This window comes from Oryx dammah, unplaced genomic scaffold, assembly GCF_014754425.2.
Source record: "Oryx dammah isolate SB20612 unplaced genomic scaffold, SCBI_Odam_1.1 HiC_scaffold_16, whole genome shotgun sequence".
Classification (NCBI taxonomy): Eukaryota; Metazoa; Chordata; class Mammalia; order Artiodactyla; family Bovidae; genus Oryx; species Oryx dammah.
The window spans coordinates 11,728,914-11,873,092 of record NW_024070200.1 but is presented as its reverse complement, the minus strand read 5'-3'; the positions used below and the strand labels follow the sequence as shown (position 1 = coordinate 11,873,092).

Here is a 144,179-nt window from a genome sequence, read left to right as displayed (position 1 = left end):
GTGAATCATGGGAGAAACGCTTATGTCATAATAGTGCTTGGTGGGGGTAGGGGGACGTTCTATCGAATGGTACTCATGGTATGATTTATAACTATATTCTAGGAAAGGAAATTTATACCACAAAGGAGTGGAGGAACATACTTTGGAAAGTTAGTGGTATCCACACACATATGGCCAATTAATCGTCAACAAAGGAGGCAAGGATATACAATGTAGGAGAGACAGTGTCTTTAGCAAGCGGTATTGGGAAAGCTGGACATCCCACACAGAAATCAGTCAAGTTAGAACACTCCCTCACACCATACACACACACACACACATTCAAAATGGCTTAAAGACTTAAAGATAATACCATGAAACTCCTAGAAGAAAACATAGGCAAAACACTTTCTGAGATAAGTCATAGCAATGTTCTCTTAGGTCAGTCTCCCAAGGCAATAAGAAATAAAATAAATAAACAAGTGGAATCTAATTCAACATATAAGCTTTTGCACAACAAAGGAAACAATAAATAAAATGAAAAGACAACTGATAGATGGGGAAAAAAATATTTGCAAATGATGCGACTGACAAGGGCCTACTTTCCAAAATATACAAACAGCTCAGTAACAGCAAAGCAAACAACCCAATGGAAAAATGGGCAGAAGACTTAAGTAGACATTTCTCTGAAGAAGGCATCCAACAGGCACATGAAAAGATGTTCAACATTCACTAATTATTAGAGAAATGCAAATCAAAACTACAATGTGGTATCACCTCCAAACAGTCAGAAAGACCATCATCAAAAAGTCTATAAGTAATAAAGGCTGGAGAGGGTGTGGAGAAAAGGGAACCCTCTTATAACGTTGGTGGGAAGGTAACTGGGTACAGCCACTGTGGAAAACAGTATTGAGATTCCTCAGAAAACTAAAATTCGAGTTACCAAATTACCCAGCAATCCTGCTCCTGGGCCCATATCTGGAGAAAACTTTCAGTTTAAAAGATACATGCACCCTGGTGTTCATTGCAGTACTATTTACAATAGCCAAGACATGGAAATGGTAGCAACCTACATGTCCACTGACAACTGAACAGATAAAAAGAAAATGTGAGATATATGTATATATATTATATATATATACATGCCTGCAAGCGTGCTCAGTTGTGTCCAACTCTTTGCGACCCCATGAACTATAGCCCGCCAGGCTCTTCTGTCCATGAGATTCTCCAGACACGAATACTGCAGTGGGCAGCCATTCCCTTCTCCAGGGGATTTTCCCAATCAGGGATCGGATCTGTGTCTCCTGCATTGGCAGGTGGATTCTTTACCACTGGGCCACGTGGGAAGCCCTATAATGGACTATTACTCAGCCATAAAAAAAAAAAAGAAATAATACCATTTACCGCAGCATGAATGGACCTGAGGCAAGTCACACAGAGAAAGACAAATATCATATGACATCACACGTGTATGTGAATTCTAAAAAATTATACAAGTGAACTTATTTGATAAACAGAAACAGACTCACAGACATAGAAAACAAACTTATAGTTACCAAAGGGGAAAAGGGCAGGGGAAGGATGAATTAGGAGTTTGGGATTAGCAGATACAAACTACTATATGTAAAATAGATGAACAGGATCTACTGTATAGTACAGGGAAATATATTCAATATCTTGTAATAAACTGTAATGGAAAAGAATCCAAAGAAGGAAGATATACATGTGCATAATTGAATCACTTGACTGTACACCAGAAACTAATATCGTAAATCAACTGTACTTCAAGTAAAAAAAATTTTTTTAAGTTGGTGATGATTATCTCTGAGCTGTGGAAATGTTTGATTCCTATCCACTTTATTGTGTTTTCCAGATTTTTTTATGATGAATCTGACTTTTCTAATCAAGGAGAAGTATTTTTCAATTTTTTTTTTTTTTTTGGCTGCACGACTTATGGGATCTTAGCTCTTCAACCAGAGGAACTTGGCAGTGAATGCACGGAGTCATAACTGCTGGACCGTCGGGGGATTCCTGGGAGGACACTTCATAGAAAGAAGAACAGACCGAAGCTGAGCCAGAAAATCCGACATATGTGTTTGCCTGTCATTCTGGAAAGTATTGGTCATGGAGACTCAAAGCAGTCTTTATTATTTACTGTTTATTTTCCTTCTTTTTTTTTCCAGACCATACTCATTTCAGCCTTCTTGGGGAAATTTACAGCTCGAGTTTCGAGGAAGGACAGTGGAAAGGCAATCGTGTATCTTATGTTGTTTACTTCCACAAGGAACGTTACTCTGGCCAGGATTGCAGCGGGCTTTCTGGAGGAGGCTGCCTCCTCCTCAGATGTATAGAGGTGTCTGGACGTGTGGCTGGAAACTCACCCCCACATCCTTCCACCTACTGGGCGCTTCCCAAGCTGTTTCTGCTGGTCAGCAGAGAGAATCTCCCAGGCTCATGCACATAGCCACTGAGCAATCCCTCTTTTCTTTCCCCTATGGAATTCTGGGTGGTGCTTCTCAGCTTGGGGTCCACAGGCATATTCCTGGGGGTTTATGAGTTCTACCAAAAGTTTTGAATGTTCTGTTTTCACTTTTGGATCGCCTAGATGGCCACACCAGAACCAACTGCTGCTTCACCATATTAAACCTGCTTTTCCATTTGGGATTAAGGTCATGTTCATGGCAGATGAATCAGTGTGCTATATCATTGAAGACAAATGCTTCACCAGAGTTCAAAGAGAGAAAGATGGCAAGAGAATTGTGTGGTCTTACAAGATGATAGACTTTGCAGCTTTCATCTTCTTCCCATCCAACTTGCAACAATATGCATTAGCAGTTAAATGTAGTAAAAACAATAAAAGAATTTCGTTAAGTACTTTAAAAAATATTTTCTGATTATATTTGGCAGAGTGCACAATTAAATTGATTGACTCATTAAAATAATAGATAGGTGGTTAAAAAGGAGTTTATTATTCAAAGCAAAAAAAAAAATCGACAGTGAAAATGTCAGTGACTCAAATAATGGTCCATTATCCAAAAAAAAAAAAAAGTCAAGTTGAAAAAACAGCTTTCTCCCAGTAAACCACACACCAGTGCCTCACAATAATCTAGTGTTGGTAAAGCATCATCCATCATGTTGATTTAATGTTAATTTGAAGTTCATGACTTTTTGTTTGTATTTTTAAGTTTATTTTCGTTTAAAAGCTGGGGCAGCCTATGAACTTTCTAAATAGGAAAATTTAACCGTTTTGTTTTTCTTCCCTGCTTTGGAAGGATTCAACACAGTCTAGGAAGGGAGTCTCCCCTCACCGCCCCCCCCAAGCACATCCCCTTGGGGCAAATATTTCTGAATATTTCCCTTCCCTTTCCAGTAGTAGATGAAGAATGAGTCCTTCCAGCCCCCAGGGCAAGGGAAACTAGTTTTTCAGTGGATAATGATTTACTGTCCAGTTTTATTGGCCCATCAAGGCTCTATCAGGAAAGGGAGAGAGACTAGGGCTTTTGTGCAAAGGGATTAAGTGGGAAGGGATGCGTGTGAAGCCCTGTTGAATCCCCAGGAGCCTTGCTGGAACCTCACCAGCTTCTCCTGGGAGGTTCTGGATACAGACGCCTCTGTGGTCTGCACGCAGGACCGATCAGGGTCCCGGCAGGGACAACACCCAGCAATGCCACAGGGCTGCGTTCTGTCCCTGATGACTACGCACGGGCGATGCCTCCTTGAAATGCTCCAGGACTCTGGAGGCCCCAGGGGCATGCCTGGCCACCCAGAGGCAGGGCTTGGAAGAAGGTCCAGGGCTGTACTTAGTTGGGACATGACAAACTTGAGTGGAGGCTTGCAACGTGGAGCAATGATTAGAGATGATCCAAGCACCAATAAACTGCATCAGAAAACACCCCCACCCCGGAGGGGGCACTGCCCCACCACTGCTGGAACACAGCACAGGACACAAGGGAGCAAGCTCGGAGATGTTGGAGAAATCTGGAGGCTGGGACAAACCGCAGTTCCAAGACAACTTGGACAAGGGCTTCAAGCAGTAGGAAGGATACCCCTCCTCTCTTCCTCCCTGCCAACCTTTCTCTAGATGGGCTGGACCCAGCAGAAAATCATCTGGCAAGGTCTGCAATTTGGTTTTCAGAGTTCCATCCCCAGAGTGGGCAGATGAGTGGGCTTGGGACTGAGAAACACTAGGCTGGTGACCACCAAGCCATGTTTAAGGCCAGGGAGGAGTTAACTGAGACACAAGCCACAGACGCCACTGATTGAAAGTGAAGAGGAACCGACCAGAGGCTCACAGAACTGGCTTGAGAACCAAAATTAGAAATTGGTCCAGAAATACTGGCAGGATCACAGCCCAGAACCAGACTAGAAAGGACACTGCTGCCATCTAGCATCAGATGTTGCTGCCCTGGTGTGGTAGATTCTGTTATTTTCTTTTTTTGGTTGTGCTGTGTCTTCATTGCTTCATGCAGACTTTCTCTAGTTGCAGAGAGCTGGGGGCTACTCTTTGGTTGCAGTGCGCAGGCTTCTCATTGTTATGGAGCACAGGCTTCAGGCACATGAATTTTAGAAGCTCAGCATGCAGGCTACGTAGCTGCAGCACACAGGCTCAGCAGTTGTGGTGAAAGCAAAGTGTTAGTCGCTCAGTCGTGTCCGACTCTTTGTGACCCCACGGACTGTAGCCCACCAGGCTCCTCTGTCCATGGGATTCTCCAGGCAAAAATACTGGAGTGGGTTGCCATTCCCTTCTCCAGGGGGTCCTCCCTACTCAGGGATCAAACCCGGTCTCCTGCATTGCAGGCAGACTCTTTACTGTTTGAGCCAGCAGAGAAGCTCTCAGCAGTTGTGGTACACAGGCTTAGTTGCTCTGCAGCACGTGGAATCTTCCCATACCAGGAATTGGACCCGTGTCCCCTGCATTGGCAGGTGGATTCTCATCCACTGTACCGCCAGGGAAGTCTAATTCTGTTATTTTCCAGGAAGAATTCCTTCACCCCTCTTCCACCCTATGTCTGCCTGCCCTGCTGACTTGGGGCTTGGTTGTGCGACCTGCACTGACGTGTGGAATTTGGGAAAGTTGACTGTGTGCCCTTCTGAGCAGTGTGTCTGCCGTGCTCTTGAGCTGCCTTCTTGTAGAGAAGAGCTTACTCCAGGGAGCTGCTGTTCCTCCAGCCCAAGCTCTGGAAAAACATGGAGTACTCCTGATCCCAGCAAACATCTTGGAGTCCAGCCTGTGGGCTCCCGGGAGAAACCAGCCAAGGCACAGTCTACCAACAGTCCAGCCACAGAACCATGAATGAGAAACCCATGTTTGGGGCTGTTGGAAACCACTGAGATTAATTGGGTGGGGGTGGTACTTGTTGAGGCTTTCCTGATGGCTCAGACAATAAAGAATCTGCCTGCAATGCAGGAGACCTGGGTTCGATCCCTGGGTTGGGAAGATCCCCTACCCATGGAGGAGGGCATGGCAACCCACTCCAGTATTCTTGTCTGGAGACTCCCCATGGACAGAGGAGGTGGTGGGCTACAGTCCACAGGGTCACAAAAGGTTGGACATGACTGAGGGACTAAGCACCAGTACTTGTTACCTTTGTGCTTGCTCACTCGCTCAGTCGTGTTCAACTCTTTTTTGATCCCATGGACTGTAGCCCACCAGGCTCCTCTGTCCATGGAATTTCCCAGGCAAGAATGCTGGAGTGGGTTGCCCTTTCCTCCTCCAGGGGATCTTCCCAACCCAGGGATCAAAGCTGCATCTCCTGCATTGGCAGGTGGATGCTTTACCACTGAGCCACCTGGGAAGCCCAATATTTGTTACCTAAAGAAGCTGACAAATACACATGACCAGCTAGAAGAATTTCTCTTCCTGTGATTCTTTACAAAAGAACTCCAGCTCCAGATACAAAATCCTCTGTGGGAGTGTCTACTGGCAAAGCCCAGGCCACACACGTGAGTGTGCCTGACAGGAAGACTGGGAAAGTGCGTATCAGGTGTTCTCAGACTCTGTAAAAGTGGGTTCCATATCTTTTGCATTCTAATCAGACTCAGGGTCAGGGCTCTGAACTGAATAGGGTCTTCCAAGGATTCTTGTTCACCTGGACCCACAGAATGTGATCTTACTTGAAATAGCGATTTTGCAGATATAAAGGAAAAGGGGGCGACAGAGGATGAGATGGTTGGAAGGCATCATCAGCTCAATGGACATGAGTTTGAGCAAATTCAGGGAGATACTGAAGGACAGGGAAGCCTGGCGTGCTGCAGTCCATGGGGTCGCAAAGAGTTGGGCATGACTTAGTGACTGAACAACAACAAGATGTATTTGTTTGGAATAAGGTCATACTGGATTAGGGTGGGCCCTAATCCAATGACTGGTGTTCTTATAAGAAAAGAAAACTGAGAAATATATGGAGAGAAGGCCATGTGATGACAGAGGCAGAGACTGGGTGATGTGTCTACAAGCAAGGACCGCTGAAGATTGCTGGACACCACCAGAAGCTAAAGAGAGGCAGGGGGCTTCCCTGGTGGCTCAGTGGTAAAGACTCCACAGGAGACACGGGTTCGGTTCCTGGTCTGGGAAGATCCCACAAGCTGTGGAGCAACTAAGCCCAACTAAGCCACACCTACCGAGCCAGTGCTCTAGGCCTGGGAACGGCAGCTACTGAAGCCCATGCACCCTGGATCCCGTGCTCCACAGCAAGAGAAGTGCACGCACCACGGCTAGAGAGCAGCCCTCACTCTGCGAAACCAGAGAAAGCCCGCCCAGCATCGAAGACCCAGCACAACCAAAAACAAAAATAAACACAGTTATTTTTTTAAAAAAGAGAGAGTGCGGCGTGCAACTGATCCTCCTCTGGAGCCTTCAGAGAGCTGGCAGTACAGACTCCTTGCTTTTGACTTTTCATCTCCAGACTGTGAGAGAATCCGTTTCTGTTGTTTTAGGATATTGTTCCAGCTGTCCTAGGAAACTAAGTGAAGTGAAACTCACTCAGTCGTGTCCGACTCTTTGCAACCCCGTGGACTATACAGTCCATGGAATTCTCCAGGCCAGAATACTGGAGTGGGTAGCCTTTCCCTTCTCCAGGGGATCTTACCTACTCAGGGACCCTAACCTAGGGATCTTCCCAACCCAGGGATCGAACTCAGGTCTTCTGCATTGCGGGCGGATTCTTTACCAACTGAGCCACAAGGGAAGCCCAAGAATACTGGAGTGGGTAGCCTATTCCTTCTCCAGTGGATCTTCCTGACCCAGGAATCAAACCAGGGTCTCCTGCATTGCAGGAGGATTCATTACTAACTGAGCTTTCAGGGAATGCAGTGGGCAAATCCTCCTACTGGAAGGAGGTACAAGGCTCCCCACCAAAGGTGAATCCCCTTTTCTCATACTTACCTCAGTAATATTCTGAAACAATAATTCAAGCAGAGAATTCTTCAGTCTTTTTGCTTTAGAAGCACTTTGCATGTCAGCTTAAGGGAGTGTTGCAGGGCGTCCCCTGGGCACCATGGCCCCTGCAGAGAATTCAGTATTTTGGGTCCCTGCCTTCTCCTGGATTTCATTTGATCCAAAGATAACTTTGCATGGATAGGGTTACTCAAAAGTCTGGGAGGAAAACATGTCTCTATCAAAAGTCTGTATTTCTGAGTACAGGGGTTGGTGTGGGGATGAAACGTCAAGGGCTGCAGTCTGACATCTGAGGATGACCCGAGACGTCTCCACTAGACTTCAAGTCACACCTGCAGCCTTTCTAGCAAAGACTAGTGCCACCTGTTAGACTCTCTACAAGCCATGCTGAAATAGTCTGGGGAATATAAAAGCGTTTCTTATGTGTCTTTCTAACATTCGAGATTCAACAAGGCCATGGCATGGAGAAAACGGAGGGGGCCCTTTAATTAAGAAAATTCAGAGGCTTCATGTTGATATATGGCAAAAACCATCACAATATTGCAATCACCTTCAATTAAAATAAATATTTAAAAAAATAATTTAAAAAAATAGAGAGACTTCAGAGGCATAACAACCAAGGGTTGTTATGTGGTCTTGTCTGGGGTTCTGATTCCCATTTCAAGGAAGCGCACCTGGAAAGGCCTGGCAGACAAAATGCCGTGTTCTGAAAGATACCAGCCACCACTTGCCCATGGGTCCCTGAGCTGACCTCAGTGTCACTGGCCAGACAAGGGCGTGATGAGACTTGAGATGATTCTAGGTCCCCAGCCTCAGGGTCTTTCTGCAGAGGCCCCAGACATCGTGTAAAAGAGACAAGCCATACCTGCTCAGCCCTGTCTGAGTTCCTGATCCAAGGAAAGTGAGAAAGACAATAGGTGATCTTTATTGTTTCAAGCCACTAAGTTTTGACGTGATTAATTAGGCAGGAATAGATCATTGTAGTAAAAGTAATACAGCCATGGAATAAGAACAGAAAACGAATAAAAATGGAATAATCACAAAACATGGGTGAAAAGAAAGTAATGCAATATAACTGAATTTAAAATTCAACAGGCACAACATTGTAAATTGACTATCTGTTGTCGTTTTACTTGCTCAGTGTCCGATTCTTCTGTGACCGCATGGACTGCAGCCCGCTAGGCTCCTCTGTCCATTGGATTTCCTAGGCAAGAATACCGGAGTGGGTAGCCATTCATTCCCTTCTCCAGGGGATCTTCCCAACCCAGGGATTGAACTTGCGTTGGCAAGCGAGTTCTTGACCACTGAGCCGATGGCTGTGTGCTGTGCTTAGTTGCTCAGTCGCGTCTTTCATGGACTGTAGTCCACCAGGTTCCTCTGTCCATGGGGATTTTCCAGGCATGCCATGCCTTCCTCCAGGGGATCTGCCCAACCCAGGAATCAAACTGGGGTCTCCTGCATTGCAGACGAATTCTTTACCAACTGAGCTACCAGGGAAGACCCACCACCAACTATATGTCAATTTAAAATTTTAATTTTTAAAATAAGGATGAAGAAAAATTCAACAGAAAGGCCGGCAGAGGGCGCCGAGGAGCTGGAGTTCATCTTTCCGCTGCTTGTCTCGGGTCACGTGCTCACCTTGCATGCATGTGACTCGCTGGTTAGTTCAAGTCTGGGTCACGCATCCACCCCTAGACTATGGCTAAGCTATGGTGGAGAGAATCCCCAAGCAAAACCCGGACTATGGCTGGAAGAAGAGAGAACAAACGCTGTACAGAAGTCCTGGGGGACATGCACACTTCTGTCTCTCTGCTTTCCCAAACCGGGAGCAGTCACTTAGAGAAGAAGCCTGTCCTTGGAGCATCCGAGGCTCGGCCATCCCTGCACGGGAACACTCGGCTCCTGCCGACTGGGCCTGGCACGTCCACTCCTTGCGGAAAACCTGTTTAGCTTCTGCTGTGCTTAATGCATTACCCGTTACTATGAAAAATAAGAATGTAGGGTTGGCCTCTTGGAGTTTAGTATCTTATGCTTTTTTGAGGTTCTCGTTTACTCATTTACAAATCTGTAAACATTACACCAATAGGAAGTATTGATTGGAAAAAAAAGCAGAAAGTTCATTTTTGGAACAAGGATAATTAATTCTGCCACCCAAAGACAACTACTGTTAACATTTTGATGTGTGCTTTGCCGGATTTTTTCTTTACAAATATATTTGTGTGCGTTTGTCAACACAAAAATGAGATCGTTCCATAAATACTGTGGTACTCAACTTTTTTTCACTCAGTAGGCTGTAAATCTATTTGTATATCAAAAAATATTCTTCTCTTTGACTGAACCATATGAATTACCAAAATTTAACCAGTTTTGAACTACAAAAACAACTGCATATGGCTTCACCCAGTATAATTGTGTTTTAATCACTGCAGATTCTATAGCCCTTTGCACATGGCTTAATGTGCTCAACTTGGTGCAATAGTAAAGGACCCACCTGCTAATGCAGGAGACATAAGAGACATGGGTTCGATCCCTGGGTCTGGAAGATCCCCTGGAGGAGGGCATGGCAACCCACTCCAGTATTCTTGCCTGGAGAATCCCCGTGGACAGAGGAGCCTGGCGGGCTACAGTCCATGGGGTTGCAAGGAATCAGACGTGACTGAAGCTACTGAGCTCGCACACATGCACATCACTGTTTATTGATGCATTTAGTTTTCAATTTTTTTCACAATGATTAAAAATTATTGCAATGTGGGCTTCCCTGGTGGTCTGGGGCTAAGGACTCCGAGCTCCCAATGCAGGGGGCCCTGGTTTGATCCCTGGTCAGGGAACTAGATTCCACATGCTGCAACTAAGACCTACTGCAGTAAAAAAAAAAAATTATTGCAATGGAAAACCATTCTTTGTGGCCATTCTTAGTATCTTGGGATACATTTCTATAAACAGAATACATTAGATTAAAGGAATGCACATTTTACTATTTTTTAAATTAGCTTTTATTGGAGCAAAGTTGATATACAACGTTGTGTTAGTTTCAGGTGTCCAGCAAAGTGAATCAGTGATACATATGCACACAGATCCACTCTTTTCTATTTTATTTTTTATAAAATAGTATTACTTCTCTCTCTCTCTCTCTTTTTTTTTTTCTGTCCATAACCCTGACCAGGGATCAACCTGTGCCTCCTCCAACGGAAGCGTGGAGTCTTAACCACTAGGCTGCCAGGAAAGTCCTCCTCTCTTTTTTAGATTCTTATCCCATAATCTTCATCACACGGTACTGAGTAGAGTTCCTTGTGCTATACAGTAGGTTGTTATTAGTTATCTATTTTATATACGGTAGTGTGTATATGTCAACCCAATCTACCAATTTATCCCTAACCACAAAAGAATGCACATTTTTAAAGCTTTTTTTGGACTTTCCTGGTGGTCCAGTGGTTAAGACTCTGAGCTTCCATTGCAAAGGGGTGTGGATTGCATCCCTGGTTGGGGAACCAAGATCCCACCTGTTGCTTGTGACAAAAAAGAAAAGTGCTTTCGCTGCATACTGAAAGAATAGTTTCTGGGAAGCCAGAGCTGGCGGGACAAAGTCTCCTCTCCACTCCCAGGAGGATGGGAGTGTTAGGGGCCCTGGAGGATATTGCTTCTCCCTAAAGGGAAGAAGGTGAGATCAGAAGGAAATCAGAGACAGGGAAGCAGCTGGGTATTTACTGCTTGGGAGTAGAAAGAGACTGAGGAGGCAATTATGCTTGTAACTCTAAAATGCTGAACATACGCTGGTTGTAAAACCTAAGAGGACCCATGGTAGGCTTTAGAAAGGACAAAGAACAAATCTGTTTATTACTCTGATACATGAAAGAGTTAAATTGGAGACAAGCAGTGTCATGGAGGATCCTTTTTTTGTTCTTTGAAACCTGGATCTAATAGAGGAATTGTATCATTTAAAGGGAAAGTACAAAGGAGAAGTAACAAAAGTGTAGACTCTGTAAAACAAGCAAACACAAAAACCAACCAGGAGCTGTCATCGCCTCTGCAATGGCCCCCAGTGGTCTCACCTCTTAGAAGTCACACCTTTGTGCCATCTCGTCTCCTTGAAAATAGGCTAGAGTTACTACCTTGCTTCTAATGAGTAGAAGTGATAGGGTGCCACTTTGGAGATAAAAAAAGACTGTGACTTCCGTCTTGGGTGCTGTCTCTTTTGAATCACGGGCTTCTGTGGAGAAGGAAATGGCAACCCACTCCAGTGTTCTTGCCTGGAGAATCCCAGGGACGGGGGAGCCTGGTGGGCTGCTGTCTATGGGGTCGCAGAGAGTCGGACACGACTGAAGTGACTTAGCAGCAGCTTCTGTGGAAATGGTGGACGTCAGCTGCTGTGTCACAGGCAGCTATGTGATGAGGCCCGCAGGGGTGAGTCTGGAAGATTTCCCAGGCTATGACCACAGCCCTGACCAACACCTCTGTCAGGCAGCCAGAGCCTCCCAGTCGCTCCCAGATTCTTCATCCACCGATCAACTGTTTTTAGCCTCTAAATCTGGGGGCAATTAGTTGTGCAACAAAGGAGAACAAATACAATAGCTGCTTGCTGAGCCCTTACTGTGCATTAGGTACAGTTCCCTGCATGTAACATTATGAGTCTTGACACTGACTAAGTGAGTGCCATAATTATTCCCATTTTCAGTCGAAGAACCTGAAGTCCAGGAAAGCGTTAGTAAACTTGCCCAAACCCATCGAGTTAGAAAATGGTGAAGCTGGAATCTGAATTGAAGTACTCAGGGGCCAGAGTCACGGTTACATAAATGAAGATTAAAAAACTGCTGCTCAAATTTCACTGGATAGAATTGCATTACTTGCCCATGCCTAAAAAGAGCAGTTGGGTAAAGAGGACTGAATCATCTTAAACTAAATCAAGAGTTGCCACCCCCGCTGCCTGCAGGGGCTAGGGAAAAGCTAGGTTTCCCCTGAAATTCACAGTTCTGTAAAGTGGGAGAACAAATTTGGATTTAGGTACAGAGGAGGAAGGGCTAATGGTTGCTGGCTGGTAGCTAACTATTGTCTCTGCTACAGCCTAAGCTGGGTTGCGTTGTTACCATTTATTTTGGAGGGAGGGAGCAGGGAGTGGTGATGGATAGGGCCTCAGGGTATGTGGTCAGAACCTGCTTTACCAGTAATTATATTCATGTTCTCATGTCCACTCTTGAAGTAGTGCTAGTTCCATTCAGAGCCAAGATACTCCGGAGGCCCTCTGGCACCGGGGTTAAGATCCTGGCTCTAGAATAAACAGATCTTGGTAGCTTCCAGTTGTGTGACTCCAGGCGAGTCATTTTACCTATCCAAAGGTCTGCTTCCTTCTTTGAAATTAAGCATAGAAATATACCAATAAGGGTTGTGGTCAGAATTAAATGAGGTAACAAATGTGAAGCATTTAGCACAATGCCTGACACATTGATGTTACTCTTGCTGTTAGTTGCTAAGTCACGTCTGACTCTGCGACCCCATGCAATGTAGCCCGCCAGGCTCCTCTGTCCATGGGATTTCCCAGGCAAGAATTCTGGAGTGGGTTGCCATTTCCTTTTCTAGGAGATCTTCCTGACCCAGGGATTGAACTGGCATCTCCTGCATTGGCCATCGGATTCTTTACTACTGAGCCCCCAAGGAAGCCCTGTGACTGGTACATAGGAAGAGTTTAACAAATGATATTATATATGCCATCATATTAATTATTATACAGCATTATATATATCATTATATATATTACAATTTATCATTATGTGTTATTACATCAGAGCACTATGATTAATTAAGAAATATTTATAACCTTCAAAGTACGAAACACCATGTTGGGCCTGTATGAGACTACAATGCACCTTGATATCAGGGAAAACATAGAATCTAGTTAGCGAGTTAGCACACTCATCAAGATACCCTAATAATATTTGAGAACACATGTTAAGTGACAAATATTAGGCATTTCAAGTCTAAATTAAGTCTAAATTAAGAATTTAGAGTCACTTTTTACATTAAGGATATTCAAAGAAAGATAATTAGAATGTCTTTTGAGTCACACAGTTTTAGAGTTATAAGGGATCATATAACTGGAGAAGGAAACGGCAACCCACTCCAGTATTCTTGCCAGGGAAAGCCCATGGATAGAGAACCCTGGTGGGCTTTGGTCCATGGGGTTGCAAGAGTCAGATACCATTTAGCAACTAAACCAAGGGAATCACAGCTTCTGTAGGAAAGTAAACTGAAGTTCAGGAGGAATTAAATGCTTTTACTGCAGGCCATAGAACAAACGAGAAGTAGGCACAGATTTGGGCTGAAGTTTGGGCTCTGACACCAACTAGTTTGTGTTCTTGGCAAACCAGTCATCTTCTCTGAGCTGCCCTTGCCTCACTGGCAATATTCTATTTTAGACCCCAGCCTTCCAACTTCCAAACCACCTCTCTGGGTGGTGACTAAGAGCCTGACTACCCTATTTTACACTGAATTATTTAACATACTAGGCTTCCCCAGCGGCTCAGCGGTAAAGAATCTGCCTGTAACGCAGGAGACATGGGTTCGATCTTTGAGTCAGGAAGGTATCCTGGAGGAGGGCAAGCGACCCAATCCAGTCTTCTTGCTTGGAGAATTCCCATGGACAGAGGAGGCTGGCAGGCCACAGTCCATGGGGTTGCAAAGAGTCGGACACGGCTGAGCAACTAACACACACCATGAACATAAGACAACCAAGACCTCTGAGAGCAGGGTGCAGCTTGCAGGTATAGCAGAGGCAGGGAAGTGTGTGGGGAGCCTATGCTATGACAGCTAAACATTAGTACTGCTGGCCTAAGTGTCATTCTCTAAGAGACTTTCAGAAATTCATCTCTGAAACCAGCTACTTTCCAATCTGTGAAATGCTCTGACTGGAAATGAAGAGGAATCGTTAAGAATGTTTTTCTTTTTTTAAATATTTATTTATTTGGCTTGTGCCAGGTCTTCGTTGCAGCATGCAGGATTTTTTATTTTCCTGGTAGGATGCTGTATCTTTAGTTGTAGCTTGTGGGATCTAGTTCCCTGACCTGGGCTCCCTGCATTGGGAGTTCAGAGTCATAGCCACTGCCCCACCAGGAAGTCCCACTGAAGATGTTTTTCATTTGTGCAGATGGATCGTTCCATTTGTCATGGCCGGGCCTCTTTGCCAACATAGGAGATTCTATAAACAACAAGGTCAAATAAAAAAAAAAGAAAACACACACACACACACACAAAAATATAAACAAGGTCTTACTGTATAGCACAGGGAACTGTATTCAGTGAGCTGTGACAGAGAATTCCCTGGCGGTCCAGTGGTTAGGAGACTTGGCCCTTTCACCAAGGTGGCCCTGGCCAGGTTCAATTCCTGGTCAGTTCAGCCACTCAGTCGTGTCTGACTCTTTGTGACCCCATGGACTATAGCACACCAGGCTTCCCTGTGTGCTTCACTACCTCCTGAAGCTTGCTCAAACTCATGTCCATCAAGTCAGTATTGCCATCCAACCATCTAATGCTCTGTTATCCCCTTCTCCTCCTGCCTCCAGTCTTTCCCAGCATCAGGGTCTTTTCCAAGGAGTCCATTCTTTGCATCAGGTGGCCAAAGGATTGGAGTTTCAGCTTCAACATCAGTCCTTCCAATGAATATTCAGGACTGATTTCCTTTAGGACTAAGTGGTTGGATCTCCTTGCAGTCCAAGGGACTCTCAAGAGTCTTCTCCAACACCACAGTTCAAAAGCAGCAATTCTTTGATGCTCAGCTTTCTTCATAGTACAACTCTCACATCCATACATGACTACTGGAAGAAACATAGATTTGATTGGACGGACCTTTGTCAGCAAAGTAATGTCTCTGCTTTTTAATATGCTAAGTTGATCATAGCTTTTCTTCCAAAGAGTGATTCCACAAGCCGAATGATGTGGCCAAAAGGAAAAGAATTCTGTGATAGCCATATGGAAAAGAATATACAAAAAGAATGTATATATGTATATAGATATATATATATATCACTGGATCATTGTGCTGTACAGCAGAAATTAACATTGTAAATCAACTATACTGTTGTTGCTTGGTTGCTAAGTCCTGTCCATCTCTTTCTGCAACTGCATGGACTGGAGCCCATTAGGCTCCTCTGACCATGGAATTCTCCAGGCAAGAACAATGGAGTGGGTTGCCATCTCCTTCTCCAGGGGATCTTCCCAATCCAGGAATAGAACCTGCCTCTCCTGTATTGCAGGCGGATTCTTTGCTGCTGAGCCCCCAGGGAAGCCCCAGTATTATACTTCAATTTTTAAAATAAATATTTCTAGAAGGGTCATGGACCTAGAGAGGAAGTCACAGTTCCAGATTGAGCATTTAAATATTTTTCCACATAAAGCCTTGAGAAATCTTCCAGTCTTTGAAGGAGGCAGGCTTGATGCCCCTTACATAAGAAATAATCCCATTCCCTCCATTGGTCTGGCCAAGGCCTAACCTAAGTCCTTACCGCCACCTGGTGGTTTGTAGATGAATAACCATTTTGGGGAAGGACCTGCACTCTAGTTACTCACTCCCTAGTGACTTAATTCCCAGGTCATTTGTTATCTATTTGAGTATATATGTAAGTACCTATGTATATATTTCAACAAACAACTTATTTCAAAATAGTTTGATACTTTCAGGAAAGTTACAAAGATAGTAAAGAGAATTTTTGTTTCTTGATTATTTAGACATTCATCATTTTAATTTACGTTTCTTTGATTTCTAGAGCAGCCGAACAGCTGCTGATGTCTTTTAGCTATAGATATTTTTTTTTCCCTTGTGCTATTCAGTAGGTCCTTGTTGGCTATTCATTTTATATATAGCAGTGTGTTTATGTCAAAGCCAAACTCCCGAACTATCCCTCCCCGCCACCCTTCCCCTCTGGTAACCATAATATTCGTTCTCTGGCTCCAAAATCACTGCAGATGGTGATTGCAGCCAGGAAATTAAAAGACGCTTACTCCTTGGAAGAAAAGTTATGACCAACCTAGATAGTATATTCAAAAGCAGAGACATTACTTTGCCGACTAAGGTCCGTCTAGTCAAGGCTATGGTTTCTCCTGTGGTCATGTATGGATGTGAGAGTTGGACTGTGAAGAAGGCTGAGCACCGAAGAATTGATGCTTTTGAACTGTGGTGTTGGAGAAGACTCTTGAGAGTCCCTTGGACTGTAAGGAGATCCAACCAGTCCATTCTGAAGGAGATCAGCCCTGGGATTTCTTTGGAAGGAATGATGCTAATGCTGAAGCTCCAGTACTTTGGCCACCTCATGTGAAGAGTTGACTCATTGGAAAAGCCTGTGATGCTGGGAGGGATTGGGGGCAGGAGGAGAAGGGGACGACCGAGGATGAGATGGCTGGATGGCATCACGGACTCGATGGATGTGAGTCTGAGTGAACTCTGGGAGTTGGTGATGGACAGGGAGGGCTGGCGTGCTGCTATTCATGGGGTTGCAAAGAGTCGGACACGACTGAGCGACTGAAATGAACTGAACTGAACTGAAGTCTGGAGTCTGTTTCTGTTTTGTAAATAAGTTCATTTGTATCTTTTTAAGATTCTACATACAAGCAATATCATACTGTATTTGTCCTTCTCAGTTCAGAGACTTTGTGTGTACTCACGTAGTTTCACCTTTTAACGGTTTTCAGTACACTGGTAATTTGTCACCTCCAAGAAACCAACCTTGATATGTTACTAGTCAGTACACTCTAGAGCATATTCAGATTTCACTCTTCCACTGAGATCCTTTGTCTGTTCCAAACGCCTGTCCAGAATACCACACTACATTTAGTTACCAGGCCTCCTTACTCTCCTCTGGTCTTTGACAGTTTCCCAGTCTTTTCTTGTTTTTTCTGATCTTGATAGTTCTGAGGAGTGTTGGTCAGGCCTTTTGTAGAAGACCCCTCAGTGTGAATTAACCTGGTGTTTTGCTCAGACCAGACTGGATTATGGGTACCGAGGACGTGAAGCGCCCTTGTCGTTACATCATATCAGAGACACATGCCATCAACGTGATTGATCCCTGATACTAACATTGACCGAGCAAGGTAGTCCTGGTGGGCCACAGTCCATGGGGTCACTAAGAGTCGGACACAACTGAGCAACTTCACTTTCACTTTTCACTTTCATGCATTGGAGAAGGAAATGGCAACCCACTCCAGTGTTCTTGCCTGGAGAATCCCAGGGACAGGGGAGCCTGGTGGGCTGCCGTCTATGGGGTCGCACAGAGTCGGACACGACTGAAGCGACTTAGCAGCAGCAGCAGCAGCAATGTTTATGTCAGAACACCTTAAGAAAAACTCTCTGGAGTCAGACTTTGTACCACCCCCATCCCCTGGTCACTGAATCTTTGAGTCTCAATCCTCTCATCCGGAAAAGAGAGGAAGTGATGAAATGTTTTTCACAAAACTTAACAAAGCAGCACACAGTTGATTAAGATCAAGGAATTGAAATAGTATAAATCCTGACACTGCCACTTATTAGTTAGGAAACCCTGGGCAAGTTACTTGACTTCTCTTTGCCTCTCTTTCATCTGTAAAGTGGGAAAACAAAAAGCTTTGCTTTCAGTATTGTTGGAGGACCAAATGCATTCAGTGGTGTTCAGTGCTTAGTCCACACAAGTGTTCAAAGTCAGTTGTTATTATTGACTGGGTAGATCTCCATGGCTGGGCTTATAACCTCAATTTAATTATATAATCATCCCCCTCCATCTCAATGCCTCACATACAGGAGCGGTGCAACATTTATTAACACCTATGTGTGCACACACTCACAATGTCTGTCAGCAAAACACAGCTAATACCACTTCCTACGGTGGCAAACAAACAACTATATGCATATAAACAAGATCGGAGTTACATCTCTGATTTTATCCAGAGTCTATGTGTCATCTCCTGTTTAGCTTCTTTTTCCTCACTTTTGGGCTTCCTTGGTGGCTCAGACAGTAAAGAATCAGGTCGGATCTATGGATTGGGAAGATCCTTTGAAGAAGGGAATGGCTACCCTCTTCAATGTTTTTGACTGGAGAATTCCATGGACAAAGGAGTCTGGTTGGCTATAGTCCATGGGGTCACAATGAGTTGGACATAACTAAGTGACAAACACACTTTTATTACACACTTGTATTTGACAAGTTAAAATTACCTACATTTAAGGAAGTACAACAAGATGGTTTGATATGTATTTAAACTTCTGTAGGGGGAACACATGTGCATTTATGAAGAATGAACCCATGATATTTATTTATAACAGAAACATGACTTTGTATCTAAACCCAAAAGTATATATCCCCCAAATGGTTCTTTGGGGGTATTTTTATTAAAGACTTTCAGTATGATCTTTCAGCAATTTTCAACTTTCATGCTTTCATTCTTCCTTTTTATTTTGAGACCAAATCACTAGCCCATGTCCACCCTCCCCGCTGCCCACTGGTTTTCCAGGTTCTTACTCCTCATTACAGCATCCAGTTGGCAGTAGTGTTTAAGAAACATGTTGTCTACGGACTTTCCTGGTGGTCAACAGTTTGGACTCTGTGCTCTCACTGCTGATGGCCCGGGTTCAATGCCTAGTCAGGGAACTAGATCCCATATGCCACAACTAAAAACAAGATCCTGAGTGCCACAACTAGAGATTTTGCATGCTGCCTGCATGCTGCAACTAAGACCAGTCACAGCCAAATAAATATGTTCGTTCAGTTTGTTTGTTTTAAAAAAAGAAAGATGTAGTCCATCAGTTCAGTTCAGTTCAGTTGCTCAGTCATGTGCAACTCTTTGCGACCCCATGAATCGCAGCACACCAGGCCTCCCTGTCCATCACCAACTCCCGGAGTTCACTCAGACTCACGTCCATCGAGTCCGTGATGCCATCCAGCCATTTCATCCTCTGTCGTCCCCTTCTCCTCCTGCCCCCAATCCCTCCCAGCATCAGAGTCTTTTCCAATGAGTCAACTCTTCGCATGAGGTGGCCAAAGTACTGGAGTTTCAGCTTTAGCATCATTCCTTCCAAAGAAATCCCAGGGCTGATCTCCTACAGAATGGACTTGTTTGATCTCCTCGCAGTCCAAGGGACTCTCAAGAGTCTTCTCCAACACCACAGTTCAAAAGCATCAATTCTTCGGCGCTCAGCCTTCTTCACAGTCCAACTCTCACATCCATACACGACTACAGGAAAAACCATAGCCTTGACTAGACGGACCTTAGTCTGCTTTTGAATATGCTCTCTAGGTTGGTCATAACTTTTCTTCCAAGGAGTAAGCGTCTTTTAATTTCATGGCTGCAGTCACCATCTGCAGTGATTTTGGAGCCCCCAAAAATAAAGTCTGACACTATTTCCACTGTTTCCCCATCTATTTCCCATGAAATGATGGGACCGGATGCCATGATCTTCGTTTTCTGAATGTTGAGCTTTAAGGCAAGTTTTTCACTCTCCTCTTTCACTTTCATCAAGAGGCTTTTTAGTTCCTCTTCACTTTCTGCCATAAGGGTGGTGTCATCTGCACATACTAATTATTAAATGTTGTTAACAATCTGCCCAACTTCCCTTGTGAGGCTGGGTCCAGACACCCTTAGGACTGCTTCTCTTTCTTGGCAGTGGGAAGAACACAGGTCTTGCAGTAAGGCACATGACAGAATTCTGAAACTAGTGTTTCCTCATTTTGCAGGATTTTTACAAGGATTAAGTGAAGAAGTACATGGGCCATTTAGTCTAGTCTGCCACCCAGAGGTATGCAATGATCCTGTCTTTCCCTTCACCCTCCAGATTCAACATATTGATACCTTGGGACCTGCTACTTGCACTCATTTGTGCAGTCTCATTTCATTCCATTGTGCCTCAGGAGAAGGTCCCACCAGCATTCTCAGTTTGAAAACTACTCCCTACCCCGGTTCAGACTTAAATTGAAGAAAGTAGGGAAAACCGCTAGACCATTCAGGTATGACCTAAATCAAATCCCTTATGATTATACAGTGGAAGTGAGAAATAGATTTAAGGGCCTAGATCTGATAGATAGAGTGCCTGATGAACTATGGAATGAGGTTCGTGACATTGTACAGGAGACAGGGATCAAGACCATCCCCATGGAAAAGAAATGCAAAAAAGCAAAATGGCTGTCTGGGGAGGCCTTACAAATAGCCGTGAAAAGAAGAGAGGCGAAAAGCAAAGGAGAAAAGGAAAGATATAAGCATCTGAATGCAGAGTTCCAAAGAACTGCACGAAGAGATAAGAAAGCCTTCTTCAGAGATCAATGCAAAGAAATAGAGGAAAACAACAGAATGGGAAAGACTAGAGATCTCGTCAAGAAAATTAGAGATACCAAGGGAACATTTCATGCAGAGATGGGCTCGATAAAGGACAGAAATGGTCTGGACCTAACAGAAGCAGAAGATATTAAGAAGAGGTGGCAAGAATACAAGGAAGAACTGTACAAAAAAGATCTTCACGACCCAGATAATCATGATGGTGTGATCACTAATCTAGAGCCAGACATCTTGGAAAGTGAAGTCAAGTGGGCCTTAGAAAGCATCACTACGAACAAAGCTAGTGGAGGTGATGGAATTCCAGTTGAGCTGTTTCAAATCCTGAAAGATATGCTGTGAAAGTGCTGCACTCAATATGTCAGCAAATTTAGAAAACTCAGCAGTGGCCACAGGACTGGAAAAGGTCAGTTTTCATTCCAATCCCAAAGAAAGGCAATGCCAAAGAATGCTCAAACTACCACACAATTGCACTCATCTCACATGCTAGTAAAGTAATGCTCAAAATTCTCCAAGCCAGCCTTCAGCAATACGTGAACCGTGAACTCCCTGATGTTCAAGCTGGTTTTAGAAAAGGCAGAGGAACCAGAGATCAAATTGCCAACATCTGCTGGATCATGGAAAAAGTAAGAGAGTTCCAGAAAAACATCTATTTCTGCTTTATTGACTATGCCAAAGCCTTTGACTGTGTGGATCACAATAAACTGTGGAAAATTCTGAAAGAGATGGGAATACCAGACCACCTGACCTGCCTCTTGAGAAATCTGTCTGCAGGTCAGGAAGCAACAATTAGAACTGGACATGGAACAACAGACTGGTTCCAAATAGGAAAAGGAGTACGTCAAGGCTGTATATTGTCATCCTGCTTATTTAACTGCTATGCAGAGTACATCATGAGAAACGGTGGACTGGAAGAAGCACAAGCTGGAATCAAGATCACCGGGAGAAATATCAATAACCTCAGATATGCAGCTGACACCACCCTTATGGCAGAAAGTGAAGAGGAACTAAAAAGCCTCTTGATGAAAGTGAAAGAGGAGAGTTAAAATGTTGGCTTAAAGCTCAACATTTAGAAAACTAAGATCATGGCATCCGGTCCCATCACTTCATGGGAAATAGATGGGGAAACAGTGTCAGACTTTATTTTTTGGGCTCCAAAATCACTGCAGATGGTGATTGCAGCCAGGAAATTAAAAGACGCTTACTCCTTGGAAGAAAAGTTATGACCAACCTAGATAGTATATTCAAAAGCAGAGACATTACTTTGCCAACTAATGTCTGTCTAGTCAAGGCTATGGTTTTTCCAGTGGTCATGTATAGATGTGAGAGTTGGACTCTGACGAAGGCTGAGTGCCGAAGAATTGATGCTTTTGAACAGTGGTGTTGGAGAAGACTCTTCAGAGTCCCTTGGACTGCGAGGAGATCAAACCAGTCCATTCTGTAGGAGATCAACCCTGGGATTTCTTTGGAAGGAATGATGCTAAAGCTGAAACTCCCGTACTTTGGCCACCTCATGCGAAGAGTTGACTCATTGGAAAAGACTGTGATTCTGGGAGGGATTGGGGGCAGGAGGAGAAGGGGACGACAGAGGATGAGATGGCTGGATGGCATCACTGACTCGATGGACGTGAGTCTGAGTGAACTCGGGAGATGGTGATGAACAGGGAGGGCTGGCGTGCTGCGATTCATGGGGTCACAAAGAGTCGGACACGACTGAGCAACTGAACTAAACACCTGGGCACCAAGAGGAAAGTGTCCAAGGGACTAAGTGTCCAAAGGACTGTGCAAATTGAGTGGCTTTCAGATACATGCTTTTGAAACACTTTGTTCAAGTGAAATTGCTCTTGGAAACTTGGTATAAACAAAATAGGTTAAAAGGTCATTTTATTCACATTTCTTTATTTTCTAAATTCATATCTATAATTGAATTCAATCTATAATTGAATGCAACCTATTAATATGACATTCACAACTAGATGCTTTGATGACACACATGAGAAATCTGGGGCTAGAGACGGCAGCTGCGAACTTACCAACCGCAGCGTTGAATTCTGCCTCTTGTTTTGATGGCATAGAAGCAATAAAATTCCTATTCACACAGAAAATAAAAACCACCGCTCATGATCTTCATGATTAATATAGGGCCAGACATACCTAACTGGATGTCTTTGGTGGCTCAGATGGTAAAGAATCTGCCTGCAACACTGGAAACCCGGGTTAGATCCCTCGATCGGGAAGAAGGGAATGTTCTTGCCTGGAGAATTCCATGGACAGAGGAGCCTGGTGGGCTACAGTCCATGGGGTTGCAAAGAGTTGGACGTGACTGAGCGACTGACAGACACACGCACACCTAGAAACTACCTATGACGCGTCGTCACGTGGGACAGCTACACCGGCCCCACTGTTATCACACAAGCCGGCATCTGAACGGGGTCTGATCAGCGTGTGCACCTGAGCCCTGCCCGGACGTCCTCTGAGTATCACATGTGCGTAGTGATGAAACTTCTGTACAACTGTGAGTGATTAAAAAACAAATTCATGGGTGAATATAAATAGATAAATACCAGTGCCAAACTACATCCTTCTAGTCAATGACTAGAGAGACATTTAGGAGACATTACATGGGCACAGAAATGACAAAGAATTATACTAAGAACTGCACAAACACGAGTAACTTGGCAGCACAAGATAGGTTAATGTCTAACACTGAGCATACACTGTTCTGCCTCCATGTTCTGCTCGCTGCAGATAGCCCTTCCTGATTTCCCAAGATTCAGGTGAAATGTCCCTCAAGTCCTGCCTGGAGGAGGGCATCCTCCTCCTCCTCTTCAACTGCCTCTTCATCCTTTTATTAATGTCAGTAACTCTAAGAAGCCTGCCTGCGTTGGTGTTCTGTGGACTGCTCCAGGCTCACTCCAAGTCTCCTCTCTCTACCAGTTTCTGTGGTAAAGGCTCCAGCCTTAGTACCTAAGCAATTTTCTCCCTCCTGTTAAGTGGTCAGGTATTTGACCTGCAACTCCCAGAGCCTGCAGGCATTCAGGAGTTGTGATAAAGGATTGTTTATCTGGAAGTCACGAATGATACCAGATGCTGGGTCTCTGAAGCTCTCTAGCAATCGCCTTGTTTTTTCGACATCTTACATCTTTCATACCCTCATCATTTGAGTAGTATGAAGCAGCCAGGATTCAAACTCTTCTTCTGGCTCTGGAGGATCACTGCCTGAGAAAACTTTGCTTTTTCTATTTCAGGTGTTGCAGAGCAGGCTGAAGAGCCTTATGGACTGCCTGTGCCACCAAGGGGGCCCGTAGTTCTAGAATCACATTCTAGTCTAGATCAAAGGGTCGTTTCCATACGCAAGAGCTCTGGTAAACTTACCCAGCCGTCACACCCTCCCCCTCTAAGAGTTCATTTAATTTGCTTAAAAATTCACTATCTGGGTCAGGGGGCTTAATGATCACTCTACAGGCACCCCCACCTCCGGGTATCTCCTTAGGGACCAGCGCAAGACTTGTCTCCTCAGTAAATCCTATTTCCTGATCTCGTCCCTCCGGGACATCCTCCCGAGGAGTCGGTACTCCCCTAAGGGGGTTACAGCAGCTCGCAGATTTCTGCCACATCACAGGTCTGGGCGATGCCGGAAACCAACAGCGCTTTCCGCGAGTTCACATCCATCCCCCTACACCAGTATCCTAAAAGCCTCAGCGTCATGGTGCCCCAAACGACAGATTTAAATTCCAATTTTTTCCACACCATTGACACCACCGCAATTCACAGTATTCCTCCGCGGTACTAGAGTTAAGTCTGGTTAACGTCCGGGGTTCCGACGGGCTGCGAGGACGAGGCAGTCAGGTCAGTTTTAAAGTGTCAGTGAATGACCCGAGACTCGAGCCCGGAGAAGGCCCGCGCACACTGCGGCAAGCAGTCACCGGAGCCTCTCGGGGCCTCGGATCTAGCTGTCGGAGTCTGAGTCCATCGCCGGCAGCCGAGGCACCAGGGCCTGCTCGCGACGCTTCCCGGACCGCCAGGCCCGAGGAACGCGAGGGGCGGCCTCTTCTCCACTCGATGCACACCCAAGGGGCATACCAGATGCGCGCCGGGGGAACAGCTGACCGCCCGACGCTGCGGGGCTTTCCGCGGGGCGGAACAGCTTGGGGACCAGAGCCAAGAGAGAAGCACCAGGGCGAAGCTTCGAGGAGGGCTGAAGCGGCTAGGGTCGGGCGGCCGCCAACCAGAAGAGGGTCTTTGCCACCACCCGCACCTCGGCAACTTTAGCCAGCCAGACAGCTGGAGCCGATTGGAGAGCGCTGGAGGAGGCGGTGCTGCGGCCTGACGTCAAGGGGAGGGCCGGGTCTTTCGGGGGCGGGGCCTGCGCGCTTCCGGCCCGAGCCGGAAGCCCCGAGTGTGGCAGCATCCGGGACGGCGAGCAGGCGGGCCAACCCGGACAGGAGGTGAGCCCCGGACCTGCTCAGCTCTGCAGCCTCGGCCGGTGGCCGCTGCCCAGCACTGGGCTCTCGGCGCTGCAAGGCGGAGAGGCCCGGGTCTGGCGCCACCTGCGCAGCCCTGGTCGCGTCGCGGCCGGCGGTCCCCGCTGCGCGACAGGGGGCGGGGCCGGCTGCAGGGAAGGCCCAGGTGTCGGGGGAAGCCTCCCGGCTGGGCCGACCGACACAGGCTGGGGCTCGGGCAGCAGCGACGGGGGCCAGCCCGCCGCGTGACCGGCTGCAGTCACGCTGTGCTTAATCACACTTAGTCTTTGCTCCAGGCTGGCCGTGCTCACCATTCTCCCAGCCGGTGACCCCGGGGGATTTCTTTTATGGTGGCTTTTTCTCTGAAATGCCAAAGCCACCCGATTATTCAGAACTGAGTGACTCTTTAACGCTTGCCGTGGGAACAGGAAGATTTTCGGGACCACTGTAAGTGTTTAAGAGTTACTGTCTTAACTTGGGGGCTCCGACATAGGTTTGACTTGAAGAACCAAGCGTTCATGTCTGCAGCAGTACTGTTAAATCAGAAAGTATTTGAACTGTTAACAGTGAAATGTTCCGTAGGAAATTAATTAGTTTAAGGGGCGGTGTACTGAACCTGTTTAAGTCAGATATAGTGATTTATCTGTGGGCTTCAATAAAAAGCCTGCTCAATATATAAACTTTATCATATCTATTACATAAAACGACCTGTAAGTTGTTTACATGTCTTAATAGATGTAAATTTATTTAAAACCTCAAATGGGGTATTTTAGAGCTCATTGGGGGAAAAAAAGTTAAGTAAATTTGGAATACTTACCATGACAGCATTACTAGACCCTAACTTGTTTCTAACTGGCAGGCACAGAGCATGGAGAATGATGAATTTCCGTCAGCGGATGGGATGGATCGGAGTGGGACTGTATCTGTTAGCAAGTGCAGCAGCATTTTACTACGTTTTTGAAATCAATGAGACTTACAACAGGCTGGCCTTGGAACACATTCAGCAGCACCCAGAGGAGCCCCTTGAAGGAAACACGTGGACACACTCCTTGAAAACTCGGTTGCTCTCCCTGCCTTTTTGGTTCTGGACAATTGTTTTTCTCATACCTTACTTACAGATGTTTTTATTCCTTTACTCTTGTACAAGAGCTGACCCCAAAACGGTGGGCTACTGTATTATCCCCATATGCTTGGCAGTTATATGCAATCGCCACCAAGCATTTGTCAAGGCTTCTAATCAGATCAGCAGACTACAACTGATTGACACATAAAATCCGTCATCATTTTTTCCTTACAAGTACAAAACTGCCAGTATGATATGGAACCTGATCACAAGACTGCAGTTTCTTCACAGATCTCAGGAAGTTGTGGTGGGGCAGAAGCTTTTTAAAGAATGTGGCTAGGGGGCTAACTTTATCTGAATAATGAATTTTTAGGTCAAGACTGAGAATCAGTACTACAAAATCATGTGGATGACTTCAGATTTTGGAAGTAAAATTTTATCTGTTATTTGCATTCCTTAGAAAGTTGAATAAGTACCTGGACTCATATTTTTATTTTACTGTGCAACATAGTGATAATTCAGAAAATTTTCCTTTGGGGAAAAATGAATACGGACATTTCCATTGTGCTTAATGTAAAAAGGTCCAAACATGGTCATAAAATTTAAATTTTATACAATTATTTGGCTTGCTTTAAAATTCTTCAAACTAAAACACCAGTTCATCCCATTGTAGCTAAGGCACTATGCTCGTTTGCTATCAGCTTGTGAGAAATTAGTATGAAATTATTGAGGTGATGGGTGTCTTGAGAAGCAAAATGTCTTCCTTTTGGTAAGGCTATGGGCACTATTAGCTAGAATTATTAATGCAATTAAAAAAAAACTACTTGGGAAAAGACTAAATGTTTGAAAGCTGAGCAATCTAACACATAGAAAATGGAAACAAGGTGTTCAATGAAAATAGCCCAATCCCTGTCAGATGTGTGCTAAGCGATGCTCTCAAGTCACCATCCCTCTGATTTTCTTCTCCGCCTGAAGTCGAGTCTTGAGGCGAGAGGCTGACTGCATGAAGATGTGGCCCCTGTACTGCCTCTTTTGTGTCTGTACTCACTACCTCATGTCTGGCAACAATACAAATAACTGAAAAATGGAAAACTAGATTTTAGGATTTTTTTTTTTTCTGGGTGAGATCAAGATACATTTTTATAGTTACATCATCAATACCAGAGAAATGTTTTACACTGATTTTTAATAAGAATCATAACATTTTCTGGTGCTTCTCTTGGGCTCTATTTTAAGAGCTTTAATGTGAATCAACTCATGTAGTCCTCCAACAGCCCTATGAGATAAGTTATTATTATCCAGATTTTACAGATAAGGACAGTGAGCTGAAGTTCTGTAACTTCCTGAAGGTCACATAGCCAAGAAGCAAAGCCAGAGCCTAACCCAGCATCTGATGCCTTTATTCCTAATCCCTGAGCCGTAGGGCTTCTCACAGATGACATGTTTCAGCACTGGGTAACTGTCTGCCTAACCATGCTAATAAATGGAAAAGAACTGAAGAAAGGTTCTTCTCAATTTGTATGAGCTACTGGAAATCAAAGTCTTCAAGCAGCTTTAAGTCAGGTTTGACCAGAATGGAAGGCTGGGCATTCCATAGGAAGCTTTTACTTGAAAGATAAAGCAGGTGTCCTTGTAACTCAGGAGAGGCACAATCAGATTCTTCTCCAGCAGTCTCATTTCTCTCCTTTACTACTTCCAAAGGTCTAGTTACTGAAATTTTTTTTGCTTCAAGACACTGATACACTGAGTCTTCAAATTAAGTAACAGTTTTAAATACATGTAACCAAATCACTTGCATCTTTTGAGTACTTACTGAAAGTATGCATGGCTGCAGGCAGATTCCGAAGATATACCCATTCATGCTGCATGAGAGTTCTATGATGCAAGTATGTGTTGGTACTAGTACCACTTTACAGAAGAGGAAAAGAAGGATGCCTGAGGCACACAATTAATAACTTGCTGTTGGTCATACCACTAGTGGAAGAGCCAGGATTTGAACCCAGGATACCTGGCTTCAGATCTCCAGCTATGTCATTCTACTATGCTGCTTATCAAAAAAAGGACGTAATTTAAGAAAAGTCATTGCAGTTTCTTGTTTTATTTGATTTGTCCTAAGGCAGTGCTAGTTTGGAAATCATTTAAGAACATTATTTCCATCACTTTTTGTTTTACAAATGATGTAATGAAAGGTTTGTGAGTTTGCTATTTGTCTTGTAAAGTAGTAATTCCTTATTTTATTGAGGGAGACTTTCTTTGACTTCAAATTATAATAAACTCTCCCACATACTGCAACTAGAGAGTAGCCCGTTTGCCGCAACTAGAGAAAAGCCCATGCAGCAACTGAAGACCCTGCGCAGCCAAAAATAAATACATACAGTCATAAAAAAAAACACTAGTTTTAAAGGGGAAAATGTGATTCCCTTAGAACTTGGTTCTACTTCACACAAAGCTTTCATAATTAAAAAGCTTTTCTTTGGGGAAGTGGAATCATCAGATAAAGTGCTCTGAAGTGACAGCACCCAGAAAATAATCAAACCTGCATGTTTGTTCACCATGTTAAACAGGTGTGGCGAGGCCCAGCGCCAGGCAGGAGGACACGGGAAGCAGGAGGTGAGCCCAGGGGCAACATCCCCAGTCCCGAGCTGCTCCGGTAGTGGTTCGGGATGGGTCTGGGCACGGGGCCCTGGGAGCAGCAGGCCAGGCATGTCAGGACCCTCAGTGGCAGCGATGTCAGTGTAGACAGGACCACGCCAGGTAGACCAGACAGCTGCCAGCCCAAGCTCACGGCGGGGAACGAGATGTCTGTATTTTCTGACTCCTATTGTCCAGTCTATCCTGAATGTACTTCCGTCAGGCTTCTGTCTCTATCAAAGTCGCTCTCTTGTCAACAGCATGCCCGTCATTCACAGGTAACTAAACCCAGTGATCAAGTCTCAGTCTTCACATTCTTTTTTGGCCTTGCCACTCCTTGGGGGAATCTTGGTGCCCCAACCAGAGACTGAACCCACACCCTTGGCACTGAAAGCATGGAATCCTAACCACTGGACCACCAGGGAACTCCCCCTCAAATTACTTTTGGACACACCCCCTTGTCCTTGAAGTATTTTCTTCTGTTGGCTTCTGGAACAGTACTGCTCAATAGAATTTTAGTGATCATGCAAACGTCCTCTATCTGTCCTGTCCCTGTCAACAGCAGAAGCCACATGAAATGAGCCCTTGAGATGCAGCTAGTGTGACTAAGGAACTGAATTTTACATTTTAACTCAATAGCCACATGTGGCTAAATAGCCCAATTCTAGATACTCTTCTATTAGTCTTCTGCCTCACCAGCTTTTCCTATGCCCTTTGCTCGTTCCTTTTTAGGGCATCTACTCAATTTCTAAGAGATGGCATGCCCACGTTCTTTTCTACTCCCTTGTCATCTTATCCAGGCTCATGGCTTTAAAACCCAAATTTCTTTCCTGAGCTCCAGTCTTGAATAGCTAACCACCTACCTGATATCTACTAAGGTATCTTACCAGGCACCTGCAATTTAACCTATTTAAAGATAAGCTGCTGATCTCTCCAACCACCAAAATCTGCTCAAGTTCCCTAGAAGTCTACTATTAAACACGTGGTGAGGGATCATTTAAAAATGTTACTCTTCTCAAAAATCCTTCTATAGTTTCCCTCCTCAGAATAAAAGTCAAAGTCCTTAACGTGGCACACAAAGTTCTAAGTGGCCCCTGACTTCATCTTCTACTACCCGCTCCATCCCTTGCTCCACGCCACCCATACTGGTTTTGTTGATTCTAGAACAAGCCAGAAAAACATGTTTCAGGGCCTCTGGGCTCAGTGTACTTTCTGCTTGAATGCTCAGCTCTGACCAGCTCCATCATGTTCTTTAGACCTCTGTTCAACTGTCAGCTTAGTGAGGCTGCCTCTGACCAGTTTAAAATCAACCATCCACCTCCCCCGCTTTTCTCCAGAGCACTTCCCATCATATAACATGTTACACATTTTGTCAGAATCTAAATTCCATAAGGGCAGGCACTTGTCTGTTCATGTCATGTAGCCTATGCCCAGAACAGTGCCTGGCATATAGTAGGTGCTTAGTAATTACTTACAACATGGATGATTTTTACTGCCACTCGACAACTCTCTCACTAGGCTAAAAAAACAATCTACTTCACTCTCCAGAGAGAAAAAAGATTAAGGTTATTGAGTGCATGGGTTTCCCTGGTGGCTCAGATGGTAAAGAACCTGCCTGCAATGCAGGAGACCTGGGTTCGATCCCTGGCTCGGGCAGATCCCCTGGAGAAAGGAATGGCTTCCCATGCCAGTATTCTTGCTTGGAGAATTCCATGGACAGAGGAGCCTGGCAGGCTACAGTCTATGGTGTCTCAAAGAGTTGAACACTACTGAGGGACTACCACTTTCCAAACAAAAACAAAGTGCATAGCATAATGTGTCACACGTTCTAGGTAAGTTTGGTTATTAAGCTCTTTCAGGTTTCAGCGCACGGGGCTAATTTCTTTTCAAGGCCAAAATTTAAACTCTGGTATCAGGGGGCAATATCTTGGCCCTAAATTAAAGCACTCACTTAAACTAGTAACGGTGGCTTTAGAAGTTACTTCTATTCCCAACAGAATTTTGGCATGAGAGTAAATTTCTATTTAAAACTGTACCTAATAGCCTCGTGCTGCTCCAATGTGAGCTGCTACTTTTTAAAAGATATAAATAGAGGCTTACTGTCTAGCATTCACTGTTTCCTGGGCCATGTCTTTAAATAGAGCAATTCTGATCCCAAAGGTCACCTGAGAACTGGAATAGTTACAGTTACACTGGGAAATTCTTTTTATACTTTGAGAATAATGCACTTGCTAGAGGGTTACAGCTTTTTATACAGTTGTAATGGACTGTATAAATGTACCAGTGCAATGGACATGAACTCTGGCAAACTCCAGGAGATGGTGAGGGGCAGGGAGGCCTGGGGTGTTACAGTCCATGGGGTTGCAAAGAGTCAGACATGACTGAACAATAGAGGGTTACAGTTAGGCCCATCAGTTTTAGAAATACTTCCTCTTTTATTAAAGTTACCCTATCTCGTATTTAGCCCAGCTCTCCTAACCTCTTTAGAAACTGCATTCTATTCCCCTTCTGACATAACAGTAGTCAGATGGGAAATGTGGACATTCTTAAGCCTGGATTGCTTAATTTCTGGCCTGAATTATTTACACGACAATGTTTTAAACTGTTAACATGGCTGAACTGCCCTTATTTAAAAAGCACGGGGGCATACGACCCAGCAGTCCCACCGTCTGGCATACACACCAAGGAAACCAGAATTGAAAGAGAGACATGTACCCCAATGTTCATCACAGCACTGTTTACATGGAAGCAACCTAGATGTCCATTGGCAGATGAATGAATAAGTAAGCTGTGATACATAAACACAATGGAATATTACTCAGCTATTAAAAAGAATGCATTTAATCAGTTCTAATGAGGTGGATGAAACTGGAGTTTATTATACAGAGTGAAATAAGTCAGAAAGAAAAACACCAATACAGTATATTAACATATATATATATGGAATTTAGAAAGATGGTAACAGTGACCCTATATGCGAGACAGCAAAAGAGACACAGATGTAAAGAACAGACTTTTGGACTCTGTGGGAGAAGGCGAGGGTGGGATGATTTGGGAGACTAGCATTGAAAACATGTATATTACCATATGTGAAACAGATCTCTAGTCTAGGTTCGATGCCTGAGACAGGGCACTCAGGGCCAGTGTATTGGGAGGACCCTGAGGGATGGAATGGGGAGGAAAGTGGGAGGGGGGTTCAGGATGGGGGACATATGTACACCCATGGCTGATTCATGTCAATATATGGCAAAAACCACTACCATACTGTAATTAGCCTCCAATTAAAAAAAAAAAAAGCATGGGGGGGCTTCCCTGGTGGCTCAGTGGTAAAGAATCTGTCTGCCGATGCAGGAGACACGGGTTTGATTCCTGATCCGGGAAGAGCCCACATGCTGTGAAGCAAAAGACTGGGAGCCACAACTGCTGAACCCTGCCTAGCCTAGAGCCCACGCTCTGCAACAAGAGAAACCACCACAATGAGAAGCCTGTGTGCCACCACTGGACAGTACTCCCTCCCCCATCACTGCAACTAAAGAAACCCCACGCGGCAGTGAAGATCCAGCACAGCCAAAAAAAAATAATAAAAAAACTGGATTTTTTAAAAAGCGTGATTTTTTTCCCCTGCTTTTGTAGAAAAATATGTAGCACATGCTTTCTTTCTTTCTTTAAAATATTTGGCTGCACTGGGTCTTCACTGCTGCACAGGCTTTTCTCTGGTTGCTGCAAGCAGGGGCTCCTCTTTGGTTGCGATGCACAGGCCTCTCATCGCAGGGGCTCCTCTTGCAAAGCAGGGGCTCTAGGGTGCACGGGCTTCAGTAGTTGCGGTTCTCGGGCTCTAGAGCACAGGCTCAATACTTGTGGCACATGGGATTAATTGCTCCGAGGTATGGGGGATCCTCCCGGACCAAGGATCGAACTCACGTCTCCTGCATTGGCAGGCAAATTCTTTACCACTGAGCCACCCAGGAAGCCCAGCACATGCTTTTCAAAAAATGCAGAGAACAAGAGGATACAATGAAAAATCTCCCTCTCACTCGCAACCCCAACTCTCTTCCCAGATGCAGTCTGACTCTCCTTTCAGAGATACTGTATGTATATCTAGCCAGTACTCTCCACTAGAAGCATTCTACACACTGTCTGGTATCTTGCTAGTTTTCATTTAGCATCATATCCTGGAGATGGATCCTTAACAACACATGGTCTTTTTTTAATGGCTGCACAGAATTACTGTACTGAAATGCTTCTAGTTTAACTAGGGTCTTCTGCTGATAAACATTTAGATTGTTTATAATCTGCTGTTCTGGAGAAGAAAATGGCAACCCACTCCGGTATTCTTGTCTGGGAAAAGCCCATGGACAAAGAAGCCTGGCAGGTTACAGTCCATGGCATTGCGAGAGATGGACATGACTTATTGACTAAACCACCACCACCAATCCTGTTACCAAGAATAATGCTGCAATCAATAATCTTGTAAATATACCTGTGTATATGTATGCTATTACCCATAGGATAAATTCTATCAGTGAAATTGCTGATAGGGCCCAAGAGCATGCATCTTTAAATTTTGACAGAGTCAACTTGACTTATAAGGAGCTTATACCAATTAACACTCTCACCACCAGCATCTTATAGATTTCACACCATTTTCAGCTCAATATTGCATCAAAACTTTTGACCTTTCAGTCTGAAAAGTAAAAAAATGATACTGTGTTGTGGTTTTAATTTTCATTTATTTGAAGTGAAATTTCTATGTCTTTCTGACTGGTACACATGAGAGCTATAAAAGGCATATTAGTTCTTGGTCATTTCTGTTGAAAACACTAAATACTTTACCCTACCTTTGTCTTTTAACCTCATTTACAGACTGTTCAGAAATGTTTATTACCATATAAATATATTTATTAATCTTTTCTATCACAGTGTTTGGCTTTCTTAAAGTCTTGCTTAGGTATCCTTACTCATTCTGATACTATTAAAAAAAAACTCAGTCCATTTTCTTTTAGTAATTTTGTGAGTTTGTGTTTTTTTTTAAATATTATTTTATACACTAAAAATCTTGAATCTACTTGAAATTATGTTCAAAGTAGTGAGAAAAGAACCCAACTCTATCACAAAAACTAACCAACTTGTTTCTCATTTGTTATTTTACAAATATCCTCCAATTTCTATAATAATTTTACATGCTAATCTTACTATATACTTAAGTATGCAAGATGAAATCACAAAATGATCATAATTTCCCCAAGCATGTTAATTTATTTGTAACTACCATAGTTACATAACTGCAAACTCTAGTACAGTTTTAACTTGGTGGTGCTCAGCTGCCCACCAGGGTAAGTTCAAACTGGAATTTCTTGTAATCATTTTATCACAACATAGTGGTTGAAAGTGAGTTAAAAAGCCTATGTTTTCAGGATGTTTTGTGTATTTGCCTTACTGCAGTATGTTATCATATCTTATACGTTATCACTTACTGCAGTATGTTAGTGCATCATAAAAAATGATACACTATGTTTGTAAAATGAATTAATTATATTGAGGAATAGGTGTAACTTTAATAGGCTAAATAGGATCTGAGAGCCGCAGATGTCTCCAACCAATTGTCCCATTTGGAAGAAAACATAAACTCTATTTGCTTAAAAATACAAGTCTTCTCAATAAAGGTTTAAAAAAATTAAGCAGCTTAAAGAAATAATTCTAATAAACTACACTTCGTAACATGAAGGAGTCAATACAGGGGGCTAGGCTCCACAGAAACACATAGTATGAGGCTTAACATCTCAGAAGCCAAGAAAGTTCTGCTGGAGGAAATGTTTGTTCAAACTTCCTAACTAATATTGTAGCCAAGCAACAGCAACCTATTATAAAAGAGTAAAAGTTCTTGTCCTTGGTCACAGAACTTTATTGAAGTATTTCTTAATGTGACACAAAAGCACTTACTTTTAGAACACACATCTATTTGTATATGCCCATGTATTTCACATTTAAAACTCCATGTTTCATATTTTAAACGATTATCTCAGTCTAGCATCAAGCGTATTTTTAGATAGGATTGTGGGGTTGACTTTCTTTTATGAAAGTACTTTACTTTTACTAAAGCTGTTTCAGACATTAACTGTGTCCTGTATGTCTGTGGCTATTGTTATTACCTTTTAAAGGCAGCAGATTAGAAAATCAGCAAGGCATTTCTCTTATACTGGTTCTTCAAACTAGTCCCTCACACCTTCAAAACCTTTTTTGTCATACATGTGGCTCACTTATGAAGACAGTATTAGAATCAGAAAAAGATCCATCAGACTTATAACCCAGACCTCCAAACACCAGAACCACAAGCATGAATATCTTGGTATTTCTTCTTTATAAACATATTTACTAAACAAAGGAGATAAAATGTTCAGGAGCAAAGTTCAGGTATTACTTTAAAACTATGAACTATTGTAATTTCACAGGTTAAGTTGGTTTTTTTTGTTTTTTGTTTTTTTTAATTTGGCTGTGCCGGGTCTTAGTTGCAGCACTTGGGATATTTAGTTGCAGCATGTGCGATCTAGTTCCCTGACCAGGGATTGAAACCAGGCCCCATGCATTGGGAGCTTGGAGTCTTAACCACTGGATCACCAGGGAAGTCCCAAGTTTTTCTAAGGAGTGTATAAAGATAAAAGATTATTGTAAATCAGTAACTGACCTGAAGTTCCAATAGTAGAGACATATCACAAACTAAACAAACAAGGTAATTTCTGACCATTTATAACTTTTTCTAGTTGGTATTGTTTTAATTACATAAGAGTACTTGGTAGAGGCCTGATATTCCAACTCAAACAATACTTTAAACATATAAAAATGTGTGTAAATTCAATTTCCTTAATACCATGTACTTTGTAAGCTACAGATTTCAGAATGTGTAATTGCGAAAGTACTATGGTAATCTTGTGTGTATAACCCAGCTCTGCCAATAAGTTCTGTAACTCAAGGAAAATATCTAAGATTCAATTCATCTCTGAGTAAATCATATAATCTGTAAGATTACTTCCAACTCTAAAATTCTGTGACTATTTGTGTTTCAATAGGTACCTGTTACTTGATTTGATTCCCTGTAGTTTAGCCATCAAAATGAATCAGGAAACATTTATATGTGTAGTAAATGAAAAATACCTTAGTCCCTCTGACAAGCAGAAAAGGAATACATATACACACACATTTTAGGAATACATACATATATGTATTTAAAGGATCTGATAGTTCCTTGTTAAGCAAAATCAAAGTCTGACTACAGAATGACATGAAATATCTTAAGTTATAGTCAACACAGGTTGCTTACCTAAAGATTTATACCTGTGTTAACATAAACAGCGTATCACCAGCATAAAAGCCCACCCCAATTTGACTCTCTTAAGGTACAAGTTAAACATCTATCTGTTGAGTGGTATCATCTCCAGAAGTCTGTATATTGAGTTCAGGTGTGGATTCAAGATTTTCTTGGCTCTCTATCAAGGGCTCTCCTTCCCTTCAGTATTTCTCACTATTTCCATTTTCCTTCTACTTACATGGAACTGCCATTCTTAAAATTTAAATTAATTAATTAATTAATGTATTTGGCCGCACCATGTCTTAGTTGTGGCATATGCAGAATCTTCAGTCTTCATTTCGTCATGCTGGGTCTTTAGTTGTGGCATGCAAACTCTAGCTGCAGCATGCAGGATCGAGTTCCCCAACCAGGGAAGGAACCTAGGCCCCCTGCTTTGGGAATGCAGAGTCTTAGCCACTTGACCACCAAGGAAGCACCTGCCATTTTTAAATTTAACACCTCATTTTCATCACTTGCTCATGTCAGTTCCTTGAAATGTTATTGTCCATAAACCTTGACATGTATTTTCATAACAGAAGCAGAAGCTAAAACATGTGGACACCACACAATTTAATCCAATGGGTATTTAAAAAGTATAAAGTAAGAATTCAGTTGCCAACTTACTGGATATTATACATTATTAAATGTCTATTTTATTTCCATGATCTGAAACCTACTTCACACCCAAGAAAAGGGATTCATTTCTATGCATTTATGTCTTTCTTTGATGAACACAGAAAAGTTTCCTCCTTGACAAAACTGTCCCAGGGAAAAAAACAAACGCTTTCCAAATTAGAGCACAAGTCTTCCTTAAATGTCAGTGTGTGGTAAAATAAAATATGGTAGCAGTCTTTTAAATTTCATAAAAGCTAGTTAAGATGGTTTTTGCCGTTTTGCAGATGGTCCATCTGAATTAGTTCTGTTATCAGTGTTATTTTCATCTTCTGAATCATCTTCATCATCACCTTTTAAAACAAATATTTGTTGTATGACAATATGTTCAGTGGTTGAAAGAAATATAGATAGCTAAAATGGTTGATAATGAGACTATTTCACTTCAGGGATTAATAAAACAACGCACATATCAAATCAGCAATATGTACAGTTAAAAAGACTGCAGGAATTATGATGCTGAAAACCTTTCCCATCTATCACTTTTTTGGGAGATATAATTCATACACCATAAAATTCATTTTCAAAGTGTACAGATTATTGATTTAGATAGTCACTAGGTTATAAAACCATCACCACTAACTCTAGAATACATTTCATCTTTCAAGAAAGAGATCTCATACCAATTAGCAGTCACTTCCCCTTCCTGGGTCGGGAAGATCCGCTGAAGAAGGGTTAGGCTACCCACTCCAGTATTCTTGGGATTTCCTTGTGGCTCTGTTGGTAAAGAATCCACCTGCATTGCGGGAGACCTGGGTTCGATCCCTGGTTTGGGAAGATCCCCTGGAGAAGGGAAAGGGTACCCACTCCAGTATTCTGGCCTGGAGAATCCCATGGACTGTACAGTCCATGTGGTCCCAAAGAATCGGACATGGCTGAGCGACTTTCACTTTCACTTCCCATTCCCCTTAGCCCCTGGCGACCACTAATCTACTTTCCTCATTTAACTTATATGCAGAGGGTATCATGAGAAATGCTGGGCTGGATGAAGCACAAGCTGGAATCAAGACTGCCGGGAGAAATATCAATGACCTCAGATATGCAGATGACACCACCCTTATAGCAGAAAGAGAAGAGGAACTAAAGAGCCTCTTGATGAAAGTGAAATAGGAGTGAAAAAGCTGGCTTAAAACTCAACATTCAAAAAATGAAGATCATGGCATCCAGTCCCATCACTCCATGATAAATAGATGAGGAAACAATGGAAAGTGAGACTTTAATTTCTTGGGCTCCAAAATCACTGCAGATGGTGACTTCAGCCATGAAATTAAAAGATGCTTGTTCCTTGGAAGGAAAGCTATGACAAACCTAGACAGCATATTAAAAAGCAGAGACGTCACTTTGACAACAAAAGTCTATATAGTCAAAGCGATGGTTTTTTCAGTAGTCATGTATGGATATAAGAGTTATAAAGAAGGCTGAGTGTCAAAGAATTGATGCTTTTCAACTGTGGTGTTGGAGAAGACTCTTGAGAGTCCCTTGGCTTTCAAGAATATGAAAGCAGTCAATCCTAAAGGAAATCAACCCTGAATATTCATTGGAAGGACTGATGCTAGGCACCAATACTCTGGCCACCTGATGTGAAGAGCTGACTCATCGGAAAAGGCCCTGATGCTGGGAAAGATTGAGTGGAGGAGAAGGGGACGACAGAGGATGAGATGGTTGGATGGCATCATTGACTCAATGGACATGAGTTTGACAAAACTCCAGGAGTTGGTGATGGACAGGGAGGCCTGGTGTGCTTTGGTCCAAGGAGTTGCAAAGAGTTGGACATGACTGAGCGACTGAACAACAAAAGTCTATTTTCTAACCCTTCAGTTTTGTCTGTTCTGGACATTTCATATAAATGAATCAAAATATATGGCCTTTGGTGTCTGCCTTCTTTCACTTATGCTTTCAAAGTTCATTCACATTGTATAGCATTTATCAGTACTTCATTCCTTTTTGTTGCTGAGGAATATTCTACCGTATGGATACACATTTTGTATATCCACTCATAAGATGATGGATATTTGTGTTATTTCTACTTTTTAGCTATTATCAATAATGCGGCTATGAACACGTGTGCATTTGTTTTTATGGGAACATGTTTCCAGCTGTCTTGGGAGAACTTGGAGTATAACTTTAGGACTAGAACTGTTGGGTTGAATAATAATTTTACATTTAACTTTTCTGAGGAACTATCGAAGTGTTTTCCAAAGAAGGTACCCCATTTTACATTTCCACCAGCAATGTATGAGGGTTCCAATTTCTTCACATCCTAGTCAAAACACTGTTCTTTACAATTATAGCCTTCCTGGTGGGTATGACATGCTATGTCATTGTGGCTTTGATTTGCCTTTCTCTAAAAGCCAATGATGTTCAGCATCTTTTCATGTGCTTACTGGCCATTTGTATATCTTATTCAGAGCACTGTCTCTTCAAGTTTTCTGCACGCCTGGCAATTGGATTGTCTTTTTTGGTCATTATGATGATTTTTTTTTCAACTGAAGTATAACTGACCCACAACACTGTTAGTACCAGGTGTATAACACCATGACTCAGTATTCCTATACAGAAAAAATGATCACCATTTGTCATTTTAGTATTGCATTCTATCACTTTTATAATATTTACATTAAAAAAATTTTGCACTTGTTAATTGAGATATGATTCATATAAGATAAAATTCATCATTTTAATCACCATCATTTTTTTTTTTCTGGGCTGCACCACAGGGCATGAAGGATCTTAGTTCCCCAATCAGGGATCAAACACGTGCTTCCTGCAGTGGAAGCATATAGTCTTAACCAGTGGAGTGCCAGGGAAGTCCCTCTACCATTTTCAACAAAGGAAATTCTAACTGAAACTCGTTGGGGACTTGATTAAACATACAAAAGCATGTCCTCTTATATGAAGATATTACTGACCCATTATTAGCAGAAAGAGTAGAAGTTATTTTTCCAGCAAGTCATTTTTTAAATGGCTCCATCTGTACCTGTCCTTATTCCAATGACAGTATTTTCAATGGTTTAGAGAGGATCTTTTGGAGCCAAGAACCAGGACTTCATGCTGATGGAAACAATCTACTGTCTGAAATTCACATAATATTCTGAGTTGATTCTATCATATTATCTGGCACTATTAAGATGTAAACAAGATGGAAAGAAAAGGAAAGTACAGTACAGTTTAAGCTCCTCTACAGAGGAGTTACACCTTCATGATCACAGCCTTGTCATGGTGAAGGGGCTTGCGTTATTCAATGAAGCTGCAAGCCATGCTGCGCAGTGCCACCCAAGATGGATGCGTCATAGTGAAGAATTCTGATAAAACGTGGTCCACTGGAGAAGGAAATGCCAATCCACTCCAGTATTCTTGCCTAGAGAACCCCATGGACAATATGAAAAGGCAAAAAGATGACACTAGAAGATGAGCCCCTGGGTTGGAAGGTGTCCAATATACTACTGGGGAAGAGCAGAGGGCAATTACTAATAGCCCCAGAAAAATGAAGCAGCTGGGGTAAAGCGGGAATGATGCTCAGCTGTGGATGTGTCTGGTGGTGAAAGTAAAGTCTGATGTTGTAAAGAACAATATTGCATAGAAACCAAGAATGTTTGGAAGGTAAACTGGACGCAGTCAAGTAGGAAATGACAAGAGTGAACATCAATATCTTAGGAATCAGTGAACTAAGATGGACAGGAATGGGCGAATTTAATTCAGATGACCATTATATCTACTACAGTGGTCAAGAATCCTTTGGAAAGAAATGAAGTAGCCCTCATAGTCAACAAGAGTCTGAAATGCAGTACTTGGGTGCAATCTCAAAAACGAAAGAATGATCTCGGTTCGTTTCCAAGGCAAACCAGTCAACATCACAGTAATCCAAGTCGATGTCTCAACCACTGATGCTAAAGAAGCTAAAGTTGATTGGTTGTATGAAGACCTACAACTTCTAGAACTAATACCAAAAATGATGTCCTTTTCATCATAGGGGACTGGAACGCAAAAGCAGAAAGTCAACAGACACCTGGAGAAACAGGCAAGTTTGGCCTTGGAGTACAAAATGAAGCAGGGCAAAGGTTAAGAGTATTGTCAAGAGAACACACTGGTCATAGCAAACACCTTTTTCCAATGACCCAAGAGACGCCTCTACACATGGACATCACTATATGGTCAATACTGCAATCAGACTGATTATGTTCTTTTGCAACTTAAGATGGAGAAGCTCCACAAAGTCATGATCTGGAGCTGACTGTGGCTCATATCATGAACTCCTTATTATAAAATTCATGTTTAAATGGAAGAAAGTAGGGGAAAATCACTAGGCCATTCAAGTATGACCTAAATAAAATCCCTTATGATTATGCAATGGAGGTGACAAATAGATTCAAGGAATTAGATTTGCAGACAGAGTGCCTGAAGAACTATGTAACACTGTGCAGTAGGCAGTGACCAAAACCATTCCAAAGTAAAAGAAATGCAAGAAGGTAAAGTGGTTGTCCAAGGAGGCTTTACGAAGAGCTGAGGAAAGAAGAGAGGTGAAAAGCAAGGGAGAAAGAGAAAGATATACCCTTCTGAATGCAGAGTTCCAAAGAATATTAAGGAGAGATAAGGCCTTCTTAATGAACAATGCAAAGAAACAGAAAATAATAGAATGGGAAAGACAGATCTCTTCAAGAAAATTGGAGACACCAAGGGAACATTTCATGCAAAGACAGGCATGATAAAAGGACAGAAATGGTAAGGACCTAACAGAAGCAGAAGAAATTAAGAGGTGGCAAGACTACACAGAAGAACTATACAAGAAGTCTGAATGACACGGATAACCACAACGGTGTGGTCACTCACCTAAAGCTGGATATCCTGGGGTCTGAAGTCAAGTGGACCTTAGGACTATGAACAAACCTAATGGAGGTGATAGAACTCCAGCTGAGCTATTTAGAATCTTAAAAGATGATGCTGTTTGATATGTCAGCAAATTTGGAAAACTCAGCAGTGGCCAGAGGACTGGAAAAGGTCAGTTTTTATTCCAATCCCAAAATCGTATGCGGGTCAAGAAGCAACAGTTAGAACTAGACAGGAAACAACAAACTTGTTCAAAATTGGGAAAGGAGTACATCAAAGCTGTATATTGTCACTCTGCTTATTCCAAGCTTAATGAAGCACAAGCTGGAATCAAGAGAGCCAGGAGAAGTATCAATAACATCAGATACACACATAATACCACCTTAATGGCAGAAAGTGAAGAGCAACTAAGAACCTCTTGATGAAGCTGAAAGAGGAGAGTAAAGAAGCTGGCTTAAAACTCAACATTCAAAGACAAAGAAGATGGCACCCGGTCCCATCACTTCATGACAAATAGAAGGGGAAAAAGTGGAAGCAGTTACAGATTTTATTTTCTTGGGCTCCAAAATCACTGCAGACAGTGACTGTAGCCACGAAATTAAAAGACACTTGATCCTTGGAAGGACAGCTATGACAAACCTAGACAGTGTATTAAAAGCAGAGACATCACTCTGACGACAAAGGTCTGTGTAGTCAAAGCTATGGTTTTTTCAGTAGTCATGTACAGATGTGAAAGTTGGTCCATAAAGAAGGCTGAGTGCTGAAGAACTGATGCTTTTGAACTGTGGTACTGGAGAAGACTCTTGAGGGTCCCTTGGACAGCAAGGAGATGAAATCTGTTAATCCTAAAGGAAATCAACCCTGAATATTCATTGGATGGACTGATGCTGAAGCTCAAGCTCCAATAATTTGGCCACCTGATGCAAAGAGCTGACTCACTGGAAAAGACTGATGCTAGGAAAGATTGAGGGCAGATGGAGAAGGGGGAGACAAAGGATGAGATGGCTGGATGGCATTGCAGTTTAAATGTACCTGAATTTGAGCAAGCTCTGGGAGACAGAGAAGGACAGAGGAGCCTGGTGTGCTACAGTCCATGGAGTTGGCAGAGTTTAACACAACTGAGTGACTGAACCTCAACAACAACAATAGGGAAAGTAAGCCCCGATTCCAATATTTAGTTCTTAGGTTCTTCAGCTCAGGGTATTCAAGACAAGACTTAAGAATACAGTTAAATTTTCCATTTCTGCTTTCAAACTGCACCTACCACACTGGGAAATGAAAGGAGTCCCTGACAGTGAAGACTTGTTCATCTGAAATCTATTCCAATCTTCAGAACCTGTTCCTATTCTGTAATAGATGGCGGTCTTCCAAACATATTTGTAAGTTCACGCCTGGGAAAATTCCTTTCCATCCTTCTAAGCCCAGCTTAGAAGTCATGCTCTCTCTGAAGCCTTCTTGGGTTCTCTAGGTTTGCAACAGTTACAGAGAAGCCTAGGGTCATTGCTTCTACTCTTTAATAAGAATGTTTGTCCGTCTAACCTCCCATAGAGTTCCACAAGAACAGGAACTGAGTCGCATTCACGTCATTCTTTCTCCAGAGTTCAGCCCAGAGACTGGCACAGGGCCGTAGGTGTTCAGTACGTTTTTTGTGTGACATAAATGAAAAGAGAATCGTGAAAAGCAGTCCTGCTAAATGAGTCCAGGTACAGCCCAAATTTGGTGAAAATAGCATTTTTCATTTGGAATTCTTCCCCCGAGGCTCACCTTCTCCAAGTTTGTCGCTCTATACGGGTTCCCTGAGCAGATTTCCCCTACTCCGGGCGCCCCTGCCCGCCCTCCTGTCGCTCCCTGAACCGTCTGAGAGCTCACCGTCCAAGGCCTCGTCGGGAGCCGCCGTCCCCCGGTCCTGTGCTTCCGGCTGTACCTGAGAGCCGAAGAGCTCAGTCACCAGCTCCCTCATCTGAGCCACACCGGACAACAAGCTCTGGAAAGGGTCGGTGACGCCCGGCGCCTCACAGGGCACCCGCAGCTGCTGTCGCTGCCCTTCCAGTCCGATGTACTCGCCCAACAGCTCCATAGCGACCGCTACGCTTCAGGAGCGCGCCACAGTGAGGCGCCACCGGAAACGGAAACCATCCCGCGGCGGGCGCAGGCGCGGAGAAGGGAGAGGCTTGACTTCCGTTTGTCGGAAGTCGCTCCTCCCCCTTCCTTCGCTCCCTATCTTTGGGATTGGTGTCTGGCACCGAGGCCCCGCCTCCTCCGGCCCCGCCCCTCGCGGACGCTTTTCCCGCCTCCGCCGGGGCCGATCGGCGGTCCGGGTGACAGTTGAGGATGGCCGGAGCTGAAGAGCCAGCTGGGCGACAGTCGGAGTTGGAGCCCGTGGTATCGTTGGTCGATGTACTTGAGGAGGACGAGGAGCTGGAGAATGAGGCTTGCGCCGTCCTGGGCGGCAGTGACTCGGAGAAGTGCTCCTACTCGCAGGTGGGCGCGCGGCCCGGGCCTCGCCTCCCCCAGGCTCCCCTGAACCTCCCTTTCCCCACGCGCCTTACCCTCTCTCTTCCCGCCGGCCGCGGCCGGCACCCTGTGGTGGTCCGGCGCAGCTGTTGGTCGTAGGCTTCCCCATCCCAGGCCCAGGTGCCCTTTTACACTTAGTCTCCTGAGCCCCCTTCCTAACCTGACGCCCCACCTTTCTCGATTTTCCTCTTGTCAGGCCCCCGACGTTTCTCCGGCTTTGGCCCCGGAGCAGCTGCTCTTTCCTTCCTTCCTCGTCTCTTCTCTGTGCCCCGGCCGCTTTTCACCAAACCAACCCCGTGACCTTTCACATCCTGAGTTATCTTTGTCCATACTTTCCCCATCCTCAGAGTATTTGCTGGGTACTAAACGGAAGAGTCAAAGAATTAAAGGAGAGAGCTCTGGGTTTGAAAATCTCTCCGCGTAGGCTGGACTCCTGGACAGCTGGTTCCTCTGCAGTTTAGTTTGACAAGTGCTAGCTGTTTTTTTTTTTTTTTTTTTTTTGGCGAGACGGAGCAAATACCACGTCTCTCTGCAGTCGGCCCCCCAGGGGGATAGACCGGAACCCGAACAGCTGGTGGCACTGGCAAAGGAAAGGAGGGGAGGAGAGATGGCATTCGGAAGATGGTGGGAGCAAGGACTGGAGGGGGTGTGACGCGGTGTTTGGTGACTCATTCTATGTTTCTAGGTTCAAAAATGGAGAAAGGTGGGTAGAAGAAAACGAATGAGAGATGGTACTTGATAGGAAGAAGGTTATCTTCCAGGCAGGTGGAGTGGAACATTGCAGGATGGAGAGAGAGACATGGGGTCTTTACGTGGTGTGGCTTGAGATCACAATTCCAGTTGTCATCAATGACCAGTTGAGTTTACACTGCAAAGTGGTTAGATTTTTTTTTTTTTTAATACACCTGGCTTCAGAGGTATTTAATGTTGGCTGATATTTTAAAACCTTTGGTCGCCACTGGAACAACTTTTTCTCTGTTTGCCTTTTTTAAAAAAGCCTGTAAGTTATTTTTGAAACGTAGTTAGATTTTTAAAACAGACTTCCTTAAAAATTTTTTTTTGTATTGTTGTAAAATATGTGGAAAAGTGCAGAAACCATGTATAAGTCTTGGGAAAGCAAAACTGAAAACACCTGCAGGTACATACCACCCAGATCAAGAAATAGAACATTACCAGCATCACAGAAGCTTTCCTGGGACTCCCTTCTTCTCAGAAGATGGCAGCCATTATCAGGATTTGCTTTTCTTTCAACTTTTTATTTTGAAATGTTTAAAGGCTACAATTAAAATGAAAAAATAATATTATGAACACCTGTGTACCTTCACATATATTCACTTTTTAATATTTTACATTTGTTTTATCTTTTACTTCTTCACTGTAATATACTTTGTTTTTGTTTCCTGAACCAGTTGAAAATAAATTTCAGACCATGACACTTCAACTCTAAATATGTCAGCATACATCTTAAAATCAAAGGGATTCATTTAATGCACTGGTTTTCTCTTTGGTGGAATCACAAGCATTTTCCAAAATTAAAGTATGATTATTCCTTACATAAGCTTACACACATTCTCCTGTATTTTCATGTGTTAAAATAGTTAAGCGGACCGGTTTATTCACAGCTGACTAAAAATGTTAACTTCTGTCACTTTGAGAAAAAGTTATGTGAAATATGTATGAAATCTGCAACAGTGTTTTGGTATTCTATTGTATATACTTTTTTATTAGTCTCAGTGGCTTTTACAGGAAGATCTTGACCACAGATAATCTGATTTCAGTTATTTCTCAGATCATAGTATGGGCATTAGGTCGCTCTGCCAGTGTTTCATCAGTTTTCTGTCTTTTTTCATTTTGGGGCTGTCTTTTAGGGTTCAGTAAAGAGACAAGCACTGTATGCCTGCAGTACCTGCACTCCAGAGGGAGAAGAACCAGCAGGAATTTGCCTGGCTTGCAGTTATGAATGTCATGGAAGTCATAAACTATTTGAGCTGTACACAAAAAGGTAAAATGGTCAGAGATTGATGCTGGATGCTTTTCAAATGTTTAGATTCTTTTCCAGTTGCACTTTTTTTCTTAATCATGTTTTTGCATTCAAAGTAGTTGTGCCCTGGTAAAATTTAATGCAACTGTTTTATATAATGTAATCGGAAAGAACAGTTTTTCCAGGGAACCTTTTAAAATATAATTATGAGGCAAACTCAGACTACTCCTGCTAGCCTTCCACTGTTTTATGTGTGTGTGTGAGATACAGATATTTGTCTTTATGCATGTTAATTTCTTGGAGAAGAAAATGGCAAATCCACTCCAGTATTCTTACCTGGAAAATTCAATGGACAGGGGAGCCTGGTGGGCTACGGTCCGTGGGATCGCAGAGAGTCAGACATGACTGGGCACACAGCACACACATGTTAATTTATAGAATTATTAAATCTTTTATTGTAACGTGCTTGGGAAAATTGCGGATTGGATACATGAACAACAACCAAGTCCAATTTTTAGATCCTAGAAGCTAATTGAAAGGGAAGAGGCTATGATATGAATATAAAGAGTAGTCTTTAGATTTAGAAGAAAAATTAAAATTGGCTCTTCCTCCTTTCTTTCAGAAATTTTCGTTGTGATTGTGGAAACAGCAAGTTTAAAAATTTGGAATGCAAATTATTTCCTGTAAGTAAGCACAGTAAACGATAAATGCATGAAAAGTAGCTAAGATTTGTATTTGTCCTAGGGGATAAAACCAAGAATTTTCAAAAAGGAAGTTCTATGCTTCTTCTTTGCCAATGGGCAAATCAATGTTAGACTGTACCCCAGTTTTTTATTTGTTGGAAAGCTAAGTAACCTGTTCAGAGCCTACCTATAGATTGTAATTAATATGAAAGGTTTTGGGGGTAGTGTTCTAAAGTGATTCAGGTTCAGTTGTGTTGATTGTGCTCATGCTCTAAGGCTTTTTAAAGAAAAGGGTATGACTTTTAAAACAATAAATAAAACTGGGCAATAATGAGCATGGGCTTTTGCAAAAGTTTTTCACTGCTTTGTAGATAATAAAGACTATCTTCTACAATAACTTCAGTGAAATACCAAAAATGAAACAGAAAATAAGGGACTTTACAGTGTGTGAAGTCGCTCAGTCATATCCGACTCTTTGTGATCCCATGAACTGTAGCCTACTAGGCTCCTCCGTCCATGGAATTTTCCAGGCAAGAATAGTGGAGTGGGTTGCCATTTCCTTCTCTAGAGGATCTTCCCCACACAGGGATCGAACCTGGGTCTACCGCATTGTAAGCAGATGCTTTACCGTCTGAGCCACCAGGGAAGTCACTTTACAGTATTCAATCCTAATTGCCAAAGTTATCATGCTCTTTCCCTCCTTCAAAGATTATTTTTAGACAACTTCTTTGCCTACTTTTCACCTCCTAGTAATTTGGGGGCTTTAACTATCATAGCTGGGCTTTAAGAAATATTTTGAAATTCTAGACCAGTGTCAGTTTCCGTAGGTTGATAGTTAATATTTATGATTCATTCTCCCCCAATTGGTAACAAAGAAGGTATAGAAAATAAATTTTATTTTTCCGTTGTATCCTGGAGAAAGTATTACTTATAAAGTAATAAATTTTTTCCCTTGTACTTTGAAGACTAGCTTCCAGGGGAGGGAGGGGGTACAGATATTTAGTGCACAAATTTATTGAATGCATAAATTCCATGATATTATAAAGTTAGGCCATGTTTTATATTGAAATTAATATCTTTCAGGACAAAGCAAAAATAAATTCTGGCAATAAGTACAATGACAACTTTTTTGGATTGTACTGCATTTGCAAGAGACCTTACCCTGATCCTGAAGATGAGGTAAGAGATTTGGAGGTCAGCACCAGGACTGTGTCATCTCCAGCCTTCACTCCCCAGCCTCTTGTCATATTTGGCCCTTTAGCTGTTCAGCAGGGATTTGGGGATTGTGAAAGTATTCTAGATTTATCCCTTCTTATGACTCTGACCTGAAGCTACAAGTAGTACAGAGCCCAACTATTTTTCTCTTTCTTACATCATGAGAAATATTGGACAGGACTTTATCAAGGCCAGAACTTTTTTCCTTCTTCCCTCTCTTTGCCTGCCTGTTTGCTCCTTTTCTCTGACTACTTTCCAGAAAATGACCTTCAACTTCTCACATTCCTGCAAGGAAAGAAGATAGGGTGCACAAACTCGATTCTCTTAAAAACTTCAATTAGAGGTGTATGCAAAATTTTAAAAGAATTGTTGTTCTTCCTCATTCCTGTACCTTCTTACCTCCCAGACATAACCACTGTTAACACTTTTGGTGTATATATTTTTAGACCTTTTTCTGTGCACATATAAGTGAGTGAATGTGTGCTTTAATTTCTAGTTTCCTTATCTTTTGACAAAGGCAAAATTCTATAATTCACTGTGCAACTTGCTACAATTCACATTACCTCCCTGGGCCTGGGTTTATGTGTGAAATGAAAATATATTACTTATTCATAAAGTTTTGTGGGAATCAGATAGTAAGTAACTGATATGAAAGTTCTGATAATTACTCACAAAGTGCTTATCTCAATGTAATCCTTTTATAACCCCAGTTCATGGGGAAAGAACTTCTTTGACCCTTTGAATTGCTGTTTCTCCCTGTCTCCTTGACTTTTTGCATGTGGTTAGTGACCCACCCCAGTGTTCTTGCCTGGAGAATCCCAGGGATGGTGGAGCCTGGTGGGCTGCCGTCTGTGGGGTCACACAGAGTTGGACACAACTGAAGTGACTTAGCAGCAGCAGCAGTGGCCTTACAGAATTGGTAGAGAATTATTTAATATCTGATTCTAATGTGTGCCAGATTTACTTTGATATTCCAGAGTTCATTGTCAGTCAGTTCAGTGGCTCAGTCATGTCTGACTCTTTGCAACCCCATGGACTTCAGCACACTGGGCTTCCCTGGAGAAGGGAATGGCTGTGTTCTTGTCTTGAGAACCCCATGAATTCACTGTAACCATTAACAAACAAATTGCTTTTCTATGTTAGATTCCAGATGAGATGATCCAGTGTATAGTCTGTGAAGATTGGTTCCATGGAAGGGTAAGGAGAGCTTTGACCTTTAAAACCCATTGTCTTTACAAAAAAGAAAATATCTTATCTTTTTTTTTTTTTTAATATTTATTTATTTGGCTGAGTCTGATCTTAGTTGTGGCATATGGAATCTAGTTTCCTAACCAGGGACTGAACTGAAGCCCTTGGCCTTGGAAACGCAGAGTCTTAGCCACTGGGTCACCAGGGAAGTCCCAAAAAGATCTTGTCTTTTGGAATTAAATTATATTTCACATTATCAGTGCTCTTCTAAAAAATACTACAGATATGATCGATGTACTGTTGCAATATTTTATAAAATAATGAACTTTTTGGACAACTTGGTGATCACAAGGAAAATAACTTGGTTTTCTGTGTTCACAGCATCTTGGCGCCATTCCTCCTGATAGTGGGGATTTCCAAGAGATGGTGTGCCAGGCTTGTATGAAGCGCTGTTCTTTCTTGTGGGCTTATGCTGCACAGCTGGCAGGTAAGAGTCTCTGTGGAGTTGGCATGCCTCCAACCTGGGCCACAATACAAATCAGTACAAGTTGTTCAGTATCTAAGTTTTAGCTACTGTGTTTTTCACTGTGTACTTTTACTTTATTTTATGGGATTTGTTTTTAAACTTTTTATTTTGCATTGGGGAATGGCTAACAAACAATGCTGTGATAGTTTCAGGTAAACAGCAAAGGGACTCAGCCATACATATACATGTATCCATTCTTCCCCAAACTCTCCTCCCATCCAGGCTGCCACATAACACTGGACAGAGTTCCATTTTTAAGAGACTCTGTGGTATAGAAAAAAGTACAAGATCTGTTCCTTCTCCACAAGGTGCTTATAGATAGATTGGGAGACTGCCAAGAACCAATTTGTACTTAAATGGCATCATGCAGAATATGGATGAGACCAGAATTGGAGAAAGTGGAGAAAGCAGTTTTTAAGGGGATTTTGGAAGATAACAGAACCCAAACAAGTTGTTCTTAAATATAAAACATGCTATTGGTCGAGGAGGAGGTGGTGACACTTTGTCATCTAATGCTTTTACTGTACTCTAAGAAATTGACCCCAAACCACTAATTAGTAATGAATGTTCTTAAGTATGAAATATTTTCAGTTCAGTTCAGTCGCTCAGTCGTGTCCGACTCTTTGCAACCCCATGAATCGCAGCACGCCAGGCCTCCCTGTCCATCACCAACTCTCGGAGTTCACCCAGACTCACGTCCATCGAGTCAGTGATGCCATCCAGCCATCTCATCCTCTGTTGTCCCCTTCTCATCCTGCCCCCAATCCCTCCTAGCATCAGAGTTTTTTCCAATGAGTCAACTGTTCACATGAGGTGGCCAAAGTACTGGAATACTTTATTTTCCTCTTAATGTTATGTGTGTTTGTTTTTTAAATGGTAGTAAGTCATAGTATCTGTTGCTCTGGCCTCATAATTTCTTGCCCTTCTCACCTTTAGGGAACACCTCACCATACAAACCTCAAGCAGCATCCTATGTTTTTGCTTTGTCTCCAAGTTCTTGTACTTGGTGTGTCCTCTTTCTGTTCATATGCTTTGTGTGTGTGTTTTTAAAAAAATTTATTTATTTTTAATTGAAGGACAATTACTTTATAATTACTGTGTTGGTTTCTACCATACATCAGCACAAATCAGCCTGTTCATATCCTTTTCAATTACGTCTCACTTTCTGCTGGACCTGAATCTTTTTCTCATTCACTGGATTTTCTTAACCCTTCCCCTCTGCCCCTTCTTCATTTCCTTCCCTGTCAGCAGATGGCCTCATTTCCTAATAAACTGAAAAGCCATCCTCCAGTGTGAGTTCCCTTGTCATTTCTCTGCTCTCTGTCATTTCTGTCTCTGCAAGCGTCCTTTCTAATTTCCTCCTCGCATAAAGAAAAGCTGTTGTTTTTGCAAAACTACCCTTCTCCTGTGTTTGCAGCTAAATCTCTTCCTATTGCCTCTTGCTTCTTTGGTGTCCCTGGGTCTTTAACATCTATAGTATTTTCCTTTCTCATTTACATATAAAATGTTTAAGTAGTGATTGATATATTTTTTTTAGCTCTTTTTTCCAGATGGGTTTTTTTTTTCTGTTCTTGGTTCACATTTTGTTTTTTACTAGAGTGTAATGACTTGACAATGTTGTGTTAATTTCTGCTGTACAGTGAGGTGAATCAGCTGTGAGTGCCTCTACAATGTCTGTTGCACATGCATTCGTACTCAGTTGCTCAGTCATGCACGACTCTTTGTGACCCCGCAGACTGTAGCCTGCCAGGCTTTGTTCATGGGGTTTTCCAGGCAAGAATATTGGAGTGGGTTGCCAGTTCCTCCTCCAGGGGATCTTCCTGACCCAGGGATTGAATCTGCATCTCCTGCATCTCGTGCATTGGCAGACTGATTCTTTACCACTGAGCTGCATATATCCCTTCCCTCTTGAACCCACCCTTCCCACCAGTGATTGATATTTTTAAATTTTCTGTTATTTGACACTTTAGAATAGGCAGGCATAACCTAAAAAAGTGTTATTTCCTTTCTCATTATTCCAGAGATTAAGGTTAACTCTCTCCTTTTCCAGATTCTGAGGTATTTTTTAATCAAACTAAGTGATTTTATTGTCTCACTGGTGTGGATATGTGTGTGTATGTGTGTTTTCATTAAACCTACAGTAACCAAAGTAACTACTGAAGATGATGGGTTGGTGCTGAATGTTGATGGAGTAGGTGATCAAGAAGTTATCAAAACTGAAAATGGAGCTCATCAGGATAATGCCCTTGAAGAGGATGTTCCAGAACATGGAAAGGCTATTGTGAAGGAAGTTAAAGCAGAGCAGACAAATGAACCATGTACCAGCTCTAGTTCTGAATCTGATCTCCAGGTAACAAAATGAAATCTGAGCTGTAAAAGAAATAAAACTTAAGCAAAATTAATTCTGTAAGCTATGTAGCTTTGGATTTCAGTTGTGCCTTTTGCCTAAAAGAAATCTTTTTACAAAATCTAAACTTTGAAAAAGATGATAGTTTAATACACACTTCAAAACTTAATTTCAGAAAGCATTTCAGAATCAGCGTCTCAACACAGAATCACAGTCTGGCTGCAAACTTCAGGAGCTTAAAGCTAAGCAGTTTATAAAGAAAGACACTGCCACCTATTGGCCCCTGAACTGGCGTAGCAAGTTGTGTACCTGCAAAGACTGTATGGTAAGTACCAGATCATGTTCAGCATTAAGTGTTTTGTGGACAGATGCCTAAAATAAGAACACCTGGAAAGTTTATTTATGAAATTTATATTAGAGTGTAGGGAACGTAAGTTTTTTTTTTAATGTTAAGCAAATTTATGAATTAGTGTTTGCAGTCTGAATGTTTATGGAAGCAATTAAGAACGATGCAATACTTCTTATTTACTTATCTTCATTTCAGTGGAAAATAGCTTTTCTATATCATAGAATTACTTGGAAACACAAATTTCTTGAAAGTTACAGTAAGTTGGTTTTTAAATAAAAATCTCTTAGATCATGCAGTATCCACCGGAAGTTGGGAGATTTCTAAGAGAAATTTGGGCAGAAAGAATAAATCTTTCAAGCAACTCTGCTGAAAGGCTGGAGTTTTTCTGGATATTATAAAACTTAAACAAATTTTTGGTGATTCTCATGAGGTCGACTTTCTGAGAATGACATACAGTTCTAATGGGGAAACTGGTTTTATTTTTTAAAGAAAATGTATGGCGATCTAGATGTCCTGTTCCTGACAGATGAGTATGACACAGTTCTGGCTTATGAAAACAAAGGCAAGGTTGACCAGGCAACTGACAGGAGAGACCCTCTAATGGACACCCTTAATAGCATGAACAGAGTCCAGCAAGTGGAACTTATTTGTGGTAAATATTGTTTGAAAATTCATAAAGTTCATGAAGTTTCCTTCACCATTAAAAAATTATATAGAAGGAGGACAACTAAAAATGGTTTAAATTTGGAATTGTATAGTAAGCCTCACTTATACTTGCTTGATTGTAACATTGCTGAGTATTTAGCTACTATTTCCATTGAGTCAGGGTTAAATGCTAGAATAATTGCATGTTTGAGAAACCATAACATGCTGTTTTGATTAAGGGTAGATGTATAAGTATAGAATAAGAGGAAATCAATTTCTTTTTCCATTCATTGAAACAATTTTCATTGAACATTACATGCCATCTTTTTGACAGTTGTTGAGATGCTTCAGTGGTTCACAGGAAGCCCACTAGAGGGGAAAATATTCCCAAACCCTTAATTGCAGGCTTTTACATTTTTTCCCCCAGCATGCCCAACTTATTTTTGTGATTTCTGTCCTAGACAGTTCCTACTCGGATGCTACCACTTTTGTACCCCTTTTTTGACAATGGTTATTTCTGTCTTGCACATGTAACTATTTGATTAATTTCCTTTTGCCTTTATTAGACTAAAAGGTTTTTGGGGATAGAGTCTATAACTTGAGGGATATAACCCTCAAGTTTCCATGTATATAATACAAATTGTTAAGTGAGATGAGTTTTAAAACTTAATGTTTGACAAGTCCAAGATACTTTAGCACTAGAATTACAGATGGGAAACCTTTTAAAAAATTCTCAGCTGTAGCAACAGATTTTATTTTCTTGGGCTCCAGAATCACTGCAGACAGTGTCTGCGGCCACAGAATTAAAAGACGCTTGCTCCTTGGCAGAAAAGCTATGACAGATCTAGACAGCGTATTTCAAAGTGGAGACTTTACTGACAAAGGCCCATATAGTCAAAGCTACGGTTTTTCCAGTAGTCATGTATGAATGTCAGAGTTAGACCATAAAGCAGGCTGAGTGCCAAAGAATTGACGCTTTCGAATAGATCAAACTAGTCAATCCTAAAGGAAATCAACCCTGAATATTCATTGGAGGACTGATGCTGAAGCTGAAGCTCCAGTACTTTGGCCAGCTGATGCAAAGAGCCAACTCATTGGAAAAGACCCTGATGCTGGGAAAGATTGAGGGCAAGAGGAGAGGGGGCAACAGAGGATGAGATGGTTGGATGGCATCACTGACTCAATGGACATGAGTTTGATCAAGCTTCAGAAGATAGTGAAGGACAGGGAAGCCTGCCATGCTGTAGTTCATGGGGTTGCAAAGGGTTGGATAAGCCATAGCGACTAAACAACAGTCTTTTTGGGAGTGGGAGTATCTGTTCCTCCAGGGTTTATTTAATGAAAAAGGGTTCCCAGATGTCAAAGTGAGGGAATTGGGGAGAAATTGAGAACAAATTTCTATGCAGATTTCACTTGAAAAAAAATAGATTAAACTATTAAAATACTCAAATATTAATGGTCAGGGAATCTTTTGTTCCTAAATGCAAATAGATTGTCTGAAGTTTATGTCCTTTGCTTTGTTGTTTTGATTTAGAATACAATGACTTGAAGACTGAACTTAAAGACTATCTCAAGAGATTTGCTGATGAAGGCACAGTAAGTAGAGTTAACGAATTTTAATCATAGCCCTGTATGTTTTGAATAAAGTTTCTTTTGTTTTTTGAAGTGCAGTTGATTTACAGTTTTATGTTACTTTCAAGTATACAGCATAATAATTCAATATTTTATAGGTTATACTCCTTTTAAAATCATTATAAAATATTAGCTGTATTCCCTTGGTGTGTGTGTTTGTGTGTATATACATACAATATCTTTTTTAGCCATTCATCTCTTGATGGACACTTAGGTTGCTTCCATATCTTGGTTATTATAAGTAATGCTGCTCTGAACATTGGGGTGCATGTATCTTTTTGAATTAGTGTTTTTCTTTTCTTTGTATGTATACCTGTGTGCTGTGCTGTGCTGAGTTGCTCAGTCGTGTTCAACTCTTTGAGACCCCATGGACTGTAGCTGGCCAGGCTCCTCTGTCCCTGGGGATTCCCCAGGCAAGAATACTAGAGAGGGTTGCCATGCCCTCCTCCAGGGCATCTTCCCAACCCAGGTATTAAACCCAGGTCTTCCACATTGCAGGCAGATTCTTTACTGTCCTGGATATATACCTAGAAGTAATTAACTGGATCATATGGTAGTTCTGTTTCTTTTTTTGAGGGGCCTTCATACTATTTTCCATATTTCATTTTCTCTGATGAAAAAGATGACTGAGAGTGTAGTACAGGTAGAGGGAAGGGAGATGAATAGTAGTGAAACACCACAAGACTAGCCACATTAGGAGTCCTGCCCAAGCCTCCAGATGAGGGGTGGGTAGTCACCCAGGATCTTGAGAGAGCACTGGTAGCTTAGGAGGGGCCACTGGATTGGCCATACTGATTCTCCCAGTCCTGATCATCCAGCAGGATTTCTTGGAGGAGGAAGCAAAAATGACCAGTCAGGAAAAAAATTTAAGCCAGACCTCTTTTCTGTGATTTGGGGTTCTATAGTTTAGAATAAAACAACTTGATAATTGGGGGCTAAAATATTTGTCTTGCTGGTTAGGACAGTCTAACAACTTTTAAGAGTGACACTAACTCTATAATGTGTAATCTTTTTTAATTCGTTTATTTATTGATTTGGTTCTGCCAGTCTGAGTTGTACTTTTGTCTAGTTTTAGCACATGGGCTTAGATGCCCACCTGGGCATGTGGATTTAGTTCCTTGACCAGGGATCAAACCCACATACCCTGCATTGGAAGGTGAATTCTTAACCACTGGACCACTAGGGGAGTCCCTACAGTGTCTAATCTTTTAAAATAGTTCTCCAGATGAATTTTCAAATACTTCCTAGCTCTTTACTACTCATATGTGTTTATGATGGAATTTTTTTCTAAAATACTTTTCTATCTTCAAAAGGGAGATATAAAATAAAACTTAACTTTTCTCTTCATGGCCTACAGTTGTCCTTCTGGACAGTAAATGTTCTGCTCTGCTACCGCCAGACAGACTAACGAAGTCAGACTTGGATCTGACAGACACTTAGGACATGCCCTGAGACTTGCTTTCTTAGGAGAAGTCTTTGCAGGCCGAGCGCTTTCTCATCACTGTGGGAAGGACTTGTAGCTGCCTGGATAGCTGGCACTGCTGCCTTGCGACAGAATGAATTGTGGAGTCTGAGGGTAAAGAGCCTTCTGAAATGGTTTGCTCATTTTTAGAGAATGTTCCTCGTTGTCACTGTTTATGTCCTTTTGTTTCCCAGCTGCTCTTAACTGTCAGTTATTCTCATTTCTGTTGCAGAGGCTGTCCTCTGCTTAATGCGGCCTCCGCCTTCTCTCACCGGCACTGCAAGCGTCCACGGGTGTAACTGTTTTAAGCTCTGCACTGTTAGTGGCCGTTCCAGGTCCCCCAGCTGTGTCAGTCAGCAGTGTCAGAGCGTGCACTTGTGTCTCTCCTTCTGTGTAGTGTGTGGTTGCCGTGCTCATTATTGATTTTGTTTCACACACACTTAAAATTACACACAAGAAAAAAGTAGGTGTGGTGTCTTTTGCTTTTCACATTTGAAACAACTTTATCCAGAGTATTCACACGTGTCTTCAACATATGGATCTTTGTTATCACTGGAGCCATTCTGAATGAGTCTGAGGTAATTTTTAAATCCTATGTGATGATTTGAAAGACAGAAAAATTCTTTATTGTTTGTTTTCAATATTACTAACTAGATCTTTACAAACACCTTAAGTTGTCATAAAGCTTGTCTGCTTTGGTTGTGTTTGTCCATAATATGGTCTATTTTTTGTTTGTTTCCTTTTTTTTCTTTTTCTTTTTCATAATAAGGTCTAGATGTTGTCAAATAATGGCCTGCCCTTTATTTAATGTTTGTGTCTGACTTAAAAAAGAAACTTAGAAACTACACGTTTTCTGAGACAAACCAATAAAATGATTTTATTACTGGACCCAAGAACTTTTAGGGCTTCTCCAGTGGCTCAGCAGTAAAGACCTGGCCTGCCGATAATAGGAGATGTAGGTTCGATCCCTGGGTCAGGAAGATCCCCTGCAGAAGGAAATGGCAACCCACTCCAGTATTCTTGCCTGGAGAATCCCGTGGACAGAGGAGCCTGGCGGCACACAGTCCATGGTGTCGCAGAAGAGTTGGACACAACTTAGTGACTTAATAAATATATTCTTTAACATTTCTACTGTTTCTGTTGGCTGTGACCATTTGAGGAGGTCTGGAAACTAAGAATGACGCACTCTATAGTTTGTGGGCTCTTAAGTCTCCTCCTACTGTATCCTTGCCAGGGAAATGGTTTCCTTGCCTTGCCTTTCAGTGTTTAATGTCTGTGATCCAAGTGAGGGACAGAGGCTTCACTTTGGAACTCCCTAGCATGCTACCTGTTAGCGTTTGTAAGTGGACATTGCCAAGCCCAGCAGCTCAGCACTCTGAGCCGCGGTGACCTCAGTGTGTGTTGGCCGTCTCCATCCTGAGTCTGTGAGGGCTTCTCATTCCCACTGGTTGACCTCCAGCTTATTCTCAGTGCCTGTGAGGCCAGCGTCAGCTACCAGTCTGGTAGAATACTGACAAAGCGTGTACTTCTTTCAAGGATTAGTCAGTATCTTACCCCAGTGAGTTATTCAGGTTGGCTTTGCCACTTGGGGATGTTTGTACTCTCACTCCTGGGGAGAGGAGAAGGAAGTTTTCACTTTACACACAAGTATTTGTCTTCTCTTTTCCTTCTCTTTCTCCTCCTTCGTCCCTGCATTCCAGTGCTTTCTTTTTCTCTTTCCCTCTCCATACCCACCTTTATTTCCTCATGATAATAAGAATGTGTTACAAAGTTAAAAATCATGTTGGTAACAGTGTGCTGCCTTTGTAATTACACATCTCATCAGGGCTTCCCTGGCGTCCAGCAGTCTGAAAGCAGGAGACACGGGTCCATCCCTGGTCCATCCCTGGTCAGTCGAGGAACTAGGATCCTGGTCAATAAATAAGTAATAAAAAGCAAGACCCACAGCAACAAACCTGTCAATTGTGGCACAAACTCCTTGGAGTAAGCAGGAACTCCTTCCGGGTCATCCCGGTTTACTTTTTTAATCCATATTCCCCCTTATTTCCTTAGTTTTAATGTTCTATTTTGCTGATAATCATAAACACTTTTGTGTGATGTTCTAATCCTTTTTCCAATAGAATTCAAGATAAAGTTCTCATTGTTATTGTATAACATGGATATTCCATTGACTTGAGAGTACTGCTTCCATAGTTTTTGCCAATTATTTTTGTTTATATAGCAAATGTCTTTAATTTTGGACTCCCCCCCCTTTTTTTTTCTTCAGTATAGAGGAGAGAGCAAAAGTGTCAAAAAAGCCATCTTTGTTTGCTGGGGTGCTTGTGCAGAACTGAGGGACATTCCCAGGACAGCCGTGTCTCAAGGGAGCACAGTGTCCTCAGGAGACCTCGGGGCCCTCAGGGTTCATGCTGGTTCTGTCACGTCTCTTTTCAGCTGACAGTATTCATAGAGAGCATACTCTGCGCCAGGCAGGGCTTTCACAGGCATTACATCTCATCTGCTCTTCAAATGGTCCTGTTAGATGGGTATTGCTTTCATCTCTCCCTTAAAAAAAAAATTTATGTATTTGACTGCATTGGATCTCAGTTGCATTATGCAGAATCTTTCCTTGCTGTGCACAAGCTCTCTAGCTGTGGCGTTCGGGCCTAGTGCTGGACCGTATGCAGAGTCTTAGCTCCTCGGCCAGGGATTGAACCCACATCCCCTGCACTGCAAGACAGATCCCTAACCTACCAGACCACATGGAAGTCCCCCTTTTGTCTCATTTCAATGAGGAACCCAAGGGTGGTGGTGGACCCCACACTCGGCACCAGTGTGCCTACTATGAGACCCTGACCCAGCCAGTCTGAGCCTGGATGAGCGCGTCTGTGCAGCAGAGATAGGATAACTAGGCACTGAAATAACCCTCATCACGATGTTGTTGGACTTGACTGTGACTGTTACCGCTCTTCTGTAATGTGGCTGCGTTTCCTAATCTTTGCTTTCTATCCACAGGTGGTTAAGAGAGAGGACATCCAGCAGTTCTTTGAAGAATTTCAGTCAAAAAAGAGAAGAAGAGTGGACGGGATGCAGTATTATTGCAGCTAGAGAGGAGTGCGGCGCCTTCCATCCAGGCGGGGGAAGACCCACTTCCTGTTCCAGGAATAAAAGAGGCCTCCTCCAGCCTTGAGCTTCCTTCACTCGCCTTGACAACAGTAGCCACAATGTTTATGCTGATTTCACAACCAGCATTCTTCTTTCTGACTCAGCTAAATGCAACTCATTCCACAGACTTGAGCCCCCCCACCCCCACCCCAGTCTAGCCAGGGTTATTTGTTCAGAACTTTTAAGAAGTTTGATTTGGTTTTGAAAAAGTAAACTTGTCTTTTTTTACGCCCCCTAATGATTTGTTCTTTTAACTCCCAAGTGTGTCTGCTCTGCCGCAGCCTCTGTCTTCCAGGACCTGCTTTGAGGAGCGTTGCAGAAGCCCTCCTGTCAGCTCCACAGGCCCCCTCACCCCTCGGATCGTGGTGCCTTGGGTCAAAGCTTCCGCAAGCCTGGTCTGCTTCCCTCCCTTGTCCCTGTTTCCTGAGGTTTGGTTATGGCCTAGAAGGGACCTCAGAGCTTGCTTCATCTAGGCTGACCCTCCGGAGTTAGCCAGGACTGCATCTTTTTGGTCTAGATGTGTGTCACTGGCAAGGAGGTTGGCTGATGGCAGGATTGAGGAGGGCTACCTTTGTTACAAATTTTACTAATAAATTTAAAGTGGAAATGTCATTCACAAATCTACTGACACTAGAATATTAGAATTTCAGTACTGTAGTGCTCACAGGGCTTCCTGGAGAAAATCTGCCATTATATCAAGACTAGTCCCTCTCTGCTGCCTAGAAAATAGACCGGGTATTACCCTGTGAAATCTTGGTGGTTTACGAAGTCCTCCGAGTTTCTTTATGTTATCAGGGATATTCATAAGCATATATTAAGAATAGACCTATTTTGATATTGTTCTGTTAAGAAAATGTTACTAGAAGCCCAGTAAATTATTTCCCCCTTAAATCTGTGCTGAAGAAAAAACATACTGGCTTAGCCTACTTGTAAGGAGCAGGGCCAGTGAGTGCCCTGTTTTGGGAGAGGCAGACTGTGGAGGAGATCCCAGACAAGGCCCCAGGCCGCGCAGATAATGAGCTTTAAGTAAAGAATAGTCCCTAATGTCAGTCCGCAGCTGAGTCCCTAATAAATGTGAGATCTTTTGAAGAACCTCATGGGGTATTGTATAAAAGCCCATATTTGAGGGAATGTCCTTTCAGTTGGTTTGAAGTGTCTTTAAAGCCCCTCAGTCTGTGTGGAAAACACCTTTCAATAAATAAGAGCCCTCAGCTGCTCTCTCCCTCTGGAGGACCATGGTCTTTCCTGATGGTAGACGACACACTTTGAGGTGTGTGACTATAAGCATTTGAGGCTTTGGGGCCACAAGTGTATATTAATATTTTTTGTGTGTCCAGCAGTCATAAGTACCCACCGATCCCTGAATATGGTGAACTCGGCCTACAGAAGGCAAAGGCCTTCAAGAAATAGTACACTTCATGTTTTTCTGCCTCAGACCTCCTAATTACAGATCCCCAGGAAGAGTGATGTGTGGAGCGGGAAGATCTCGTGGCCATAGGAGAGGCGTGTGTGCTCTGAGCTGGCCTTGTGGAAGGCTGAAGTGGCCAGGGCCAGAGCTCTGGGCATCTCCAAGAGGGCTGCCACCCCCAGCTTGGGAACTCTCTGTTCCAAGCCTGAGGATTTTTGAACCCCTCTCTGCAAGGTGATACTAGTTGTATACCATTATGGCCTGAAAGGCTCTATCATCTCAGGCATATGATTTAACCACCAGAAAGTTCCTTCCTTCTTATGACAGGTCAGGACCAAGTCTCAGCATCCCTGTGCAGCACAAGCAAACCCCCAGTGCTGAAGGGCGTGTTTTAGGAAAGGTACTGTTCCTCTCACGTTAACCAGAAAACCTCTTTTTTTTTAAACCTGTTTTCACTAGTTTTCTTATTGACTGTATTGGACCGTCTCTTCTTGTAGAGACTGATTTTGGCCAACATGTGGCAGTTGATGTTAATGCATGTTTTATGCAAAACAAGAATATGATATTAGTTACTTTCAAGGAGTTCTGGCATTGTATGTGCGTTTTTGTAGAATTGTTACTGGACTTATAATTACATACTTAACTCTAATCAGGTTTCTGTAAAAATTTAAATAAATCACTTCAAAACAGTGGCTTTTCAGATGGTTTCTCGTCACATTTAAATGTATACGGCCTCCATTTGCTGATGCAGGAACCATGTGAGTCCACTGCGGCAGCTCCATCCGCCCTGGGGCCTGCTCCAGCGGAGGGGCTGGCTCCAGTCTCCCCAGTACAATGTGGCCTGATCCCAGGACACACACACAGACCCCCCAGATCTCAGGTCTTGCCAGCAGAGCTCCTTCACACACGGGTGCACACGCATATACACACCCAGCTTTACAACACCTCTGAGAAGTGTGCACACACACATACATGCACAGCTTTGCAACACCTCTGAGGAACGCACACCCCTGACTTTACAACACCTCCGAGGAACTCACACACACAAACTTGGCTTTACAACACCTCTGAGGAACACACACACACACCCCACTTTACAACACCTCCGAGGAGAGAGGGTCCATAATTTCCTAGGTGAACAGAGAACAAAGAGATGGGTGAGGGTTGTGATGAATCGCAAAGTGCTCAGGTCTTGCTCTGTACAGCGGAGAGAGCCAGGAGCCCACAGGCCAAGGGAGAGGTGCAGTCCACCTCCATGGTAGCCATTACTTCAAAAGTAAATGTGAGGACAAACCAAGAAGCCCGTGAAGAGGCCCTTCTGTGGCCTTCCCCCAGCTCTTGCTTCCTTGGAAATGATTCACAGTTGCAGTCATCACCTGTGATAAGCGCAGGTGAATAAAGTGCTCTCCATAGCCTTGGAACTGCTCTCATCAGTGAACACTCAGGGTTATAGAACCATCCATGCCAGGAAAACAACGCACCTCCCAGCTCCCTGAAAGGACCCTAGTGCAATAGAAGAAAATTGAAAGAGCAACAATCCAGGTGATAACTGGACCTTGGCAGGGAGCTAGTTCAGCTCCCACAGAAGGTGAGTGTGTGCTGCGAACGTGGGAAGCACAGGGAACATGGAAATCAACCCGGCAGAGCCACCAGGAGTCAGTGAGGCTACCTCCCAGTCCGTCCACCTTGAAGCAGCTACCAGACACAAGCCTTGGCCTAAGCGGGCATCCAGGCTACAGGCAGACTGGTGCCTCACTTGTGTCTTGGACCACTGGGCACTAGGCGAGTGATCCCTACTTAGGGTCACAGGACCCCTCGGATGAAGGGACCCGAGAAGCCACCCAGCCTCACCTCTCAGGACAGGGTCCTGTCTCGCAGGTGATCCTCACAGGGTCCCGTACTGGTCTCAGCCCCCTGGCCTCCGTTCCTCCATGCTCTTGGGGCAAGGCCAGGTGACATGAGGGCACTCAGCCTTTCTTCTCTCTTGGCTGCCGGCATAAATCCTGTGAGCACCGGGGGGCCAGACTCAGGAGGAAGCCAACACCCTGGAAGGCAGAGGAGACAGAATCCAGGCCTTTGGTGTGATTCAGGCACTTCAGCCACTGTCTGAAGTTTGCAGTCTGCAGCTTATGGGTCCGCTGCAGCAAAGAACACCTCTGCGGTTCTCTAGCATCTTCTCCTGAGCACTGCCCATGACAGAGCGCTCCCTACCACACAGGGCACTTGTCCCTTACTCTCCCAGGGCTGGTGCCTTTTCCTGTGGAAAAAGTCTGGACACTTCTGGACTTTTCTATCAGCCTCCCATCCAACGTTTTGTTCTGGTCTTCTCCCAGGGATTCCTAGGTTGTTCCTGGTGGTCTCCAGCCCCTGCTCAGCTTTGTCTCAACTCCCCCCCACCCGGAGACTCCCACCTGGGTTTCTCTTCAGCCATCCTTCCTCCTGTGTAGGGCCGATGCCTCATGCTACTTGCTTTTTCTCACTCACATCCCCACCTTCTGGCTTCCCTCTCTTGCCTCTCTGCCTCAGGCTTCTGGATGAGGCTGAGCTGTAACAAGCCAAAGTGAAACGTTCTACAACTGTATTGAGTTTCCCCAGGTGGTTCGGCTGCTAAAGAATCCACCTGCAATGCAAGCGACCTGTGGGTTCGATCCCTGGGTTGGAAAGTTCCCCTGGAGAAGGGAATGGCAGCCCATTCCAGTATTCTGGTCTGGAGAATTCCGTGGACAGAGGAGTCTGGTGGGCTACAGTCCATGGAATGTCAAAAGAGTTGGACAGGACTGAGTGCCTAACACACACCAACACAACCATATTAGGTTTTCCAGAGAAACAGAACCAACAGGGATATTCACACCTACCTCTGGCTACCTAGGTCTATAAAATAAGGAACTGATTCATGTGATTGTGATCTGCAAGCTGTGTCCGTAAGCTGGAGACCCAGGAAAAGCCAGTGGGGCGGTTCCAGTCCAAGCCTGAAGGTCTGAGAACCTGGGGAGCTGATGATGTAAGTGTCCCAGTCCTGGAGGAGGCCAGGGTCTGAGTTCAAAAAGGCAGAGAGTAAATCCTCTCTCCACATTTTTGTTCTATTCAGGCCTTCAACGGATTAAATGATGCCACCACTCCGGGAGGGCCATCCGCATCAGGGGCATCAGTCTACAGGAATAGATGCTAAATGCTCCCCTGGATGCACCAGAATAATGTTTAGCCAGATGTCTGGGCACCCCACAGCCCAGTCAAGTTGACACAGAAAATCAGCAGTCACAACAACTGACCCGCCTCTTTGTCTCCTTCCCCGAGCAGCGCTTGTGGAGTAAGGAAGGTGGCTGGGGTCTGGAGGGATGAGCCTGTGTGCTGGCTGTCCTTACGTCCTCGGGGCTGCAGGTACCACTCAGGCCGTTCCAGGGGCAAGAGGCCTGCGGAGGAGCACAGCCGGGGTTGACCACGTTGGGATCTCAGCACCCCACTCGCAGGGGGATGGGGCTCTCCACCCCATCAGGAAAGCCCACCGCAGCTGGCAGGCCTGGAGCTGTGAATAAAACGGGGTGGCAGCTGAGGACAGAGACCCTGATGAGAGTGACAGACGCACCTTCCCCACCAGTTTCTTCGCAAAGCTGCAGAGTCAGCCACGGATTCCATCCTCTGGGTTCTGTTCTTGGTGCATCAGCAGGTCACCTAGCTGCCATGATGGAGGCCCTGGGCTCTTTCTTTCCTGCCCGGCCTTCCCTCCCCTCTGCGACCTCTTTATTATAAATGGAGAGACCCCGCAGTGTGGCTAATATTCAAATCGTTGTTTAATTTGTAACAGCACACACCCAGTCAGTAATGGTATATTTGTGGGTTTATTTGCTTGGTATCTGTTCTCCCCACTAAACAGTAAATTTTTCGAGGTCAGGGTCCGTCCTGCCGACTCATGGTTAAAGGGCTGGGACGTGGGGCCCCTTGCCCCACTGTTGGGGCACAGCCACCGGCTGCATGCGCTTGCGCACGTGATCTCCTTCTCCTACCCACAGTGGCGCACAGAGTAGGATTGCCTGTCCCCATATTACAGATGTGGAAGCTGAGGCAATGAGAAGATGGGGATCCGCATCTCATCCGTGGTGACTCCCGGCTCATTTCACTCCACAGTCCAGCCTCATTCACTTGGGGGCACTGGAAACAGTTAAGAATCTCGGGGCAGAAATGATGGAAGATGCTGACAGCTTTTACCTAAATCGTGGTATATTGTGGTTGGCCCTGGGGTAGGAAGGACCCTGACTCTTCTTCTGGGTTTTCTTTTGGTAAATTCACTACACGACAGGACTGGATTGTCCTCCAGCGTCTAAACTACTCCAGAGAGGGGTTCCTACGCCTTCCAAGAAACACAACCCCAGTGCAGCGTGCCCAAGCCAGAGGCTGGGGACGGATGGTGACCCTAGAGGGAGAAAGGTGCCTCCGCTCACTGGAAGTGTCACAGAGGAGAGAGAGTGAGGGACCTGGGGGCAGCCTATCTTGCCCCTGAGGTTGAGCAGCAAGCCGGAGGGCGGCCCCTGTGAGAGGAGGCAAGGGCGGAAAGTGGCCGGGAGCCTGGGGACGGTGAGGACCGTGGCTGTAAGACCGTCTTCAGCTGTCCCCCAGAGCTGGCTCCAGATCCAGGAGATGGACATGTCTATTATTTATGGGTTGAATCTGGCCAGAAAATTGGTGGCAAGGTGAGCAGGTCGAGGAGGCCGACGCCTAGGGAGGCTGGGCTGTTCAGGAGAGAGGGGAGTAAAGAGGTCAGAGGTCCAGAGGAAGCGGGAGGTGGGCGGGCGGGCATCTGGGACGCGGTGGCCTGAGAGCAGGAAGTGAGTTAGGGTTTCGAAGGTGGAGCTTTTCTGGGGACAAGGGCGGCGTGGTGGAGCAGGCGGCTGGGGGTGGTCCCGGCTGCTCCCCAGGCTGATGGCCCGGCCTGTGCGGGGAGGCCAACAGTGAGGCTGAGCTGAGGCCCCTCGGTGTGACAGGAGGGGCGGGGTGACAGTCACAAGGCTGAGGGTGGGACAGGCAGATGTGGGAGCTGCAGGGATGCCGGGGTGCCCTACAGAAGGGCGGCCACACACCACTCACCCTGACCCTTAGGTGTGGGAAGTGTTCCCAGGAGAGGCCCTCAGGGCGGGTGGGAGGAGGGCTGGGCCTCAGCCGAGGAAAAGGCTGGTGAGGAGGAGATGGCAGGAGTGAGGAGGCCATTGCAGAGGAAGGGCAGGGGACGAGGTTAGGGGATGGCCGTGGGAATCCAGGAGTGGAGCTGGATCATGGGAGGAGTCCAGGGGTCTGTGCAAGTGACTCGGGAGAGGGGAAACAGTGGGTCTGGGGGACAGCTGACCCCAGTGCTACAAAGAGCACAGTACCGGCAAACCCCTGGGCAGTGGAGGGAAGTTGGGGCACTTGGGCCTCTCGGGGTGCCCCACACCTGGACTGACCAGAAGGTGGGTGAATCTGTCCAGACGTGGAGAAATAAGAACAAATGGTTGCAGTTCAGTCACAGAGGGTGGTGAGGTATTTGGTTCATCTAATGGAAGTTTCCAGAAATGGAGGATGTTTAAGAGGGATATCAGCAGGAGAGTGCAAAAGGCAAGAGCTGCCCACAGACCCTCACAGCAGGCCAGCCAGGGGTATTGAGGAGCTTCTTCACCCGAGAACAGGAAGACAATGCAGCGTGACTCAAGGATTAAGAGGCAAAATGTGAGAAGTCCACACAGAGCTCAGACAGTGAAGTACTGTCACCCCATTTAAGGAGGAGGACACACAGGCTGAGGTGGATGAGGTGGCACCCCGGTGATGGTCCCCACCAGACAAGCCCTCCTCTGGAGCATGAGCCCTTCCTCCCTCGGGATTTCTGGCCTTGGCTTCCTCACTCTCCCACCAGCCAGTGGTGGTCACAAGCATGCTTGGACTAGCACACTTTGTGGCTGCAGATGTCCACCCAAGGTTACAGACAAGTGACGCCCCCAAATCCAAGGCTCCGCAAGACGTGAGGCTCACCCCGGGGCAGACCTCAGAGGAGGATGTCTTAACCCTGCTGCCGACACAGAGCCTCAGGGCCGCGTCTGGGCTGTTCAGCATGGTGAGCTCCGAGGGTTTTAGAGGCCAAATAAAAAGGGGCCAGAGTTGCGCAGATGAGGGACACATTGATGAGCCGCCGAGGCAAAGGCCGTGGTGAGGCCTGTGATGCCAGCGTTCTCCTCCCTGTCAAGGGTAAGCTGCATTTGGAGCTGGGACATTTCATGCAGGCTTAGTGGGGGATGGAGAGCAGACTCACAAAGTTACTTGCCATCCTTTCTTTGCAGGGAGCATCCCTCAAACCCAGATAGGTGAGCAAATGTGGAGACAAGGGTCTGGGAGGGTCTAGGGAGCAGGACGGTCCCTTCTGGGGAATTCTCATGTTCCTGCCATTAGGAAAGATGACCAATACTTGTTGTTCAGTCATTAAGTCGTGTCTGACGCTTTGCAACCCCATTGACTATAGCACGCTAGGCCTCCCTGTCCCTCACTATCTCCCGGAGTTTGCCCAAGTTCACGTCCAGTGAGTTGGTGAAGGTATCCAACCATCTCATCCTCTGCCGCCCTCTCTCTTGACCTCAGTCTTTCCCAGCATTAGAGTCTTCCAATGAGCTGGCTGTTCGAATCAGGTAGCCAAAGTATTGGAGCTTAAGCTTCAGCATCAGTACTAGACCAGTACTAGAAATGACCAAAGGTCTCAACTCATCTGCTTTGGTCCTGTTACGTGGGGGATGGCAGGTTCTGGTAACTAAGGACAGGGACTTTCACAGGGTTCTCTAGGGGATTCGAAAATGAACTTTTGCTACTGCTGAATGATTGCTGATACTTGGAGAAGGTAGCTGTGATTAGAAACTAAGAGGTTTTTTTTTTTTTGGCTATGCAGCTTGTGGGATTAGTTCGCTGACCAGGGCTTGAACCCCAGCCTTTGGCAGTGAGACTGCAGAATCCTAACCACTGGACCACGAGGAAAGTCCCAGAACTAAGAATCTTTTAAGAACACACACGATGCTGAGCTGGCCTCCTCCTCTTCCATGAGGGATAGACCCTTGTTGGGCTGCATCTGAGTGTGACTGCCTCTCATGACGGACACGTGTGGGTTGGCTGTGGCCCCTGACACCTCACCACTGCCACAGCCTCTGTCCTCTCTGCACCCATCTCTGCCCCAGCTCCTCCCCAAGGCCATCTCCACATATCCCACGCGGACTCCCACCCACCCCACCTGGCTTCTCTCTCTATCCTGCCACCAAACTGCTCTTGCCAAGCTCACTCACCTTCTCCATGGTGCTGACCCCAATCATCTTTTGAGCCTGATTTTCCAAAAATCTCTGAGCAGCAGCCACCACTGAGTTAACTTTGGGAGAGGGGTGGGATTGATCCTTCATCTCTTAACTTTTAACTTGAAAAAACACAGGCAGGCAATTTAAAAATTCAACCAGTACAGAAAGTATACAATTAAGTTCCCCCCACTTATTACAGTGCATCTCTCCAGAGGCTAGCTCTTGCAAATGTTCTCAAAAGTTTTTGCAGACATTTCTAAGAATATAAAATTTATCATGTAGCTCCTTTTTCTCATCTTCTCCACAACTGGGGGTGTCCATATGCCCTGTTTTTTGTTTGGCTTTTCACTTCATTCATTCCGAAGATCATATTCCACCCGTTGTGAACAGTCCCTCCTGCCCTTCTTAGAACCACACTGGGGTTTTTTTTCTACCTGGTAGGTGGCCCTTGGTCAGCAACTCCCTCAAGCTGACCTGTAAAGGTGGGAATTCTTCAAAGTTCATTCTTGGCCTTCTCACTTAAACCGTCTCCCTACACCACCCCATCTACTCCCAAGGCTTTCACTGCCACCCAGTATGTGGTGGGCTACGGTCTATAGGGTCACAGAGACTGAAGCGACTTGGCACACGTGCGTGTGTGCTTGTATGTGGAAAACTCCCACTGGCACCTCCAGCTTGGCCCTTGCTTCTGAGCTCCCGGCTCACATGGAATCACCGAGTGAACACGATCAACATTAAACTCATGGTTTTCCCCCTCGACCTGACTCCTCCCACTCTCTCCCCACGCCTAAGCAACTCCCAAGTCCTGGAGATACTACTCCCTAACCAAACTCCTCTCTGCTCTGTTGGCTATCTAAGCTCTCCCCTGGAGGCTGCACCAGCCTCCTGCCTCGTTTCCTGATCCACACCTGCTCCTCAGTCCTGTGATGTGGAGCATACAAATCCACTTACATTTATGTCCCTGTTGAAAACTCTGCAGCACTTCCTGTTGCTTTGAGGATCAATTTCAAAATCCTAAGCCTGTCCTGGAAGGGCTGGCAAGATGGGCCAACCCATCTCTCTGCCAACCCTAGCTTCCCCAGTGCTCAGCCCTGGAAACCGGCTCCTCCTGGCCCCGGGACTCTTCCTTCACCTGCACTTTGATTCCACCTGGAAGGCTTCCCAGTCCTGGCACCAGTCAGAACCCCAGCCTTACCTCTATAATCCTGCATCTTTTTTCCCCTTGAGACTCTAGCATTCTCACGGCTGGGACTGGGACTGTCCTCAGGGCCTAGCAGAGCCTGGCAGGTAGAAGATGCTCACTGGGTGAATGTTTGAAGACACAAATGCCACGCTTGTGCCTATCTCCACCCCCTGCACACGGTGGCCCTTTTACCTGGGCATCATGCTTTCTGGTGTGCAGTACACCATGGTTGAGAACTTGGGCTCTGGAGCCAGAATGCCTGGGGTTTGAAATCAGGCTGTCAACTAACTGTGTGACCTTGGATAAACCATTCAGTATCTCTGTGCTTTGGTTTTCTCATTTGTGTTGTTCAATTGCCAAATCGTGTCCGCCTCTGCGACCCCATGGACTACAGCGCACCAGGCTTCCCTATCCTTCACTATCTCCTAGAGTTTGCTCAAATTCATGTCCATTGAGTCAGTGATGCTATTCAACCATCTCATCCTCTCTTGCCCTCTTCTCCTAGGCACTAATAATAGTATGTGATTCACAGCGGATTAAATAAATCATAATCAATACCTAAATCATTACAGGAAAAAAATAAGTGCTTTGCACTGAATCCGGTGTGTTTCTCCTCCCTTTCATTCCTGGCCTGTGGTAAGCCAGCTTTCTCCTCAGTCACTATGTACTGCTCTGGCTGTCTCTCTAGCTACTTTAAGGCTTCTGAGAATAGGTATCCTGTCTGCTGTCTGCTGCTCCACAGTCCCCCGGGAAAAGTGGACTCAACACTTACTGCACTGAACAGAGGTTAAGGCTAAAAGTGGCTAGGGAAGCTGGCCTGGACTCACTTTTCCAGGGGAATCACAAGAACAGAAGTGAAAGCTGACTTATTCGATTTCCTGTTTTAGAATTTGAAGATCACCTCCAGAAACTTTAGGCTTTATCTTGATACTCCACAGTTAAACCTAAGAAGGTAATAAAACATTGTGAGAATTACCATAGTGAGGAACAAAGGGTGAAATGCTAGGATGGAACTTATTAGTGAAATGAATAAAAGTTTTAAATAGTGATTTAACAAATGCAAATTGGAAAGCTATTTTACATGGTTTTTTTTTTCTCCAGAAAACTAGGCTCTAGATCATGACATCATTTCCCTTTCAAACTGAAAAATACTAATTAATGCTCGGAGTTTGAATCTAAGCCAGGTGTCTGACACTTGGAGGCCTGTGAATCTTGGGGTATATCTGTGTCTCTCACCACAGCCTTTCCAGGTGCTGACTCATTCCAGGTGTTGGGTTCATGTGTTTTGAATGCTGAAATCCCTCTGGAAGCCCCTGTGCAAGTTACTTTTGTTCAAAGTGTAAAATGAAATCTCTCAGGAATGCCCCCAGTGACATCACAGAAAATTTTGAACTTGAATCAAATGAGAAGGTGGTTATTTCCAAGAAATCCGTTAATACTTAACAAGTCTCTGAATACCTGAAGGCCAAGAGACAGAGAAGTCCATCTAGAAAACCTCCCACTTTCTACCCTAGTGGTGGGGACCAAATCACTTCTGTAACTGAGGACTGTGTGCTACCTGCTAAAACAGACTGTATCCAACTCAGCGGGTTCTATCCAAGCCATTTATTTGAAACGCCAACTATATGTAGGATAAAGTCAGTGTTACATGCTTGTCAGTAACAGTAGAAAAATAGAACCAGTGAAAACCTCTGTACAACCGTAATGGTACTCAAAAGAGAAATGGATCGATCGTTTTACAATGCTTCCCACAGACGAGTTCAAGTTCGGAGGTACCTAAATAAAAATACTATGTATTTATTTAAAAAACACTATGTACAGTCGAAGCGTAAACAAGTTTTACAAAGTACTGGTTATGCAGGTTGTAGAAAACACTTGCATAGGACATGAAATCAGTTTTAAGAAAAATTTCTGAGCCTTTAGCATTGAAGGCACTTGACTTTATACCAGTAACAGCACAACCACAAGAAATGCAGTGTTGTAGAAGACATCACCTCTCTCAACTGCAGACGTGGTGCATAAACAGCAAGTGGAGTTCAGGAATCTCTCTCTCAGCCGCCCCACCTAAGAGCAAGGTTCTGTCCCACCTGCCCGTGGGACCCACCCACACAGTCACGTGCAGGCACACCATGAAGCTTCCAGAGCTCCTCTCAGCTCTTAAGACAGAACCCACGTAAACACGCAAACACAAGAGGTTATTTTCAAGATACACACTTGCGAGTCATCTTTCTACAGAAATGGCCACAGCATTATAATATTCAGAATATGGAAGATTGATTCATGGTCTGAGGGTTTTCTAGAGGGGAAAAAAAAAAATTAAAAGACTTGCCAATACAATTACATAATAGCTATTGCAATCAATAGGACAAAGAGACAACTTAACATTTCATAGAACATTGTTTATACAATAGTGTTAATGGAAAAATAGCACGATACCCTTTAGTGTGTGACGGTAATTCTTTTAGTAAGGTTATCTGTAATGAGGTTTGAAAGTAAACTCCTTAGTAGACAAAGTAAACCATTGCAGAACGGGGAGTAGCACCCATCACTGCTGCTTTAATAGTAACTTTCAACAGTAAGTTAAAGGTCAACCAAATAATTAAAAATAAAAAGTCAAACATTTCCCTTTGAGTTCAGTCCTAAGATAAAAACATAAATGCTTTAGAATTGCAAACAAGTATCTTACAAGTGTGTCACGAAACTTATTTTCCCTAAAAGGCAAGATTTAAACATGAAAATACATATTTTGCCAAGTCGTTACTGAGACTTCTAGAGACCAACACACAGGGAGGGGTCAGCTCTGTGGCCCCTGCGGAGGTTGCATGGGTTGTTTTCCCTCCATCAATGGACAAGCGCTGTCCACTGCTACTCAAGTTTGAAGAACAAATCCAAAGAAAACCCAGTGAAGAACAGATTTTTTTTTTTTAAAGGACGCATAAACAAGAATTAGGTTAAATTACACAGAGAGTTCAACAATAACCAAAAAAACTCAAATAAAAAGAAGTCATTTAAAATCCTTAAAGTCTACCTGGTTACCGAAATGTCAGGAGAGCTTAGGTCTAGGGATTTGCCTAGAAAAAGCTACGGGGCACTGAGAGAGGTTATGCATGGTACGTGGACAATTCAAACGGTTATTTTTTCAGGAGTAAGTTTTGCCTTTCTTGCTGCTATCTTTCCTCCTTAGGAGTCATACCTGACTTGGAACTGAAATTATGAATCAAGATCACAGAATTAAAACAAAAATATAAGAACAAGACCAACAGCATCTTGAAGAAACGTGGATCCTCTGCTTCCGCTCCAGGATCTAACTGGCATTCACCAACCTCAACATGGCGGGCACCAAAAGTGGCGATTGTCTAACGGCCTGATTGTCCACGGCCTCAAGAGGAGATCTGGTGTGTTGAGATTTGGTTCTCAGGAAGTTTCTACACTGAGTAAAACACTAGGTCTTACGGCCTAAGTTTCATATTATACACATTAATTTCTCAGAGCAATCTTACTCAGACTTCACATTTATCTTAGTACAGCACTGAAAGATTTTAATGCTTACGAAGCATTAAAAAAGATTGAAGAGATGGGGTCAAAAGCCAGAGGCACATAGCTATTCAACCTACCCTACTGACCACACTTCACGAGACACGTTAAAAATCCATTAACCCTACCCTAACACAAAACCCACATCTGTTCACCTTCTGCAAGTCACAGCAGTCCACAGTCCCACAGCACGTTTCTCTCTATATGCAGTTCAGCCAGGTATGCTACCAAATTATTAAAAACAAACTTCATAAATTAAATAAAACTACAGACAGTGGGTCACTTCTTTTATATTTTGGGGACATGAAAGAATACTTAGTAAATTTTCAGAAATATGCCATGTGGGGCATCAATAGCTCTTATGTCTTTAAAAACAAAACAAAACAAAAAAACAGGTCAGAAATCAGAAAGACTTCCCCACCAACTATATCTATTCACTCTTAATTGCAGTACCAGCACAGCACAGTCTGAATTCAGAAGAGAAATTTAAAACTGTATCAGAAGAATTCATGTCAACACATGTACATAAATACACCTTAAGGAATGTGATGGAATGAATATTTTTTGTTTCTGAGAGACAGACCGAGATTAGTTTCAAAAGACACTGTCATCTTATTACAAAAGGTGAAACCTCCTAAAAATGAGAACAGAGTCCTAAAGTTTTTCATCTTTAAAAAAAAAAAAAAAAAAGGAGCCTCAGAGGCGATGATATGTAGCCAACCTCGTAGCAGCCTGGTGCCGACTCTGGGAGACCCAGGGCTTGGTGTGCAGCGTGGCCAACATCGACGGACGCATGGGCAGCAGCTAACTGGCCAGGCAGCAGAGCGAGTGGCAGCGGTTTGCCGGCGTGGACAGATCAACTGACGTGTTCCCATCTTTGAGACTATCTACTGTTAGGACTTTTTAAAATGTCAGATTATTCCTGAGTGTATATCCACAGGGTAAAGTAGGAAGAGACTGTAAGAGAAACTACAGTTTTGGGAAAAATCAGAGTTGTTGACATCCAATAGAAACCTATTTACTTAAAAGTGCATGTAATTCATTTATATGGTAGCTTGTAAAGGCTCCCTAGCCCTGCATAGTTTTAGAGTGAGTGTGAGTGATTCAGAGTTGTATATATGTATATATACACACACAGAGAGGAGGCTCCCGAACACCCTTCAAGTGAGGGAGTGCTCAGAAAGTCTCTTTTAATCTAAGTGCTACGGCTGTGTGTGTATTATGTGTAAAAATACAAAGTGAATGCTCAAATAATGTTGAAGTGATTTAAAATGCTAATATATTTACATTGGAGAGTAAGAAAAAAAAAAAAACAGTCCTTAGCTCACACATTGCCCTTCTAAGGGAAAGGATCTTAAAAGATCCCATGTGCTCAGTGGTTCAGTAAAATCCCAAACCAGCGTCCCCAGTGGAGTTCAAGTAGGACATGTAGTGTTTCACTGGGAAAAAAAAAAGTTTTTCTTTTTTGGTGACAAAGCATTATGCATTCCACAATAACTTTTTAAAGGACACCAAAATTCTGACACACTTTGAAAAACACTTAAAACAACTACTTACAAACACCAAATGACATCTGTAAGACTGAAGCCCTTTTGTTTTTTTTCCCCCACAAGAGAGCAGGGCAACTGAAGGCAGCAAGACTGCAGTCGCTCCCCCTCAGCTGCTGAGTCGGTGCTCAGAAGCAGCGATCCCGTAGTGCGAGCTTAAATTACTAATTTCACCGCTTTAGGAGTCCAAGAAAGCTGATCTCTTTCAAATCTCATCTAGTGAAACTCTAATCCACATGACCAGAACCTGCAGTGATTCTAACAGAGTCTGCCCTGTGGATAAAACAACAAGCTTTTGCCTGGACGCAGAAGGCTTTTCTCCTTCTTGTTCTTTCCTTAACCAGGAAAACTTCGGGATTCCTGATTGGACTCCTGCTGGAGGAATGAAGACCAGCTCCCAGGACTTATTTAAACAGGATGACGTAAGATTTATGAAGACTGAGCAGGAAGGTCTCTGAACTGAAACAACTACGGAAAAGAGAGGAGCATTTTGATGTGCTGTTCTTTGGAATTTCTATAATTAAAAAATAAACACAGAACTATTTCATAAGAAAATACATCTTAGTGTGCAATCCAATGCACGTGGAAATAGGTAGATGAAAGGTAAAATGCAAAAAAGTATGAAAATACAGTCCTTTACATGTGGCAATAAAGTTTAACATACTGATATAAAACCAATACAGATAAAACAAAGGTACAAGTGCAAAAAAATTCCATTGTTTGTAAAGAGAGGGGGAAAAAAAAAAAAAGTGCCAACTTGTTTGTTCTTAAAAATGCTTCCCCACACAACTGTTCAAACACAAAACAGACAGCAGATGCAGCATTCAAAATAACCCTCTTAGCATGCCATGTCTAATAAACGTGTATATACAAAAACTAGAATAAAATAACATGAAACTGAGTTATCAGCTGGCATCAATAAACTGGTCTCTAAGTTGTTGGGTTACATCATAAAATGGGATGTTTCACATCTCAGGCACGGATGACTTGGAGGTTGCTCTCAAAGGGCAGACTTTTTGTAGAGGAAGTCTGGCTTGCTCGGGGACCTCCTTCCTCTGCTGATTGAATCTTCCCTTTCCAAATCTGTATTTCGCTGAGCTCCATGGCCCAGGGACTCATCTGCCAGTCTTCTGCCGGATCTCTCTTCTGGAGCTTCAGAGCTACATGCAGAATGTGAAGGTCTGTTAGGAGTCAGCCCAAAAGTCAAGTCAGTTTCCCCTGCTGCTCGCCCCCTGACATGGACTGAACCACTGCCAGCATTTTCTGGGGCTGCCAAGGGAAAATCTGGCCGCTGGGGGGGCTGCTCAACAACGTCGAGGTGTATCGGCTCACTCTTCTGTCTGTGCGGGTGCCCATCGGGGGGAAGTGGATATTCTTTCCTAGTTTCCTCCTGCTTTTTAGGCGAGGACTGGCCTGGTAGGTAGGCTGACTTTAAGCCACTTGGTGATGCCTTATTGTGGCTATACAAATCGGGACCAAAACATCCACCTTGTGAAGGGGAGGGGGTACGTCTGCCCGGGGCAGGAGTGGATGGTCTGCAAGCAGCACTTGAGAAGCCACAGAAATCCGGATATTCCTGCTGATTTTCTCGAGCATCTGGTTTTTGCTCTAGTGTGTGTTTCTTTCGAGATGTGTGTGTATGCCTCTGTGGAATACACGATAGATGTTGGGGAGGCCCTGGTCCTACTTCAGAAACTGCCTGGCTTAATTCTGTGTCCACAGCAAGTTCTGGAAGCCTCCTGTCCTTGAGTGACAGCGTGGATACACCCATGGCAATATCTGGCATTAGATCGTTTAGCACAGGTTGTGTGCACTGCAACAGAAATAAAACACAGGGAAGGTTAAAAAGAAAAAGGCCTGTGACTCCCTCTTTTTCAAATGATGTTCACTGATTTTGTTTCCTCATTATAAAAAAATATGCTTAATTTTAAGGATAATAAAAATATAGAAAACAATAAGGCAACCCCCCCCCCACAAAACCCCAAACCTTCCCTACTGAGATAACCCCTGTTATTAACATTTTGAAGCAGTTCTCTCACCTTTTTTATTTTGCACATATATTAATTTTCATAAAATTTAGTGCATATATAATACTGTCACTAAATTTTGAGATTTCTATTTAAATTACTGGATACTATTCCACTGTACTGATGAGGCATGACTGCTTAGCTATTCTTCCACTGTGAGAACTTAAGGCAGTTTCCAATTTTTTATTATTATAATCAGGACTGCAAGGAACATACAGATAAATTACCTTCAAAGGGAGTTTTATTTAATTATAAAGTAGTAGAACTTTCGTAACTGTGGCACTGAGGGCCAGGCCGATAAGATGGAAATTGGGTTTATCCAACACTATTAACCTTTGTTATTTCTTCTTCTTTGAGGGGTTGGAGTGGATAGCAAGGAGAACAGGCAGAAGGGTAAAAGGTGAGGAAGGACCATAATTTGACTCAAGCTGTACATTAGTCCAGTCATCTTTCAATGAAGACTCCCTGAACTAATACATGTATCTTTTGTTTATCTCTTATGTTGAATGCTACTGATAATGTGTGACTAAGCAGGAAGACTTAAAAATCAATATTGTTTTTCAAATGTATTATATACAACAGAAATTCAACCTTCAATGCAATGCAAGATCAAGCTAGGAAGTCTTGCTTAATTTACTAGCGACTAGCACTGGCAACTGTGATTTCCAATTAAATGAGTGCTCTGATCAAAAAGCTTGCTAGAGACAGCTGTAACTCATGAGGGTTGATTTTCTGCCCATTTTATGAATGGGGAGTCTCCTGCCACACTGTCCCTGATGGTATGCTCAGCTACAAGCAGCTTCCCCTTCCGGCCCCACCCAAGCCTTTGGGAGAATAGCAGACTCTACAGAATAGAGGCCAAGAACAGACTCTAGACATGTGCTTGAAGAGTGCTCTATGAAACCAGTAACATTACCACTATGAAACCAGGAACAACATCATCTGTGTTGCCCAGTAACTCCACCCCGTCCAGACACCTGCACATGAACATAAGGGAAGGCTCTCGCTTCTTCCCACCATACACATCTTGTCTCTTTTTTCTGGACTCTCTCATCCACCTACACTCTCTTTTTCTCTCCAATTTCCACACTCCTTAAGTCTATGCTTTCAGCTTGTCAGTTACACTCTGTGCACTGCTGAGTCCCAGGTAGGGCTCCTGGGGCCTAGGAAATTGCTTTTAACATTTCAGAAACTTTTAACTTTAGCTAAGTCACTGAAGTGCGAACTTACCACTTGTTTCTCAGATGCTGTTGTTGCTGAGGCGGCGGCAGCGGCAGCAGCTACCGTCTGTCTCCCCAGCCCTGTGGTGTTGGTACAATCAGGGGCCGCTGCTTTCACACCTGGCAAGTAGACTGGAGGGGGGCCAGCTTTAGGGGCTGTTCTGGAGTGAAACAGTGAGTGATTACAGGGATAAGAAAACGAACGTGAAGGATGCTGATTGGGAGGTCTTTGCTTCCAGCCTGCTTTGAGCTGGTTGTGGATTGGGGTCGCTGGCGGGTGGTAGGGAGGCGGTGGAGGGGGTAAGGGTGGATGGAAGGCCACAAAAGAGTCCAGATCTGTAAACATGGTTTCTGCAGTGGGGGTGCTGTTAACTCGACATCTCCCAGACTGTCTCATTGTCAAGAGTGGACTTTCATCTCCAAAACGTTCATCAGGAAAGAATTTGTGAGGATTCTAAGAAAGAATGGAGGGGGAAAAAGTTAAGATATTTGTTAGCAGATTTCCTGGACAGAAATTTACAGGCTGAGAGAGTTAAGTGAGTATCTAAGAAAACCACATTCAGTAAAAGGCACGATGTATTTTTCTAGGCTTGAAGCTCAAGGAAAAATTACCTTAAAAACAGTGTAAAACAGTAGAGTGCAGCCTCCATAGCTTAAAGTACAGCTATCAAGGAGAGCTGCTTAACTGAATGCCCCAGATAGCAGGTCAGTAATCTCTTGCAAGATTATGTGATGATAAAAAACAGGAAATAAAACCTAATTCAAATAGGTCTTTCCTATGAAAATAAAATTACCATTAAAAACCAAAGGAAGAAAGGGCATACAAGTGAAGATCCTCCTAGAACTTTCTGATAAAACATCTGTACGCATTCAGTCTGAAATAAAAACTACAAAATACTATTATATAGGAATAAGTTTGATTAATATTTTGATAAACATATGGGGATACTTAAATTATACAACTTACACATTTAAGAGACCAAATTAAGATACAATTTAGAATGGCACAGAGAACAGAAATGAACAGAAGACAAGACCATTTTAGGGATGGAAACTACAGTAAAAATTGAAAATCAAGAACCAACAAATGGTCTACTCCTTGCCTAGGGCTACCATACCATGTTCCCCTTTGAAAACTCAGGCTAAAATGGTTTGCAGTCAGTGGCATGAAAACAAGGCAATCACTTGACCAAATGAAATTAAATTTTATTTTAGTCTCTGCTTTAGTTGCTGTGAAGGTTACACATTTTATACAAAAATACCACTGTTTTTTTTGTACTAAATAATTACTAGAAATGGGTTTCTTCCTGCTATTAAAAAAAAAAAAAGGCACTCTACTCATTCCTTCATTCTCATGCTTATATGGTTTGAACTATTGTGCAAAATTGTAAAAGGGAGGAGAGAGGAGGGAAGGAGGGCATCTGGAAGGTCTGTTAAGGATGTAGTAGGCCACAGCCTGAAATCTAGTGGCCAAACCAGGGAGAGAAAAGCAGCAGAGGGTCAGAATGTTCCGCTTTCTCTTCCACCTCTGCTGGGTGCATACACCAGGAGCTTTTAGGGGCCACCATTTACGTGCTTATTATATGCAAGTGACACAGCTGCTTTACATACAGCCACTCTTATCTTCACAATTCATTTTACAGGTAAAGAAACTGATGCTCAGAGAGGTTATATAACTTGCTTTAAGTTAACTAACTGGTAAGCAGCACTGCAGGATATAAAACCAGTTCTCACTCCAGAGCCTGTGCCCCATCCACTCTGCCACACTGCCTCTCACTGGGGGCTTTCAGGTCACCCAAGACACCAGGGACAGCTGAAAAAGCACGTACAAAAGAAAAGGACACACTATGAGGGCTTCTTGGGATGTCTGAGAATACTGTCTGAGTTACAGTCAAGGCTCCTTATTTTTTTTTTTTTTTTAAGGTACAAAGCTGACTGTCTAGACTTAGAAATCACAAATTGCAAATTTCAAAATATGACAAATAACACAAACATCGCAAAATCCAAAAGAATACCACAACATTTTCATTATTAATAACAGCTGACAATCTAACACGAGATTCCCTGTTCTAGGTAGTGGGGGGCTGCTTCCCACCTGCAAGAGTTCTGCTGCAGCATCAGCAAGCCCGAACTCTCTCAACACGCGAATCTGAATTTCATAGCTGACCGTGGCGCCTTCCCCACAGTTGAGCGCGTAGGCCCTCTGCACCTGCTCAGTGTGCCGTAGCTCCTGCAGACGTCTGACCATGTCCTTCATAATGAGGAGACGAGGAACTGGAAGAAGAGAAACAGTCTGTAGGCACGATGCCTGAGCTACACAAAAGACCACCTGGCTGAGCACAAGGAAAAAAAAAAAGCACATGTTTTGCATCAGAATCATCTCAAATTTTTGATAGTATTTTAATCCCCAGGAAAGATAGTAATTTATATGCATCTAATTATTTTTTGGGGTTTTAAAATTTCACAGTGCCCCAAAGGCTCTTAGTCATACCAAAGAGCCCCTGAACTGCATTATGAGTTCACAGCCTAAATAAAATTTTACTTGCATGTATTCTCTGCTGAATCTCAGGATATTTCAAAAGTCTTTTAAATATATTCACTCTTTTATTCACATCATTTTTGAGTCCTGACTATGCACCAGGGCTTTGACTCAGGTATTAGGGTGCACAGAACAAAAGACGTGATCCCTGTCCTTACAGAGCTCTGGTTTTAATGAAGTAAACAAAGTAAACCAGCACAGCAGAGGGCCATCAGTGATAGTAGAGAAAGATGTGCAAAGGACACTGAAGGAATTGGAGGAAGGGGCCCCCAATCCAGACTGGAAGCAGGCAGCAACGGCTTCCCGGACAAGGTGAGCTCTGAATGGAGTCTTGAAGAATGAGAGAAAACCAGGCTGGCAAATAAAGTGGAGCCAAGGTTTTCTGGTCCTTTTCTGCAGAAGGACCAGGCATGTGTAAAACCTGCAAGTGAGAGACAGCAAGGCACAATCGGATGGCACAGCCAGTAGACGGTACAAGCAGGAAGGTAACAGGAGAGAAGGCTAGAAAGGAGGGTGGGGGCAGACCATAAATGACCCTGTATGTCATGATAAGGAATTTAATTTGTATCTGGGGAACAACAGGCAGTTGCTTGTGTGGGGGAATGAGAGGATCTGAGTTGTGATGTGTAAGTGCATTCTGAGAGAAGTGGAAAGCAGGGGTTAGCAAACTATCGCCTGTAGGCTAAAACCACTCTGCCACCTGTTTTTGTAAATAAAGTTTTATTGGCTCACAGCCACACTCATCTGTTTAGGTATTGCGTACGGCTGCCTTTGGCCTATGACTGCAGAGCTGAGCATAGTGCAATAGAGACTGCATATCCCACAAAGCCCAAAACATTGACTACCTAGCCCTTCACAGAAGATGTCTGCCACGCTCTGGTATAAAGGCCAGAGTGGGAGTAAGGTTAGAGACAGGTTCACAGGTTAGGAACCTGGACTAAGGATCCAGCAGAGGGCTCGGGAAGAGGGGACCGTCTGTAAGTATCTATGAGACAAACTGACTTGAGTGGTCACTGATTATTAATTCTGGGAAAAGGGAGCTACTGTTTATTGAGTGCTTGCTTTGTGCCATGCAAACTCTATATTACTCACAGAGCTTCCTTAAATCTTCACAAGAACCCTAGAAAGGAGATATCCTCATTTCACAGATGAGGAAATTAATGCTCAGGGAAGTACATGTCTTATCCAAAGTCACACAAAGTGGCAGAGCCAGAACATGTGCCCAGCAGTCTTCTCCAAAAGCTAGATACCTTACATTAGCATGGTAAGCGAGGAAGGGAGAATTTTGATGGTACAAGCATAGGGCCATGTCTCATTAAAGAACAGAAAGACAAGTCCTATTTTTCTGAGCATACTTAATTGTAGATCTCTTTGGGCTTTTGAGAGTGAATTCTAAGGTTAAATTATACTGCTACTCAATCGTATTAACTGAAGTTGATAAAGTCCATGATAATTACCAAAAGCTGCACAAACCAACTACAAAAATACTTCTCTTCATACTGTTTATCCAATGTACACTTTATTAAATAAATACACAGTGGTCAAATCTGATAAGGCAACAACCGATCAGAGATTAGTTCTGGAATAAAACAAATGTGTTCAATTAAAAGTTCCATCAATATGTCTTTTATTTATCCTTAATTGAAACGGAGACGTCTCAGCAAAAAATGCATAGCATCATTTCCAGTAATGCTATAGTTTGCTGATTTTTTGGACTCTTGCAACGGTAACTGGCAAGAGCTATACATTTCTGACCCCCTAGATCTCTGTGGATTTTCTTGTTTTAGAAACTGACATGACAGCCTTTTGGTTAACGTCAGCACTGACTGATGCTCAGATGTTTTTGGACATGACAATTATACCTCGATCAATAGACAATAAGGTGGAAGCCTGAATTACAATGCATCTAACATTCACAAAGCAGATCTTGGGAAACTGGATCTCCCAGAAACCAATGGCAATCACATTTTGAGAGGATATATATAGACTCGAAGATCTAAGTTGATAGTACTCTCCCCAAAGAGTCTTATAATGTGAGAAACACCCTATGGCGATAAAAAATCTGAATTCCTCTAAGCCAGCGGTTCTCAACAGGTGGTAATACTGCCCCACAGGCACACATGGCCATGTGCAGAAACATAAAAATGCTTTCATGAGGCTGTCACAAGGTGTGTGTGGGTGCACGCACATGTAAACACACGTGCAACCAGCATGCAGTGAGTACAGGCCAGGGGTGCTGCTGAGCACAATTCAAGGACAGCCTCCACAGCAGACAACTATCCAACCCCGATGGGATGGGCAAGAGGGCCAAGGCTGAGAAACCCTGAGCTAAACTGAAAAACTGCATACATTTGTTACTGTAAGATAAAATACAAAACAAAAAACTTAGCTTATAAGAATTTATTCTTTAAGGAGAACAATGCATAAAGGGTACTGGAAGGTGGAAAGAATCAGCATGCATAGAGGGGTTACAAAATATGATCAAACTATTCACAGGGCTAACCGCCTTACCTGGGATTTCGTTTGCTACCACCGAAGGAGGGCTTGACTGGCTGCTGCTGATCTGCTGGTGGCTGACCATGTGGCAGCACTGAGGCACGGCATTGCTGACCATGTACAGTGTGTCTGGCACGTTGGACATTCTAACCATTCGCAAACGCACAAGGTCTGTTTGTTCCACCATCATCTCGTCTAGCACTGACTGAAAACAATTCAGTATTAACAGAATTAGTCAACCCTACACCTTTGTTAAATCACATTTATAGAAAGATTACTGCCATCATCACATAAAAAGGGAATTAATTTACTGCTTCCAGTGTATAAAGCCTAAAATTAGTGGTAAAAGGAGACAGTACTCTAACCTCTTTAATTTTTTTCCTACCTCTTCAATGTTTAAAGGAGCTTTCTGGAGCATCTTTGAAAAGAAATAATCATTTTCTGAAAAGTCTGCTTTTAACAGAAGTATTTGAAATTTGAGAAGGGATATAAAATTAATCAGAAGTAAAATTATACATAAAGTCACTATAAAGAAAACAATGTATGTATGGACTAAATATCCTAGCCAATAAGAAATGCTCAAAATATAAAATATTAAAGGCTGATATTAAATTCAACAGACCTATACATAAAAATTGTTAAATAAGCTTCAGATGAATCCACTTCAGCAAACTGCAGAATGGTCAAAATGGCATAATGTAAAACCATTCTCCACATTTACTGTGGGCATGTATCCGCATATGCACGGGTATAGGAGGGCTGTCTGATCAGCTTGCAGCCGCTCTACTTTGAGACAACAGAAAGGAGGGTAGGTCTAGTTTATTATGGACCTTTTAGCACTAGACTCAACCTTCCACAGAGGCCTCAGCTGCTTGAGTGACTTTAGGCACTGGACTTTCTTCAGAAAGACCTGACCCAACCATTCTGCCTCCCCTGCTCACCTCATCGTTTTACAACTATTTAAAGTGTCAACTGCTTCCCAGGTGCTAAAGAATCTGCCTGCAATGCAGGAGACCCCGGTTGATTCCTGGGTCAGGAAGATCCTCGTCACCCACTCCAGTATTCTTGCCTGGAGAATTTCATGGACAGAGAAGTCAGGCAGGCTACCGTTCATGAGGTCGCAAAGAGTCGGACACGACTGAACAACTTTCACTTTCAAAGTGTCAATTACTCAATAAGGGGTAGATTATCAACCTCATCAATAAATCTCTCACAAATCCTTTCATGTATGTATTTTAAACTTGGGATCCTTTAACAAATAAAAGGGAGAAAAATTTTAAGGTAACTATGTTTCTTTATCCAAACACATTATTTTGCCTGTTAATTCATTTCATTAAGCTTAAAAGTGATTTCTGACTTTCAAAGACTGTCAGTTCCTCAAAAGGTCACCCCAAAGCGCCTCAGCTGAACATGTCTAATAAAACTGCAGTATTTCAATCTGCAGTATTTATCATATTTACTTGGAGAGTTATGTTATAATATAAATGGCAATACAATATAATGCCAACTTTTTATTTAATAGGCCTGAAATTTTCTTTTAGTTTGTACACTTTTTTGAACGCTAAATACAAGTTCCAACAGTCAGCTACTACAGAAATATGTTATAGGAAGTCATGGCATTTCTTTAGTTTACAAAAGGGAGAAAATATGTTTGCAGTCTTCTTTCAAACATTTCTCCCACCCTGAAGATAACAACATACTGATGACCATTTCAGTAAAATGAAGTTTTTTCCAAGCTAACAGTTTGCAAGAAAAACTAAGATGAGAAAAATGTAAAGTACAACTTAATATGATTTAAGTTATAAATATAAAAACATGCTTGATAATTAAACATTAAACATAATTAAACTACTCTGGTGAGAAGTCAAAGCAAAATTTACTTAATTCACTTTCCTTATTAGGCTATTTCCAAACATTTAAGTGATACTACAATAGCTATCTTTGTGTTTATAGTTCGTAATAAAGTAGTTTAATATCTTAAAGTGGTTTATTACCTTCGCTTCTTCTACGTAGGGAGAGAACAGCCGAGGACGAACATAGATTCCAGCATTTTTTTGCCGTAACCAGGCATTTGACTTTCCACCTTCTGTTGTAGGAAGCATATCTGATGGAGGAGTACTAATCAAGCCTCTTTTCATCTTGAAAAATAAATTATTTTTTAGAGAAACAGACATTTGTGTAGCACAATATTACTAAGATAAAAATAATTATACCTATAAGTCAACATGTTCAAACTTTACTATTAAACATGAACTTAGGAATGCACATGAAACTTAAACATACTTTGAATGTTTAAAAGTATTTAAAGGATTCAGAAAGCCATAAAAAGGTACAACTTTCCATTTTTCTTTAAATAGAGGAATATTTTAAAAACAAGAGTTATATTAATTAAAAATACGAGTCAGACTAACTTTCAGAACTCTAAAATAGAACTGATTTTTTTCCTTACTCATCTAGGAATTGATTCCTCCCCCAATCTATACTCCACAAGACAAAACAAGCACATTCTTGGGCCTGTATCTATAGTACGAAGATAGCCAGTCTGCACAGGGATAGGGGTAGAGGGGCCCTAAGGGAAGGACTTGGCTCAAACCTTAACTCTCCATTTGACAGCCATGTGGCCATGGACATCTCCTCTTACCTGGGCCTCACCTTAAGGACCCTGAATTAGCCCTGGAAATGGGACACTGCAGGACTAACTAAATGTGGTGGTCTTCTTGTTTCCACATCTATGCTAGGAGAATATAAATCAAGTACTTTAGCCCATGAGGTAGCTGTGAGGAAGAAATGAAGGTAAGGAAGATAAAAGGCACTTGGCACAGTACTTAACATACACTATACGAGCACTATGGCCAACGATCAATATTAGTAACTTTTACTGGGGACTTATTATGTGTTGGGATTCCCTGATAACTCAGTTGGTAAAGAATCTGCCAGCAATGCAGGAGACCCCAGTTCAATTCCTGGGTCGGGAAGATCCGCTGGATAAGGGATAAGTTACCCACTCCAGTATTCTTGGGCTTCCCTTCTGGCTCAGCTGGTAAAGAATCTGCCTGCAATGTGGGAGACCTGGCTTCAATTCCTGAGTTGGGAAGAGCCCCTGGAGAAGGGAAAGGCTACCCACTCCAGTATTCTTGCCTGGAGAATTTCATGGACTATACAGTCCATGGGGTCGCAAAGAGTCGGACATGACTGAGCAACTTTCAATTTACTTATTATGTGTTAAGCATGGGATATTAACAACAGAGCTATATATTTTCTAAATCTATTAAACAAAAGTTCTAAAGTATTTTTCTAAACCAAATTGAACCTGGTTTTAGTCCCAGATTTTAAATGAAACCAAATATTGTTTCTAATATTATTCTTGTTAAATATAATAAACATCTCATTGCTACATTAAAATGTTTAACTAATAAAATATAGCATTAGACATATTTTGAAAATAGGCAAAAAAATCCTATAACTCTAATCTGTTATAAGTGTAGTACTGTTGATATATTTCCTTCCAATCTTTTTTAGATAAATTTTTACCTAACTAAATTTTAGAATATATAAAAGTACATATTTTTTTTTTTTAGGACAGCAAAATACTCTAAGTGGTTGTGCTATAACTTACTTCCCCTGTTATTAGACATTTAGGTTATTTCCAAATATACTTAATGATGATGCTACTAATGTACCAGCTATACTTCCCTATCAGACAGTAATATTATTTCAAAAATTAGTGACCTAATAGGTAAAAAAGTGATAACTTATTGTCTTATTTTGCTTTCTTTACTGTATGTGTGCTTACTAGCAAGACTGAACATTCTTTTAATCAGAGGTTCCATAAACATTTGTTTCCTTCTAGTTTTTCCATATTTCGACTTAATATTTAATTCTTCGATCTAACAGGGATTAATTTTGTGTGCAAGTGAAATGAGGATTTAACTTAAAGCACATTTCTTCCCTCCCCGACTGATGGGTCACTGTAGCAAGGTTTGTGATAGCCTGCTTATTGTATGTTTAATTCTTATATTAATTAGGATCTTCTTCTGGGCTGTTTTGTCTTCTCTATTATGCTAGCATCACAGACTGACTCTTAAGAGTTTTAAAATATCTTTTGTATTATGGAAGAGTTGTTCTTCGGTTACCCAATCATGTCTGACATTTTTGTGACCCCCATGGACTGCAGCACGCCAGGCTTCCCTGTTCCTCACCATCTCCTGAAGTTTGCCCAAGTTCATCTTCATTGCATTGGTGATGCTATCCAGCCATCTCATCCTCTGACACCCTCTTCTTCTTCTCCCCACAATCTTTCCCAGCATCAGGGACTTTTCCAATGAGTCAGCTGTTCGCATCAGATGACCAAAATTCTGGAGCTTCAGCTTCAGCATCAGTCCTTCGCATGAGTCTTCAGGGTTGATTTCCCTTAAGATTGATTGGTTTGATTTGCTTGCTATCCAAGGGACTCTCAGGAGTCTTCTCCAGCACCACAGTTCAAAGGCATCAATTCTTTGGCGCTCAGCCTTCTTTACTGTCCAGCTCTCACAAGTGTCTGTGACCACTGGGAAGATCACAGCCTTGACTACATGGACCTTTCTCAGCACAATAACGTCTCTGCTTTTCAACACAGTCTAGGTTTTTCATAGTTTTACTGCCAAGAAGCAACTATCTTCTGATTTCATGGCTGCAGTCACCATCTGCAGTGATTTTGGAGCCCAAGAAGAGGAAATCTGTCACTACTTCCACCTTTTCCCCCTCTATTTGCCATGAAGTAATGAGGGCGGATGCCATGATCTTAGTTTTTTTAATATTTAGTTTTAAGCTGGCCTTTTATTATCCCTCCTTATTTTTCTTTTTTCTTTTAGAACTTAAAAAATTCTTATCAGTTTTTTTCCAGATGACTTTTACAATGTTTCTGTGCAGTTGGAAAAAACTATTGCATTTACAGTATTTTATTAAAGTTATAAACCAATCTGTGAAGAGTATTTTTGCCAACCATATTAGTAGTAAGTCGCTCAGTTGTGTTTTACTCTTTGCGACTGCATGGACTGTAGCCCACCAGGCTTCACCATCCATGGAATTCTTCAAGCAAGAATACTGGAGTGGGCTGCCATTTCCTCCTCCAGGCTGTCAACCATTCAGTTCAGTTCAGTTCAGTTCAGTTCAGTCGCTGAGTTGTGTCCGACTCTTTGTGACCCAATGAATTGCAGCACGTCAGGCCTCCCTGTCCATCACCAACTCCTGGAGTTCACTCAAACTCATGTTCATCAAGTTGGTGATGCCATCCAGCCATCTCATCCTCTGTCGTCCCCTTCTCCTCCTGCCCCCAATCCCTCCCAGCCTCAGGGTCTTTTCCAATGAGTCAACTCCTTGCATGAGGTGGCCAAAGTACTGGAGTTTCAATTTTAGCATAATTCCTTCCAAAGAACACCCAGGGCTGCTCTCCTTTAGGATGGACTGGTTGGATCTCCTGGCAGTCCAAGGGACTCTCAAGAGTCTTCAACATCACAGTTCAAAAGCATCAATTCTTCGGCTCTCAGCTTTCTTCACAGTCCAACTCTCATATCCATACATGACCACTGGAAAAACCATAGCCTTGACTAGACGGACCTTTGTTGGCAAAGTAATGTCTCTGCTTTTCAATATGCTATCTAGGTTGGTCAACCATTAATTGGAGCAATTCTTATAGTCTAAAAAAATTCACATAAAAATTGTGAAAGTAACATGATCAGTCAGCTCTATTAATTTTTACCTGAAACACAATTACAGGATTCATTTACCCCTTTTACACTGAACCAATCTCTTCCTCTCTTGCTCTCTGATTTACTGCTATTCTTGAGAGAGTCTCCAAAGGTAACTTCTACTCTTTCCATTTAAAATGAGGACTACTTGATCTACACGGATAAATTGCTGGATTAACTCCATTTAGAGACTATGTTTCTGCAAAAGTAAGACTGATACATCCAACTCAAGTCTCATCCACCAAACATGTATTTGTGCCATGTGCCAGATACTGGGGACATAACACAGTACCAAACAGACATCCGTCTCCGTCTTCATGGAGTTTAGTCTCACGATACTCCACTAGGAGAAATTATTTACAATGATTAAAAAAAAAGACACATTATTTTCATGAAAGGGATAAATGAAGAAAGATACTTACTGCATCACTTAGGACTTCACTGTTTATAGGCAAGATGTGTTCAATTCGTACAAAAGGTAAGAGAGGGGAAAGGATCTCTCTAAGCTCTTCGATGTCCAGGTCCCGTCTTTTCACACCTCTCTTGTTCACACTATGAGCAGTGCCACTCAGTAAGTTTGGCTCTATGACAGAAACGGAAAATGAGAAGTCTCCACCCAAATTCAAATTTCCAGAGAAAGGCTCTCTTTCTTTTCTAAGTATACTTTCAGTAATCCTCTATATTAAATTTACCTGCTTTAAAAAGTGCTATAAATAAATTACTTTTATGGCTTAAGAAGTTTCCTTAATAGAGATATTCTTGGACAAAGAAAAAGCATGGTGTCAATAGTATGGTAACATTCTTTATAATTTTCTGCATTAAAGAAGACAGAATTCTTTTCTGCATACTAACTCACTGGAGAAAAAACAACAATCTATTAAAATCTAGTTTGATCAAGGGCTTTTTCTTAATGTTCCTCACTTTTGGGGCCAGTTTTTTTTTTTTAATACAACTTATAATAAGGGTAATACAGGACAAACATTATTTCTGGTAACTTTAAGTTATGAGTATGCTCATTAAGCTATTATACAGATTTAATAGGAATTTACTGAGTATCTAAAATTATATTACCTGATACCTTAAAGGAGCAAAACCTAATGTACACTCTATTTAAGAATTTTATGAGTCTCCTAAATTTCCACAGAAATGTTCATGCATAAAAGTTCATGTGTAATATATTCCACTGTCCAAAGCAGAGAATAAATGTTTTTTTTTTTTTTTCATGGGGTATTAGTGAAAGAGGAAGATCTGAAGTATATATATGGTTTTTGATAGTGAGGTGGGAAGGAAAACAACATATTTGAGGAATTTTTAATCATATCTTTAAACTAGGGGGCTATATATATTATCATTTTTTTTTTGCTTAAAAATAAGATCTTTATCATTCACAATATAAAGGTTGGATTTTTTCCACAAACACTACAGGTAAACTGGTATTTTCCTTTAAATAATGTGATAAAGAGATACTGTTTTTTGAGAGGCTTATTAAAATTGTTGCCAGTGTGTGGAAAAGGGTTTTTGTTATTGCCTTGTTATGCTTTGGATTCAATATGTATATAAGGCACTGCTTTTCAGAAGAAATTTTTTCTCAAAGTAGTGGTGTTCTGTTTTCAAACGAAATATTCCATGAAATCCCCAGATATGTACCAGGTAAGGGCAGAACCTTATACATGAAAGTGACTGAGACAAAGGTGCAGTCTGGTTCGTGCAGCATCCTTCTCATCTCTGGAAGAGCCTCCCATTCTAACCCAGCCAGAAAACCATTAAACAATGGAAATTTTATCAAGGATGTTCATGATCTGCCCCCAAAAATATGACATACCATTACCAGCTTTACATCAACAAACAAGCCTTTGATAATTATTGAGCACTATATATAATCGGTTCTTGTTACTTGGGGTGGTACTGTTCTATAAAGCCACCACAACAATTAGTGAATACTGAACCATTGCTGCTAAGGGAAACACACAGTTAGGTTCCTTTGAGCCTCTGGTCACAATATTTTTGTCAGCCAATGAAGACAAATCCTTGTTTTATCTGTGTTTCTGTTTAAGGACACCTTGTTAGTATATATTGTTGATTCATTAACAATGAGCTCACAGCCAACAGCACTGTAACCCATGCACCTGAACAATGTTTATTTAACACGCATTTTCTCCATAAGGCACATCATAGCCCTCTTGGACTTAGGAACACTAGACAGTATTAATAGTATTACACTTGGAGGCTATCTTAGACAGTGGGTTTACCAGAAAATCCTACTAAGATGTAAAAAACCCAGCACTAAAAAGACTATGAAAAGGACACTTGTTTGAGAATTGAAGTTAAGATGGCAGAGTATCACTTTGCTCTACCGTAAGCTGGAAACCTATGTCATTCAAATCTTCTGTCATTCCGTGCATTTCTGCAAATGACTGAAAGTGTCATGAGTACTGATTTGGGGATCACAAATAAATTTCAGCAAGTAGGTGAATTTGCAAATTTAGAATCTTTAAAGCAGCAGCATAGACTGTATACTGGCATTTCAAAAATGTCCCAAATTAACAGTAATGGTTTTTATATTTAAAAATTTTCAAATCTGTGCAGGCCACAGATTAGGAGAATTAAGGTAGGAGGACTGCTTTTGTTTCCTAGAGCTTGGTAGCAGTGTATTAAAGGAACACTATAAAATGATTTGAATGCAGGTTCAGCTTTACTTTTTAAAAATATTTTAAAATGTGAGAACAACAACTCTAAGTATACTAAAAAACACTGACTTGAACACTTCAAACATAAACTTTATGGCATGTAAATTTATCCATATAAAGCTGTCAAAAGTGAGAGGAAAGGGAAACCTGCATTTAATTTTTCAAATAAAAATATTTTTATTTGGGTTCACTATATAGACAAATACAAAATTATATGAAGGAAGTCACATAGGTGGGTGGGCTCACCCTAGATATAGATGTAAGACTGCTACATAAGCACAAGCTCCCACAGTTAAGATCATGAGCGACATGTGCTGCTTGCCTCTCTTCTGCAGTGTCCCCTGGTTGGAGGCCATGCAAAAGTATCATTTCTCCTTTACCTTTCACAAAAACTTCAAATAAACAACAATCATGCTTCCCTTTGGTAGCCATATATATATTTTTTTTCCTCAAGCAACATTCACATAATGTAAAATTGACCATTTTAACCATTTTAGAGTGTACAATGTAGTAGCTTTTAGAACATTTAGAATGCTATGCACTTATCACTACCACCTAATTCTAAAATATTTTCATCAACAACATGCCTTTGTAACAATTTACTCATTAATTGAAAAATTATACTCTAATACTTTTATAAATCATTCAACATACATTATTAAACACACAGAAAGAGAATATTAAGAGTTACAGTTTAAAATGCAAAATTAAACTTTCTGATGTTTATTTCTAACCAAGCATACCCATTCCACTAAAGGATTTTACTGATTGTAAATATTTCTATTTTCACCAGGCAACAGCGGTAACTGTCAAGACTAAAGTGCAGCATACACTTTAGTAACTTTTGGGAAAAACTTACAGTTGTAAGCTAGTTTTCTGAGCTTACCTCTGTCTGCTATTCTCTTCATTAACTGATGCTCACCCCATTTAATCAGATATTTAAGGATATCTTGTTCACTTGCCTATAATAAAAAAGTTTATATTTATTTTAGTGCAAACAGATAGACGTTAATCTCATTAAAGACTCTTATGTCATAAAGTACATACAATGTGCAACATGCCAGGTTTCACTCATTACACTGGCGGTTTCAAATGTCTGACCTAAACCTGTGGTATACCAGGAAGCAAATACACAGACCCAATTATATACATTTGGTCCAGTAACCTCATTCTTGGCTCAAATTAAATTTTTACTCTTATTTCCATCTTTATTTGTTTTTTAAACTGTTTTCTTTCCCTGTTTTAAATTTATCTTACTATATGGTTTCTATACAGCTCCTTTAAATTCTTTTGGGGACAAGATGGAGATAAATACATGAAAGTAAAAGTGTAAAGATACAGTTTGGCTGCTGTCTCCTTCAGGAGCAAGAAAAAACAAGTATGGCAATTTGTCTTGGCAGAAGACACTATGATCTCCACGAAGTATGCTACTGACTGGTGAAGGACCCCTCAGGCACAGTCTGTGAAATGGCAATGTGCTTCTCATTTCTTTGTACTGCATTTAAAATCTTAGGACATAATCCAGGTTGCTCTCCAAGTTTTTTACATTCCAAGAAGAAATGCAAAGATTCTAAACAATCATCAAGTTCAGTTAAGTTCAGTCCCTCAGTCGTGTCCAACTCTTTGTGACCCCATGGGCCATCTCATCCTTTGTTGTCCCCTTCTCCCACCTTCAATATTTCCCAGCTTCAGCATATTCAGGACTGATTTCCTTTAGGATGGACTGGCTGGATCTCCTTGCAGTCCAAAGGACTCTCAAGAGTCTACTCCCCACCACCACAGTTCAAAAGCATCAATTCTTTGGCACTAAGCTTTCTTTATAGTCCAACTCTCACATCCATATATGACTACTGGAAAAACCATAGCTTTGACTAGATGGACCTTTGTTGGCAAAATAATGTCTCTGCTTTTTAATATACTGTCTAGGTTGGTCATAACTTCTCTTCCGAGGAGCAAGCGTCTTTTAATTTCATGGATGCAGTCACCATCTGCAGTGATTTTGGAGCCCCCTTCCCCCCAAAAAATAAAGTCTCTCACTGTTTCCTGATCTATTTGCCATAAAGTGATGGGCCTGGATGCCACGATCTTAGTTTTCTGAATGTTGAGTTTTAAGCCAGCATTTTTCATTCTCGTCTTTCAGCTTAATCAAAAGCTCTTTAGTTTTTCTGCCATAAGGGTGGTGTTATCTGCATATCTGAGGTTATTGATATTTTTCCCAGCAGTCTTGATTCCAGCTTGTGCTTCATCCAGCCTGGCATTTCTCATGATGTACTCTGCATACAAGTTAAATAAGCAGAATGACAACATACAGCCTTGATGTACTCCTTACCCAATTTGGGATCAGTCCGTTGTTCCATGTCCAGTTGTAACTGTTGCTTCTTGACCTGCATACAGATTTCTCAGGAGGCAGGTAAGGTGGTCTGGTATCCCCATCTCTTGAAGAATTTTCCACAGTTTGTTGTGATCCACATAGTCAAAAGCTTTGGCATAGTCAATAAAGAAGAAATAGATGTTTTCTGGAACTCTCTTGCTTTTCTGATGATCCAGCAGATGTTGGCAATTTGATCCCTGGTTCCTCTGCCTTTTCTAAATCCAGCTTGAACATCTGGAAGTTCACAGTTCACATACTGTTGAAGCCTGGCTTGGAGAATTTTGAGCATTACTTGCTATCGTGTGAGATGAGTGCAATTGTGTGGTAGTTTGAGCATTCTTTGGCACTGCGTTTCTTTGGGATTGGAATAAAGCAGACCTTTTCCAGTCCTATGGCCACTGCTGACTTCTCCAAATTTGCTGGCATATTGAGTGAAGCACTTTCACAGCATCATCTTTTAGGATTTAAAATAGCTCAACTGGAATTCCATTACCTCTACTAGCTTTGTTCATAGTGATGCTTCCTAAGGCCCCCTTGACTTCGCATTCCAGAATGTCTGGCTCTAGGTGAGTGATTACACCATCTTGGTTATCTAGGTCATGAAGATCTTTTTTGTGTAGTTCTTCTGTGTATTCTTGCCACCTCTTCTTAGTATCCTCTGCCTCTGTTAAGCCCATACCTTTTCTGTCCTTTATTGTGCCCATCTTTGCATGAAATATTTCCTTGGTATTTCTAATTTTTTTGAAGAGATCTCTGGTCTTTCCCATTCTATTGTTTTCCTCTATTTCTTCGCACTGATCACTGAAGAAGGCTTTCTTATCTCTCCTTGCTATTCTTTGGAACTCTGCATTCAGATGCTTATATCTTTCCTTTTTTCCTTTGCCTTTTGCATCTTTTCTTTTCTCAGCTATTTGTAAGGCCTCCTTAGACAACCACTTTGCCTTTTTGCATTTCTTTTTCTTGGGGATGGTCTTGATCACTGCCTCCTATACGTCATGAACCTCCGTCCATGCTTCTTCAGGCACTCTATCAGGTCTAATCCCTTGAATCTATTTGTTACTTCTACCGTGTAATTCTAAGGGATCTGATTTAGGTCATACCTGAATGGTCTAGTGGTTTTCCCTACTGTCTTCAATTTAAGTCTGAATTTGGCAATAAGGAGTTCATGATCTGAGCCACAGTCAGCTCCTGGCCTTGTTTTTGCTGACTGTATAGAGCTTCTCCATCTTTGGCTGCAAAGAATATAATCAATCTGATTTTGGTGTTGACCATCTGATGATGTCCATGTGTACAGTCTTTTCTTGTGTTGCTGGAAGAAGGTGTTTTCTATGACCAGTGCATTCTCTCAGCAAAACTGTTAGCCTTTGACCTGCTTCGTTTTGTACTCCAAGGCCAAATTTGCCTGTTATTCCAGGTGTTTTTTGACTTCCTGAAAAGGACATCTTTTTTGGGTGTTAGTTCTAGAAGGTCTTGTAGGTCTTCATAGAACCATTCAGCATTCTTCAGCATTACTGGTTGGGGCATAGACTTGGATTACTATGATATTGAATGGTTTGCCTTGAAAACGAACAGAGATCATTCTGTAATTTTTGAGACTGCATCAAAACACTGCATTTCAGACTCCTGTTGACTATGATGGCTACTCCATTTCTTCTAAGGGATTCTTGCCCACAGTAGTAGATACAATGGTATTCTGAGTTAAGTTCACCCATTCCAGTCCATCTTAGTTCGCTGATTCCTAAAATGTTGATGTTCACTCTTGCCATCTCCTGTTTGACCACTTCCAATTTGCCTTGATTGATGGACCTAACATTCCAGGTTCCCATGCAATATTGCTCTTTACAGCATTGGACTTTACTTCTATCACCTGTCACATCCACAACTGGGTGTTGTTTTTTCTTTTTGGCTCCATCTCTTCATTCTTTCTGGTGTTATTTCTCCACTGATCTCCAGTAGCATACTGGGTACCTACCAAGCAGGAGAGTTCATCTTTCAGTATCCTATCTTTGCCTTTTCATACTGTTCATGGGGTTCTCAAGGCAAGAATACTGAAGTGGTTTGCCATTCCCTTCTCTAGGGGACCATATTTTGTCAGAACTCTCCACCATGACCTGTCCATCTTGGGTGGCCTTACATGGCATGGATCATAGTTTCACTGAGTTAGACAAGCCTGTGGTCCATGTGATCAGATTGGTTAGTTTTCTGTGATTGTGGTTTTCATTCTGCCTGCCCTCTGATGGATAAGGATAAGAGGCTTATGGAAGCTTCGTGATGGCAGAGGCAGACTGAGGGGGAAACTGAACTGACAAATCCTAACTCCTATAATGTCTGCATCAGGACAGTGAAACAATAAGGTTAATGAAAACAGATCCTAAACAGATCAAAACCAATTATGACAACATATGTCGTACAATCAAAGCAATGTATGAAGGAAAAATACAGATGCTAAGTGGATTATTTAACTCTTCACTGCACTGCTGACTGAGATGAAAGCATTTCATGATTTTTTTAGTACAAATACAAAGAAATAGGATATGGCTTAATGAATTTATAACTTCATAACATTAAAACTGCTGTACAGTTACCAGCATAAAAGTCATACAGCCAATGCAAAAAAGAAAAAAAAAAACTTGAATAAACTCTACCTCAAAGTATTTTTTTAACTTAAAAAAAATATACTGTTAGTTTAAATTACTTAATTATAAATGATATATAAGAATACAAGAATTTGTTTAAACGTACTCCTGACTAAAAGTAAGTAGTTGAAAACATTATTATACTTCAGCAGGACTCATACACTGAGTTTTAAGAAATGTCCGAATAGGTCTGAAATTGAATGTTATTTTTACTTTGTGCTGCTTAAGTCTAAGTATCTTCTGATATTTTACCAAAAATAAAAGAAGCTGTTATAGTGAATCTACTATTAACAGAAGCCAAGAGAATCACCCACTGGGATATGCTTCCAACCTTGCCTACTGCCAGAACCCCTTTGGGGAATCGCTGGTTAGGACCTGGGCTGCTTCACACTGCTCAGTGATGGTGGCAGTGAGCACAAAGGGCCAGAGACCCAGAAACCTTCGGCTGCACCAAAATAAAGAGGGCATTCCTGGGTGGGCTGATCTCCTGGGTGGGAGAATCACTGAGCGCAGATGGGCTTCCTGGTGCACAGACGAATGACAGTGAACTTGAGAGGTGTATAAATGATTACCTGTAGGTAGTCAGACTGGATAGCAGTAAGCAGATGGTCTTTGCTGAGTTCATAAAAAACATCCGAAGTCATGACCTGGGAAAATTCCTCACAGAGGAAATGTAAAGCTTGTCGGTGCACCCACTTAGAGCCATATGGATGAGAGCTCCACTTGAGGATGGCAATTAAGGTATCTAATGAGATGCTTTCAGCAATGATATCCTCACAGCCTAAAAGAGAAGGCAAATACTTCTTGAGATTAATCATAAATATTATTGAACATCAGTGTGTTAGACACCAATTGTAAAAGTAGCAATAGGAAAAAAGAACACAGAGATGATAATATCTCATGGAAGTCACCAAGACTGGATGGGATGGGGTAGCAACTGGTAACCGTAACAGATTTTGACAACTACAGGGAATCTGCCGTTCCACAAAAATAAACATCTATGTGCAACTCAAAATCTGTACAAGACAGAGCAGAGAGCACTAGACCAACGGGGAAAGAAGGAAGAATAGGTAGGAATGATACAGCTGTGGGAACTGGCAAGTTGAGGTTTGGATGACACCTGATGGATAAGTGAACCCACACTTAGGGATATGGGTGGGCTATCTTCTAGGAACTATGAGGATATCTGTTTTGGGTATTATTCTAGTAAAAAACCAACACTTTGCATTGTTGATAGTTTCATCCCTTAGAGTACTGCAGTTTTTTGTTCATTGGTTGAACTAAAAAGAAATACAAGGTTTAAGTGAAAAGGACCAGGATCCTGGAGAAAGTGACTATGACACTTTAAGTGCATTAAGAAGAGAAGAAAAACATCTGAGGATAGTCAGCTATTTTCCTTAGGAAAAACAATTTCAAAATACAAAGATAAAACACAAATAGAATTGGAGTGACAAAGACTGTGTAAGGGAAAATGGCTAAAGTTGGACAGACATTCTTCACAACTAAGTTTACCATAAAATACAAAAAGAATCCCAATAATGGGGGAATTAGATGCCACCGCCAAAAATGTAGCTAAACAGGCTGCTCTCTAATGAGCTCGGAGGTTTAAAAGATACAATAAAAGGTAGAAAGGTCAGGAATAAACTCTGGAAACTTTCCAAGCTCAAAGTTCTTGTGAACCCGTGAAAAGAGAATGATAACGATTCCCATTTTCAGGTGATGTATGATCATTAGGAGCCAATATAGAATTTGTAAAAAGTAATGCATCCTCCCCTTTTGATATGACAACAGAGAAACTGAGTATCATAGAGAACCGTGTAATCTAATTTCTGTAAAGCATTTAACAGAACACTTCATGATGTCTCTAGATTGTTAGCTGAGAAGATGGGGACCGCTGTCTTCACTCTATCACTGGTATCTTCTTCCACATGGTAGGCACTGAATAAAAATTTGCTGAATGTACAAATGAGATCTTTGAAGGTAAGACAAAAAGATGTGGAGGGGTGACAGAACACTGGCTAACAGAATCATGTGTAAGAAGCACTGGTCAACTCCTGAGATGGAGTGGAGAGTCTCTACTTTTCTGATGTTCATCAAGTTGGACAGTAGGCTTCGAAGTCTTGATATAACCTCAAGCTGGGAAACACAGTTAAAAATACACTGGATAAAATGGTCAAAATTAGCTAAAAAGATGGATCAAAATGAAGGTGAAATCTAACTTAAAAAATCTTAAGTTCTGTATTTAAAGAGAGTCAACTGCAGAGTAAGATGACAAGAAGAGCTAGCTTACCTACAACCATTATGTAAACATAGTATCTGGGTATATTAACTGAATGAATGCCAAATGTGAAATGATTACTATAAAGCTAGAACAATCACAGGCTTTTAAGACACAAGCATAGAGTCATAATCAAAGGAATAATGTTGCACTGCTGTCCTACTGGATGCTGTGTTCTGTTCTAAGCCCTGTGGTTTTAGACCAGCAATGACAAAACTCTAGAATTCTCAGAGGAGGGCCAAAGTACAGTGAAGAGTTTGAGGCCTGTTAATGAAAAAAAGCTCTGAACAAACAATATTATTATTGATTTATGTAAGAGAAACCCAAGGAGAGACGTAAGAGCTATCTTTCAATGTCTGATGGAACCTCATGAGGCAGAAAAAAAAAAAAGACCAATTATCCGTGGTTCCAAGGGCAAGTCCTGGGAAACAAACGGATAGTAAAAGAGGAGATTCTGACTCATTATTAAAAAGAAATTTCTAACAATCAGAACCGTTCTCTTTACCTCTCCTCAAAAAAAGGATCCCTCTAGAAGAAAGATCCCTCCAGAAAAATGTAGGAGCAGAGGTTAGCTCATCACATTATGAGTAGAGTACAAAGAACCCCTGGACTCCCCTGATGGCTCAGTGGTAAAGACTCCACCTGCCAATGCAGGAGACACGGGTTTGATCCCTGGGTCAGGAAGATCCCCTGGAGAAGGAAATGGCAACCTATTCCAGTGTTCTTGCTTGGGAAATCTTATGGACAGAGGAGCCTGGTGGGCAACAGTTCATGGGGTCACAAAAGAGTCAGACATGACTTAGCAGCTAAACAACAGCAATAACCAAGAACCCTTATGCTGGGTATGGAACTAAAGAAGGATGACATCCGAGCTCTTTTGGTCATAATGATAAAATCATTTTTAGAAATAACAGAGTAAGTGTGTGTGTGTGCACGTATGAGCACTCAGTTGTAAGAGAGTAATTAAATCTAAAGACTGAAGATTATTTAATCTAAACCTTAAAATGGCATCCTTATAAAGTGATAGCTGCATGTAAATGACACCAGAGGCATGAATATGTGCTCATGAAAAGTGGGAAATATGGAAGTCCTGGACAGTTCTCATCATTTTACAGTAAGTCTTGAATGCCAAGCTGAGGAGGACAGGCCTCGCCCAGTAGCCAATGGAGGACTTCTGTTGTTTTAAAGCAGGCAGCGGAGTAGAGCTGAGTAGTATGAATCACCATGACAGCGAAGGCAATCTGGTAGATGTGCTTGGGGGCAAACCAGGGCAAAATAAAAGAGAAAAAGTGGTTATTTAAAAGAATGTGTCACAGTCCTACTAAAACCAGGATATTGGCAGAGGAAAGAGAAAGATAACATCATATGGTTTAAACTTTTCAGGTTTACAAAGAAGTAAGACATGATATGAAAAACGGACTTTGAAATCAGATTGGCTTGAAACCCCAACTTGGGCATTAAGCAGAAAAGTCACTTTGGGCAAACCACTCAACCACCCTGAGTCTCTTAATTTTTCCTTCATAAGACCTCCACATTCTTTTAGAGTCAGCTGAGATATTGCCTCTTTCAAAAGCCTACCCATTCCCCAAAGCCTAAGTCAAAAGTTAGGTGTTCCTCCTACCTAAAATCTTCCACAATGTCCTGTGTTTCTCTCTGTAATAGCATTAAATTCTCATACTAGTTTAGTTTACATTTCTGACATATTTGTCTGATTCCTCTGTCAGACTGAGCGCTCCTCTGGGGTAGTGACCCCCCTTTATCTCTGATGCTATAGCACTGACACCTGGTAGATAATTAAAAACAAATCATAATGCTAACATTTCTGTGCTTAATTTTGATAATATTCTTGAAGAAGGTAATATTATAATTCCCATTTTACAGATGAGAAAACTAAGACTCACAAAGATGAATTAACTTGCCCATGGTCATACAACTAGGAAGAAAGTCATACTTAATGAAACATCCTTTCCTTCCATCCTAAAAATCTCTTTCCTTGTCATGCTTCTTAACTTAGGTCTTCTACTAATCAATGCTCAACATAACTTCTTCACTTAGAACTGCCTCTCTCATGAACAGAAAAGCACCTTATAAATTCACCAAACATGGTGATGTTAACTCAGAAATGTAAAAGAAAATTGGGCTAAAATTTAAAAAAAGGTGGAAGGGACATTTTAAAGAGATTTATCTAGTATTGTCAAAATTAGTATTTTCATGTTATAGTAAACAATTTCAGTTAGTGGTAACTTACCTTTTGCCAAGTTTGTCAGTAATGGGATGGAAATGTAAATACTATAGCAGCAAGGTCAAATGGATGCTGGCAGGGAAAGGCTAGGAAATGAGATACAAAGAGGCTTCATACAAAGAAATTTCCTTGGAAAAATCTGGACCAGTCTTGTAGAACACTACTGCACACTCAAAGATGGTCAGATTCTTGGTGATGAAGTGCTGATAACCCAAATCCCAAAGACTAATGGATAAATCAGAAGGTCCATTTATGTGCAGTGGAAGTATTCATTTCTCGTCAGTGGAAAGTCTATCTGAGCTCTTCTCAAACTGTCTTGCATCAAGGAACAGATTTTTAAGTTTGGTTCTTTTTAAGTTTCCAATCTAACATGAACCAATACATTAGTAAAATTCAGTAGAAACGCTGCTTGAATACTGTGGCAATGTCAAGTTGTTATAGAAGCTTTAAAATGCATACTCTCAGTCTCCTTCTCATTGTAGATCCACTTTGAATCAGTTCAGTCGCTTAGTTCTGTCCGACTCTTTGCAGCCCCATGGACTGCAGCACGCCAGGTTTGCCTGTCCATCATCAACTCCAGGAGCTTGCTCAAACTCAAGTCCATCGAGTCGGTGATGCCATCCAAACATCTCATCCTCTGCCGTCCCCTTCTCCTCCCGCCTTCAATCTTTCCCAGCACTGGGGTCTGTTCCAATGAGTCAGTTCTTCGCATTAGGTGGCCAAAGTATTGGAGTTTCAGCTTCAGCATCTGTTCTTCCAATGAATATTCAGGACTGATTTCCTTTAGGATAGACTGGTTGGATCTCCTTGCAGTCCAAGGGACACTCAAGACTCTTCTCCAGCACCACAGTTCAAAAGCATCAATTTTTCGACTCTCAGCTTTCTTTACAGTCCAACTCTCACATCCATACATGACCACTGAAAAAACCATAGCTTTGACTACTGCTGCTGCTAAGTCACTTCAGTCGTGTCCGACTCTGTGCGACCCCATAGACGGCAGCCCACCAGGCTCCTCTGTCCCTGGGATTCTCCAGGCAAGAACATTGGAGTGGGTTGCCATTTCCTTCTCCAATGCATGAAAGTGAAAAGTGAAAGTGAAGTCCCTCAGTTGTGTCTGACTCTTCGCAACTCCATGAACTGTAGCCTGCCAGGCTCCTCCGTCCATAGGATTTTCCAGGCAAGAGTACTGTAGTGGGGTGCCATTGCCTTCTCCGAGCTTTGACTAGATGGACCTTTGTTGGCAAAGCAATGTCTCTGCTTTTCAATACGCTGTCTAGGTTGGTCATAGTTTTTCTTCCAAGGAGGAAGCGTCTTTGAATTTCATGGCTGCAGTCACCATCTGCAGTGATTTTGGAGCCCCCTTCCCCCCACCAAAAAAAGTCTCTCAGTTTCCCCATCTATTTCCCATGAAGTGATGGGACTGAATGCCATGATCTTAGTTTTCTGAATGTTGAGTTTTAAGCCAGCTTTTTCACTCTCCTCTTTCACCTTCATCAAGAGGCTCTTTAGTTCTTTGTTTTCTGCCATAAGGGTGGTGTCATCTTCATATCTGAGGTTATTGATACTTCTCCCAGCAATCCTGATTCCAGCTTGTGCTTCATACAGTCCAGCATTTCATATGATGTATTCTGCATATAAGTTAAATAGCTTATACAGCCTTGACATACTCCTTTCCCAATTTGGAACCAGTCTATGGTTCCATTTCTGGTTCTAATTGTTGCTTCTTGACCTGGATACAGATTTCTCAGGAGGCAGGTCAGGTAGTCTAGTATTTCCATCTCTTGAAGAATTTTCCAGTTTGTTGTGAGCCACACACCACTTAGAACAGTGCTGAACAGTGAGTAGCACCATTCTATCTAAAATCCTTTCCCCTCTGTCAGTTTCGGGATATATGGAAGTCAGACTGTTTCTTCCCATTTGGTCCTAATTAACTTCCAGAGGGCATGCTCGCTCTTCTTCCCTATAGAACTCACTGACTACATTTCCTCACTACAGACAAAATATTACATATATTTCTTTAAATAAAGCTAAATAACACAGAATGACTACTTTATCTTTTTAAACTAGAAGTTTAGAGCTTATGAGACTATTGTCCACATATGCTAGATTACTGTTTAGACATAGTCCCTACTACCAGCCTTCTGATCCCCACCACCCCTCAATGGGCAGAGTGTTACTTCCTTGCAACAAGACTTTGGAATTGGCTGTGAGATCCGCTTTGACCAATTAAATATTTAGAATTCTCCAGGCCAGAATACTGGGGTGGGTAGCCTTTCCTTTCTCCGGGGAAATCTTCCCAACCCCGGGATCAAACCCTGGTATCCCATATTGCAGGCGGATTCTTTACCAGTTGAGCCACAAGGGAAGCCCAAGAATACTGGAGTGGATAGCCTATCCCTTCCCCAGCGGATCTTTCTGACCCAGGAATTGAACCGGGGTCTCCTGCATTGCAGGCAGGTTCTTTACCAACTGAGCTATCACGGAAGCCCAATTAAATGTTAGTGAATGTGATAGGACCAAAGGCTTCCAAAGTACTTTTGGGAACTGGGCTTGCCCACTTGCCTCTGCCACTGCCATGGTAAGAACACACAGAGCTAGTCTGTTGGTCCCAGAAGGAAAGTGAGCAGCAGTGGGAACAGAACTGCCAGTCCTACTCAACCACGGGGGCCATCAGAGTGACCCCAGCTGCTGCAAACCTAAAGCTCTGATTTAAGCTCACCTGGAAATTTGTGAGAAACATGTTTTTTGTTAAATGCCACTGAAATTCTCTGGTTGTTGTTATATAGCAATGGCTGACTAATAAACCAGAGAACTTTTTGGATGAATCGAAAGTTTTTAACAATTTCCTCATAACGGAAAAACTCATCTGGAGCCTAGACATTTAACATCTCAAAGATGCCCATGTATTCTGCTCAGGTAGGAGATCTTCAATGATGTTGTTGTGAGGTTGGCAGAGTATGAAGTAAACATTTTACAGTTCTTTCGTGCTTCTGTGATAACTCCATTTTACGGATCCATCTCCTACTTTTTTAATCCGTTTCTTCTACTCTCTTTCACCAGAATATTTTCTTTCTAATCCTTAATGATGACAGAAATGCTTCTTTTCAAAAATTTGAGCTACATAACATGAATGATCAAGGCAGAAATACAAAGAAGTAAAACAAATTAGACATTTAGTGATACCAATGAGTGTTACTCTGAATGTTAAATAGGGCCATTTTCTGTTTTTATTATGAATGTTTTTGTTTTTCTCCTCTCCATGTAACTCTGATAACCAAAATATACTTCGACGTTGACAGATTTTCGGAATACGCTGTCAGGATCTGTCGCTACTGCTGCTCTCATACTCTTCATTACTCCCTGGTACATCGTCATTTATGTTTCTCCAGTATCAGTGGGAAGCCTTTTCATTGGCTTACAGCCATCAGAAAATATTCAAGTGGCTTCCAGATTTAGAATTTCATATTGGGTTTGAGGTGGAAAGAGGAAGAAAGAAATAGACAAGGGGGAAGAAAGAAGAGGAATTATGGAGGAGATTATGGCTTGCCCCACAACAGAAAGCAATACGGTAAGGTTAGAGGAAGGCTGGCCTTAGAGCAGGCACTTCAGTGGTGACTCTTCAGTGGCACCTGAGTTAGAATTAAGACTTCAAGAGCAAATACGCTCAAGAAAAAAGCTGCTTCAATTCCTTCCTGCTAAACTGTATGCGACTGATTCCAAATCCTAAGGGAAGGAATTATGAAACAAGTGGGAAGTGACAGAAGCATGAAGTAGTAGATAGAGCACTGAAGGTTCTGAATTCAGGTAATTATATCACTAACTCTTGGCTCTCACTTATCATCCAGTGATAAGTCCTGGATCAAAGCACCCCACGCTCTGTTAGTCTCATTTCCTTATATCCAGGATGAAATAATGCCATCAGAGTTCTGAGGATCATGTTAAAAATACTCAGGAGCCCATTTGTTCATGGGGCTTCCCTAGTGGCTCAGTCAATAAAGAATCTGCCTGCAATGCAGGAGACCTGGGTTCAATCCTTGGGTTGGGAAGATCCCCTGGAGTAGGAAATGGCAACCCACTCCAGTATTCTTGCCTGGAGAATTTCATGGACAGAGAAGCCTAGTGGGCTACAGTCTGTGGGGTTGCAAACAGTCTGGCATGACTCTAAGCAACCAACACTTTCACTTCCACCCTGTCCATGAGCACTCTGCTTCTCCTAGGCAAGAAATCTTCAATCTGCTGGGCCAATTTACCCTCCTTTCTCTCTCTCCCTCATATACACACATGAAACGAACTAGTTAACGTTTCTGATTCTTCCTTCAAAAGCACAATTTGATTAGTTTTGTTTTCTATCAACACCACCTTGGTTCAAATACTCCGTACTTCACAGCTTAATTATAGAAAAGCTTCCGACCGTCTCCATGCCTTCAATATTCTAATCCACAATGATCACACCGTTGAAAGGTTTGCTTTCTAGGACACCACTATCAACACATCATCCCTGTACATGTTTTAAAAAGGCAACCAGAATTCCAGATCCAAGGCAGAAATGAGCATCAGACATGTGGGTGAGAAGACAAGGCTATCTGTGCCTTAGTGCTTTTTTTTTTGTTTTCTTTTTTTTTTTTTTTTACTTTACAATTCTGTATTGGTTTTGCCATACATTGACATGAGTCCACCACAGGTGTACATGCATTCCCAAACATGAACCCCCCTCCCACCCGCCTTAGTGCTTTTCACTGCTAGCCCCAGGACTCTGCAACACCTGACAGCTGGTTAGATGAATGCTCCTCTCTGCCATCTCTCAGGAGGACCATTCTAAAGAAGACTGTACAGAATTCCTCAAGGCTCCTGGCAGGCTTGAAGTCCCATAACCTCCACTGGTAACCAACACTATGGGCCACTCTTCTACTGCTTTTCCTCCTCCCTGGTTTCACTCCCCCCAATTCTCCCCTGTTCACGGGATTCCTTACCAAATTAACTTCCTGCAAGCAAGCCTTTGTTTTAGGCTGTTTCAGCACAGGCTATGGGGGAATGGGAGGGGACACTCACACTATGATAGTAAGACAACTGGCTCCAGGAAATAAGATTCTGGAGAACGATTCTGGAACTAGATCATTCCCTGGAAGGTTGGCACAGAGGACCCCACTCCTAATGGCAAGTGGGATGGTGGCAACCCCTGCCTGTTGCAGTGTGACAATACTAAGATTTTTCACTAAGGGAAGCGTTAGTTTAGTAGTAGTGGTTGTGGCTGCACTTGAATGGAAACGAGTGATTCTAAGGACCTGGTGCTGGCTGCCTGGCTCAGAAGTCATGAAAAAAGAAAATGACAATCACTCTTTAAGCCTAAGAATTCTGTCAAAACAAGGCAACTTCTAGATTGGTGTTCAAAGATACCCTTATTTCCTAGAGCTGCAGAAAAGACTGCCAAAACTTAGGCTCAAAATTTAATTTTATCAGATCTATGAAGAAGATCTGAACAAAATCCTGACAAATCTATGACAAAATGTGGATCCTGAGAGGAAGAGCTGGACACAGAAACCTTGAAAGGGGCTATTTGGTGGATGAGGAATGCTAAGCCTCAGGATTCACTTGAACTTTCCAGGCTGGGAGAAGCAGCACCCTGCTCCCAACTCCCTGCTAGAAGACAGCACCCTTCTCTTGCCAGAAGACCCTGAAGGTGCCTGAAAAGACAATGCTGTCCTCTTCAGTATCTGCCCTGGCCTCCTCTCACTAGCTCCAAACCAATAATCAGGATCTGTTCGAGCATAATCACAGTTTGAGGGAGAAAGTACAGTCCCTGTTCTGGGAAGAAAGAGCATATACACCCGAAGAACTGCATGACCTGGATGTAAATACTGTGGCAGTGGTTACTGAGAGTCCTGGGCCAGGGTGCGAGGTGTGGGACAGGATAACAGGAGCAGGAAGGTGCTCTTCCAGAATCCAAGGGACTCAACTGCAGCACCTTTTGGTGCTTCTCTGCTCAGTGATAACGGAACCTGGGCAATTGCAGATACTTCTGGGATGAAGGTCTGGGACCTCTCACCTGGTAGGCTATCTAGACCTGCTGAAATGTTGGCAAAGGAGGAAGAAAATCTAGGTGCAGTGATGAAAGATGGAGACTGTGCTGATCTGTGCTGTTTAAACTTCTCTAAGCTAAAACTCTTTTCCACAATCATCCCCAAAGTTGGCCAAAACAGAAACGCGTGATGTGAAAGGAAGCAGCAGCAGCCATCACGTCTAAAAATCACTGAAGCTAGATGTGGTGCGGGGCAGACCTGGAGATGGCCCTGGATCCTAGCTGTTCCCTGCTCTCTGCGCTCCGCATCCAGCCCTCCCTCCCAGCTGCAGCTCTGGTGACACCACTGGCCCCAGGCCACCACCAGATGCTTGGCTGCACCCGCAGACAGGCCACTCTCCCCTGTGCAGCCCCACCTAACTGCCTCGACATCCTTGGCTTCCCAGGTTGACTGGTTGTTAACTCTTTTGGGTTCAACCCCCCCCCACCACAGCAGACCTTCACTTCCCCAGCTTCTCCCACAACTGTATAAGGACCAATTCCTAAAATGATTCTCTTACCCTAAAAGTCAGTGTTGCTCAGCTTCCCTGGCTGAAACCCAAGTGATACAGTTATGATGAGAATTATCAATTAAAGCCTCCACCCAACTGCAGCAGCTGGGGTTGTGGCTAATTGTATTATCTTTCCTGAACTGAGTCTTTTATAGAAGTGCTGCTGGTTAGCACCTTGAAGACTCTGTGGTAAATTGGATTTAAATTACTGCTCTCCTCTAATTAAGTTAAATCACATGAAATTGTTGATATTAAACCATTCTACCCTATGAAAGTCAGAAGATTAAATAATGTATTTGTTTTCTGTCGCTATACAACAAATGATCACAAACATAGTGGGTTAAATCAACAAACAAATCATTTCATATTTTCTGTGGGTCAGGAGTCTGGGCACAGGTCACCTGGGTCCTCAGGGTTTCCTAAGGCTGCAGTTAAGGTGTCAACTAGGTTCACATTCTCAATTAGGGAAGAATTTGCTTCCAAGTTCATTCAGGTTGCTGGCAAAAATCATTTCCTTGCTGCTGTATAACTAAAGGCCCAGCTTCTTGCTGGCTATTAGCTGAGGGTTCACAATCTCCTCCAAGAGGCTGCCTGCAGTTCTTTCCATGTGGTCCACTCAACAGGCCATCATATAACACAAAAGCTGACTTCTTCAAAGCTGGCAGGCTAAAAAGTCTCTAGTCTCTAGGGAACACAAAGTTGAGAGGGCAGGAGACCTTCTGATGAGTCCCCTTTTGAATTCTGCTCCATTTGAATGTATTATCTATTCAAAAAAAAAAAAAAAACCACACACACCAGGATAGGGAAGGTGCCAGGAGTTCCTTCCATCAGTGCTCAACATCAATCACTGTCCACAAAATGCAAGCAAATAGTGGGAGGGAAATCAGAAGGTTCTCTGCTCTGAGAACATGACTCCCTTTTGATGCAGAAGACACAAATCACTGAGATTCACGTTGCTTGTGTGTGAAAATATACAAATAGTGCTGGTACTCTTCACTCTTACAGCTCTGCCAAGCTATGGGAGAGGGAAAAACAGACAAAGATGTGAAAGAAGCTGAAAATATCTACACAACAACTTTGGTAACTAGAGGAGGAGGCTAAAGCACATAGACAACAAGTGATAAAAGACTGAAGGGTTCTATTTTTACCATGAAAGGAAACAAACAAAATCTCTAAGATATGTAGTTAAATACAGATTGGTATTTCTCTAATGTTTATGCTATTAATTCTAATATGACATTTTAAATTATTTATTCTTTAGTATTTTTGGGGGTGAAAATAGCATATTGAAAGGGAAAAGCAGTCATGGGGATGTCCATTCTCTGGACACAGATACTTTATATAAGCCTCTGCTAAATTAAAATGCAAGGAGATCTAATTCTGGGATCTACAGGAGGCCTGAATTCCTTGAAACTGATACATGTTCTTTTGTTCAGGCATCTATCTGGAAGAGAGATGTCAAGATACACCACTAGAGAGTCAGACTGATCCGAGACCCAACACCATGATCTGAGACCCAATCCCAACTCCCTACAGCTGTGTGATGTGTGAAATTCTGCCCGTTTCCTCATCTGAAAAAATGTTTCCTAATCCTACCTCATTGGGTTATTTTGAGGATTAAATAATATACACAGAGCACTTAGCACATTAACTTATGATAAACATTAAATAAGTAGCAGCTCTTACTATAACTGGTGTGTTGCAGTCCATGGTTTGCAAAGAGCTGGACACGACTTAATGACTGACCAACAGTTACTGTAATTAGGTTTTCTTAAAGAGGGCATTCACTGTACTGGGGTATTCTAATTCAAAAGCAAGTACAGGGATCTGTAGGGGTAGGGGTGAGAGAGGGTAGGAAATGAGCACAATCTTAAGAGAGCAAAGCAAAGATCATAAAGGGAACAGAAATGGCCAGTGACAACCTAAATGTATTGGGGTCTCTCACAGATCACTTGTTAAAATGCTACATAAAATCAACCCTAGTACTCAGTATGTGAAAAACTCAGAGGTTCATGCCTTTTTATCTAAAAACAAAAATTACCCCTTTATACCTATACCTTGTTTATTACCCATCACTTAACAGCAAATAGATGGGGAAACGATGGAAATAGTGGGCTCCAAAATCACTGCAGATGGTGACTGCAGCCATGAAATTAAAAGACGCTTACTCCTTGGGAGAAAAGCTATGACCAACATAGACAGCATATTAAAAAGCAGAGACATTATTTTGCCAACAAAGGTCCATCTAGTCAAAGCTACGGTTTTTCCAGTAGTTATGTACGGATGTGAGAGTTGGACTATGAAGAAAGCTGAGCACTGAAGAACTAGTATTGGAGAAGACTCTTGAGGGTCCCTTGGACTGCAAGAAGATCCAGCCAGTCCATCCTAAAGGAAATCAGTCCTGAATATTCATTGGAAGGACTCATGCCGAAGTTGAAACTCCAATACTTTGGCCACTTGATGCGAAGAACTGACTCCTTGGAAAAGATCCTGATGCAGGGAAAGACTGAAGGCAGGAGAAGGGGACGACAGAGGATGAGATGTTTGGATGGCATCACTGACTCTATGGACTTGAGTTTGAGTAAGCTCTGGGAGTTGGTAATGAACAGGGAAGCCTGGCATGCTGCAGTCCATGGGGTTGCAAAGAATCGGACAGGGCTGAGGGAATGAACTGAACTGAACTGGTTTATTATTCTTAGACCATTTTCCCACTAGTAACAAAATAGTAAGTTAGTATCCTTAATTCCATCATCATAGTAAGGGAAAAATCCAAAGCATTTGAGGGAGAGCCATGTAATAAACTATTTTCAGAAAAGTTGTTGGTATCTACTGGTTTAGTTATCTCCTCAGTATAATCGTATGCTCCATTTGCAACAATGCACCTCACAGATGACTTCCACTTACAGAAATCTTACTCCCTTTCCCCTTCAAATAGAAAAGAGTAGGTCTAGAGTTGAAAACCCAGGATTCAGATCTTGGCCTTAACACTTTCTAGTTGTAACCTCCAGTGACAGTATTTTCAAGCCTCAGTTTATCTGTAAAAGAGAGATAATACCTACCACAGAGGACATCGTGAACTGAAAGCATACACAATACCTGGCAAAAATAATAGGTGTTCAAAAAAATTCTACTGAATAAACACATAAATACAGTATGGAACTTTTAAAAAGAATAGTAATTTTTGATGTGTAATTTACACAGATTTTATCTGCTTAAAGAAAGTATACATTTAAAATAAAAACACTATTTCTGGAACAGTTCTTATGGTCTCCACCTGCATGCTGCAACCGAAGACATCTTTCAGAAAATGTAAATTTAATCAGGTCACATGCCTCAGGATAAAACCAAATGTCTCAGCATGGTATACCAAGTTCTTCATTACCTAGCTGTGCTGGTTGCTACAGCCTCATTTCTTGCTACATCATACCTCTCTCTCATCTCTGCAACCCCCACAACCTCCCCTCCAAAACCAGAAGTGCCCTGTTCTCACTTATCTCTAGACCTTGCCACTTGAAGTTCCTTCTGCCTGATATGGGCCTCTTTATCTCCAGTCTTTATTTACTTAACTCCTATTAATTCTCCAGGTCACAACTTCTCTGTAAAGTTCTTCTAGATACTGTCCCTCCTTCCCTAACTCCATATATTGAAGTTAGGGCTTCTCTCTTCCTATGTGCTCCCTACTGTTCAGGGCTTTACTCTATTAGGGCATTTACACACTAGAACTGCCTATTGGCACCCACCACTAGACTATCTAATTCATTACTTTACTCTCAGAGTCTGGCACACAGTAAGAGCTCAGTGTTTGCTAAATGAATAAGTCTAGGAATATCAGTGCTAATTCTACAGAAAGATCCACTGGAATCTAAAGGTTATATTCCTCCCTCCCTCCCTCCACAATGTTCCATTTTTACCTCTGAAAACTCCGGCTGCTGTTATTCTCTCAGGTTTACAGACCTATTGTAATGACCAGGTTTACAACATTCTGTCTACTTCTATTTCACTTAGTACTTCTAAGAATTTGATAATTAAAAGGTAGGTTAGGAGGGGGTTCACACCACTGAAGACTTCAGATACTTAATACTTTTACTTACACTTACAAACGAAAACTATCAATCCAGAATTTGAGATGAGGCACACAAAAAAAGCAATTAATCATACATTTCTGAAACTTTCACAATTAGATACAAGCTCATTAGATATAAGCTCAGAAAGATATCAAGGTTTAGAAAACCAATATGATGCCCATATATTTTCTACAAATAGTTTAGTGAATCAGGTTCCAAAATTCAGTACCGTCTTTTTTTGGGGGCCGAGCCATGTGGCATGTGGGATCTTGATCAGGGAAAGAACCAGCTCCGCCGTGCAGTGGAATCACAGAGTCTTAACCACTGGACTGCCGTGGAAGTACCAGCATTGTTCTTCAATGGAAACTTTAATAGGATGTAACTCTGACAGTGAAAACAGTATTAAAATAAACCCACTTCAGGGGCCTATTACGGCTTAAGAGGAACTTGGTTAAAAACAAAGACATGTAAGTGTGCAAACAGTGTTTTCAGTTTTCTGGCACAACTTTCAGATGTGTGAATGTTTCACCTTCAAGTGCCTTGACATGTAAAAACATTTACTGGAAGTCTTATGGACATGTCCACACTAAGCATGAAACATAAAAATGTTTTAGTGACGAGAACAAAAACAGAGCTCAAAGCCTTGTAATATATCAAAGCTACCCCCTTCGTGGAGACATATTTAGTGAGGCCAGCTTATGTTAACTTATAATAGAAATTGATACTCCTTTTCATCTAAATATGAGAAAAAAGAGTTTTGAGGCAAGAACTTTCTAGTCAGTTTATATTCACTGAATATTTTAGCAGGTCCGTAAATTAACACTCTAAGATTCAGTCTTCATGAGATATTTATAAAAAGGTACTATTCGTCAACAGTGTTTTTCACTGGGGAGTGAGACTAAAGGGTTTTTAAAACAACTTTTTTATTAGTTGAATTATCTGAATATCCAATCAGGGCATCCTTTATATTTTTAGAAACAAAAATATAGTTATTAAAATAAAGTGTTAGTCACTCAATCGTGTCCAACTCTTTGCGACCCCATGGACGACAGCCCACCAGGCTCCTCCCTCCATGGAATTCTCCAGGCAAGAGTACTGGAGTGGACTGCCATTCCCTTCTCCAGGGCATCTTCCCAACTCAGGGATCGAACCTGGGTCTCCCACACTGCAGGCGGATTCTTTACCCTCTGAGCCACTAGGGAAGCCCAGGTAGCTATTCTTTACTGACATCATTTTCCCAAAGTTTATTAAGTATGTGAAAAGCAAGACACAGAATAATGTGTTCAGTTCAGTTCAGTCGCTCAGTCGTGTCCGACTCTTTGCGACCCCATGAACTACAGCACGTCAGGCCTCCCTGTCCATCACCAACTCCTGGAGTTCACTCAAACTCACGTCCATTGAGTCGGTGATGCCATCCAGCCATCTCACCCTCTGTCGTCCCCCTTTCCTCCTGTCCCCAATCCCTCCCAGCATCAGGGTCTTTTGTAATGAGTCAACTATTCACATGAGGTGGCCAAAGTACTGGAGTTTCAGCTTTAGCATCACTCCTTCCAAAGAACATCCAGGGCTGATCTCCTTCAGAATGGACTGGTTGCAACAGAACAAGAGATGCATTGAAATATACACACACATTCAAACATATTCAGAAGTTTGTAAGAAAACTTAAAACTGTTCAAAGTCTGTCATCAATACGCATTTGGGGAAAGGAGTGGTAGTAGCTGAAAATATGGTTTATCGATGAGCGTTACTGAACACACTGTCTAAAGTTTCTTAAAGTGTAAAGTAAAGGGACTTCCCTGGCGCTCCAGTGGTTAGGACTCTTGTTTTTCCACTGCAGGCAGCACAGATCTGATCCCTGGTTGTGGAACTAAGATCCCGTCCTCCACCCACCCCACCAAAAAAAAATATTTATAATAGAAGCTTCACTACTTCAAACAGAGTTGGTGCTCAGTAAATGTTTGTTTTGCAGTCCATTTTTTGATCAGTAGACGCGGCCTTCGAGAAGTAACAAGTTACTCACCTCATCTCTAAAACAAGCAGGATGATAGCAGTTACCACACAAGCTACTGTAAAGCTTAAGGGAGGTCTTACACATAACAAGTTTAGCCCAATGTTTTGCACATAGTAACAGCTAAATATGCTAATCTATCTGCATTTCTAGAATAGTGTTCTCCAGCCACTTCCAAAACCAGAACTGGGCAGAATGGTTGTATCTGGTCAGAGCTCTTCTACTTGGGATTTTTTAGGAGTTAAGTGCAATATTTAGTTTTAAGGCAGAAATGGCAACTTTGTATTTCAAAACTGAGTTTGAAAAGGCAGGAGACTTGTTCAATACAGAGGTTCTTCCTTCTGCCATTTTCCTTCCTCACTCACCAATACCCTCTCCAAATCCTGTTTTCCATTTATCAGTCTAAGATGCATCTTAGACTGCATTAGTTTCTGCACTTCTTGGCAAAAGAAGGCATAAGAGGAGTAGTCAAAATCTGACAATGGCAGAGTTAGAGAAATAAAAATAACTCGGGGCTTTAGGAAATGGCCCATTCAGGCCATTTTCTCAGTGTTTCTAAGAGAAAAAGGGACTATAACTGAATCAAAGCAAAATGGGAGTTTACGCCAAAAAGCCCACCACCACAGGGAACACTGTATGTACCATTTTTTTTAATGGCTCTGTTTTGCCATCTAACATTGGATATTTCTTGCAACTGTATCATTGTTTTTTTTAAAGTCTTAATTAATCTGGTAAACTTTTTAGACTTTGGAAACTTGAAACTGTGCTGTCAAATGATGTGTAAGGAAAATAACTCAATGCTTATCTTCAGAAATTGTCTACTAAGAGTTAATGTAAATAAATTTAAAAACCATTTGTTAAAGCCCAACTGTGAGCCAGGCACAGTGTTTGGTGCCTGCACTTCTATGAAGAGGAATAAACGAGCTTAGGCTGAGGAACCTAGACAGAATTTATATGGTTAGTATGTGGCAGAGGCAGTATGAGAACACAGATCTAACTCCAGACTTCATAGTTATAAAATATTAATAACATTAAATTTGGGCATTGTTATGTATCTCTGAATCTCTCCGGGCAAATGGAAGACCCATTCTGCAAGCTTCATGGGGCTGCTGTAAAAATGACATTAAACAGCATATGCTTGCAGTTCAAGATGGTGGAGCTGAAGGACCTATGCTTATCTCCTCTTGCAAGAGCACCAAAATTGCAAATAGCTGTTGGACAACCATCCACAGGAGGACGCTGGAACCCACTAATAAAGATATCCCACATCCAAAGACAAAGAAGGAGCTGCAGTGAGATGGTAGGAGGGGGGCAATTACGATAAAATCAAATCCCATACCCACCGGGTGGGTGACCCACAGACTAGAGAACAATAATACCAAGGAAGTTGTCACACTATTGTTGAAGGTTACATTCTGAACCCCAAGTCAGGATTCCCACCCTGAGGATCCAACAAAGGACTGGGAATCCCAAGGGAACCTGGCCTTCAGAGCCAGAGGGATTTGATTAAAGGCTTTCCAGGGACTGACTGAACTGAATGTGAAATAAGTACAGTTGTGTGCTAGTTCTAATGTTCTTTGGCATTGACCTTTGGGATTGCTCTTCAGTCCCTGGAAAGCTTGCACAGGGTTGGACATGACTGCTGCGACTTAGCAGCAGCAGCAGCATGGACCAAGAAAGTAAAGAGCTGATGAGACAATTTTATTAGAAATTTAACTTAAAATTGAGTTTAACAGTATAGAATTATACATCATTTAGACCACATCTAAATTTATTTTTATAATAATACTTCATATTTATCCCCTCGATTTAGGCTCACTGTTCTCTTTTTTTTACAACTAGGGTTAAACATTGATTACACTCTCCCCTTTTTTAAAAGAAAAAGTTATGCAGTCTGCACGGGTACTAAAGATAATTCAAAATATATAACTGACAGTCTATCAAAAGCAAAGGCCTGTGTTAGGTTCTTTGGGTGATTCAAAGATGACTCAGATTTGGAACTTGTCTTTAGAGAATATAGTTGATACAAGTTGGTAGAGGAAAGTTACACAGGTTAATTTCAAAACAAGTCAGAAGATGTAAAAACCTAAAAGAATGATAAAAGAAGTGTTTTTGAAGTTTGCAAGAAGCAGGAACACTTAATTTGAAATGCCTAAGACAAAACACTGGAAGTCACATATGAGTTTGGTCTTAAAGGCAAGGGTAGAATTTGGACATTTAGTGAACAAAGTCAAAGATATTACAAAACCAAAGAACAGTGTGCGCAGAGGGTCAGCGGTAAAGAGTTTACAGTCTATATGAAAAAGTTTAAGTTATAAAATAAAATGGGGAATTAAATATTTTAAGTATTACACACTGGAACCTTATTCACAATTTTGAGTTAAGTGCTAAATTTCATTATGATTAAAGATGTATAACTTGAGTCATTTGAACTCCCATTCCTGAAACAGATTAATTCTTCAACCATCAGTTCAGTTCAGTTCAGTTGCTCAGTGGTGTCTGACTCTTCAACCATATCCCATGTTTAACTGAAACCTGTTATTTACTACTTTGATCTGCTGATGATGGTATTTAACTTAGCTCCACTGTTCTCTAGCAAGTATATCCAGACTAAGCTGCCGAAGAGGAAACAATTAGAGGGAGAAGCAAAATGAACTATCAGAGCAACCAAACGGAGACAGAAGGGAGTGTGTTAACATGGGGACAACGGAGAGGATGGGAAGAGGGAGGAATGGATTAGAGTGGGGACAGTTTTTGTTATTCTGTATTTGTTTCAAGTCACATACTCCTGGAATCTGACCAAGTTGCTAAGAGAAAAAATTAGGTCATTGCTTTCAGTTGTTTCTCTGTTAAGAGTTTTAATTCAATAAAGTATAATCACATGCATTACAACTAAAAACAGGGGCAATGTATTTCAGAAGCTATTTTGGAACTAAAGCTATAAATAAATTTCATATTCCAAAGACTGAAAAATACATTTTTGATCAATATGAAAAAAACAAATCTGTATTTTAGAGCACACAACTGTAAGATGTCCCTGACTGGAATATGCATGCAGATGCTGGTGCTAACTCAACAGTATTTATGAAAAGGAAACAGAAGTTCTATCGGCCTGTGGGTTGTTAAAGTTCATGAGAAAATCTATAGTTCCCCTAAAGAGTCGGTATTTACTAAAAGAATTACAAATCAATAAATAATATATTCTCACTGTTCTCACGTTTTCAGAGCTGTTTATGCAGTGTATTCTAAGGTCACTGTGTAAAGTCAGTGATTAAACACCTGGTCCTTCATCTGAAGCTCTTCCAATCTAGTCATTTATTTTGGAATTTTATACACTGGTCTTTCAATATAGTTACTGTTATGAACTAGGCTTCTAAGCTGCAACCACAGAAAACAACTTCAGTTGGCTTAAACAGAAAAGGAATTTATCTGAAAGGAGACTGTGAGCCCAGAGTTGCTGGGAAAGTTAGAGAGCAGGCTCAGAGTACAAGCAACAAAGGAAGACTTCGAGTTGAGTACTACAGCACAGAACAGCCCAGTGAGGATCTCATGTGGCCTCGGGACCCAGGCCAAAGCTGCTCCTGGACAGTGAGTGAATGCCATCACTGGCACCACTGACACTGATTTCTCTGCTTTTCCACTAGGTGTTGCTGTTCCCACCGTGCTTCCAGAAAGAATTCTCTACAGTCCCCAAATCTCGGTGCCATCAATGCTCTAGATTCAAAAATTCTAGGTCATGTGGGGGAGCCCTGACCACAGAGAAGACTGAGAAAACACTGGGAGGTGGGCTCTGTCTCCTATCAAGACCAACGTGGTAAGAATTGCCCAACGCAAAGGAAGAGTTCCTCACTCGGGGCTGCTGAAAAAGTCAAATAACTGACCTGGGAATACTTGTCTATCCAGGAAAGAATGGCCTGCTCAGCACAAAGCCCTCTGTTCTCTGGCTAAGTGCTCAGAAGCTGAGTGGTGACCTATCCAGCTGGCCCACAATTCCCCATGTGCGTGCTTACCCCACCCCCAAGCGATCAGTCCCAACGTGCTCACAACTGAGATGGCTCTGAGTTGTTCCTGCACCAGTTTGGGTGGCTCCTACAACTAGGCCACAGTGGCCTCTCACCATCATTCTTAGAAATTGTTTTTCACACTGCTCCCCTGTCTCACCATGCCCAGATTCCTGGGCTTCAGGTTGGAAGAGCTGGTGTGACTCACAGCTTCATCACTTACGAGACTGGGAAAATGCTAGTTATTAATTTCTGAGCCGTACCATACTCATAGGTTGTCAAGATAACCAAATGAGAGGAAAGTAAAGGCTCCATGTAGACCAAAATTATAAGCATGATCTCATTAGTTAACAGCCCTGATAGGTATGATAAATTCCCTAGTTCTTTAGGACCATGGCCAATCCAGATCTCGCTGGTTCTTCTAGGTACTGATGTCACATCTCTATTATAAAAAATTAAATTTGTAATCAAAGCAATATAGGCTCATAATTTAGAAAGTCTTATCCTTAGTAGCAATAAAAAGTGTACCCTAAAAGCAAAACCTGCCCTTACCTCTCCTTCACTCAGTCTTGCTTCCCAGAGGCAACTATGCTCTTTAGTATCTATCTTCTGATATTATCGCTTTATAATTTTATAAATTTTATTAAACCAACACTCAGTGTTCAAATCATAGTGACTACTTAAATACTATTTACTGCTGAACCAAGCTATGTACTAGAATTATATTTTCTTCCATACTTAACTTTAAATTTTTCTTAGAAATTATTAATTTCCTCTTTTCTCACTTGCTTCACTTTTAATAAATTAGCAACAGCTAATTTTTCACAAGTGTACCAAAAGATCTGTAATACTTCTTTCAATGTCACTTGTCACTTAATTTTCAAACATTCAGGCAATTGGTCTCTTCCAAGATATCTACTTCTTGGAGACTCTCCTCCTCATCCAGTCTAGACTAGATACCCACTACATCTAATGCACAGCTAGTATCCAGGATTTCCTTTTCTTCTTTCTGGTGTTAGACCCCATTTTTTGGATCCCATACTTTCTGGTTCTTCATTTACTTCATCATTTACTGGAATACATCCTTAGTAGCTTCCTGAGTAGGGTTAAATTTTTTTGAGGCATGACTGGAAAATGCATTTATTTAGCCTGACATTTGATTGACTGTTTGGCTTTGTGTTTAAAACAAATTTCCATCATCTTTTTAAAGGTACATTCAGTTGTTGCTACTGGAAAGTTCACTATCATTGTTTCCTATTTCTTGTATGGAACTCACCCTTTCACCTCCCAGTGAGTTTAGAATCTTCTCTTTTTCTCTGGTATCTTCTAGTGACAGGGATGAAATTTTTGAAATATAGAAATCCCTTTAGCTTTAGCAGTATTTATTACATTACTCCTTAGATACTGTCTTCTCTTCCCTTTTCCCTAGTATATATTCTACAGCCATTATTTATGACGCTACAGTTTCTGGATGAACACTCGTTTCTTACTGTTGTCCATCTCTTTGCTAATCTGTTCTACTTTCCAGATTCCTTCAACTTTCCCTTCCAATCCTCCTATAATTTTCATTTCTAAAAGCTCCTCTTTTCACTTTATAGCATCCTATGTATGTCTCGTTATTCAATAATCTATTCTTTTATGTAAGGATATTTTGATTCTATTGACATTTTCTTCTCTCCCTTCACTGTCTGTTTCCTCTAGCATGTGACCTTATTTCTGTCTCAATCTGCAAGCTTTTCTCAAACATCCAGTACACCATGGATGGGTTTTTATATGGAAGACTAAAGGCAGTTAACAGCTATTTGGAAGGTCTGTTGCACAAGCAGGCTTGCTGACTGCTGTCTTCCCTGTAGGACATCTGGGAGGCAAACTGGCTTTTTCATTGTATAACTACTGAGCACCATTTCATCATGAAACCCCAAAGCAGGTCTATATGCTCTTCATATAGACCACTTCTGGAGCACCAGTTTATTGATTGGTATCTGTCCAGTTTGGACCAGAGCAGGGAAAGGTAGAGTGTGTAGGCTTTCACAGAATTCCAGATCTCAATCCTGTGTCTTATCCCCACCCTTCTTTATAGCTATTTCCAGATGCGAAATATATTTTCCTTCCTTTGAAAATAAACCTCAGGACTCTTGTGTTTAGAAGGGAATTGAGGAGGCAGGTCAGGATTTGCCACCTAGCTGCAAACGACGTCAATGCAAGAACAGACAGGTGGATCACTGAAGCAGAATGAAAAAGTGCTAAACCATGTATTTGCGGGAGCTTAATAAAGGGTAGCACACATGAGTAAGCTGAAGCCTCATTACCTGTTAATTCACCTCCCTAACAGTGATTGCCTACTTCTGTGAATAAAACACATTCTCAATGTAAGCCAAGAATCCTCCCTTTTATCCACTTGCCAAATTACTCTGGCTGTCTGCCTATCCTGCCTCTTTTTATGATGTTCTTAAAACTATTAAATCACCTCTCCACCTTGAAGAGCATATGTTGTCTCAAGGTCCTAGCTTCCCTTGATAGAATTTGCCTCCTTTTAAAACTGGGCTTTAATTTTTAAAGTCAAACCCAATTTGGAATAAGAAGGTTACAGTCATTAGTTCATAAACATTTACTCAGTGCCTATTATGCCCCAGGCACTGGGGATACAAGGATGAGAACAATATGATCCTATACTCAAGCTGCCAGGCTAGTCTCACAGGCTTTCTTAACCAGGAGTCTTCAAATGAATCATAGAAGACAGAAAATTATTTTGGGGACTATTTTCTTAATTCTCCCCACAATGGTATGTAACTAGTACCACACTAAATGCAGTGGAGAGATGCTAATTCATTACACATAATAGATGACTCAGAGTATTATAGGTTTAGTGTGCTTACAGAACTCTAGCTGAAACTCGAGTGACAAATGGCCAGATACAACAGTCTGATAAATGGTATGCACCAGTTTGCTAGGGATAAAATTGCAGTCAAGTCTTAAAAACAATAATTACTTTAAAAAATTTTGCAAACTAGTCTCAATATGGGGTTTAGTCAATATAATTAAAAAATTATTTTTTAAAACTTAAAAAGTTAGTTTTAGAAGAGACTGTGGTAATGAATAATACATGCTGTGATGATTTTCATTTGGTGGTTAACATTTATTGAATGCTTACTGTGTCCTGAGCACTGTTCAGATCAGTTGATATGTATTACTTCCTTTAATCCTCATAATCCTACCTCATAGTGTTACTATTCTTATTTCACAAATGGGAAAACAGGGGCTTAGGGATGACTTACTTTAAGGTTAAACAAGTTAAAACATGATAGTAAAGAATTCAAATCCAGTTTGTCTGGTTTCAGAGCCTGAGATCTTAAGCTTTATGGTATAAATCCCTCTTCAAGTGACTAAATAGTCTCCTTCCCATGGGAATGGGGTAAAACTGTGCTGGTTATGATTGGCTATATATAGACCCTAGTATGAACAGTGTAATGAGTATGGGAGAAGGGTAATGCCTACATGGTGTGCAAAAAAACAAAACATCAAGTAACTCAAACTCTGTAGTTTGAATAATGAAAAATTTGAATTTGTATTGAGAGTCATGTATGCTCAAATTTAAGGGAATATTTGCTTGCTTGTTTTAAGTAACCAAAATTAAAGTTCTGCAAGGAGTGTTGTTTTATAGCTCTAAATGTGCTCCAAAAAATAAAATTTCTAGCTACTGATAAATTATATGTATAAAAATTTAACTCAACATAAAAAAGAAAAAAACACTCTAGATCAAATATTATCCAAGATCCCAAGAGCCAGTCCACCATTTTATTTTCTGTTAAAAACTTAACAACAAAACAAAAACCTATACCAAGGGATGCTTTCCCAGTTTTAAAAACAGTGTACACAATACACTTCGGTTTATTATTTAAATGTTTCAAAAATAAAACCATTTTGAGAAAAGATTATTACACCTTTATGGTAGTGCTGCAAACTGTTTTTCTGTAGAGGCATTTTCTGACAAATTTGGTTTTACAGAATGAAAGAATGGTAGGGCAAGCCGCTAGGTTATTTTTGATAACATATTTTCCTATAGTCTGATATCTAATGGTCTACTGTTACTCACAGTTTTTGTTTTGAACTAGCAAGAAAATATTTTAATGACATTTTGATTTGGCAATAAAACAAAATTAGTACTATTACTACACAGGAAATAGTAAAACAAGATTTTAGAAGATTCTTTATGTAACAGAAATCTCAACTTTTTTTACTCGAGCTTATCAATGTCTTCCAATAATCTCTCCCATTTTATTACTGACATTGTTATTTAACTGGGGCTTTTATTTTTTTTCAAAGTTCTACTGACTTGTTGATTTAGCCACACAATACAGATTTTTTTCCAAACTAGAAAAATGTGCTTAGTTTTCCTCATTTAAATATATATCTTTTACCCAAATCATTACCATTCTCTGCTAATTTGCAGCTTCTAGTGTTCTTTCAGCAAACACGCATCAGCTAAATTTCTGAAGCACCTTCATGTCATATAGCTTGTTTTCTTTTAATATACGATCATAGAAAGCTAAGAGTACATTCTGTCAAGACGGCAAATTCCCTTTCTCTCCCACAGGTCTCTTTCCAGCTCTGAAATGTTATGATTCTAATGTTTACCACAGATATACACTAAAAGATATATTCTTCTAGTGTAGCTGTAGTGCAATTATTTGCCTATAACACAAAAAATGTGTCATTCCAACTCAGTAATTTTAAATTAAATGAAGAAGGCACATGAGTTTAAGAACAAACTGCTTTATACTCCATAAGCTGTTGCTTGATGCACAGCTGAACTTGAAAAGAGAGAATATTTAAAAAATTTAAGTCAGAAATCTTGCCCAACTTTTTGATTCAAATACATCTGTATCTAAATGAGACCATCTTCATTTTTGTAATGAACTTTCATTCTTATTCTAAATATTTAAGTATCAATAAGGCACTGAGTATATATATGAGAATCTAAGTTACCCAAGGAGTCTCAGACCAAGAATAACCTTGAAATCTGGGAAACAGGACTAGCTCAAAGCTCAAGAGCAGACAGGGCAGTAGCTGGGTAAATTACATATTTTCACACCTATCATCTTATATTAGGGAAGAAAGAGCCTCAAGTCTCATCTATTCTTAATCATTAGTTTTGAATGCTTGGTTTTAATACCAAATGAAGAGCCACATTAACACTAACACTCATTCTGTCTCAGATGTCGTATCTATAGATTTGAAAAAACTGACTCTGTCACATCCCAAACACTGAAATCATGGAACATACTGGTTGTGCTTTCAATCTGGAAGACAAATGTGCAATTCAAGAGATCAAGATTAAAATTAAAAATCAGAATTTCGTTACCTTGTGCAAGCATGTTAAATTCCAAGAACAGTGCTATGTGGTAAAGCTCCATGGCTTCTTCTGCCCTGGTCATGTTTGGCTTCCCTGCAACGAGAGCCTGAACTTCACTGAGACTCCCCACAGAGGGGCTGCAGTGCAAAACGGCCAGGTCCACCATGTCAGTATACATACAGTGTAATATCACTTTTGCATATTTTTTTGGTATAATGGACTCATCTAATATAATTCTTGTGGGAGTCCTCAAAGTTCGGTCTGTGATTTCTTCACCAGTCCGTATCCTTCTTTGTAATAAATTTCGAAAAAATGGGGACCGTGCTGAAATAATAGCCTTGTGAGCTTTGAGCTCTTCATCTAAACAGTTCTGATTTCCACCAAAAGCTTCAACCAGTTCAGAGTCTGAAGAAAAACTAAGGACGACATCATAATAGCACATGTAATCAAAGAGTCCACGCATATCTACATCAAGGGAATTTGGTGTTCCAAATTCTTCCCTAAGCTGAACGAGGATATCAACATTTTGAAACCTTGAGTCCTCCATTCCAAACTCTCCCGTGTAAAGATAGTGGAGCAAAGCAGAAAACATGGGCATATCTATACCAGCTGTATTGATGTCCATGATGATCTCTGCCCCATACTCAGGTGAGGAAGAAAGTAGTGTTTTAAAAAATGGACATCTTGCCGCCAAAATGGCACGATGAACAGGAAAGCAAGTTTCTTGAAATATTAAGTCTACATCAGTACAATACTTGTACTCATAAAGATCGGCCATATCTTTCTGCAATGTCCGGGCTTCTGGTCGAGCCACACTGGCTTGTAAAGAAAGCTCCTTTAAGGCTGAAGTTCCCTCATATTCCTCCACTAACGCATTGACATCTCGAACATCCCACCCAGAGAGGAGTTCTCGCATCTGCTTGGCGTGATCAGCAGACCGATTAGATTTCCGACGCTTGATGAACTTCTTTTTGAGGGTGGCAAGGCCAGAGGTTCTCTTTTTTTTGTCTTGTGGTTTCTCATGGCCATGGTCAAGACTATATAATTTTGATTCACAACCATAGCCTTGCTGAGAATAGGATGATGTCCCTAAGAAGGAAATTAAACAAGTGAAAATTTAGTTCTTTTTTCTTAACAGTCATTTTCAACATTCAGTTTAACATACTGTGCTAAAATTTTTACAGACATTTCTGAACCATTCAAGTAAAACTGATTTTTGTTTTTATAAAGGAAGATTAAAAAGTTCAAATAACTCATTTTTATATTAAATAAGGAATAGGGAAAAACAGAGCAGATTATTCATTGTAAAAAAATGCTAAATTTCTATGGGCACAACAAATGAAACAAAACACAAGAAACAATCAAAGATCAACTGTACTACAGCAGCTCGGTTAGGATAAGAATCATATAAGCCAGATTTACACCTGGTAGGAAAAAAACATGGATGCTGCAGAATTATTATATATATTAACTTTTTCCATAGCTCAACCCTCTTTTCATCCAAAAAGACCACTGAAAACACAATCCTATTTATATCCACAAAAGAAAATGAGGTTAGAAAAACTGAAATGGTTACCTATAAAAGTCTGCTGGGCTTGAGAATTTCCCCCTACCCTCGGGGAACATGAATGAGGATAGCTAGATGCATTAGCACCCATTTTCTTCAGTCACTCAGGCATTCCATCTGCTGGTTCTTCAGAGTATGATCCCAGAGGCCTTTACGAACTTTCAACCCTGGATCCAGTAGCCTCTTTTCATCCATTTCTTGATATGAAACAAAAATAATTTTATTGTTTCAAATGTATCTCAAATTGCACAGCTAAAAAAGAAAAAGTTATTGAAAATGACTTTTATTTGCAAGTAATAACATACTGTCAAATTCACATGCAAAAATTTCAGAAAATGTAATTAACAGCTAAATTTGAATTATGATTCCGTGCTACCTGCAATTTTGCGCCAGAAAACGTACCAATTATATACATTCTAAGAAAGCAAAAAGTACCATATCAGATTTATTCAGGCATTTTGCTGAAAGAGGGGGAAGGAAAGATAGTTTAAACTAAATTATCTTTAGGCTACTTGTTCTGTAACAATTTTGAGGAAATTATAATACATACAGTGAGGAGACACAAAGAAAAACAAAAACTTTCATCTTTCCTCCCCATAAAGTCCTGAAATAAAAACACTACTTTCTTTTACCTGATATTATGGCTTAGGAAGGATAGGGCAGTAAGAGATAATTTTAACAGTTATAGAATGAATTCCACATTACAGAACCTTAACTCTCAGAGCTGCAAGCTGAAGATACAAGCACAAAGAGAAGAAATTCTAAGAGAGAAGAGTGTTAATAGGATACTTCTAAATCTTTATACCATCCAGATATATAAAATTTATTTGACCAAAAGCAATAATGGTTTAAGAGAAAACACAATTTAAAATCTATTATTGGAACTGTTAGGAAACCAGTCAGTAGGCAGTTAATATGGCCTCATAATGAAGGATGAAATTTTTTAACAGTTAAGAGTTAAACACACACATCACAAAAACCCTGCTGGAAAACAGAATTATGTCAAGATTCTCGGCATTTATTTTCATTTCTGCTACACAGTGTAGGGGCTTCCCTGGTGGCTCAGACGGTAAAGTGTCTGCCAGCAATGCGGGAGACCCGGGTTCGATCCCTGGGTCGGGAAGATCTCCTGGAGAAGGCAATGGCAATCCACTCGAGCACGCTTGCCTGGAAAATCCCACGGATGGAGGAGCCTGATAGGCTACAGTCCATGGGGTCACAAAGAGTCGGACACAACTGAGTGACTTCACTCACTCACTCACTCACTCACATACTGTAACCTTGGGAAATCAAATTTAAAAAAATTACTTAACATCTGTGCTTTTCTTCAATCTTTTCCCACTATGATCATATGGAAGTTTGTTTATCTAATAAGCATAGAATTACCTGCCTACAGTGTTCAAGAGGAGACTGGGAAACTCTGCTAACTAGATACTATGCAAAGTAGCAGTAACTTCAATCAAATCATATGCTCACAAGTAAATTTAATTTCCTATTTGAAATTTACCTACCACAGAACACAGCACATTAGACTTTTTGTATATATACATTATATATTATATATAATGTAGAAATATATATGTATATATGTAATATATATTATATATATAATGTAGAAAAGGCAATTTTTTGTGATTCATTTTGAATGCTGTCAATTTTTATAAAATAGAAACTAAATCTGCTTGTGTTAATTTCAGTTCAAACTTCAAAAAACAGTAAGTTTAAATAACGGGCTTCCCTCGTGGCTCAGTCAGTAAAGAATCCATCTGTAATGCAAGAGATCACCTGTAATGCAGAAGACTGGGCTTCAATCGCTGGGTCAGGAAGATCCCTTGGGGAAGGAAATGGCAAGTCACTCCAGTATTTCTGCCTGGGAAATACCATAGAGAAAGGAGCCTGGTGGGTTACAGTCCATGTGGTCGCAAGAGTCAGAAACGACTTAGCAACTAAACTACCACCACTACCAAAGTCTAATTAATAAATCTTAGTTTTTGAATTCCTTAAAAGCCTCAAGATTCTATTGCATTTTTACTGGTTCTTTAAGAGAAAACAGGCTTTCTAAAAAAAAATAATACAAACCAACTTATTTACAAAACAAAGATTCACAGACATAGAAAACAAATTATGGTTATCAAAGGGGAAGGGGAGGGATAAAGGATTAACAGATAGACACTACTATATACAAAATAGATAAAACAACAAGGATTTATTCTATAGCACAGGGATCTATATTCAGTTTCTTGTAGTAACCTATAATGGAAAGGAATTTGAAGGTGTACACCTGGAACTAGCACAATGCTGTCAATCAACTATAAATATTACAACAAAAAAGAAAGAAAAAACAGGATCCTGGAAGCCAAGTTTGTGGTCTTATTTTCAAGTCAAGTCCTATTCTCAGTCATTAAAATTTTGTATTTAAAACATAGAAACAGCATAAGCAATCCTATGCGAACAAAGAAGTCTGAAATATACTAAGAAAAAAATCCAGAGTAAAAATATGCAAAATAAAAGCCTTTATCAAAATGAGAAAAAAAAAAGATTAAAAAGACGAGCTCTGAATATGGACATAATGGTGGATGATGGAAAGTGCTGGTAAAGCGTCACTCCTATGGTAGCCTTCTTCTCACTTCCTTCTTTACGCATTCTTGAAGTTTCATGTTGTTTCATTTTGTAGTTTTGCTTTTTGATTTCTAATGACTGCAGAGTAAATTCACTAACACAGCACCAAGTATGCTGAAGAAGCAAACCAAGAATGGAGACTTGCGTCCAGATGAAGAAAAGCCAGAGTGTCTACAGAAATGGACAAAGTTAACCTGTTCTCACTCCAACACATAAATAAGATGAAGTTAACTATCATCTCATCTGTGCGTGCATGTGCACGCGCACACGTGTGCACACACACGAGAATTATCTTCATCAGAGAATTCTGCAAAGTTTGCAGGGACAGAAAACATCTTTACACTGGTCTGTTTGAGATTTAAACCAGGCCAAAAATGATTTTAAAAAAAGCTCAATTTTATGATTAGCACAATTAGATACTCTATAAGGTATCCACAGAAAGGTTAGAAAACCTCACCAGCCCCAATGAAGACACAAGAACACCCAGCAAACACTAGAGAAGTCACAGCTGAGATACTGATGCTTGGCCATTTGCCACTATAATTAGCACCAGAAGGACAGCTGGGGTCTCTGATGAAGTGATTTGAGACAAAAAAGTCTAAAGGACTTAGGGACAGTGTCTCTTCCTGGCAGCTCCTAGTCAATGGAAATCCCCTTGAAGATGAACTGCTTTGGGTGACATCCATATCTCCTATTAGAGCTCCGATACTAAAGTACATAGGCCGGAAAGACTTGATGGGAGAGACTTTTTCTGGATCAGATATAATCCTTAAATCCCTCCTGCGTCCTCAATCCCAAATTCTAAGAGTCACTAAAGTTACTAAAGCCATATTTCTCAAAATTCTCAGGAAACAATTTATTTCTTAGGTAACCAAAAACTCATGCCAAATGGAACACAGAATCTTGTTATTTATTTCTTAATTGAATCTGCTGCCTTTAGACGCTGGAAGTGAGAGTCACAGTCTTAAAACTCTTCAGGGATATTTTCATTCTGGTCCAGCTTTGACTGTCTCCTACATAAAACAGGATGAAATGTAACCTTTGGATGATAGACAGGAAAGGGAAAGGGAGGGCCTCAGGGACTGGGAGAGGCCCACAGGATGCAAACGGTCCTAGAAAGCTGATAAATCATTTTCCCAGAATCACCTTTCTGGGAGAGCTCCTGCTAATAGTTGACATGACCAGTCTCAATCAGAGGATCCAACTGGCTTAAAATAAGCTTCAGTGATTGTAGCATATCCAACTATGGGAGAAAAAAGTCATGCTGAATGCAACAGAGAAAATTTACAACCCAATGAAAAAGAATTAAGAACGAAAATCAACCTCTCCCCTAAAATCCCCCTCCCCCCAAAATCCCTAGGCCAGCATTTCCAAAGAGTTTTCCCAATGTTTTAGAAAATGCAGAATTAAACAAAGCTTTACTTTTCCTTACTTCAGAACTCTTTTTGGCATCTTTGAAGTGCTAAGGTGCATTGTAAACCTCCAAAAGGAAGTATTCAGCTTAATCTAAAGAAGCCCTTTTGCCCCACAGAGCAGTAAAACAGACTTGCATAACACACTTGGAAAACTCTGACCTTTGCCATAAAAATATGCTTTTACCTTGTAGGCTGCAGACAGAACAATGAGTGTCAGGTACAGTAAGTCCCATACATGAAGGCCTTCAAGTTTGTGAACTTTCAAAGATGCGAATGTTGTGTTCCATCACCCCTAGACATGAGTGAAACTGCGCCTTGCCTTCCATTTCCTATTGCCATCTATCCTTCGGCTCTGCCATCTATCCTTCAGCTCTACCATCTACCGCCACCTGTCCCTCCACCAGTCAGGACTCTTCTTGCCTGTTCACTTGATGCCAGTCTCTGTATGCCAGCTGTTGTACTGTATCATTATGCTTTTCAAGGTACTGTACTTTCAGATTAAAAATGTTTTATTTTTGTGTTTGTTTTCAATGTAGTATCTGTGTGAGAAGTATTATAAACCTATTCCATATTCCAGTACAGTACTATATAGCTGATTGTGTTAGTTGGGTACCTAGGTTAACTTTGTTGGACTTAACGAACAAACTGGACTTACAAACGTGCTTTTACTGCATCTGAGATAGTTCTCTCTCACAACTAATTTATCACTTACACGGGATAAGTACATTTAACTTCTATGAATCTCAGTTTTTATAAACCAAAGTTGAGATGTATGGGCCACATGTGTAAAATAAGTCAAAACAGGGTTTCTAAAATTCACTGAAGTGTAAGACTTATTGATTTGTAAAATGAGGATGCGTAAGGGAGTTATTTCTATATTAAATGTTATTGTTTCAACGACAAAAATGGGCAACTGAATTTTGAATTTTAAACATGTTTTCCACTTAGTCCGATTATTAGGTATAATTATAGAAAAACAGGAACGTGGGACACATGTGACTATGAAAAACAATTCATAATTAAAAAGAAATGCAAAACTATACTAATATTTCACTTCTGTCAAATCTAAGAGGACTACATCATTCAAATCAGGATACGTGAGAGTGAAAAAGGGTACCACCCAGGCCTAATGAGGCAAAGCAGGATGAATGATAGCTTCTATAGCCAAATCTCACATTTGTAGAGCAGCTAGAAAAAGTTTTAAAAAGAAAAAAACAAAACCTAAAAGTTAAAAGAATATGATTTCCAATGTCCATTTTCATTCCCAAGCATGTTTTACCCAAAATAACAGCTATCATTTATATACCAAACTCTGCTTAGAGCCTTTATATGTGTTAAACCCACTTGATTCTCCAAATACCTCTCAGATAGAACCTTCAGTTCTATCCTCGGACACATAACAACAAAGCAAAAAGACTGTGAATAGTAAGTCAGAAGCAGTCGGCAAGACCTTTGCCTTTTGAAGGCATCTTTAAATAGATAAGATGAAGTGGAACGGGGTTTAGACCCTTGTCTGGGTCTCTAGCAGAGGTTAAGTGAGAACCCAATGGGGCAAGCTGGATCAGAGCAGCTTGGCTCAGCTATCCCCAACACCAAAGCTTCTGCTGTCTTCTTCTTAGCAATAAACTGTACTCTGCCCTAACTAAGGCAGGTCTAGAAGCAGCAGGATAAATTTTCTCTAGCAGGTAGGAATAAAGGCGTACAAACAGAGGGTGGAAAATGATTATGAAGCCCTCCAAGAACTTGCTCAATCAACTTTCACGGTGAACAGTGCTGTTTGGAACTTTTGTGTTCACAGTAGGAAGACTAGTTTTGAGCCAGGCACACATTATTTGAGAGAATAAATGAAATCACTTTTCTAACTGGGGACAACCGTTTTCACTGCTGGTTTAGTGGGCCTCCCTGTTGGCTCAGACGGTAAAGAATCTGCCTGCAAGGCAGGAGACCTGGGTTCAATCCCTGGATTGGGAAGATCCCCGGAGAAGGAAATGGCAACCCACTCCAGTATTCTTGCCTGGAGAATCCCATGGACAGAGGAGCCTGGCGGCTCGTCCATGGGGTAGCAAGAGTCGGACACAACTGAGCAACTAACACTTAGTGCTGTATAGAAAAGCAACTCTGGATGATATGGAGAAGGCAATGACAAATCTGAGTCTAGATAGGAACCTACAGAGGATCAGTAAAGAAAACTACAGCTGAAATCAGAAAACATGTTCAAAGCAACTGAATTTGAAGGAAAAACACGGAATTTCTCATAAACTTAACTCAAAGACAAAGTTCAGATTTTCTGACACCAACTCAGTGAATGTTAAAAAACAAAATACAAGTGCATATTTCTTGTTGATGAGTTTCTGTGGGCTCCCCTGGAAAATCTGGAGAAGAAAGGAAACGTCCCGGTGAAGCTGACAGTGAGCCTGACACTATGGCTGCAGATGGAGAAGGAAAGAACAAGAGCAGAACAGAAACAGGAACGCAGCCCTCAAAGGCCCCTCATCTGGGGCAGTCTCCATAAGGACATCGAGTGCTTAACTGTAACTTCTGATCATCAGGAGAATCAGCATGTGAATGGTCCTAGGAATTATTCAAGTTCTCATAAATAGGAAGATAATAATGGTTTAGGGGCTGGAGTTAATTTTGTACTAAAATTCCATTTTTCCTCCCATCGCCCAGAGTATAAGAGTCTAAACAGATATGAGGGAAAACCCACTAGTTTATATTTTCAGCCAAGAGTAAGATATATACACTATGGCCCTCGCCTTAATAATGGTCACTCATTCCATTCTGACAGGCTTCTGCCCATCAGAATACCTCTGATACTCACAGACTCTTTGTTAGGATGTCAAATGAAGAGGCAGTTCTCCTCCTAAAAGTCTCCTGAAGTTCATAGTTAGAAAGAATCTTGCAGACGTAAGTCCTAGTAAAGAAGGAGGAACTTCTCAAACTGTAGGTCTGAGGATGAACAAGTTTTAAGAAATCCCCATTATGAAAGACCCCTCTTACAGAGACAACACCACCTCTTAGATAAAGTGAGAAGTAGAAAGTCAGACAAAACTCTTCCCCTCCTAAGGATTTTATGAGGCCTTTCTTGGATAAATGATAAAATATTTTCCCCTTTCCTCAACCCCACTGCTTCTCCTGTGCTACTTACTTGTAGCTGAAATGCTAGACGAGAATATTACAGTCCAAACAAATCAGACCAGAACACAAATTCTAGGTCCTGTTTATGTAATACAAGTCTGCATCTTAAAACACTATTTTGCATTTGTTTAGGGCATCTATAACAAAACACTAAGACGACCCAGATGAAGTCTTTATCACAGAACACATAGTAAACGCTTACCTAATTGGTGAGGGAGGCGGTGGAAAGGAAGAAGCGGGAAGATGATAAAGTCTACTTTGCAATGTGGTTGGCAATGCTGTGAACCAAGAAGAAACACAGGACAAGCAATTTGTGGGTGAACTGGGAGTAATAAGGATAATGGGCTTGAGGTCCCAGAAAGACATACCAAGGAAGACATAATGCAAACAGAGAATGCATTAAAGGAGAAATCTACAAACAAGAGTTTCCTAATACAGTTGACCTTCTGTATCCACAGGTTCTGCATCTGCAGACTGACCCAACTGTAGACAGAAACTGGTCAGACAAAAAAATTCCAGAAAGTTCCAAAAAGCAAAACTTGGATTGCACACATGTTCTCAACTATTTACATGGCATTTATACTGTATTAGTTATTATAAGTAATCCAGAGATGATCTCAAGTATATGGGGGATATGTACATGTGATATCCAAGTCCTATGCTACTTTACGTACGGGACTTGAGCATCCACAGATTTTTGTATGTGTGAGGATCCTGTAATCCACCCCCCTTGGATACTGAGGGATGACTATGATATTTTCACTGCTCTAGAGGCTTAACATTTGAACATATAATACAGCATTATCTCAATATGATAACTCATCTACTTCTGATCTCAATATGATAACTCATCTACTTCTGATGGAAGGTATCATTTATAAATGTCCTGTCAATGTTTGCAAAAGATAACAGAGTCTCAGAACGACAGAAGGACTAATATTATGTGATGCTACTTATATGAGGCACGTAGAGTAGTTAAAGTTACAGAGACAGAAAGAATAATGGGGGCTGCCAGGGGCTGGGGTGCCACTGGCGAAAATGAAAAGGTCTGGAGATGGATGGTGGCGGCGGCTGCACAGCAGTGTGAATGTACATTCATAACTGGTTCAATCAGTAAATGCCATGTTACCTGTATCTTTAATCATAATTTTTGAAAAGTAAATGGAAAAAAGACCCAGTAAGACAGGAAAGCAATGACATGAGTTCCCCCTTTTTACATTCTTCTAATGACTGTAGCAGAAGTATTTTCTAATAGGGATAAATAGTTTACAAAACATTTTTCCACACATGAAGTCATTTTATTCTCATATCAAGTCTTCAATGTAGAAAGGACAGGTTTCATCCTCTCATCTCTGAATGAGGCAGTTAAGGTAGAAACACAAAGCGACTTATCTAAAGTAAAATATTGGGTTGGCCCCAAAATTTTATCCATATAGTAAAATGGCAAAGCCAAAACTAGATACCAGTCATTCTGATCCCTAATCTAGTGTTTTTCCCCTCAACAAGGAAGCATCTCAAAAGTCCTCGGTCCTGTATCAACCTTTCTGATGGGAATAGCCATGTCTTCCTTATACTTCTTTACATCTAACTGCACTGTTGATTTTGATACGGTTCTTAAACTGCTAAATTTCCTACTTTATCACCCAACTATGGTTAAAGGACAGATCTTAAATTAATCTCTAGTGCTTCGCATTGTTGGTGAACAATAAAAAAGTTTCCTGATTGTGGATTACACTCCATTAATATCAAACCCCTTAGCATGCAAACACCAAAGACAATTACAACTATGGTTTTCTATTTTCACTTCTTCCTATCACTTGTTTTTTCCTCCTGCGCAGCAGTTACTTTTGTAGTTTCTGTAATAAAGGAAAGAAAAACATAACAAAAGTAGAGAGACTAGGAAGACAAAGCTCAACAATTACTAATCTGTAGCAGTCTTGGAGAAGGCAATGGTAACCTACTCCAGTACTCTTGCCTGGAAAATTTCGAGGACGGAGGAGCCTGGTAGGCCATAGTCCATGGGGTTGCAGAGAGTCGGACATGACTGAAACGACTTAGCAGTAGCAGCAGCAGCAGTCTTGTATCACTATATCCCAACCCACTTTCTGTCTAATCTCTCTGGATTATTTAGAAGCAAATCCCAGACAGCGTATTATTTCATCTGTAAATACTTCCTCATGAATCTCTAAAAGAAAGGATAGAAGAGAGCAACTATAGTACCATGATCACATCTAAAATTATGAACAATAATTCCTTAGTACGAACTTCCCAGGACAGTGCTGACATTTCCATCACTGGTTTATTTTTTCTTAGTTTGTTTGAATCAGGATCCAAATAAGGCCCATGCATTGTGACTGTGACTACGTCTCTTAAATTTTCTTTGAAAGGTTCCTCCCCAGCCCTTTCCCCCTTGCAGTTTTTTTTATCATTGAAGAAATCAGGTTATCTGGTTGTTTCCCAGTCTGAATTTGCCAAATGCATCACTATGGTGTGCCTTAACATGTTTTTCTGATCCTTGTAATTACAGTAATTGACAGATCTAATGACTTAATCAGATTTAGGGTCATTCTGGTACTTTTAAAGTTTGTCAAGATTGCTTCATAGGCGGTGATGTATATTTCCAACATAGGTATCAAATGTCTAGTTCTCTTTCTCAGTAATCACCAACTAGAATTATTAATTCACTAGGGGTTGCAACATGGTAATATTCTATTATTCCTTCTTTATTCTTTGGCTAAATACTTTTGTAAGAGAAACTCATCCATCAACAATTCTGTTGTTTGCACAGAAAGGTCAGAATAAATGATTCTTTACATTTATTAATTTTCTTTAGCTTCAAAATCACTATAGACAGTGACTGCAACCATGAAATAAAAAGACTCTTGCTTCTTTCAAGGAAAGCTACAACAAACCTAAACAGCAAATCAAAAAGCAAAGATGTCACTTTTCCAACAAAGGTCTGCATAGTCAAAAGTTATAGTTTTTCCAGTGAAAGTGAAAGTGAAGTCGCTCAGTCGTGTCCGACTCTTTGCGACCCCATGGACTTAGCCTAGCAGGATCCTCTGTCCATGGGATTTTCCAGGCAATAGTATTCGAGTGGATTGCCATTTCTGTCTCCAGGGGATCTTCCCAACCCAGGGATTGAACCCGGGTCTCCTGATTGTAGACAGATGCTTTACCGTCTGAGCCACCAGGGAAGTCCTGCAGTCATGTACAGATGTGAGAGTCGGACCATGAAGAAGGTTGAGCGCCAAAGAATTGATGCTTTTGAACTGTGGTGCTGGAGAAGACTCTGCAGAGTCCCTTGGACAGCAAGGAGATCAAACCAGTCAATCCTAAAGGAAATCAACCCTGAATATTCGTTGGAAGGACCATTGTTGAAGCATACTTCGTCAACTCACTAGGAAAAGATCTTGATGCTGGGGAAGACCGAAGGCAAAAGAAAAAGGGGGCAGCAGAGGTGGTTAGATAGCATCACCAACTCAACAGACATGAATTTGAGCAAACTCTGGGAAGATAGTGAAGGAGAGGAGAGCCTAGGAGTGCAGTCCATGGGGTGGCAAAGTGTCAGACATGACTTGGCAACTGAACAACTAATTTTCAAAACAATTAACATCCCAGCATTTCTCTAAAGATGGTCAGCAAGTTAAAAACAATTGTGTTCACAGATTTAGACATATTTGATGGGTTTCAATTATTTGTAGTTATCCCTACTGACACTCAAATTGTACCATATTTGGACAGTGGAAGCTTATTCAAATTAGCTCCCAAGACTTTGTAACCATCGCTAGTTGTCTCAGAGAGCTTATTTGCTTTCTAGGGTTATACCTTAGTCTAGGCATATCTTATCTTTTTCTTGTCTTAGACCTGTAATCAGCCATCTATTTAAAGGAGCCCTAATTCGTTTCCTTTCAGTGGGAAATGGTATTTAGAAACCACAATCTGGGTGCTAAGGGGTGCTGACTGCCTTTTTAGTACACAGAGCTAGGAAATGTCATATACATGTGTATATACATACACATACATACATAAGTATATACTGATAATTCTAATCCAAACTCAGGTTTAGAGAGTTTTAACTTACATCTCATTAGTTGTACATCTGTTTCTCCTTTCTCGCATGCCAAAACCCTATTTTCAAAGCTGCCTTCATAACTGTTCTTTTATTTTATCTCACAACATACACACAATAGCCAAGACTTAAAATGTCAACACTATCACCAACAATATATTAACAAAAATCTTTCTGAGGGGCAATTCTTTTTTACCCTCAGAATTACCCAACTCAAGATACCTATACATTACAGTGTACATAAGTCACTTGGAACAGTCTGCTTTGGGTGATTGCATCACTAACTGGAAGTACACTTTTATTTCACTTTTGACTTTTAGGCACTATATTTTTAATTAATGTTGTTATATATGTCTGCAAAATGTTTAGATGAATCTAAAGTCAAAACCATAAAAAAAGATACTCAAAGACTAGTTGCTCTTCCTGTCTCCTTTAACCTAGTCTCTCCCTATCCCACAGGTAACTTTAATAATATTTTTATATAATACCCTAAATTCCCTCTTTTTTGGCTACTATCCACTGGCTCCCTACTATAAGCAATATTGAAATTGCTAGTGTCTTCTTCCTCCTATCTCAATCCTCCAGTATCTATCTAATTTTAAGTAACATATTTATTTACAGTTGGTAGCTTACTCCTTGGAAGAAAAGTTATGATCAACCTAGACAGCATATTCAAAAGCAGAGACATTACTTTGCCAACAAAGGTCCGTCTAGTCAAGGCTATGGTTTTTCCAGTAGTCACGTATGGATGTGAGAGTTGGACTGTGAAGAAGGCTGAGCGCCAAAGAATTGATGCTTTTGAACTGTGGTGTTGGAGAAAACTCTTGAGAGTCCCTTGGACTGTAAGGAGATCCAATCAGTCCATTCTGAAGGAGATCAGCCCTGGGATTTCTTTGGAAGGAATGATGCTAAGGCTGAAACTCCAGTACTTTGGCCACCTCATGTGAAGAGTTGACTCATTGGAAAAGACTCTGATGCTGGGAGGGATTGAGGGTAGGAGGAGAAGGGGACGACAGAGGATGAGATGGCTGGATGGCATCACTGACTCGATGGACGTGAGTCTGAGTGAACTCCGGGAGTTGGTGATGGACAGGGAGGCCTGGCATGCTGCAATTCATGGGGTCGCAAAGAGTCGGACATGACTGAGCGACTGAACTGAACTGATCTACAAAGTAATCAGTGAGCTCTTCTACTTTTCACATAGCCTTCCCACATATTTGGTAATTAAGCTCTATCTATAGAATTTAACAATAAAGTACTACATACTATATTGTCTCTCAATTTTAGTTTTACCAATAAAATTTTAATGTTCACCACCAATTCAAAATACTAGTTTAAGAGAGTTATTCAGAACATAAGTCCATAATCCTTTATCAGATAGAAACCTTTGGAGCTAAATATTCTAAAATTCAGACTCCTTTCCTTCTCTTTCTCTCTCTTTTAAAAGAAAATAATATGGTATATGAAATATTTACTGTATACTATTGAAACACCCCAGAGAGGTTTGTCATATTATCCCATATTTTGCAAAATTATCATCCCCTATTTTGCAATAACATATATTAAATATTTAGATTAAGCTATGTTACTTTCAGGTTAGGTTTTGTTGTCAAATCAATTCAGGTCATATTATCAGTGTTTGCCATTAAATGAGTCTCCCTAAAACAAAAAAAAAAGCTTTCAGTACTTTTAGAATTTCAAATTATAAATAAGACATTGTGGACCTGTAGTTAGTAGCTTAAGATCATGTCTAAAAATAGTACTTTCCTTACCTACCTACCACCAACAAAAGGACAAGTCAGAAAACATTTTTACTCATTTTAAGTCAAGATATCTCTTAAATTGCATTTTATTATAAAATTAAATTGTGTTACTACAAATAGAGATTATTTGTTTGAGTTTGGCTTAGGAGCATCTTACTAAGCCCATGTGGCCTTTTTCTAATATAACCTATTATAATTTAAAACAGCTTGTTAGTCTCCTGCTGCTACTTTTTTTTTCCCTATTAAAAATGAATTCTTAAAAAGGACATTTTTAAAAGTACATCCCATTCCACCAGTCTATGCAATATTCTTTTAAGGATAACAATTAGAATTTTTAAAACTAGAAAATGAGGGGGAAAATGCTGATAAACGAGGTGAGTCTGGTTCTTAAACCTCTCACTATAGTGCAGATTAATACTATCTATTCTTGGTATTCTTAATATTTCTCATTATAAATAATTTCTTAAATAAAATGCCTGCTTTTTAATGCATACTCAGCATTGTCTGAAATATGTTAAGCCTTAAGATTTTCAAATGATTTTAAAAAGATAATCTTCAAGGAATCATGAACGTAGGAGTAATCACAAGGGAAACTATTGATCCTCATTTTAAATAGGTTAAGAAAACCAAAACCAGTGAAAGAATGATTAAATGAGATACTAAATTATTAGAAATAATGTTAAATGTAGCAATTTTCTCATTTATGAAAATTAAATGTACATTTAATCTTCAAAATTATTATGCATTCAGATGTGCATTAAAATGTAAAATTAATATCAATATTTAAGTAGGTTAGACAAAAATAGAAATGGCATTTAGTGAAAATAGTCAAAAAACAAAAAGTTGAAGTGAACCATGTTACAAATATTTTACTCCTAGACATCAAGCATGTGAATTATTCTGAATTTAAGCACAATATTTTAGGGGGCTGTTTCCAAATTTGACCATTAGCTACAGGACTTCCATATTATTAATGTAATTATTTTTCTCTATATCCACACATTTCCTTTGCATAAAGAACAATTAGTTTTGTTGAATTTTAAATCCCTAAATAATTATTCAATGCTTATGTTTAACTGTTGCAGGAAGGGGGATCCCTTCCAGGGCACGAAAGTGGACTCTTGTCTAACACTCAGAAATGAACTGTCCAAGGAGACACATGTGTTGACAGAGTAAGAGATTTTATCGGGAAGGGGCACCCGGGCAGAGAGCAGTAGCCTAAGAGAATCAAGGAGAACTGCTCTGCCATGTGGCTCGCAGTCCTGGGGTTTTATGGTGATGGGATTAATTCCAGGTTGTCTTTGGCTAATCATTCTGACTTAGAGTCCTTCCTGCTGACCAACCTGGACAGCATATTAAAAAGCAGAGACATTACTTTGCCAACAAAGGTCCATCTAGTCAAAGCTATGGTTTTTCCAGTAGTCATGTATGGATGTGAGAGTTGGACTATAAAGAAAGCTGAGCACCAAAGAATTGATGATTTTGAACTGTGGTGTTGGAGAAGACTCTTGAAAGTCCCTTGGACTGCAAGGAGATCAAACCAGTCAATCCTAAAGGAGATCAGTCCTGAATATTCACTGGAAGGACTGATGCTGAAGCTCTAATACTTTGGCCACCTGATGTGAAGATCTGACTCATTTGAAAAGACCCTGATGCTGGGAAAGACTGAAGGCAGAAGAAGGGGATGCAGAGGACAAATGGTTGGTTGGATGGCATCACCGATTCACTGGACATGAGTTTGAGCAAGCTGCAGGAGATGGTGAAAGATCTAATCTGAATAGAAAACTAATCACGCTATTTGCTGACAGCACATACGCACTGCCATCAAACAGTGTATACCCACTGCCCTCTTAGTTTTGTTATTCTACAAGGTTAAAATATAATTTTATTTTCTTTATCGAAAGTATGGAAACAGTAATTTTTAGCATCTCTGTAATTTTTAGTTGTCTATTTCTTTCTCTCCCCAAAAGGGTTTTTGCCTTCTATTACTAGAGTTTGAAAAGTTGAAATTTACACTTCTGACCCTGCATTTTAAAAGTTATAGATCATAATATACAAATAAAAGACATGCTAAATCTTCTCAGGCCTACTCACTCCAGAACTTATTTTCCCCATTCACTTATGAGAATTACACATTTGTTGTTTAAAAAAAAAAAAAAAAAAAACCAGGAGAGTGTAACAAAAGACAATTTCCTAAAATCTGCCTCACAAAGACAGCTAATAGCTATTTCTATCATTTTTTACATAAATCAACTTTAAATAGTTTTAGGTAGGGATATTTTACAAAGAGTTCTATAAAAAGCTATTTTTATTTCATAATAAATCAGGGATAGAGAAACACGGACCAATATAAATTTTACTTTATCTTTTAAAACCCCCTAAATATTGTGTACATATGCCATAATTGATTTTACCAAAACATATTAAGAATCATTTCTAATTTTTCAATATTATAAACAGTCCTATAATCCTTTTACCTCTATCTTTAACCACTGTAACCTATGCCATTAGAATAAGTATCAGGAAACAGCATACTGGTTCAGTTCAGTTCAGTTCAGTTCAGTTCAGTCACTCAGTTGTGTCCGACTCTTTACGACCCCATAAATGGCAGCACACCAGGCCTCCCTGTCCATCACCAACTCCCGGAGTTCACTCAGACTCACGTCCATCGAGTCAGTGATGCCATCCAGCCAGCTCATCCTCTGTCGTCCCCTTCTCCTCCTGCCCCCAATCCCTCCCAGCATCAGAGTCTTTTCCAATGAGTCAACTCTTCACATGAGGTGGCCAAAGTACTGGAGTTTCAGCCTTAGCATCATTCCTTCCAAAGAAATCCCAGGGCTGATCTCCTTGAGAATGGACTGGTTGGATATCCTTGCAGTCCAAGGGACTCTCAAGAGTTTTCTCCAACACCACAGTTCAAAAGCATCAATTCTTCGGCGCTCAGCTTCCTTCACAGTCCAACTCTCACATCCATACATGACCACTGGAAAAACCATAGCTTTGGACTAGACGGACCTTTGTTGGCAAAGTAACATCTCTGCTTTTCAATATGCTATCTAGGTTGGTCGTAACTTTTCTTCCAAGGAGTAAGCGTCTTTTAATTTCATGGCTGCAATCATCATCTGCAGCGATTTGGGAGCCCCCCAAAATAAAGTCTGACACTGTTTCCACTGTTTTCCCATCTATTTCCCATGAAGTGATGGGACCAGATGCCATGATCTTCGTTTTCTGAATGTTGAGCTTTAAGCCAACTTTTTCACTCTCCTCTTTCACTTTCATCAAGAAGCTTTTTAGTTCCTCTTCACTTTCTACCATAAAGGGTATATATATTTCTGATGTGGAGATTGGTCAGAGAAGTTGCAAATTTACATTCCTCCCAACTCTGCATGCTGCTGCTGCTGCTGCTGCTAGTCGCTTCAGTCGTGTCCGACTCTGTGCGACCCCATAGACGGCAGCCCACTAGGCTCCCCCGTCCCTGGGATTCTCCAGGCAAGAACATTGGAGTGGGTTGCCATTTCCTTCTCCAATGCCTGCAAGTGAAAAGCGAAAGTGAAGTCGCTCAGCCGTGTCCGACTCTTAGCGAACCCATGGACTGCAGCCTACCAGGCTCCTCCGTGCATATGACTTTCCAGGCAAGAGTATTGGAGTGGGGTGCCATTGCCAACTCTGCATGAGAACATCAAAACTCTGGTCATTATTAATGTTTGTCAATCTGATGGGGTAAAAATGATCTCATTATTTTAATCTTCATATTAAAAATTATAAGAGAAACTGAATCTCAATGTATTTACCAGCCTCTTTATAATCTTTGGCTATTATTCTATGTAGCTATTTTTTTTAATTAATTTGTGACACTTTTTAATGTTAAAATATCAAGGCAAAATATTTATATCAGTCTTTTAAAACTATGATGGCTTTTGTCATAAGTGTTTAAATTTTTTATATAGTCACTTTTTCCAAACTCTTCTTTCTGCAACATCTGGGTTTCACGTTCCCTGCTGTAAAAGTTTTTACATCAGATATAAAAAAGTTCTAATTTTTCTTGTCTTCTCCACATTAGATTATGTAGGTAAACACACTCCTCAACCACAGCAGAAAGCTGACATTAGATAAAGAGTTTTACAGCACAGCTATTATTAAGTAATTCAGTGTGCTAATTTTAAGAAATTTATTAATTCCTAATATGAAGATAATTAAATTAACTGGTGTTGCCTGGAAACAAAATGGATATTTTTTCAGATTAACAGGAGGATGCTTTTGGGGAGAAGAAAGCCAGTTAGTCGTATCTATTCATATGTTGTTTGATGAAGACATCTGGACATCCAGTGTCAAAACTGCAGGCATCTTTCCCTCATCTTTCTCCAATATAACAAAGTGGTTCACCAATCCCACTGCAAACCACTTAGACTAAGTCACAATTTATTATCTTCCTTGAATTGTCACAAATCAATCTTGGTCTCTCCTTCCAGTCTAATTAATCCAGCACACCAACACTGAATTAATCTAACAGAGGTTCAATCAAACATATACAATAAGTACAAACTCCTGGCCACAAAACTATGTAAAGTATTTTACACTTAAAAAGTGCCAACTATGTGCCCTATGCTAAGTGTTGATGGTTATAGTTATGAACAAAGTATACTGGTTCTCATATTTCTTACGATCAAGTGAGAAAAATGGACATTTAAACAATCTGTTGTTGCTGTTTAGCCAATAAGTGATGCCCAACTCTTTGCCACCCCATGGACTGTAGCATGCTAGGCTTCCCTGTTCTTTCATTATCTCCCACAGTTTGCTCAAACTCATGTTCACTGAGTTAGTGATGCCATCCACCCCTCTCATTCTCTGTTGCTCCCCTTCTCCTTCTACCCTCAATCTTTCCCAGCATCAGGGTCTTTTCAAATAAGTAGACTCTTTGCACCAGGCAGCCAAAGTATTGAAGCTTCAGCATCAATCCTTCCAATGAACATTCAGGGCTGATTTTCTTTAGGACTGACTGGTTTAATCTCCTTGCAGTCCAAGGGACTCTCAAGAGTCTTCTCCAGAGCAATCTGAGAGCACCTATTCTTCAGCACTCAGCCTTCTTTATGGTCCAACTCTCACATCCGTACATGACTAATGGAAAAACCGTACCTTTGGCTATATAGACCTTTGTTAGCAAAATGATGCTTTTTAATATGCTGTCTAGGTTTGTCGTAACTTTCCTTCCAAGGAGCAAATGTCTTTTAATTTCATGGCTGTAGTCACTATTGGCTGTGATTTTTGAGCCCAAGAAAATAAAATCTGTCACTGTTGCCACTTTTTCCCCTTCTATTTGCCATGAAGTGATGGGACTGGATGACATGATCTTAGATTTTTGAATGCTGAGTTTTAAGCCAGTTTTTTCACTTTCCTCTTTCAGTGTCATCAACAGGCTCTTTTTTTCTGCCATTAGGGTGATATCATCTGTATATCTGAGGTTGTTATTTCTTTTTTTAAAAAATTAATTTATTTATTTTAATTGGAGGCTAATTGTTTTACAATATTGTAGTGGTTTTTGCCAAACATCGACATGAATCAGCCACGGGTGCACATGTGTTCCCCATCCAGAACCCCTCTCCCACATCCCTCCCCATCCCATCCCTCAGGGTCAGCCCTGAGTGCCCTGTCTCATGCATTGAACATATGATAATATACACGTTTCAATGATACCCTCTCAAATCATCCCACCCTCGCCTTCTCCCACAGAGTCCAAAAGACTGCTCTTTACACCTGTGTCTCTTTTGCTGTCTCGCATATAGGGTCATTGTTACCATATTTCTAAATGGTTGTTGATATTTCTCCCAGCAATCCTGACTCCAGCTTGTGCACATCCAGCCAGGCACCTTGCATAATGTACCCTGCATGTAAGTTAAATAAGCAGAGTGACAATATACAGCCTTGTCATACTCCTTTCCCAATTTTGAACTAGCCTGTTCCACACAAAGTTCTAACTGTTGCTTCTTGACCTGCATACAGTTTCTCAGAAGATAAATAAGGTCATCCGGTATTCCCACCTCTTTAAGAATTTTCCACAGTTTGTTGTGTTCCACATAGTCAAAGGCTTTAGCAAAGTCCATGAAACAGAAGTAGGTGTTTTTCTGGAATTCCCTTGCTTTCCCTATGACCCAACAAATGTTGGCAATTTGATCTCTGGTTCCTCCACCTTTTCTAAATCTAGTCTGTACCTCTGGATGTCTTGGTTCACATACTGCTGGAGCCCAGCGTGAAGAATTTTGAGCATTACCTTGTTAGTATGTGTGAAAGTTACTCAGTTGTGTCTGACTCTTTGCAACCCCATGGACTGCAGTCCATGGAATTCTATAGGCTGGAATACTGGAGTGGGTAGCCTTTCCCTTCTCCAGGGGATCTTCCTAACCCAGGGATCGAAACCAGGTCTCCTGCATTGCAGGCAGATTCTTTACCAGCCTAGCCACAAGGGAAGCCCTGCTAGCATGTGAAATGAGTGCAACTGTGTAGTAGTTTGAATATTCTTTGGCATTGCCCTTCTTTGGGGCTGGAATGAAAACTGACCTTTTCCAGTCCTGTGGCTACTGCTGAGTTTTCCAAGTTTGGAAATAATTACAAAAATAAAATTATACCCTGGGATAAATGCCATGAAAGGCATGGCTGCTATGAGAAAGAATAAGTTGATTTACTGACATGAATAAGCCCATAAGAGATAAAAAGAACACATACAGCATACAGAAGAGAGATCTTAAACACATCAATATAAACAATATACAAACACAAATAACACTTGACATTATTTATTGACAGAGGTAGTAGTGATGTGATGCTGGATAGTTAAGGCAGAGTCAACAGTTTAGCAAATTTCAGGAAGAGCAAGAAGGCCAAGGTAGCTGATGCAGGGGAAGTGGGGAAGCACGATATGGGAAGACAGGAAGGAGGAGGCCAGGCCACATCCATCACTCGAAAAGTCCGAGAGCCCTGTGGAAGTTATCTGTTTAATTGCTTAATTCAGTCTTCCTGAACCTTAATTAATCATGAAAACCTTTCTAAGAAAAACCAGTTAACAGGCCATGTACAGTGTTCCATAGAACATACTTTCAATCATATGAT

General features: G+C 41.5%; 4 protein-coding genes across 8 annotated transcripts; 2 read left to right on the top strand and 2 right to left on the bottom strand.

Moving 5' to 3' along the window:
- The first annotated feature begins 25,034 nt into the window (after nt 1-25,034).
- TMEM251 (transmembrane protein 251) lies at nt 25,035-27,265 on the top strand. 2 transcript variants are annotated; one of them, XM_040256602.1, is made up of 2 exons: nt 25,035-25,095; nt 25,970-27,265. In XM_040256602.1, the coding sequence occupies exon 2, from the start codon at nt 25,986-25,988 to the stop codon at nt 26,379-26,381; it is 396 nt and encodes a 131-aa protein (XP_040112536.1). In that variant the 5' UTR covers nt 25,035-25,095; nt 25,970-25,985; the 3' UTR covers nt 26,382-27,265. The 2 variants fall into 2 exon arrangements, with proteins under 2 accessions (XP_040112536.1, XP_040112535.1); XM_040256601.1 differs by lacking the exon at nt 25,035-25,095 and adding an exon at nt 25,102-25,557.
- A 6,249-nt stretch (nt 27,266-33,514) lies between these two features.
- Nucleotides 33,515-43,783, bottom strand: GON7 (GON7 subunit of KEOPS complex). Of its 3 annotated transcripts, XR_005723782.1 has the most exons (3): nt 43,512-43,783; nt 37,442-37,601; nt 33,515-37,111 (listed from the first exon to the last, which is right to left on the bottom strand). XR_005723782.1 is itself a non-coding variant. In XM_040256599.1 (2 exons), the coding sequence occupies exons 1-2, from the start codon at nt 43,717-43,719 to the stop codon at nt 37,020-37,022; spliced, it is 300 nt and encodes a 99-aa protein (XP_040112533.1). In that variant the 5' UTR covers nt 43,720-43,779; the 3' UTR covers nt 33,515-37,019. The 3 variants fall into 3 exon arrangements, 2 of the variants coding, with proteins under 2 accessions (XP_040112533.1, XP_040112534.1); XM_040256599.1 differs by lacking the exon at nt 37,442-37,601 and having other exon boundaries at nt 43,512-43,779; XM_040256600.1 differs by lacking the exon at nt 37,442-37,601 and having other exon boundaries at nt 36,704-37,111; nt 43,567-43,780.
- A 131-nt stretch (nt 43,784-43,914) lies between these two features.
- Nucleotides 43,915-61,318, top strand: UBR7 (ubiquitin protein ligase E3 component n-recognin 7). The gene is made up of 11 exons (XM_040256598.1): nt 43,915-44,123; nt 46,025-46,158; nt 46,760-46,820; nt 47,904-47,999; nt 49,179-49,232; nt 49,605-49,710; nt 51,891-52,099; nt 52,272-52,421; nt 52,935-53,097; nt 54,625-54,686; nt 59,179-61,318. Exons 1-11 carry the CDS (start codon nt 43,974-43,976, stop codon nt 59,269-59,271), a joined length of 1,278 nt encoding a protein of 425 aa, XP_040112532.1. The 5' UTR covers nt 43,915-43,973; the 3' UTR covers nt 59,272-61,318.
- A 9,480-nt stretch (nt 61,319-70,798) lies between these two features.
- BTBD7 (BTB domain containing 7) lies at nt 70,799-131,611 on the bottom strand. Of its 2 annotated transcripts, XM_040256597.1 has the most exons (11): nt 131,446-131,611; nt 124,081-124,268; nt 122,514-123,593; nt 96,564-96,772; nt 91,871-91,946; nt 88,720-88,880; nt 84,566-84,709; nt 82,587-82,776; nt 79,632-79,810; nt 77,547-77,990; nt 70,799-76,102 (listed from the first exon to the last, which is right to left on the bottom strand). In XM_040256597.1, exons 2-11 carry the CDS (start codon nt 124,160-124,162, stop codon nt 75,290-75,292), a joined length of 3,378 nt encoding a protein of 1,125 aa, XP_040112531.1. In that variant the 5' UTR covers nt 124,163-124,268; nt 131,446-131,611; the 3' UTR covers nt 70,799-75,289. The 2 variants fall into 2 exon arrangements, with proteins under 2 accessions (XP_040112531.1, XP_040112530.1); XM_040256596.1 differs by lacking the exon at nt 131,446-131,611 and having other exon boundaries at nt 124,081-125,116.
- Between the last annotated feature and the right edge of the window lie 12,568 nt (nt 131,612-144,179).

Excerpts from the sequence above, each read along its gene's own strand:
- GON7 (XM_040256599.1), bottom strand. The coding sequence starts at position 43,719 with ATGGAGCTGTTGGGCGAGTACATCGGACTGGAAGGGCAGCGACAGCAG. Across the intron at positions 37,112-43,511 it reads TCCCGACGAGGCCTTGGACG|GTGATGATGAAGATGATTCA; the intron begins GTGAGCTCTCAG and ends TTGTTTTAAAAG.
- TMEM251 (XM_040256601.1), top strand. The coding sequence starts at position 25,478 with ATGCCAAAGCCACCCGATTATTCAGAACTGAGTGACTCTTTAACGCTT. Across the intron at positions 25,558-25,969 it reads GGAAGATTTTCGGGACCACT|GCACAGAGCATGGAGAATGA; the intron begins GTAAGTGTTTAA and ends TCTAACTGGCAG.
- UBR7 (XM_040256598.1), top strand. The coding sequence starts at position 43,974 with ATGGCCGGAGCTGAAGAGCCAGCTGGGCGACAGTCGGAGTTGGAGCCC. Across the intron at positions 46,159-46,759 it reads TTTGAGCTGTACACAAAAAG|AAATTTTCGTTGTGATTGTG; the intron begins GTAAAATGGTCA and ends CCTTTCTTTCAG. Across the intron at positions 46,821-47,903 it reads TGGAATGCAAATTATTTCCT|GACAAAGCAAAAATAAATTC; the intron begins GTAAGTAAGCAC and ends AATATCTTTCAG.
- BTBD7 (XM_040256597.1), bottom strand. The coding sequence starts at position 124,162 with ATGGGTGCTAATGCATCTAGCTATCCTCATTCATGTTCCCCGAGGGTA. Across the intron at positions 79,811-82,586 it reads GGTAGCAAACGAAATCCCAG|TTCCTCGTCTCCTCATTATG; the intron begins GTAAGGCGGTTA and ends CTCTTCTTCCAG. Across the intron at positions 76,103-77,546 it reads CAGCATCTGAGAAACAAGTG|TGCACACAACCTGTGCTAAA; the intron begins GTAAGTTCGCAC and ends TTTCTGTTGCAG.